General features: G+C 42.7%; 2 protein-coding genes and 1 pseudogene across 3 annotated transcripts; all 3 read right to left on the reverse strand.

Annotated features, from left to right (window-relative positions):
- Window positions 1–2238: 2238 nt before the first annotated feature.
- LOC309673845 (cytosolic phospholipase A2 epsilon-like) lies at window positions 2239–18856 on the reverse strand (the record flags this gene model as incomplete). The annotated part of the gene is made up of 21 exons (XM_082485726.1): window positions 2239–2450; window positions 3147–3333; window positions 3725–3891; window positions 4368–4559; window positions 5215–5322; window positions 5521–5658; window positions 6054–6168; window positions 6875–7097; window positions 7491–7627; window positions 8304–8439; window positions 9100–9137; window positions 9899–9979; window positions 10120–10289; window positions 10488–10569; window positions 11349–11391; window positions 12107–12147; window positions 13644–13775; window positions 14189–14325; window positions 15284–15356; window positions 18099–18182; window positions 18830–18856. 21 exons carry the CDS (start codon window positions 18854–18856, stop codon window positions 2239–2241), a joined length of 2523 nt encoding a protein of 840 aa, XP_082341852.1.
- Window positions 18857–22651: 3795 nt separating this feature from the next.
- On the reverse strand, window positions 22652–58889 carry LOC309673847 (cytosolic phospholipase A2 epsilon-like; the record flags this gene model as incomplete). The annotated part of the gene is made up of 21 exons (XM_082485728.1): window positions 22652–22860; window positions 24043–24229; window positions 25547–25713; window positions 28079–28270; window positions 29483–29590; window positions 30981–31118; window positions 32187–32301; window positions 33747–33969; window positions 34934–35070; window positions 35947–36094; window positions 38028–38065; window positions 39187–39273; window positions 39391–39557; window positions 40038–40095; window positions 40919–40961; window positions 42076–42116; window positions 43609–43740; window positions 44236–44372; window positions 48713–48785; window positions 57451–57540; window positions 58794–58889. 21 exons carry the CDS (start codon window positions 58887–58889, stop codon window positions 22652–22654), a joined length of 2586 nt encoding a protein of 861 aa, XP_082341854.1.
- An 8074-nt stretch (window positions 58890–66963) lies between these two features.
- On the reverse strand, window positions 66964–105044 carry LOC309673241 (cytosolic phospholipase A2 epsilon-like; annotated as a pseudogene). The gene is made up of 21 exons: window positions 105001–105044; window positions 103257–103321; window positions 102636–102708; window positions 89191–89327; window positions 85616–85747; window positions 84457–84497; window positions 83960–84002; window positions 83135–83198; window positions 82393–82556; window positions 82030–82122; window positions 81453–81490; window positions 80639–80774; window positions 79019–79155; window positions 78315–78537; window positions 74487–74601; window positions 73816–73953; window positions 70626–70733; window positions 69361–69555; window positions 68778–68944; window positions 67395–67581; window positions 66964–67172 (listed from the first exon to the last, which is right to left on the reverse strand). The product of its transcript is annotated as a cytosolic phospholipase A2 epsilon-like (transcript).
- Window positions 105045–109541: the final 4497 nt, after the last annotated feature.

The raw sequence follows: 109541 nt of genomic DNA on the forward strand, positions 1-109541 counted from the left end.
TTATGTACTTGCAAACAAGGATTGCGAAGGCAAAGAATCCAAACAACCTAACTGTCCCTCCAGGCTTAACTTTAACCTCCAGAGCTTTGCAGTCCTTCCTCACCTCCCCTGAGCCCTCCCAGTCCTATTTGCTGCAGCCTACTGATGCTCGTTACTGAACCTTTGGTTTTGGTTTCACACATGAAAGGTTTAAAAGCCTCTTTCAGGCTTGTTGAATCTTGAGTTAGGCCCAACTGAGCAAAACCATGCCCCAGAAAATGTCTAAAATGAAACATGTTATAAAAGACTATAGTCATTTTAAAAAGCCTATCAATTTGGGGGTCATCCTAGAAGAAAGGTCAAGCACAAAATCACATGGGAGATACCCCAGCTCCCCACTGACATGTCAACGGCTGAAGCTGGGGTCACTGGTGATAGTCTGAAAGGAATTTACTTCTGACCTGTTTGTAGCCGTAAGAACCATCCCTTGAGAGGTTCACACTGACTGTGCAGAGAAAGTGAACTGGTCATGCCCAAAATCAGCCCAGGCTGACTACAAGAAGACCAACTCGGAGAGTTTCATTCTGGAAAGATAAATGCAAAGTGAAAAAGAACCTGTCCCTAACCCACAAACAGGATCTTCTGAGAATCTACCCTGGACCAACCACGCTGTTACAGCTACGACTTTTCAGCAGTACAGAAATAAAAAGGTGACTATATCCAGAGAGCTCCCTTACAGGAACAAGGCAGGCATTTCACGGACACCCCTCCCAGCCTGACCCTCCTCCTGACAGTCCTTCCCCCCCTATATTTTAAAATAGGGAGCTGCACAGAGCACTTTTGTCCTTGGCTGGCGTGTCATTACAGGAACACTGTGTCCTGCTCCCTCTACCAAGCTCTGATGATGCTATTTAAAGCTTCAGAGTGACACGACTCAGCCAAGCGCACTGTGGATACCTTTATCTACTCATTGAAAGCAAACTGTTCCTCTATCTCTTCCCTCCTGGGAACACTGACAGAAGCCTATGTTAGGCAACCTCTCTTCACAGCACATTTGGCCCAATGGGCAAATTAGGCCATGTATGTGCATGTCAGTGCTGGGTTTGGTGCAGAGCCAGTCCAAGAGGAATTACAGGTCAGGAGTCACAGATCCTCCTGCAGCAGCTTGTCATGCAGAAGGATGTACTTGCTGTAGCAAACCTTCCCAGAGCTTCCAGGGATCTCATTAGGTCTGCACATTTTGTGCTTTCTTCCCAGATGGCACAAGGCTCACAGCAACAGTATAGGTAACATAAATGTCTGCTATCTCAAGAGGAAAAAAAATAATGTTCTGAGAGCAGGATATCCTCTTTCCTGTAAAACACAAAATCTTCCTTCTTGCACCGACACCATGTAAAGCCCTTTTCCTCCAACATGGATGCCTCCTGGTTCCACCAGTGCTGAGCTCATGCGAGACCCAGCCAACAGTGAGGGCAAGTGGAGCCGATGAATTCAAGGATCTGCACAACCTTGCTCTTGTTTTGAGGGGGATTAAAGCCAGCAGAGTGTTGTTCTGTTCAACTTGTGTTTCTAGTCACTATGCTACTACAGCTCACACCAGGAGTAGGAAGAGGGATGGGTAGCCAGGAAGCAGTGAGGAAGTGCATGGAGGACCTTAGTGGCCAAGCAGTGGAGAACTTCATCAACACTCTTTCGCTTTCTCAGTTGATCTGGTACCCACGGTCTGTGCCTCCTCTGCCTCTGCCCAAAGACACCTTTGGAGGTGATCTGTGCCCACAGGATGCCATATGACACGTGTCTGTCTTTAAAAACTTGCCTGCGGTGTGCCACAGTCTCAGTCACAAACCTGGCCCACAGGCTGCTCCTTGCCTCACCACCTCACAAACACAAAGCACAAGTCGTGTTAACAAAATATGCTTTTAATGTGGTCTGCCCTGAACATGTAAGACTTAAACATTTCAGATTCCTTCTCAAGGCAACTAGCGCCATGCTCATGATCATCTTAGGACTTTCTTCCTCATGACTGCCTATCCTCTGTAGCATACAACAAATTGTACTCCACTGTTGTAACTGAATTGCAATTAATTGCTGCCATGAAATTCTTTGGATAAAAAAGTTTCTCTTCAGTGTCTTCTTTGTTCATCTGAGATTGCCATCAAGTAGGGTTGAGCAGGAACCTTTTGAAGCCTGCTGACCAACCACAAGGTAGCTTCAGTCTCTTGGTGGGTTAAGGGACACAAAAGCATCCTCTCTTGTCTGTCATTCTTTCCTTTTCTGCTTTTTCCGTGCCACGGCCGTGTGCAAAGCCTGCATAATGAGGTCCTCATTATTCAGGATGTTGTATTCACCCAGCTGAACCAGACGGTCATATGCCTTCTCAGTGTATTGAATTGAATATGTTGAATAAGGGGAACAGCAACCATAAAGATCAACTTTGCCATCTTCCATCTCTGATTCTGAGCGCTTCTGACCTAGGAGGAAGGGGAGAATAATCACTGCTGAGAGATGCGAGTTACTCTGATCACAACCAAGAGAACTCTTGACAGAGCAGGGAAAGGAGATATCTCTCCACAGAGAGAGTTCATAACCTAAATTACTCTTGTGGGTTTTTACAATGATTTGTAAAACAAAGAATTTTTTTCTCAAACTGACAACTCAATCCCTGATGCATGTGGATATCAGCTGCTTCACATAATGAGGGGAGAAAAATGGTGATTATTCCTCTTACTTGGATCTACGCTGCAGTTCTGAGCTGTGCCTGTGGCTCACGTAGGTACATCAAAGTTACTTGCAAACTAATTAGCCTGGGGATTCAAACAGGACCACCATAACAGAAAATCTGACGTGGTAAACCAAGTAACTTTAGGCAAAAGAGAGGTTTGGTGTATTTAAATGGGCCAACAGTGAAGTTTAAGTGTTGGAGTATTAAATATACTCCCTGTAAATTTGGAGTTGTAGTTGTGGATGCCCCATCCCTGGAAGTGTTCAAGGCCAGGCTAGATGGGGCTTTGAGTAACCTGGTCTGGTGGAAGGTGTCTCTGCCCATGGCAGGGGCATTGGAACTAGATGATCTTTAAGGTCCCTTCCAACCCAAACCATTCTATGATTCTATGTTTTAACAGGCTGGCTGTAATGTCAATCTTTTTTTGATATGCTTGACTACTTACCTGGTGCTTTATATTGTTGGAAAGTATCATTAATTAGTGGGAAAAATACTAGTACTGGTGCTCCTGGAGTCTCAGCACCATCAAAGAGGTAACACTCCTTTAATTTTTTCCTGTCTTCTTCATTCAAGTCCACCTTGGGAAAAAGGATTCCCTGCTCCGAGCAATACTTGCAGGTCTGGTCCAGAGCCTGGATCAATGAACAGAACATTACAGAGATTTAAAGAGGATTTCAGGGCTCAGGATTTCTTGGAGTCCAGTGACAACGAGGGCATTTTCCAAGCTAGCTGTTTGAAAGCTCTGAAACCGCTGTTGGAAAGAACTGCATCAATGGAGAGAAGGTTTTTGTTTTCCCTGAGTTCTTAGCACAGAACAGTTGTACCATACAAAAAAAAAAAAAACAACACCAAAACCAAATGGTAATATGTATAGCCTATAAATGACATACAACACTGCAGCACTAAGCTAAAAATGCTAGTGGTTAAGACTTTTAGTAAGAGCAATACATAAAGCACCTAAGTGTTAAAAACTGCCAGGTACGCAGCTGTTGAAGAAATAGAGACTGCTTCAATTCCTCTCACCTGTATCTGGGATCCTGCACTGTAATTTAAATGCAGGATGACGTCCACTTTTCTCTCTGGTTTTAAAAGTGGCATGATGCTTGTATTGATGAAAAATCCCGTATCTACCAGAGACAGGAATTCCTCTGATTGTGTCAGCTGGTTGGGAAATGTGTCTAACACAGTATCTAAAAGGAAAGATGTTTGTTGCTGTAAGTGCAATAGCGCAAAACTGGTCAGCCTGTTTTCTACTCTTACACCATGACCACAGAGCCCTACCTGGTTACCGTTTTCAGGGAAGGCGGATTCACTGTATCCCTTCTCTTCTGCCCTCCCAACTCCAGCCACATGCAGTTTTGGACCTGCAGTGGCAACATTCATGAAGGGGGTTGGTTTCTTGTGCCCCCCCACCGAGTGTGTCTTCAAACAGAGAAAGGGAGGACCACCATGAGGACCTGGTGCCCCCGCCTCAGGAGGTGTGTGCCACCAGCAAGCCATTGGCATGGAGCTCAACGTCACGCCACGCTGTATCTTAGGGTGCCACAACTGATTGATCTACCCAAACGTGGTCTCTAACCTTGGAGAATGGGTTTAATATCAACTCTGGGTTTTCATTTTGTTCTGCTTGTTTATCCTCTACCCAGGCATACAGGTCTTCTGTTACCTTTCCACCTGCAGAAGTGCTTGTTCTCCAGGTAGTCATTATGCATCTGGAAACCCTTTAGGAAGTTGTGCTCCTGGGCAATGCAGAGGCGGTCAGTGAGAGCGCTACGAAGAGCGCTGCCGAGGGGGCCAGGAGGGGTAAACACGCGAGTCTTCAGCTCGTGCAGCTTCAGTGGTAGGAGGGGTTCCTCCTCTGCACAGGGAAAAGCTGTTAAATTCTACCTGCCTAAAGCAAGGGCATCCCCAAGGTGTCAAGGCAAGCAATAAAAATCGGTGTTTTCTTTATTTAAAAGGCCTAGGATGAAAAGACTCGATGAGCACAAGTGACCAAATGAAAAAGAAAATAAAAAGCTACTTTTACCAGCCAAATACCATTACCTTACACAGTTGAGAAGTGGATAAAAACCAAGACCCAGTATCAGGCAGCAATAAAAAAGCGCACCAGACATACGCACACTTGTGGAACAGACTGAAGGCAGTCTTTGGAAAAGGATAACTGTTGTACTTATTTGCAATCAAATGTAGTCAAAATCTTTTGCTTTATTAATCATTTACAGACCTAGCTTTTCATTCCTGAGCATTTTACTCATCTGCCAACATCAGAGTTGAGCCCTCAGTGAGCACACAGATCACAGGACTGGAGATTTTTAGATTATCCAATTATGCTTTGCAGTATGAGACTTTGAATCCAATTCCTTCCAGAAAGGCAATGCGGCCTTTGAAGAAACACTCCAAAGAAGGACAAGTATATGGTGCACATCTCGCATAGCAGATGTGTGTGATGATATATCTAACATTAACTCTACCTAACAATAAATACACAGTAAGGAAGAAGTATGATCATTTACCTATATTGCTGATTTTGTCCCGGGTCCACCTGTGCCAGAAATCTTCTGATGAATGGGACAAATTCCAGATATATAACACATTCAGTGAAAATAAACTACTCCACATGCCTGTAAAAGGAAAGAGCTTTGTAACTCAAACATTCACGTCACGAATCGCAAGACTTATCATGAGATTAAATTAATGAAGCTTATGTTTTTCTTCTGTTTGTTTTAAACGGATGATATGTCGTTTTTATTAGGCTGTGGTTTTTTGTAATGTAAAAAAAAATTAAAAATCATTCAGATGTTTTTAAGACAATAGCTTACCTTCTAAGAAGCAGATCCTGGATTCAGGTACCTTCTTCATCAACCGACCCATGAAGAACTCACTGCCAAAATCCTCAGCGCGAACAAAAGCTCCGTATTTTTGCAATCCCACCTCATAAGGGGTGAACTCCACCCATTCTGTGAAAAGAAACACAAAGAGAACAATGTTTTACTATAACCCCTTAACTGTAGATAAAAATGGTGTTGCTATCACGGGAATGAAAGGAGTTAAATTAAAGTAAGAAATTAAAATAATTTCTGCAGTTAAGTCTAATATTTCAGAAAAATAGCAAAGAGTTATAAGCATGGTACAAATGAAAACTCCTGAACATGAAAAGTCTTTGAAATATTTTTAAGTCTGTTGCATAGACAGTTAAACTTTTACCTGACCACAAGGACATTACACAAATACACATGAGCTGAGGTGCTGGTCTTTAAATGAGAGAGCTTTTTTTAGACTATATAAAAAGACTGTCCCAGGATTTACCAGCTTAAAGGTAAAGACAAATGAGTCTCAGAAGTCTCATAATTACCTTTGAAATCCAGCGTGCTATAGTTGTTCTTGACATTGACTGCAGTATAGATAGGCAATGGGTTCTGACCACGATCAATGGCCCGTTGCTGATCAGAGAGTCTATGGTTGTCTTTCTGTGATTCCAGAAATACGGTTACACTGAGACAAAAACTAGCACAGGAATGTTTTCTCTGCTTCTAAGCTTGTAGGGCAGAAAAATGCCCTCTAATGCCTCTACTGTACAATGCGTGCTGGGCTTAAATTCTGAAATGTTCCATCTTTTTCAAAATTCCTGTGGGTGTTCTGTTACTGAAATATCTGCAGACATCCAATCTGATGCCAGATTATTTGATGACCCATTAGGATGAAAATAGAAGGAAATGATGAAGAGCAGAAAGCAATACTTTTGGTATAAACCAGCTTAACGTGTTATGATGCAAGTTTATGTAAGACCTGTCATATATTTCAAAAGTCTGCAGGTCCATTTGTGAATACCTCTCATGGACATTAAGATAATGTCTGTAATTTTGCTATATATAACTCAAATACTTGCACAATATGCCAAAAAAGTCTTAAAATATATTATCTTTTCAAAACATTAATCTTGGAGTTTTCTCAGTAAAACATATCCAAAATCTCACAAACAAGAATGCTGATTTCCACCACAGCTGGATATCTAAGAGACTGCCCCCAAATGTTTTGGAAGCAGCTGTGCATTTGCATACACGTAGTCTCAGAACAAACTACTTCTCTTAGAACAAACTGGAAAATATCTTCTCCAGAAATTAATTTTCAGAAAATTAGAAGCCACTGTAAATGCTGCTTTATGGCATACTGTACCCCATCATGCAACAAAGATTCCAGGACAAGCCCCCAGAGATCTATAAAAGATGTTTTGCGTCCCTCTCTTTTCCGTTGACACAGCTGCTTTTTGTAATACTTCAAATACTCGAAGGAAAGGGAATTTATTTTGCATTTTGTCATATGTTTTTGAGCCTCACTGATTTGCTTGTCGAGATCCTTTTGTGACCAGTCGGCATCCCTGTACAAGTTTGACATGGTCCTAGGAAGAGGAAATATATATTGTAGAGGGAAAACAACACACCAAGGTTTGAAGTAGGCAGTGGCTACATTTTATGTTTCTACTTTAAGTTCTTGATTTCAAATTAAGTAAAGGTTTCCTGTTTTCAGTTCCCTAAGAAACTATCATGTTCCCTTTGAAGTCACAGTCATTATCCCAGTCAAAATGGCTTGAGCAATTTGTTTTCATGCTGTTGCAAATTATGTGACCTTCCCCCATGAAAATACTGCAATTTGTCAACTTTGGAAGAAGATCAAAAAAATAGGACTACTGAGAAGGTATTATAGATAGACTACTGCATGTCAACCCTAGCCTACTTCAGTGCATCAGTGTCATCTGGAAGACTCTAGCCAAGAGCTGCCCAGTCCTACTTACCAGGTAGTACCAGACAAGCCAGTCAGGTACATGGCACAGTCCAAGACATTGAGTTTCTTGAGCCCCCGCAGACTGCCATACAGTGCGGTCAAAGACCTCATCCCTCCTCCCGTAGTCATGATGGCCACCACTGGGGTCTGTGCAACACATGAACAGAAAGATCTGGTGTCAGACAGCGGACTGCAGCTGACTGTGGCTCTCAGCAGAGACCTCCTACTACACAAAGCCTGACACCACCACACGTGCCCGGACACAGACTTCTCTCCGAATGATTTCTGATGAAACGTAAGCCACCGTTTATTTCATAAAGGAGAACAGGAATAAAAGTAATGACAATTTTTGATCAGGTAGCTGACACTTGTCTCCAATGTGTTTAATACAGGTGTTTGATAAAAAACAAATGAAAAATGCATTAATTCAAACCAAAAGAGACAGTAAGAGAGAAAAAATCAGTTGTAAAGGCAGGAAATAAAAAGAAATCTCACAGGTCAAAGAGAGGAGGAAGGATTATCAACAAGGATAAAAATGATAGGGTAAAGACTGTGCAAGAAGCCGTTTCTATATAAGGCATATCTAGCTTGGCTTGCAATGAAAGTGTAGTGGGAGAAGAGTTAAACTCAGGATAGCAACTGCACAGGACACAAATGGCAGAGTGAGATTAGAGGTATGGGGCAGTATTGGAAGTGTAAATAAGTTTAAAGATGAGGAAAGACCAGAAAAAGATTTAAACGGGAAGAAAAAGAGGTCACATTATGCTGTTGTGCCCCCACTGCTAAGCACTCATTAGCTGTTTTGAATATTTGCCCTACAGACCTCATGGTCCAGCAGATCCTGTTCCAGCTTCAGGACCTTCTTCAGAGCAGGAGTGACATACTTCTGCCTTTTGCATAGAAAGTCTTGTTCCTGCACACAGAGGTCAAACCCCAAACGCACATCAAGGTGGTCTGGGCTGGAGAAGTGATCAGGAAAAAAGAACATTCCATTTTATTACCGGTAGACAAGCTCAGAGTTTCCAATACAAAGAAATCAACTGGATCCACTACACCCCCAAGCAGAGTATAGCATCATACAGCGTTGCGTGAAAGAATGATGGAAAGACGGACTGCTAAATTTCTAAGCAGCTATCAGAAGAAAACGTAAGGAAAGACATTCCTGCAGATAATTTTTGAGACATCTGTTGTCTGGATTCTCTCATACTTTAGTCTGCACTGAGGCCTGCAGGAAATACTTCTTACATTTGCCTTTAAGTAGGCAGCAAAGTTCACCTACTTCATGATGAACTGTACCAGGTGATCAGCTTGCACTCTTGCACAGTGTTAAAGAAAAGCTTAAAGACTGTGTTGAGCATAACACCAACTAGCATAATTGGTTTGTAATATTATTTCTTCTATTTTACACACCTGTTTCATTATTCATGTCTCAGTATGGATTATCTACATGTGTCATTAATTTTACACATATAGTTTGCTTTCAGTTCATGTGAACTCCACCCTACTCGGTCACACCACCTGCTGTCCTATCGCGAGTGCCTCCTCCCCAGTAAAGAGCAAAGGGTGAGACGGGTTCAGCTAAGGATGAGCTAGCCTCCAAGAGTGGCCAAGTCTCTTACCAGTCTTCTGCCTTCGCATATAAATCAAATCCTTTATCCTGGAAAGCAAGAACGCAAACTGTGTGAGCGTGACAACCTGCTTTAGCACTCCTCCCCTGCAGCCCCAGGAGGAATTTTAGCTTGCGCCATCCTAGCAGTGCGGGTACAAATACAGAGCTCTGAATATTCCAGCAGTGTATGTGAATTTACCGCAGTGGTTTATTGTCAGGGAAGTTGTTCAGTAATTCCCAGTGTTTTCTAGTGAATGTAACATCTGAGGACAGGTGCTGTTTACAGAGGAAAGGAATGATAATGTATACTTTACCCATCCCTACTAACATTACTGCTCTTGGGCAGCTGGCCAGGCTGCAGCCACGCTATTACTCTACACAGCAGCATTTGCTCCTCCCTTTCTGTGGCTTATACCCCACAACGCTGTGATTCTTTTATTCTGTATGCATTTTTTTTTTTTTTTTTCACAATGAATCTAAAAGTGCTTTGCAAATCATGGTAGGCATCAGCAAGAGACTGGTACTACCTCATTTAGTTCAGGTGCCCCACTGGTGTGTAAGAAGAAAAGCAGAGCCTCAAAATTTAGCATGAAATAAGGTCAGGATGGAGTGACAAGGATCCCCATATTCCCACGCCCATTCAAACTGAACAAGGCATAACATGGCCTTATCACCTAAAGATCCACCACTCAGACTGTGGCATTTTTGTCTGCAGGCTTTCATTGTCAGAAGTTGTCCTGGTAATCATCAGGGGGATGCAGGCTTCCACAGGTTTCTCAACCTCTCCCACAAAAAAAGCAGGCACTCACCTCTGCTAAGATCATGTTTTTTCCAGTTGGAAGGGAATGCAGCTCCACGTTTGGAGAGCCTGTATCAAACACATGGGACCGCTGAAAAAAGAAAAATATATCCAAGTTTATATTGTAAAGAATGTTACTCTCTTTCCACAACGCAAGTTAATGTTACTATATATGGTGCATGTTAATTTACATGCCATTATTATGTTTTATAACGTCCAGTTATAACATACGAAGGAGGGAGGTCGTTTCTTCCCTGGTAGTGTAACATCCAGCGTTGGCTGCTTGTATCTGGCATAGTGGAATCTGGCAGGAGAGGAGGAGCTGAAGACAAGATCAGATCGCAGCATAATGTCTTGGGTGCCCTCATAAGACCCTTGCACTTTAAAGGAGAATTCTTTCCCTAAGGAAGTGACACAAAAGCAGACACAGAGCAGTTTTCTCATCAAAATTTGAAACAAAGGTTCTTACGGAGTCTATCACAAGGCTGTTCTCATGTTTCAGATTTGTTGGGGTTTTCTTCATTCTTGCATTAAGCCAATTGCCTTCATAGTATTAAGACATCATGATTTAAAAATAGCTGATGGAGAAATAACCTCACTTGATAAAGATTTCTTCGTCTTTTTGTGCTGTTTCTTCTTCTTCTCAACCACCTGGACTTCCAAGCAACAGATTTTGCGAGACTGTAAGAGACATGAATAATAAAATGCCTTATGGCAGGGAATTTCCAGTCTGAGATTTTCTTTCCTAGCCTAAGCTCCTACTGATGACGATACAGATGCTAGACAGGCAGTGCACTTTGTTCTGGGGAAAATATTTTCTCTCAACCATGACCTCGATTTCAGATGCTGGCTAGAACAGGAGGAGTCTCTGAGAAACCGGACACAGCCAGGGCAAGGCTGTGGGTGCGGCACGGATGAACAGGGCTTGCAGAAGGGAAAAGGTAAGGGCAAAGTGAAAAACAGCACTCCCAGGATCCCAACAGAGGTGTGCAGGACGGATTTCAACAACAACAAAAAAATATATGAGGAAACAAAGCTAATAAACGAGCAAATGGTGTGGTCAGAAAGTCCCTGTGTAAAAAGGGCAGTTATGACTGCAGGAAATGACATGTGCCTGGGACGGGGCAAACCCTGCCATTTTGGTAATACGGGAATTCGGGAAGAGCGATGTCCAAGAGAGAGTTCACTGCTGCACCCATGTCTCAGACCTAAGCCACTTCCATGTGTTGCCTTTGCAACACCAGAGGGTTGCTAGCATGGGGGATCTGCCTGATGTTCCAGCTGCAGACTCTCCACAGGTGCCATCTACAAGGATGTGTTGTCAGGCAGATCATGGAGTAGGAAATTGCAGTGTTTCAGTGCTGGCTTTGCTCAGTCGAAGGGTATGTTGGCCTGATGACTGAGTCAAGTAAAAAAAGTGTGGTAACAGGACAAGAAAGATGACAAAACATGACACTCACCACAAGTACTCCATTAGTAATGATGGTTTCAGGAGGGCCTGAACTAGGAAACAGAAAGAAAAATACATTCTTAATAACTCAGTATAATTAAGGTATAATTCATGAGCCAACGCCCGTCTCCTGATTTTCCTCTCTCGCTTATTTTTAGCTGTATATTGGATTTGAAAGAAAAATTCCAGGAGACTCGTGGTACAAGTTTCCTCTCCTACTCTACTCTGTCAAGGCATAATCATTATCCTACCGGCTCGTCCAGTCCTGGAGCTCAGCAAAAAAAAAAGGTACTGCGGGGCCAAACTGTGTAGTGATTTTATGCTGAGCTTCAAGCTGAGGCTGCAGATGGTTTCACATTTTATAAAAATTGCTGTTTGTCAGAGGATGGGACAGAAAGGGCTCTAGATCAGATATCCAGTGCGTTATTCCATGTTGCGCTTTGAAGGGAGGTGAACGCCCCTGCTGACCTCAAAGGCAAATGCATAACAGAACAGCAGTCCCAGTATTCTGGTCTCAAATAGTATTCATTTCACTAGGCCTAAAAAGGTTTTAGGGTGTTCTCTCTGTCTGCCTGAAGTTCATGGGAGGTCATCCTGGCACGCACCAATTCATCACGCAGCTCATAGCACAGGTTCCTCGGGAAACCATGTTCATCATCAGCATCATCAAGAAATGATGCACCCTGGACAATTATATTAGATTATTTCACGCCTCTGAATTGCTGTTTCTTTTTGCTGCAGATTATGTTGCATTTCATGTTTACTCACATATTATCCAACGCAAATCCCATCTCTAGCTCTTCCTGTCTCTGGAAAATAAAGAAAGGAAAGTGTTTTGGGCACCAGTCTACTGGCAGTTCTATATAATGCATGTTCTCATTCTTGCAATATAGGTATGCATGCACTATTTGTGACTGGCAGAGCATTTAAAATAGAAGCACCCACCACCTCACATCTGCATGTCTTGAGCCTCAAGTTTCTTTATCGATAGGAAGATTCGGGATGCCCGTGACAGCAGTTTTTACCAAAGAAAGCAGTTGGCTTGCCTGCTTCTGCTGGGGCACAAGGGACAGACCCAGGTGGAGATGCTGTCTCATACCGAGTATGGCAGCAAAGAGAAAGAGGGTCTGCTGAGGGGAGCAGCCAAACCCTTCTGGTGTGAAGAGGGGAAATGGTGATAGACAAAGCAGCTGTGGAAGAGGACAACTGCTTTGCATGGCACCGTGTTGAGGGCATTGGGGCAGAGGTACATCTGACATTAAGGCCTGGTCTGTGGGGTGGTGGTGAAGAGTATAGTCTCTAGGTGGAAGGAAGCACAGGAGAGGGGAAAACAAAGGTGAGGACAGAAAGGATGATGAACAGAGAGGTGAGATCATGCTGTAGGTTACTTAGCCGCTCAAATTAGCTATTGCATTAAAGACATCAAAAAGTTATTAATGTAGGACCAAAAAAAAATTTACAAAGGCCTGAAGAGTATGAGCTCTAACTACTGTAGCTGTGCAAAGGCAGTAATGAAAGGCTTGGATATGGCACCTGTAACCACCCAGACGGTAATGAGCTGGGTTACAATTCACCAAATGTTTCTATTTTACCAAGGGCTAGTGGAAGTCCACACACTGCTCCTCTGGTATTTTGCAGAGAAAAAAAATGGTGAAATAAGGCATTTAAAGATAATGAACTGCAGAGATCTGTTTGGGTGTGTAGATAAGGTAATTAGTCAACTGAACGGTGCATGACAGATGCACAAGAGACTGGGAGGGAACTGGAAAAGGAGAGGGATGGACAGAACATACCAGGAGGTGGGATGTGTGACTTTCAGACCCTCCCCGGACATTCAAAATAGGAATATTTCTTGTTGCCAAGCTGAGTGGCATGACTTAGACACCTTATTTAAACACCCATGCCACAGTCCATAATTAGCAACTAGTCTGGTTCGACAGTTGGTTCCGATAATAGAGTTATTACTTCCTAATTACTAGGTTAAGAAACAAGTTACGACAAAAAGCATCATGCACTGGCCTGGACACACTCCTCAATGGGGGCAGGCTCAACAAAGTGACAATTTTGCAAAGACACCTGAAGTTTGTGAGCCTCTGTGGCCAACACCAAACCCTTCAGTGTTTCTACAGATCCAGGTGTGAAGAGGCTTTCTCACACCGGAGCGAAAAATAACTGCGTTTTATGTGGCTGGGCAGTACATACACAAGAAGGAAAAGAAGAACGATTTTGCAAATAACATTTTAAACAGAAAAAACAGACAAACACGTTCTTGCCAACCTACTCAGTTTCTTATTTCAGACCTCACCTGTGAATCGCATTTGAAGTGCATGAAGACTTGCTCTCCCAGGGAAAGTCTGGCTATGTCAAAGTACACTGTGAAGAGGTGGTCATCTTGTGTAACCACATCCTTATCATAGAGAGCCATCTCCAGCACGTTCTGGGAAGGGAAGGGAAGGACTTTAGAAATGCGTCAGGTTTCGTTCAAAGCAGGAGATCCTAGGGACAGCTTTTTTAGTCAGTTTTTGTGAGGGGTGGGCTCTTCACAAAAGCTGACTAAAAAAACTGTACTGAGAAAGTAGAGGTTACTGTCCCCAGAAAGGAAAGAGAGCACGAAGGGAAGGAGGGGAAAGAGGGGAATTCACAGGCATCTCAAAGGTCATATTCTACCCCCAGCTGAGAGAGATTCTTGTCTTTCGCGGAAAAACTTCGTAAGGATATGTGTTATTCTCACATCTTTCTGCATCTTTCCTTGTCTCTTCAGAAAATTACTTATGTCCCCCCTTTGCAAAAGGATAAAACCTGGCAGTCACTCCCTAGGTCATGGTTAATGGGGAAGTCCCAGCACAGTACCTTGACCTCACTCTGGATCCTGAAGTAGAAGGTTTCATTCCAAACTGGATCTTTGCAATTCTTGATGGTTTTAGTCTGAAATTTGTCAGTTGAAGCAGTCGGCAGCCAGAGGGTCACATAGCAATCAGTCTGGCTTACTGTATGTTAAAAAACACAAACACATCTAACATTAGGATTTGCTCTAGAAGAAAGAATGAATTAAAGAACAAGAAGCTTTGCTCTCAAAGAGAGAGATTATGATACATGATGACATATTTGTCCAAAAGAAACATTGCAATCTAGGTAATAGGAATAGAGAAAAAAGAAGAGGGCCACCATTATTCTCTGAATAAATGTGATTATAGATATAATATATGCATTAAAAACAAAGGGTTTTCTCCTCCTTCTATGTCATCAAGCAATCAGTTTAGCCCAGAATAAAATAATTCGGGACAAACACAGCACCCTATATCTGCAAGTGTTAAGAAAACAAAGTGATAGCTTCTATTTTAGCCAGAAAAAACATAAAAAAAAAAAAAAGTAGAAAATGCTTCTTGATTTCTGCATAAGTAAAGCTATAATCATGTATTATCTTTCAGCTGCAGGCCATCAGAAGTGAACCTACAAAATGTAACACCACCTAATTTGTTGGTTAGCTTTTACACAGGGAATCGGGGTATAGTAATTTGGATTACTTAGCCTTAAGAAAGTTTGGGATACAAGCTAAATTTGAGACAAGGCTACTCCCTTTTCAGTATTTGCTCCATTATCTCAACCAGTTTGTGTCCTTTGTTACATGGATATACTCCAGGAGAAAACACAGGAGATCTTTCCACATTTCTTGCTCTCAACAGACTGCAGACCTTTCCTTGCTCCCTTTGGGGATGCAGAGAAATATGGGCAATAGGTACAGTTGTGACCTTAAAATGACCTCTGCACAGAACAAGGTGGGTTCAAAGAAGACCAGCACACTATGTTCATTGCTGGGACCTATATGCCAGTGAAGGGACTTTCTTCACCCACAGAAGAAATCTAGAAAGCACTTTTTCTTGGAGCAGGACTATCTCGTACCCCATGAAGGTTAAGGGGACCATACAGAGCACTGCGGATACTTACAGACATCTGCCTGGTGGATGTTTCTTGCTCTTATGACTCTTATAGTCAGTAAGTAACACGGAGATGATTCTATCTGCAGGGAAAAACAAAACACACAAAAGACAGGAGTGAATGGTAACGCTAGATAGCATATTTAGAAGACAGAAATGATGAGGAGAGAGAAATACTCAAATTATGAACAACTTAGTTGAATTTTTCTATATGACTATGAAATGGCCAATACATTTATTTTGCTACTAATATCTAAATCAAGTACTAGACCGAAAGGCTTCTCACTTTTACAGCACGATATGTGGATTTGTATTACTATAGAGAATTTATTTGCTTTCTAACAAAAATTCAGCTGCTCAAATTGGTAAGATTCAGACTCAGCTTTGGAGAGGATTTACTTGTTAAAGTTCCCAGGTAGAAAATAGAAAGCTGCTTTAGGCTTTTTGCAAGTGATATATAATTATCATTGTGCGAATCATCCAGTTATGACACATGTTCAGACTCCTGGGCTATAGGATATAATTTTCCCATATTCCTGCTCTTTTAAATGTACATGTTCCCCAGAGTTAAAAGCTGACCTCTGATGCCCATGCTGCTTCTAATGTCAGAGGAAGAAATCTCTGCTTTGCACTTCCACCATTCTACTCACCATGCATGTGTTTTTCATTTACGGGGACATAGCTGTGCCTCCTCAGCTTAGCTCAACTCCGACATTTTCTTGTGAGATTTTCTCATGAGAAGTTTTTCTCTAGTTTTGAACCATGTAAACTCTTTATATCTGGAGTTTCTTTACACTGTTTTGCATAAGAAGTGCAAACAAACCGTTTTACACCCGATGAGAAACCCTTGTTTGTTCCCTTAGGCTTCACTCTCTCATTAGCCCATGTCTCCCACATTAAAACCTCATGCTTGACTTCACGACCTCTCATATTGCTCTTCTGGTCTCATGTTGGAGCCCAAATGTTATTTTCATCCTTCCATATCCCTTCTTTTAGCATAAAATAAACAAATAAATACCATTGATCTCCATTTCCAACTAACCTTTTATTTCTAGAGTTGTGGAAAGGGGGAAATCATACAATAAGTTGGAACAGAAATCAGCAGGAAAATTTTGCTCCAAAAGTTCTAAAATACAAAAGTCTTTTAGTGCAACTACAGGGCCACGGACAGGTAGTGACACCACCTGCTGACTCCACCTATGCTGCAAAAAGGACCATTGCCAGTCATGAAGTGGCATTAGCATGACATTGACCTCATTAGTCTTACTGAGAAGGAGACATGACACAGGCACTGCAGGAAAGGAGAGCAGGACTTTTGCTCTAGTTGGCCTGTCTGAGCAAAGCAGTTTGGTACATACCATGGTAACAATGTGCCATCCTTACCATCTGTAAAAAGTTAAGTCCATCAGTGTTTACAGGCTCGATGGATTATATGTCCATGTGGTGTTTCTCATAATGTTAAACCTGAGTGTATAAATGCATGTGACTGGGGTTAAAAAATATATGTTGTCCAGGCTGGGGACAGTTCGCAAGTAGGCTAATGAAGAACCTTCAGGCAGGTAGCCTTCAGGTAACCAAAGCATCTCGTCCTAGGAAAAGGCACCAACCACATTGGTGCTGTTCAGCTGCACAGCAGGTGACTGAGTGCACAAATCAAGGATGTCAAACCATCGCTAAGAGTCCGAAGAGTAGCTGTGGGTAATACCATCAAAGGCACTTGTATTTGTGTCTAAAACCTAACTCCTAAGGCACAGAAATGAGGCAAGTACAGGTGGAAAGTGTTCAGTAATTACAGAGCCAGTGGCTGGCTTTGGAGAAGGCACTTTCCTGGAAGGGCTCAACTCAGTTTCATGGATTCGGTCCCCTGGAGCCACCCTCATGGCCTGTGGTGATCCTAAAGCATCAAGGAAGGAGTGCAGATTGGACAAAGTACACAGGTATGTAAGTATGCCCAGTCATAACTGGGGAGTCTTGGCTTAGACATTACAGAGGTATAAGTAACAAATAGACAAAATCCTGTCAGTGGTGTGAGTTTTGCCTAAAAATTCTTGGAAGGTTTGGTTTCTTCTTCTGAATCTGCCATGATCTTTGCAATGTAGAGAGGCGCATTATAGGGCATATTTTCTCATCTTTGGGGTTTCCATTTGGCTAATCAACAGAAGGGCTGACTATTCCTTAAATCGTAAGTACAACACTTGCTGCTCAGCAACTTAGGTCAAAACAGAACAGGGGACAATCTCTAATTATTATTAAATGGCCTCAAACAAGAGAGAACGAAGTAATAAAAATCTTTTTCAGCACATCTGGTTCTCTCGTTTCCTAGAGGAAATATTTCATATAACGTGTCTGAAGTCTCCTTGAAAACTATTAGTTTTTTGTAAAGGCCAAAAGAAGGAATAATCCAGGAAATCAGGTGTTAAAAATCCACTTCAGGATTGTCCCATACTCTTTGTAGGAGTCAGTGGCACAATTTCATAGCTATTACTACCTACATTGGCAGTAAATTTGCCCTTGTCCTTTGGCAAGATGTATGTAGCAGAAAGCCTATTCAAACGCATCCTTTTAAAGCTATTACTCATTAAAATAGGGTTCATTTCCCTTGTGCCGCGGATAGAAAACAGCACTAGGACTTTAAAGTGAAGCAAGACTGCGTAAGTGAAGCAATCAAAATGATAAGCGGGATGGTGTTTCTCGGAGGGAGCTGGATGGGTTATGGTAGCTAATTAGACTGTTTGGCAGATGCTGAACCCTGTCTGTTCTCACCCAGGCTCCGCCCAGCAGGAAAGTCTTTTACAGTTTTCTTTTGAAATCCTCCTTTGGGGTACCTTTGTAAGAGGAGTCCGCTGTTCCCCATCAGGATTCAGCTGCATAATTGCTTCTCCTATCCCACCGGTGTGAGTGATCAGCTCCTGCAAAAAGAACGGCCAACTTCACCCCTGGACAAACCATCCTGTCTCTTAAAAGCAATCCTCATCAGGAACGGAGAATGGCAGCGCAGCGGCGCAGGGCAGCCCATGGTCAGTGCTGGCTGTAGAGCCTCGGCAGGTACAGAGTCCTGTGTCCCGCTGTGTCCAGTGCCCCAGCCCGCGCCATGCTCCCCCCGGCAGAGGCGTAGCAGCCAGGTAAGGTCCACCCTTTGCGTGACACACGGGGAGGGAAGGCAGCTCCTGGCCCTGGCTGTTAAAGGCACAGCAAACCTGTCTCCCGTAAACACACCCTGTCATTAATCTTTCACCTTGAAGCACATCTCCATGCTATTTAACACTTATTCTAAGGTTGCATATATCGTGTCTCTAAAATGAAGAAAACCCCCAAGTGTACAAAATACTGCCTCTGTAAATAAACTCTTACTCCCTGAGTAGTTTTCACTTCCTTCCTACGGCTTGCTCCCTTTTTTAAATTTCGACAATAAGCTTTTGAAGCACTGACTTTCTTCATCCTGAGCAGACTCATTTATAGTCAGTGGTAGGACAAGAAAGTAGTACCGTCTTTGCACTATGTGCAGCATAACCGGCTGAGATCCCAGACGCCTTGCTTTGCTCTGCACCCTTCTTACCTGAGACAAAACTCCGTCTTGCTCCATTGTGGTGGCTGTCACGTACACATCCACTGTTATCTGTGGCAATGCAATTTCACATCTCCCAGCTTCCACGGACACCGACAGTCTAAATGTCTCATATGCAGGTGAGCAACTATTTTATAAACTGACTCAGAGCCCCACCTCTGCCTGATTTCTTAAACCCAGTTATTCTCCTCCCATTTTCTTATACTGGGATCCTGTGGTCAAATAAGTAGGAAAAAAAGTACCTTCACCTGCACAGTAGGTGGAAGTATGCTGTTTGAGTCACTTTGCCCAATACTGGCCAATGGCAGGTCTATGACTAATGGTAAGAGAAGGATGCACTGAACTTTCCACTCAGCAAGACCTCAAAGCCTACAGAAATACGTACCCTGCAATAAGATGCAGCAAAGGTACATTAATTGGATTTAGGTTATCTGTGATAGTAAGCAGACAGGATACAACAGCTAATGGAAAAAAAAAAAAAAAAGAGGGACAATACTATTGCTCTCAGACTAAACTGGTTCTTGCAAAAGCCAGTTTAAGGGTTTCTGTACCACGTCCCTGCAATCCCAGGTCTAGACGTGCAGAGTAGACACACTCATATTGTGGTTTATATCTACTCAGCCTTGGTCCACCAGGGCGAAGTCTCTCCTCAAGTCATTGTATTCTTCTCTCTTTCTTTCCTATGGCTTGTTATTATTATTTTTGTTTAGAGGAAGAGTCCTGAAGCAATGATTTTCCTTAGCTTAACTCCACCCCTTGTGAACACTTCGACACCACTTTACAGCTCAGACTGGCTGTAATCTAGCTTCATTTAAGCGCCTGTGTGTGACCCAATGAACCCTGCTAGCCAGAGGGAAAACTCAGCAGTGACCGCACACTGCCCTATGCACCGTCCTTGGCACACATGCAAAGCCACCCGCCACCGCAGGACACCTGCGCCTGCCTCCGTGAGCACCCAGCTGACCCCCATGCCATCGAAACCAGCACAGCTCCCAGCTCACTGGAACAGGATTAAAAAGGGCCATCAAAGACTGTTGTATCTTCAGCAGGTCATAACAGATCAAAACTGCTGGGGGAAGGGAATCCTTTGGCTTCCCTGCTCTCCCGATATATTGTCTACGAGCAAGAAGTTACCCATTATTGAGCTTACTGGTTAAACGTTGTTACCAGCCAGCACAGTTCCCCTTTGCACATTCCCACGCAAAATAATATCAACAGTCATCACAGTCAACTTGGCAGAATAAATTTTTACTATAGGCTATGTTATTTCACAACCCTGTGAAGGGTTACGTCTACATACATGGCATGTTTCCTCCGTGTGCCAGCTGCAATTATATAGCTTGATGAAATGCACTTTTCATTAGGTCACAGAAAACCCTTGGCAACATCATCACTTTTCAGCCATTGTTGAAGGCGGTGCTTTGTTACAACATCTCCTTGGAGGGCTAAGCTGTAAACCAGACTGTCCACCAGGACTGGGGGTCTGATAATGTCATTCCCACGGTGCCAGTGGCCAAAAAGCTCTTTTTTCCACAAGTAACATTTGCAATCCACATCAGAGACAGCCCTTGCAGGGGGTAGGGATCGTGGCTCGCTTTGTACCCCTGCAATCCGTCTCTGAGACATTCCTTTATCCACGATGCTCGCAGCTAGTATTTGGTATTCTCTTATGCTCTTTGCAGAGATAACAACAGTTTTATTTTCCTGGAACAAGGAGCACACTGTGAATCTGGAGTGTATGACTGAAATGCCTGAATATGTGGAGCAAGGCAGATAATATTCATTTTGCAAACAAGCCTTTATTGTCCGGTATTGCATACATGAAGTATTTGCATGGAAATAACTTTTCTTCAGAGCTGGAGGTGGCATGAATTTATGGCCCAAAACTGTCTTTATTTTTTCACACCAGGGATTTCGGGTTAAAATGGAGGCAATTCCCAGGGTGATATGCAGACCACATAGCACCATATTTCTGATTATAACTTTAGAACAAAAAAAAAACAGCAGAAGTGTGTATCTGTTCAAAAACTAAAGAGTTTTAAATGGTAATATTTGTGCTCTGATCTTTAGGCTTGCAACATTAGGCTACAGTTGCACAAAAAAATAAGGTTTGGTTTGACATCATAAATGACAAAAGCGTTGGCAAAAGTCACTGTGAACCAATTTGTCAAGACAATTTGTCAAGACAATTTGTCATTGTTCCTTGCCAAAATGAAAATCCTCTGAGTGTCACTTTGCACCAAGCCAAACGTATTATTTGACTGTAAATGAAACCTGTTAATTTCAGGTTGGGTTCCCTGGGCTGACGAGGTAGGCGGTCTATTAAAAAGAAGCTATGTTTCAAAACAAAGACATTTTGTAAAATATTAACATGAAATGTTTCAACTTACCCAAGCATTTTCCCTGGTTTATTTTAGCCCCAGATTATGACATCTAGTTGATAGATTTTTTTTTTTTTCCCTGAATAGACTCTGTTCAAAATTCTTCCAGTTGTCATTAAGAAACAAAACTTTTTAATGAAAAAGCATATTCTCAAATTGACTTGCTCCTGGAATGCAAAGGTTGTTATGGATTTATAATTTTTACAGCTCACCCTCAGCACTTTCATAAGTTCAGGAAGAACACTTGCCATAAAAGAGAATATGAAGAAATTTTAAAAAAGCAAATCCACAACAAACGTGATTGGTAGTTTTGTGCTAGATCCCATGGAGGGTCTGTTCAGATCATTTTAAGATGCTCCTAGTTGTTGCAGACTACTAAATCGCACCCGCTTATCTGCACAGTTTGAACAGGCAGAACTAAACAAATAAGAATTTTTGTTGATAAGCATATGTCCTAAACTGTTTAGACAAACTGAATTGAGTAAAACAACAAAGTTTTCATTGTCTAGTAGAAGTAAAATATTTTCATTTTGAGCACTTTTTAATTCAACAAAGGAAGTTAAGTGTGAGAAGTAACTCAACTGGGAAAAAAGATCCCAGGGTATTTTATTTTGAAAGCTTCAAAATAGAACGTTGACTTTTTATATACTGCCTCAACACAAAACAATTCAAACTGACATAAATTCACAGAGAATTTCGATGTCTCCAAATTATACCTTTCGCTGGAAAAAACCTCTTACATGAAAAATCTTACGCCACTTCCTCCTAAGTTGCTCTGTCCTATCTACGTATGATTCATTCACAGCCCAGGAGAGCCCAAGAGAGCCCAGGAGGTGGACACGATTGACGGGGCTGGCTGTATGGACACACTTGATGCTGTTACATTTCAACTTCTTCAGCGGCTCTTCAGGACACTTGCAAAATAGAGTTGACCCAGGGATCCAATGCCAGCTTCCAGTCACGTCTCAGGTTTTCTTCATTTTCCAGGGTTGGATGCACCTTGTGTTCCACGAAGAGGAACTGTGGGGAGCAGAAGTTAATACCCCCTTCTTACGTCCTGTAGGTGTGTTGGCTGGGTTGTATTACTGTACCACTCTCATGGTAAAAAACTGGTTTTCTTATATGTCACACATTATAATAAGTTAGGCTTGAAACAACACTATTTTTAAAATCTAACAAGGATTTTAGGTAAAGAGTGTTCTACAGACAACCTTAATTTATGGAACAAAGCACATGTAAAAACTTCCCAGGCAATGTCTTTGCCTATAGAGGCCATTTCTTGGGAATGGAAAAACCCCCAACAAAACACTGAGCCACCTGGGGCAGTTTCTTTCTGTAGTGCAGAACGACCAGTGTTCAAAAACCTATGTCCCTTCTGTGCCCTAGAGCGTGAAAAACTCCTCTGAGAAGATAGGGGCAGTTGGACAGGTGATCAGCACATGTTTTGCATTCTCCTTTGCATCGCTGTCTGCAAGGCCTGCATAATCATCTGTGAGTTGTTGAGCACGTTGTATTCACTGAGGTTCAGCAGCCGGCGGTAATTCTCGTCGGTGTACCTGACTGAGAACATGCAGTAGGGGGAAAAGCGACTGGTCAAATCGAGTTGTCCTCCCTCCATCTCTGAGCAACAGCGCTTGACACCTGGAGAGAAAGAGAAGTTGCTGCTGTGACCTGGTGTTTACGTCAGTCAGTGACAAGCTGTCCACAGCAGCCCAAAAAGGGGCACTTTTCTACAGAAGAAAATTCGTAGGGTTAAAGGGACAAGTAATGCGAGTCGTGTATCCCCATTCCTAGTCAAGAGAACATCATGTGCCTGAAGTGATGAGGGCAGAAGGGAGAAGTGAGGGACAGCACTGTAACGATCATCTACAGCTTACTCATAAACATCTGTTTCATTAAATCCATGGATCAATCAAGGACATCAGCCTGAAAGGGCACTCCAATAGCCACTGCTGGTGCACTGTAGGTCTTATCCTGAGCAGTTGGGACCTCTACGAACCCTGGCTGAAGGAGGGGAGCTGCTAGTGACAGAATAGAATTTGAGTGAGAAAGGAGTAATAGAAACATACGGAAACTTAAAGTTCCTGCGATCATGAATGCAGTCTCAGGGGTCCTGCCACCAGGATCCATCTTTGCCTTTCCATTTCTTGTGTCTCGCAAATTCCACAAAAGCAGAATTTTAGACTTTACCTCCCTGCTACCAAGGATCAAAGAAAACGCATCCTAGTAACTGGCAGTAAAGGAGAGGAATACAAAGCAGACGGGCTGGCAGAGAAGGAATGACAGGCCCCGAGCACAGCACAACGAGCAAAATGACCCCTGGGCTGGTGCTGTACCAAAAGGAGACATACTGGTCTTCACATTGCAGGACTTCAACCTGAAAGCCCGGTTCTTGCTCCCCCATCATTCATACATGACACTATGCCTCCTCAAATGTAGACTGAAATCCCTGGAAAACCAGCAATATACGTAGGGGAAAATAATCTGTGTGAGCTATACTTTTCCCAGAAAAAAAAAAAAAAACAAACACCACCACCTTTTACAATTACCTAGCAACGCTTTATGTTACAAATGGGAAAGAGATGAAGGTAAACACCACTCAGAATATGAAGGCTGTGTTTATCCTCTTCGGGCCACAAAGATGGCATGAATGAACGCACCGGCTTTGGCAGGGATGGGGAAAGCAGGTTTAATTAGCTAAAGTGCTCCCCCATGAACCCAGCCAGCAAAGATAGCCAGCAGCAGAAAAGAAGGCTCCATCCGAGTCAGGGAAGCAGGTAATAGTGTCTTTCGATTAATGCTTTGCCACTACTTGTAACTTACCGGGTGCTTTGTATTCTCGGAAGGTATCATTCACAAGGGGAAGAAAAATCACGATCGGACATCCAGGCGAATCTGAATCTTGGAAGACGTAGCACTCCTTCAGATTTTTCTTATCTTCATCAGTCAAAGAAATTTTGGGGAATGGGATGTTCTGCTCTGAGTAGTATTTGCATGCCTTATCTAAAGACTGGAGTATCACAGAAATGGTCAACATTGGAATTCAACTCGGTTGTATTAAAGCCCCCAAATTATTACCTAGTATTAAGGTTTAGTGCCTCAGATCCATAGGGTGGGTTCCTTCTTATCGAGGGTTACTCTATGCATAATTACCATACATAGTAACCAGAATACTAATCACAAGCTGTAAATACAATTTCAGAGTTAGAGAATTCATGCAGGACACTGTTTTTTAAAAAATGGAAGCAATTTGCAGAAGCTAGTGTAAAGCATGCAGTTTTAGTACATGAAAGAGCCTGTGTTCAATATACAGAATTAATTAGAAAAGAAAACCACAGCAAGAAAATGTTTAAGGTATCTTACTAGGTATTTGGAAGCCAGGAGATAAGAAAATTAAGTTTGAATTAGCTATTATGTCTCTGCCTGTACAGGCGTTATGGCACAGTGTTGAGGTTGATATTTTACTAAGAAAATCTGAAGTACTAGGCTATACTGTACCTTTTCCCTGAAATATTTAATACAATATCACATCCTACTATGTATTGTGTTATTTACTCTGCACCATCTCATAGTGGACTCTATCAAATAGGAAACATTTTCTACTAAAGAGTTTAAAACTGCAGCAGCCTTTCTTCATAAAATTAATCTAGACAATGTATAAGGCTGAAATGAAACTTCATTACATGTATGTCATACATCATATGGCTTACTAACCATAGCACAGCTGTTCTCATTCACAAAAAATAATTCCACTTACGCAGGCCAAGACGATTAATAGCAAGTTTCTAACTAACCTCAGTCTCTGTGATATAAAGATCGAAACTTCTTTTCTGCAAGACCTTATAGACAGCTAATTAACTTTATGTCCATGAAACTGGAGTTTCTGCAGGAGGATGATTGTCATTGAATTTTCCTAGTAACATCTTATTTGTCAGCCCAGAAATGATCTGCCCCTGACTATCCCCTTAACCCCTTTTATATTCTAACTTAAGTCAGGAGAAATCGCTTCCTCATCTTTATGCATATTCCTGTGCAGGGTCTGGAAACCTGCTTGAGTCAGCATAAAGCAGATGAGGCTCTTCCCATAGTTCTGGGAGAGACTGTGCTGATGTCCTCTTGAATAATTCAACGTGTTCATAAACCAGCAAGAGAGATTCAAGGAACGGCAGGATGAAATAGGAAAAATATTAATCATTACAGTGAAAAATGTAGGGGAACACAGTAGTTAAAAACTGAACAGCTGAAATAACTCGCAGTTCTAGGTGCTACAGGCTAGACATTTGCAAGCAAAAAGAGAGACAGCACACAGTGACACGATCCTCCTTACCGAAGTATGTGATCCAGTAGTATAACTTAAATATATGATGACATCCACTTCCCTCTGTGGCCTTAAAAGTGGTGGACTGCTGGTATTGATGAAAAATCCAGCATCTATCATGCCCAGTTGATCGGGATTTTGCATCAGCTGGTTGGGACGTGAATCTAACACGGTGTCTGAAAGGAACATATTTCTTGGAATAAGAAATTATCGGTAGGTATTTTGACTGGAAAAAGGTGGAAATGACCATCCCAGAGGCCTGTTTGAATTGATTGCCACACCACTGGATTGTCAAATAGGTGTGGGAAGGACTGCAAAATGCCACCTAAGTTCCTGTTCTGAAAACTATTCTATGTTGAGATTCCAAGCCATCTATTCCAGTAACATGTCATACTCATTAATGCCAGTAAGCTACTTCTAATGCTTAATCTAAACCCCCCTTCCTTCATTTCAATCATTGTTTCATCTTTTATCCATCACTGATTTGGAGAATGAGATATTCCCACCCCTTTTTACATTTGGATTTATGCCTCCCCTCAGTCCAGTCTTCTTTGGAATACTAAGCCCCGTTCATTTCCAGCTGTCTCTCGTAGGTCATATTTTCTGGCCTATTCCAGCTGCACCTGAAGCTAGAGGCACAGTCCTGCCAAATTCAGGTTTCTCTCATGTTCACGCTGCTCTTTACTACTTTAAATTCTGAGCTGGATGACAGGGATGGGGAGCAAAATGAACCCCCCATGATCCAAGGGGATAGGATTAGCAAGCTGCTACACCACTTAGACGCACACAAGTCTATGGGGCTGGATGGGATCCACCCAAGGATACTGAGGGACCTGGCAGAAGTGCTCACCAAGCCACTTTATATCATTTATCAGCAGTCCTGACTAACCAAGGAGGTCCCAGCTGACTGGAAGATAGCAAATTTGACATCCATCTACAAGAAGGACTGGAAGGAGGATCCAGGGAACTATAGGCCTGTCAGTCTGACCTTGGTGCTGGGGTAAGTTATGGAGCAGATCATCTTGAGTGCCATCATGTGGCACATATAGGACAACCAAGCGATCAGGCACAGTCGGCATGTTTTTATGAAAGGCAGGTCCTTCTTGACCAACCTGATCTCCTTCTATGACAAGGTGACCCGCTTAGTGGATGAGGGGAAGGCTGTGGATGTTGTTTACTCAGACTTTAGTAAAGCCTTTGACACTTTCCCACAGCATTCTCCTGGAGAACCTGGCTGCTCATGGCTTGAATGGGCATACTCTTCACTGGGTAAAAAACTGTCCGGATGGCCAGGCCCAAAGAGTTGTGGTGAATGGAGTTAAATCCATTTGGCTGCCAGTCACAAGTGGTATTCCTCTGGGCTCAGTATTGGGCCCAGTTCTGTTTACTATCTTTATCAATGACCTGGACAAGGGGATCAAGTGCACCCTCAGTAAGTTTGCAGACAACACCAAGCTGGGCAAGAGCGTTGATCTGCTTGAGGGTAGGAGGCCAATGGTATGAGGTTCAACAAGGCCAAGTCTCGGGTCCTGCACAAGGGTCACAACAACCCCATGCAATGCTACAGGCTTGGGGAAGAGTGGCTGGAAAGCGTCCCAGCAGAAAAGGACCTGGGAGTGTTGGTCAACAGCTGGCTGAACATGAGCCAGCAGTGTGCCCAGATGGCTAAGAAGGCCAACAGCATCCTGGCATTTATCAGAAATGGTGTGGCCAGCAGGGCTAGAGAAGTGATCGTCTCCCTGTACTCATCACTGGTGAGGCTGCACCTTGAGTACTGTGTTCATTTTTGGGTCCCTCACTACAAAAAAGACATTGAGGTGCTGGAGCGTGTTCACAGAAGAGCAAAGAAGCAGGTGAGGGGTCTAGAGCACAAGTCTTATGGCGGGTGACTGAGGGAACTGGGGTTTTTTAGCTTGGAGAAAAGGGGGCTGAGGGGAAACCTTATCACTCTCTATAAGTACCTGAAAGGAGGTTGTAATGAGGTGGGGGCTGGTGTCTTTTCCCAAGTAACAGGTGATAGGACAAGAAAAATGGCCTCAAGTTGCACCAGTGGAGGTTTAGGTTGGATATTAGGAAAAATTTCTTCACAGAAAGGGTTATCAAACATTGGAACAGGCTGCCCAGGGAAGTGATTGCGTCACCATCTCTGGAGATATTTAAAAGATGTGTAGGTGTAGTGCTGAGGCATACAGTTTACTACTAAGTTGGCAGTGCTAGGTTAACGGTTGGACTTGATGATCTTAAAGGTCTCTTCCAACCATGACGATTCTATGATTCTAAATTCAGTTTTGTCAGCTGCAAGCCTACCCTCTTGGTCTAGACCACAGAGATCACAGCTAAAGCACATAAATACGTGCTTATATTTAAAAGCAGGCTTAAATACCCAGCAGCACTGAGGTTTTAGTCTCTTCTCTGTTCAGAAAATAAATGCTCTTTCAGGAGTTTTTTTTTCCCATGCAAAGCCTGGCAAGGTTCTTTCCTAAATTCCCCACACCAAAACCACCGGAAAATGATGCCTGCTTAAAATTTAATTCCCATTACCTTTCCATCGACAGAAGTGCTCATTCTCCAGGTAGTTGTTATGCAGCTGGTAGCCCTTCAGGAAATTGTGGTGCTGGGCAACGGAGAAACGATCAGTCAATGCTCCCCGAAGGGCGCTGGACAGGGGGCCAGGAGGAGTGTACATACGAGTCCTCAGCTCATGGGGTCTTGTAGGCAATACTGGGTCTTCATCTAGAGGCGGGGAGAAAAACTGGTTAATTGTTTGTTAATTGATGTTCATTTCTGGTTGTCCCGGTGTGTAGGAGATCTCAGGGGTTGTTCTGGGATGATTCACTAAACACACAAAAACTATTCTGAAGGAGAGGAGTGACTGCTGGACAAAGCTCCCCTGGTGGTCTTAAGCTTTGGTCTGAAGGCAATTCATCACAAGCGATCTTTAGTCCTGGGAAAGGGACACCTTAAGGGAACTAAGCAATTCAGAGAATGTCCTATCAGAAAGAAAGTTACATAACCGCACAGGAAGACACCATGAAGGAGAGACAAGCATGGAGAAAATGGGGCTGAAGCATATGCTCCCGCTCAGTCAGATGGGCAACAGGGCACCACAGGGTCTACTGCAACAGTGACAGCTTCTGTCTGATAATCACCCATGGCTACATAAGCATATGCTTAATCAGTAGAATGAGAGCGTCCCAGGAAAACCTGGGGCATACATTCATATTTAGAAACTACTGGTAGTTTTCAGGGTGACTACATGGCAGCATACGTGGGTGAAAAGTAGAAATGGTACAAGGTGTGGTTTCTTGAAATCACAACCTGATTTGCTGGACCAAGTGGCTGACAGTGCAGCAGGAGCGACTTGGTGGTTTCCGTGATTGCACAGATGTATTTCTTTATTTTCGAGATGTCTGTAATTATAGTTACTATCATACTAAATGATTTAGCAATAAAACTGTGGTTTCTCTATTGCTTCAGAAAATACCCTCTGGGCCTCATTTATCTTTGTGCCAGGATGAATCCAATGCAGTAATTACTGTACTGAGTAATAAAATAAAAAGCCAGGAAATATTGATTAGCCAATTGATATTCAGGTTTATTCTCTGCACAGGCAGTAAAAATAACTTTGTTCTCTGCCACTAGTTCTTGGTTCCGTATGGCTGAGTAAGAATGGGCAATGACAAAACAGTTCCTGAGAAATGTGTGACCCCTCTAAAACTTCCTCTTAAGGACAGAGCCTTGTAATCAGTAGGGTTTTAGTAAGTCTAGTAATTACAGCAGCATTTCCCTGATTACCCTCTTCCTCTTAGTTGTTACAGTGGGAGGGGAAGTCACTATCTCTTAGGAGGATCCTATGATGCTCGCTTCAACGTAGCTGACAAGATGATGCCAAAAGCCATCCAGAAGACTAAGTGACCATAAATGAAAGGCTTAACAATTTCTCACCAACTTCTTCTATTCTGTCTTGTGTCCATCTCTTCCAGAAGTCCTCTGAACTGTGGGACAGTCCCCATATTTGTAATAGGTTCACAGAAAATATACTGCTCCACATACCTGTAAAGGGAAATAGCGAACACAAGGACACATTCTAACAAAAAACTGCCTTTTTCCTTCTATTTTGACCTCCTGGATTCATTTTTGAATGGGCTTAATTAAAATACTTCAAAACTTTTAGGCTGTTAAATTCATCTTAACTTTCTATGGCATTGGTCCAGGTAAGGCTGTCATCGTTTCTGCATCTAACCTACTGCATGGCTCTGCCGCACGGTAAAGAGAGAGAAGAATGGGAGAGAAGTAAAGGAGAAAAAACCACTCGCTCAGGAAGTGAAATGAGAGCTCAGATAATGCAGACAGCACAAAAGCATCCTTTCTATCCCTGTCTTCCTTACTCCAGCTTCTCTTTTTCTGTGCACGCTTTGATCGGCTTTCCCGCACCCTGAATGAGCACATGAACTGGCTCTTCAGTTCATTTGGTTTGTAAGAGAAGATCTCACACCGCGGCGTGTAAAGGCTCACAGGCACAGTGGGGTCCTGCTCCGCTGTGCGTTCTTTTCTCCATCCAGGATTGCCCCTCTCTGCCTCCCCTCAGGGGCACTGGTGGCTTTCTTGACAAAACACAATGCCACCATTTCATCTGCCATTGTAAATTTAAATATGTCTTCTAATTAGTCTATCACAATTGGACTTCTTAATTTTCAGTGGGGCACAGAAACCAGTACAGAATACAGAGTATGTAGAAAATTAATTTCCCAGTAGTGGACCAGGTGAAAAGGACCAGGCCAAGAGGTGGTATTTTAAGGATATTCCTCGGCATTGTGGACTATTTAATATCACAATGTTTACTGAAACCAAGGAGCTTCTAAGCAGCAGGAGTGTAAGAAGACATGCCTGAAACTGAACTCGCACTGCTCTGTGTTCACCTGCCAGGGATTCCCACTCCTTGGTAAAGGGATATTGTTACTTTTACAGACAACACATCAGTACAAGTCAGGGACTGACCAGAGAGATTCAGAAACCCTTCACATCTTTAGTAGATGGGATTGTCTACATGGGGTTGAAGTTAAACCTCTCAGTGGAAGCACAGCTGCATGTTTCCCGCTCTCTCAAAATTTTCATAAATTGGAGTGCATTCAGAGAGGAATCAGAAGAATAACCAAAGAAGTGGAAACTATTCCTTACAATGAAAGAATGACGGAGTTTTATCTATTCCATCTATAAGACACGGTTTTAAAAAGTTTGTGTGAACCAAGACAGTGACAAGAAACAGAAAAAAGATGTGGGATTTTTTACTGTATTCTTTTGGACAAACTACCCCACACCCCCATTTCCTGGCAGGCGATATCACAGCAGCGTTCAGTGTGTTAGACCAGAAATATCCACCCTCTAGTTAACAGCGTGGCACCCCTCCGAGGTGCCTCTGTGCCAGGTCAACGCAATACATCACCTTGAAGGTAGCAGATGCGGGATTCGGGGAGCTTTTTCAACATGCGCCCCATGAAGAACTCGCTTCCGAAATGCTCTGTGCGAACGAATGCGCCGTACTTCAGCAGTCCCACCTCATAGGGGGTGAACTCCACCCACTCTGCAATACAGCCACAACGGGACACTTAGAGGGCTCCCAGGCTCTCAGCCGGGGGTGGAGAGAGGGGCAGCGAGGGCATAAACCCCCCTGACCTCTGTTTGCCACGCTGCCTTTGCAAAGTCTTGCTTGTAGGTGACCGCCCGTGGGACCAGGCAGCCAAGCCATGACACTGTGGCAATGGGAAGGCAGGAGCAGGTATGCTGCTCATGGTGGTGCTGCTGGTGGAACAAGGCAAACACCGGGAGCACAGCAAGGCTCCGGCTCTTACACACACCAGTCCAGGGTTCACCAGCGTGCACGAGGTTTCGCTCTGCCCTTGCATATGCCACACCTAGATAGGTAACACTTCCACTGTCATCAATACAGAATAATTTGGTTATGTACAAAGACAGGTACTCAGCTGTTGAGAAATTAGTTTTTTGTAAGAGGCCAATTACACTTTTTATGTGTGGTGCTAAGGATGACAGAACTAGTCCTTAACTTTCTTTGATGTCCTCTCCAAGTGAAGTGCAGGGGTCTGATATAACTGCAGTGTGAGCAAAGACCGGAACAGAAAGGTCATGGACCGTAATTTCCTTTTTGTTCAGAAGAGGCTCGTTTTTTCACCTCGACCATAAAAAAAATTTATCTGAATTTCTTCTCTGCCCCTTCTCCTCCTCCAGCTGCTTCTCCTCATATAAAAAAAAAAATAACCGAAACAATGAGCAAAGGAAAAGATTCATTTGGGAGTAGGTTGGATGCTTTCCTGAACTATAACTGGGCATAGACAAAAAGCAGTATTTAATTCTTGGACAATTCTAATACTTCTAATTCTAGGTGGATCAGATGATAATATTTCAAAAATGGCCTTTCTGGCAGGATTTCAACTGTGTATGGCTAGACAGTGAAATGCTGATCTCAAAAAGCTCTTGTGTTAAAACTGTAAGGCACGGAGGTGATGGTTATTTCTCCAAAAAGCAACTAATGCACCAAGACTGTTTTCTCTGAGTGCTACCAAGCAGAGAAGAGTGAATCACAGGAATTCATTTGCCAGTTTTAGCCCCACAGGATCTGAAACATCATCCTTACCTTTGAAATCATTGGTGCTGTAGTTGTCCCGGACGCAGACCGACACATAGATGGGCAGTGGGTTCTGGCCATCACACAGTGCTTCTTGCTGGTCTGAAAGTTTGTGGGAGTCTTTCTGGTTTTGAAGAAACACAGTTATGTGAGAAGAGGTGGAAATGACGCATGGTAAATTCGATGGTCGCAGCTCTGGAGGAGCTGGACGTGCCATGGCAGCGCCATTACACAAAACACCGGCAGGCACCCACCCGCCGGTGGCAGACCAGTCTCCCAGGGTCCAGCCTGACTTTGTGCACGGGTTCATAAAAAGATGAGGAGAGGGAAAAATACTTCTGCATAGATGTCTGTGTGTACTAGAAAGTACTGCCCTAGCAAGCAGGAGAAGAGGCAAGCTGCCTCTCAGGATGAGGCACGTAATGAACGGTCCTTGCTCTCCTGAAAGAAGCCCTTGAGCATGGCAGCGTTGAGTTTTCTTTCTTAGTACGCAACAGCTATCACAGTCCAGCCTTGCAAGGGGACTGGAATTTGGCAGCAAATTCTTTGCATCCCACCCAGCTTCTTTTCTGGAAAAGCATATTCTCATTGAAGAGGTTTGTAAAACAAATACGAAGTCTCATGAACTGCTGACAAACTTAAAAGCAGCTAGTTCTGGCAGGTTAGGGAGAGGTTAGTGGTTACACAGCAGTAGTCAGCACTGCTCAAAGGGAAAGATGCTTGGCTAGATAGTGTGGGGGACCTCATCTAGCTGAGATCAAAAGAGAGGCAGCTATTCAGCTTATACCTTTGTTTAATATATACTATCCCACTCTGTGTGTATTTATTTTCCATTTACAAAAATATAATACTTTATATGTATGTATATAAAAATAAATAAATAAAACCCAATGACTGGCTGAATGACTGCAGCATTTCTGCCCCCGCTAGAGCACACTTCCGTTCAATCCTCAACCACTTGTCCCTTCCCACTTCCCAAGTGCCAAAGCGCATATCCTTGAACTGTGGTCCTGCTGGAGAGAAGAGGGAGTGGACAGCTGTACTGCAGGGGTAGAAACAATTTTAAATAATAGAAAAGCATATTTGTTATTGCTTGTAAAAATTAATATCACTTAAAACAGCTACTGTCTGAGCAGCCCTTCTCAGCAAAAGTAAAATATGCACTTCCCTTCAGTGTACCTGCAGATCAAGTTACTTGCCAGTGGATGCAAATCACCAAGCTGTTTCATGCTTTCTTCAGATAGTTTTCACACTGTTGAGATTACTCTGCTTTGCATCTTGAACTCTTTTTGCATGCATAATCTCTATCTTAGGCAGACTGCCAGAGATTGCCTCTACTTCTATTTAAATAACAGCCAGAATTCAAATGGCTGCATCCACAACCTAATTTATTAGCATATAGGATGCATTTCTCCCTAGGCAGACTATTAAAGGAAATTAAAAAATCTGAGAGTTTGTTGACATGGAGAACTCCACTCTGTTTTGAGGTACATTCAACCAAAATGATAAGCTAGTTTCCTCTCCGTTCACTAATACATGGTTCTCTAGGAAATGGAATTTACATCATACCCCATCATTTAGTAAGTACTCAATCATGAGCCCCCAAAGATCTATAAATGTTGTCCTGTATCCCTCTTCTTTCCTCTGACAAAGTTGCTTATTGTAGTACTTCATGCGATCCATAGAGAAACAGCCCATCTTGCATTTGGTTGCTTGTTTCTGGGCTTCACCAATATGCGAGTCTAGGTCCTTCTGTGACCAGTAGGCATCTCTGTATAAGTTGGCCATGGTCCTGGACAAAGATAAAACAGACAGCAAAAGTCAAAAGGAGCAAAAAAAGACTTGAAATTTTGTCATTGGGGACAGCAGTTTACATTTCGGGCTTCTTTTCTGTTCATAAATACTCTGGTTTTGCTGCTCCATCCAGCAGAATGAACACTCCAGAGTTTCTATGACTGTTTTAAAGATGACCCTGAAGGATAAGCTATTTTTTTATGTCCTGGACTCTTTCTTTCAAACAGAACTGGCAGCAGCTTAAGGGATAAAATTGCCAGGTGTGAACATAGGTACGTTTCTGAAGCACAAATTAGGCAGAAAGTTATAATAAATTTTCTTTGCTTGTTTTCTAGAACCATAAATTTGTTCACACCAGCTGCTGTCTCTTGGCTTTGTATCACTTAGTGTTAATCTTATGGTATCACTATCCTTTACTTTAATGCCATCCTCTATTTTACCAGCCTTCCCTACGTGGGACCATCGTTGCGCAGTGGTAGGTCTTGTGAGTGGAGAATAACACTACCTGAGGGAACTCAGTCCCTTCCTAAACTAAGACGTTGCAGGCGTAAGTGTACACTGTTCCGCGGTTTTCTCTGCATGACCAGTTAGAAAGCAGAGCCAGTCTCAGAAGCTACTGGTTACAACAACTGGGACATCAGTGGAGAGAGGAGGAGGTGTGATGATATAGGCAGTCTTACATCCAAAGTAACTACCTACTTAGAAACCATTTGGACAAGTGTAATTGTCATATGCATATTTAACTGCTTCTAATGTGGAGTTGAAAAGCACAATTCTGTGAAGAATTGCTAATAAAAAATCAGTGAGGTCAAGCTAATATTTAATGGCCTGTTACTGAGAAGCAGCTTGTTTCTACAGTGTCTGAAGAAAATCTCCTGATCTTGTCTGCTTTCAGAAGCTCCTCTCTGCAGCAGCGTCACCCTCAAAAGGCCTGGTCAAGCCTCCTGCACAAGCTGGCTTACCACGTGGTGCCGGACAACCCGCTGATGTATGTTACACAGTCCAGGAGATTTAATTTCTTGAGACCCATGAGGCTGCCGTATAATCCTGTCATCGACTTCAGTCCTCCGCCTGTCGTGATGATGGCCACCACGGGGACCTGTTGGGCAGAGGAGGATGGGACGTTCACACTGACAGTGTTCAACATGGCATCCCAGACTGCAACGGGGTCTGGCCACCACGCCCAGCCCAGGTCCTGATCTCAGAGCTCGGGCCCCTTTTCGGAGGAAAGGCTCCACAACCAAGCAATGACTGCTACTGCTGCTTCCCTTCGGATAAGCATGGATTCGGAGATTAACCCAAACCTGCCCATCTCTAGGGCAAACACGGGCGCAGATGAGTAGGAAGAAAGCCTTCTGTGGAGGCAACAATGTGTTTTCTCTGCATTTCCCACTCCTTTGCTACTTTTCTCTTACTTCATACATCTACTACTACTGTATGAAAATCCACATGCCAACCCCATGAAACCCCATGGTTCACAGCCAGTGTTGTTAATCTGCCCACATCAATGCTATTATTCTTCAGTATCGTGAAGTTACTTTAAAATACATTGTATTTACTTTAAGGAATTTCAAAACTGCAAGAAAGGGAAGATGATAGAAGAAACACTCAGAGATGTTTATCCTAAACATTCACAAAATGATGAAATTGAACAAGGGAAGAAATCATTGCTATGTAATGTATTTAATACGCACACAGCATTTCTGAATAGAGCCAGTTATAGCAAAGGGTGGCAGGGATGAACACACCTCAAATCTGACAAATTCCAAATTGGCAGTCATGAAGGATGCAATCACTGCAACGAGTGCTTCTTGTAATAACAAACCTTGGCAGCAGAAGCAAATGTGCTTAAGACACATGGACAAGCTGGTACCTGCACAACAGATATACGTGGCCTATTTTGCTGACCACTCATTTTGAAAATTACATGAAGGCACTAGGAAATGAAGATCTACGCCCCCCAACACGCACGTACTTCATGATCCTGCAGATCCTGTTGCAGGTGAAAAACATTTTTCAGGGCACTTGCTACATATCTCTTTCTTTTCCCCAGGAAAGTCATCTCCTCTGAACATAAGTCAAACCCAAAGCGCATGTCCAGGTCTTGGTGGCACGAACAATTACTAAGATAAAAACAGGCACATATTTTACATATTAACACACCCTTATCAATCTTAGGACTTCCACCAGAGATAATCTACAGCACCCTTCCCTTCAAACAGGGCGATGCAATGTGACAAGAGCAAGAAAGAATATTTAACTATTTTTAAAAGTACGAAAACTTATTTCAATTAGTAAGCTTAACCAGTGGCATTATACATGGTTGTTACTAACTAATGAAGAAACAATGTATAATATTTACAAATGAAACAAAATATTTAAATGAATATTCCAAAACTAAAAGACTTACGAGTTTAGAAAATCTATGCAAATGGTCAAGAGTGAGTGTATTGATTCCCATTTCCTGGGGTTTTTGCTCATTCTAAAACTAAAATAAAACCCAATTTTCAAATGTTGGCATTTCCAACGTGAAGGGCAATGCTGGTTTTGAGCTTCTCAAGTGGGAACACATCCCCCTCTAGCGGTGAGCACCACTGGGGAGGAAACCCGTGCTCCCGCCTGCCAGGCACGGGTGGCCGCGTCACCCTGCTCGCTGGAGACATGACCTCGGTGACATCCAGCCCCTGGATGGGTGGACATGGGTCACCGAGTTTAGTGGGGCAGGATTTCATCCCCTGCTGCTCTGATGTGTCCGCAGTTGCACAAACTGTCTCCCAGGTCGACGTTGGCAGTTGTATTTCACGCCAACCTTGACTCAAAAATTGTAAAGCATAATATTCCTCAGAGGAAGATTTTATTTGCATCAATTTTGAAATTTAATAAGTCATTCCTTAAAACTCCACTGTTGCAGCTTATTTCCCTGGGCTCTTCGGCTCACTAACCTCCCTCCTGTGCCTGCAAGACATCAACAGGCAAGAGATCTGGCACGGTGTCTTCAGGCCAGGGCTACCTGTGGACTCCCTGGCCCTGGCCAGGCATTGTAAAAGGGCGGGATTTTGCTTTTTCTTTCAGTGGCAGAACTTCTCTCTTCTACTGAGTCCATAATGTCAATGAAATTAGTATGAAATTTACTTATGAGACTTCTCGACCGTCAAATTTGGATAAAATCGGCCAAATGATCGCAATTGTATTTGTAAACGAAGACACGTAAGGGAAGCACTCAAGAAGACACGCAAAGGAGTTAGGTGGAGCTGCAAATGCCAGTTTCCATTGTAAATCAAGATATAAATAAACTGCTTTTAGAGTTCTCCGAGTGCAAAATAAATAAATGGGAAGCATTTTTCCTGTTCTGGAATAACACTGGTTTTCCTGTTGTCATTGATCCCTTGCCTTTCTGAAAGGAGTGATAGAAAATTCTGTTTGAATTAAAAATTAAGTGATTTTTCCCCTTTAATTCCTAGTCAGGCACACATACACACACAAAAGAAAAAATATCAGGCTGCCCAGTTCTGCGTGTTACATATGGTTATGGATAACATAAAACATCTTCATGTTTACTGATGAATATTAATAAGCATGTCTAGATATGTCAAATCACCAGTCACATTGTCTGCTGGAGTTTCTACTCAATATACAGTATAACTGGACTTAACAGAATATAAGGTTTATAGCTACTGAATATTGACATTTAAGCAAAAAATAAATGTTCGTATTTTCAGATTGTTTAATGCTTACTCCTGTCCATTCTGGGTTTTTTTTTAGTCAGTTTTGTTCTTTTTGTGAATTTCAGATGCTGACATTGATCAAAATTAATATTTTGTGGTCAGAAGAGAAGGGATAATGCTAAAATAAATACCCGTTTAGCGACATTTGTTGATTAAAGCCAAATCTTCCTAAGGCTAATTACGTATAATATACTGTGCAGGTATTTTATGTTTTATTGAAAGCATGTTCTAGTTTTCTGACTGAGAATGCCTTCTTGTGTCATTTCCATGTGGCCAAACCAATATCAAAATCAATAAGCCAAATCTTCAGGAATAGAAGAAGATCTCTTACCAGTTTTGTGCTGTCACATTCAAGTCAAATCTTTTCTCCTGGAAAAGAAAAATGTGTACTGTAATTTTTCAATTTTACTTTTCAAATTTCTTTTTTCCCTTTCAGTCTTGGGGTCAAGAGCTTGATTTGGACCCCAGCAAAGTCTGGCAAACACAGTTAAATGTCTGACATCTTGACATATATTTCCAAAAAAACATTCACTTGTCTTTGGTGGAACATGCCTACCCACAGATCCCAAATGCTTCCAGACTGCCGAAACCATTAACAATCTTGGTATAGGAGGTTTCTGAGACTCATGCAGTAGGTCCCATTTCCCGTGTTATTCACAAGCTTTCTGCAGCATCCTGAAATACCATTTTTTGTATGCTTCCCGTTCTTTATGCTCTAATACACATCAGATCTTTGACATCCTGGCCACAGTCTCACAGAGTAGAGACTGCAAGTCTGCATTTGCTGCTGCCAAGACTTCATCCTGTCTTAAAATCGTTATTGCAGCCTTCATATTAACTGACATAAAGTGTCCTGTTCCAATGGCCCTGAAATCTGATGTTGTCCTACTTCTTAACAGCATAACAATTAATATTTGGAAGAGATTGTCCCTATTAATCCGGACAACAGTAACAGAAACATATTTTTTATAGCAAGGATCCTTTTTTTCCTATTCATTTCATTCAAAATTATACAGCACATACATCTATTTCAAGCAATATTCTCATTACGTTCTTTAAAATCCATACACTATGTCTAATATTTTCAATACATTTTAATATACTGTCGTTTGAAGCACATGGTTTACTAAGGGCAAGTTTATTGACTTTTTCCTAGCTTGTGTCCAAGGAGCAACTTTCAGTTTGTACCCTAAGCAAAGGAGGAGTCTGTGCGTCTTTGGGTAAACAGGGAGAGATGTACTGAAGGAATCTTATTTCTGACATCCTTGTTGGTCTCTGTATCCACTATTGGCACAGAAAGGAGACTAGTGGAGGGACAACCTTCTTCTGTGGAGAAAACAGTTGGAGAAACAAAGCTCCTGTTTGTACAAGGTCTGAGACAAAAAAAGAACATTTCTGACCCTCTTAGCAGCCATCTGAGACAATGTTATGGGGGCTTACAGAAGGAATGATCTCAGCTTTTACTCCTAACGGCTGGAAGAGATGCTCACCTCTGCAATGGTTGTTTTCCTTCCCATGGACAGCGAATTCAGCATCACCACTGGGGAGCCGGTCTCTGTACTGTACTTACAGCTCCACTGGGAAAACAACATGCTTTAGAACAAAAACAGTAACGGGTTTACCCTCTCCCCCTCCTCCCACTTTCTAGAGAGGCACTCATGGTCAGTTCGGCATTAAGGCAACTTCCAACATACAGGGTGGTAGTGCCTCTTCTTTGGCAACATGACATCCAGTGTTGGCTCCGCGTACTTGATATAGTGGAACTTGGTGGGACCTGATGGGCAGGCCACTCCGTCGGGGCCCAGTGTGATATCCTGCGTGCCCTCAAAGGAGCCCTTCACGGTGAGGGAAAGCTCTTTCTCTGGAAGTGCAAAACAAAGGTTGTGAGAAATGTCACAATGTCATGGAGAATTGTGCTGGCTTGATTAAAAGTGGGGTGGGGGTAGCAGAGCTGTAGAGTTTGGACCACAGTAAGAGACGTTCAGATGTGGTGTCGGGGGATACGGTGTAGGGGAGAAAGCACTCTGAAGGGAGCGCTAGCAGCAAAGGGAAAGGAGCAAAGATGAGGCTATTTTCATGGAAAGGGGGCTCTGGAAGCTCTCGCTGTTACATACAAATGGGATTTCAATTCAAATGTAGGTCTAATAGTCCTTATTGACATATTCCTAAAGGAGTACAAGATGCAGTCATTGAAGTCTATAACAACCTCGTGCATTTATCTGGTGTTAACTGCAGTGAATACTGTAAATATTTTTTCCACTAATGTATTATATGAAAGGGGCATCCTCTCATCAATAAACATGTAGATATTGGTAAACAGATAACAAAGCAATAACCTTACTTGATTTTTGCTGCTTCTTCTCTGCCACTTCAACTTCCAAGCAGCAAAGTTCACGACACTGTGAAAGGCCAAGAAAAAGAATCTGTGAGAAAGATTTTCACATCCCAGCCTTGTTACAGGGAGCTGTTAATCACCCAGCTTTGGACATGTCTAGTTCCCTGAAGTGCCCGGTTCCCTGGCATTTCTGAGCTTTTTTGCCTAGTAGCTGCTGACTAAGAAAAAGGAATAGCTTTGAAGGGAGCTGTAGAGCATCCTCCAGTGACAATGACATACGACCGAGAGCAGTAAGAGGAAAATACAAAGGAAGAAAATCAGGAGCGTTTTCAGGATACTAACACAAATACAAAGGATTAAACAGGGAAAAACATAAATGAAAGATACATTGCTGACTGACCAAGTCAGTAGTCGAAAGGGTTTTCTGAAGAAGCATTGCTATTAACAATTTGAGGGTTTTTTTTATGGCACTCCCTCTTCTTTTACATAATGTAACCACAATAGGTCAATAGTCAGCGCTGACCTTACCCACCAGGCATGGCTTATCTCCCAGGGGAGGAAAGGGCTGGGTATGCTATCAGCAAATGGCTTCACAGGCTTCTTACCACTGTGCTTTGACAGACAGCAGTACGTTTTTGAAGAAGCACTGGTACCAGAGGAAAGCTCTGTGTATGTGTTGCGTCAACACATAGGACAAATGGGAAACAGTTGGATATCACCAGTGAACAGGACAGTAAAATATCCCATTCTCTAAGTATCTTAAACAGAAAAGGGGGAAGAAAAAGAAAGAACTGCCCTACTGGCTATCTTATAGATCACAGCTTCTCTAACTCCCACCTTCCCTTTCCCTTTATATTAAGGAAATTTCTTGGGAAAAAGACACATACCACCAGGACTCCATTGGTAGCAATGACTTCATGAGGACCAGAACTGGGAAACAAAATGAAAAACATGGATTTTTTTTAGATCAAACAAACGACCTCTCATCCTTGCCTAGGGTGTTGCCCTCTGTCCCCCTTTAGATGAATGACTGCCAGAGGGACCCCGGCAGCTACACAACAAGCTCCTTTCCATGCTTGCTTGGACTGCACACTGCTCTCAGAGGACATGCCTCTATACCAAAGGTGAGCGATGTATATCACGGCTACTTTTTTGCAGTGCAATCTCCTGATGATCTAAAATGGAATCTGCAGTTAGGCAGTCAAATTCTTCTCCTCGCTATAACGTGTAAAGTACATGTATTTCAGCAGCAAGATGCTAATGAACCAGCATATTCCTGTTGGGAAGCCCAGTTCTATGTATTTGCTGATGTACAAATACAATCAAAGGGGCAGAGGGCAGTGGGTACGAATTACTTGGGGAAAAAAAAATAAAAAAAGCTTTCCAGATCATTCAGGTGAAGTCAGGAGATGATATGGAGTGATTTGAATTCTGGTCTTGGCTGTCCACTAGTTTGAGGGCTGACCTTAGGCTGGTCACTTTATTTCTGCTCTGCCTTAGTTACCTTTTAGCAACACAGAGACAAAAATACTGATTTATATGGATGGCAGGCTGACCGTGCTGGAGGAAAGTCCTGCAGTAGACCTTCCAACACATTGTCGTTGTGTTGGGCAGAAAGCCAACAGAATTACTAGGATGAAAACAGTGCTGCAAGGAAAATCAAAGGAGTCAGAGACACACTGAAAACCTAATCCAAACGGTTCAGCATCAGGAGTCTGCCTAGTGCATAAGATGAAACAGGCATGGAAAGATTGATAGATGTGCATCCACACGCAAGCTCATGCAAACATACTCAGAAAGTCTTCTGAAATGTCCAACATTGTGGCTAAGAGAGCCAATGCTGGCAGCTGCAACTTTGAAAGCAACTAAATGACAGAACAAGCTCTCAGACAGAAGTCTCACTCCAGCAGAGACTGCAGTAAAGATGTAGGAGAAATCTGGCACGTTTTTGCAGATAGCCCACAAATCATGACTTCTAATGCTGGTTTTGTGCTTTAGCATTTAACAATTTTTGCGTTTTCTAAAGAATCTGTATATCACTTACGCGGCCTCCAATTTGAATTCAACCTCCAGCTCCTCTTTGGCCTGAAAACAAGAACAAGGAATTAAATGAAGTAGCTACATAATTCTTTCACCCTTGTCTAAACCCATGTCCCTGGTATGCGATGTTGAAGTAATTGGATGAAATACACTTCCTGTAATAAATATTTCAGGCTGGAAGGTCTGAAAAAAACATTTCAAAACAGCTTAATGATTCCTTCCTCACCTCCTTCTTTCTACAAGGTACAATCAGAACAACCTATACTTTTATCTTTTAGTATGAAAGTGGTCCAGAAAGACAATTTGCCACTTGCTTTGTCTTCTGAATTCTACCTTTTTCTCCTATCTATTCCTGACACTGTCCTGCCATGACTTACTGTCCTTGCTATTAACTTGGAAGTAAAAGATACTTTCCACCCATCACTTTAGCATAATAAACAGAGACTGGTATTATTGAGTGATTCAGAGTTACAGTTATGCAACCCCCTGTAGGGCAGTGTTGGTAAGTATGAGCTAGTTGTAAGTGACCTAGTTTGGATACCAGAAGCAACCTGCCCGTGGTAGCAAGAGGTTGCACATGAGATATTTCACTCATCTCGTTCTCAAAGGGAATCAAGACTCTTTTTTCCCATTTTATAGATGGGAAACTGAGAAACAGAGTAAATCAGTCATTCAGAGCTCCAAAACCATGCTAATTCTAATAGACAGGTCAGTAGGCTCAGCCCTACAGGTATCACTGCAGTGCGCTGTAGAGGACAGTGCTGGGATACACACAGAGACAACTTCAGCTTTTCCTTTGGCGTGAAAGCAGATACAATCAAAGGGGCAGGGGGTAGTGGCTATGAACTACATGGAAAAAAAAAATTACAGATTATTCGCCCTGAACAGCTGCGCAGCCTTGGTGTCACTCAGGGGTAACTCATAGTCAGATCCCTCCCCTACCTACCACACTGTTTCAGCCATATGGTCTTTAATAATTTGTAAAAATACTGGGAGGAGGGGCTCAGAGTCTCAAATCCAGATTTCTAACCACATTTTTTGTGTTTATATTTTGAATGGCAATTCATGTACCCATTATTAGGATAAGTCATCCATGGAGGATTCCGAAAGTTCACCCCAAGATTTTAAAAGTGTTGTATAACTCTCCACTGGTTTCTTAGATTTTTTTATTTTAACCACCTACTTGATCTATTTGATGGAGTCACATAGCTCCTGGGCCAGATACAAACTGGAACAACAATCCATAAGTTCAGCCCCAGGAAATAAACCAAAGATACTTTGCCAAGACTACCAACTAATACTGACTTGCAGAGCTCAAGCAGCTGTAGCCAAAAGGGACTGCTTCATGGAAGACACCATGGAGAAGAGCTGCAATATGCATTGCCAGAGACATGGGAGTAGGGTAAAGCAATGTAACACATAGGCCAGGAAACAGACGTCCATTAAAAGTTACAGTTCAGGTTTGAAAACTTAGGTAAGTGTGCCCTCTACACCCCCTACTGCCAGATCTTGCAGGCACTGATCTCACAGGTCTCACCTTCGGGTTGGGCTTAAAATACAGGAGCACCGTTCTTTCAATTGGAAGTTTAGCAGTATCAAAGAGTGCACAGAGGAGATGGTCATCCGGAGTAGCGAAATCCTCATCATACACTGTCAGCTCCAGCACATTCTGGAGAAAGAGGCAGAAGGGTTTTTTATTGTTTCTACAGTCTGGACATCACTAGCTCTAGGGAAGAAGGAGCGTTGGGGATGTGCTTGAGAAGAAAAGAGGAGAAATTAAGTATCATTCCTCTTTGGAAAAACATAGTGTACATCAAATATTCCTTCTTCCCCATTTGAGTTTAATTGCTGTAACATGAGTAATACATTGGCTACACCTACATGAGAGCTTAGTTAACTCCCAAATTCTGTATCCATCTTGCACTGATTCACAAGAGTCTCTAGTTTCCCTAAAACTTCGATACTGAACTCAGTTTCGGGCCCTCCTAAACAACACCATCGAACAGGCATGGGAACTCCGTCATGTCTGCTGTTAAACAGTTTGAATAGTCCCTTATCATGTGCCATCTCTTAAAGAATTCCTGAGCACAGTTCAGGAGATAGATAGGACCCACCATACCCAAAGTCCTCAGGCTGCTTCAAGAAGACAACTTTGCCTCTTTACCTTGACCTGACTTTGGATCCTGAAGTAGAAGGTTTCGTTCCACACTGGATTGTTGGAGTTTCTCACAGTTTTAGTGCGGGACCTTTCACATGTCGCAGTCGGCAGCCACAATGATACGTAGCAATCAGCCTCGCTTACTGGGTAGGGAAAGAGGTGAAACAATTGTTAATGTGGCAGTCGGTGGTGCTGCGTGACACTGGAAGGTTACCGCGTGGTACCAACAGCAAGTATGAGTTATTTAAAGGCAGAAATGCCTGATGTAATGTGACTCTTTTCAAGATATCCTTCTAAGAAGGAAAAGCACAGACCATAAGATGACCTAGAACAGGAGGTGGTTTCTATTCTTCCTTGTGTGAGTTACGGACAACAGCGATGTCGTGAATAAAAGAAGAGTGTATTTGTTCAACAAAGCTTACTGCCTTTCTGCCCAAGTCAGATGAAGAACTGAAATTCAGAACTGCTTGAGAAATTACATAATGCATTGTGATATGTCAACTGACACCTTAAATATTGTTTTTCTACTTTTTAATGTTATAATGCAGAAACAGAAAAACATTTTTAATTCTGTCAAAATTTTCCTTAAAAAAAAATGTGGAGAAATCAATATATTCCTGCAGAGTCAAAAACCCCAATATTCCTCTGATAGAAAAATTTGTTTGGAAAATATTCAGCAGGCCCTAGCCCTCCCTCTCTCCTGCTCTTTTCCACCTTCCATATCTTATTTTGGATTTAAAAAAAAGAAAATAGGTCCTGACAGTAGTTTAACTGTCCCTGTCTGGAGTCATATTTTCTGCTTTAATTCACTTCTACCTTCCAACCACTCTTCTCTCTTAGCCTCCTTCCCTATACTTTCTTCCTGACTGTGTTAGTCGAGAGGACATTTCACCTCCAGCATTCAGGTTTCCTTCTGTCCTTTCCTTAAGGAACAAAATCCCAAAGGGAAGGAAAAGGGCTGCTACAGGCTGCCTTTCTGCTCTGTGTTCAAGCCCACAGGTGGAAACAACAGAAAGTACTCTGGTAGCACCTGTGTCCCTCACACAGATGGCAAGACGGGCTTTGCAGACTGATGACTCTGAGGATTGTGATTCCCAGGGATACCTTTTCCCTTCAGACATTTTGGTTGCATACTATAGCCCTTTGCCTCCTGCTCTTCTTACACCCATGCCCACTTTGCATTAAGGTCTGGGAGGCTTACCCAGGTCTTTACCATTCCCGTGGGTACAGATAAATGATAAGTAGCATCAAAAGCCCCATAATTTAAGACTGATGTGAAGGTCCTTGAATGCACCCAGAAGAGGGCAACAAAGCTGGTAAAGGGCTGGAAGGAATGTCCTATGAGGAGCAGCTAAGGACTTTGGGTTTATCTAGTTTGGAGAAAAGGAGGTTGAGGGGTGACCTCATTGCTCTCTACAGCTTCCTGAGGAGGGGAAGCGGAAAGGGAGGTGCTGATCTCTTCTCCCTGGGATCCAGTGATAGGACACACAGGAATGGTTCAAAGCTGTGCCAGGGGAGGTTTACACTGGACATCAGGAAACCTTTCTTTACTGAGAGGGTGGTCAAATACTGGAACAGGCTTCCTAGAGAGGCCGTTGATGCCCCAAGCCTGTCAGTGTTTAAGAGGTATTTGGATAACGCCCTTAATAACATGCTTTAACTTGGTCAGCCCTGAATTGGTCAGGCAGTGGGACTAGATGATTATTGTAGGTCCCTTCCAACTGAAATATTCTATTCTATTCTGTTCTATTCTATTCTATTAATAAACAACAATGTAGAAACACTGCAGTGCAGAGATGATGCATGTTGCAGCAGGCTGCCAGGAGACTGACTGCTAATACTGAAAAAATCAGCTGCTCATACCAAAAGTCTCCCCAGTAAGGGTAGGTCTAGTCAGCCTGGCCAGTCTGGCTGCCTTACACATTTTGCCTCACTTAAGCACATCAGTGTCTCTCTGGTGAAGGAACAAATTGTCTCATCTGCACCTTTTCCTTGCAAAGGAAGTTGCTTGTCTTTATTTAATTTATACACAGAGTTGATTTAAGGACTAAATTTAAGGCTGCCCTCCTTCTGTCTTAAGACACCACTTTCAACTGCATTTAGGGAAAGCCTCATCTGGAAGAGTATAGCTTTTTCCCAAGGATGAAGCAGAAGAAAAAAACATTACTTTCTCATGTTAAAAAAGAAATTCTTTATCATTTCACTGCCAGGTAATAGCCCTTCTACGCCTTGCTCCAGAGTCGAAGAAACAAGCTAATTCTAGAGCAGTATTGCACCTGATCCACCCTCCATCATTCAGGCAGTGCCAGAGTAAGGATCTCCCAAACAAGAGTTTGCATCGGGAATACCTTGTTTAATAACCCTTGCTAGACTTATGCTCCATGAATATTTTCTTTTTGAACAGATATATTTTAACACATATGCATTCCTGTGACAACGAGTTCCACAGTTTGCTTTTATATTCCTTTTACTCATTTTAAACTTCCTGTTTGATCATTTTATTGGGTCCTCCTTTATTCTTGCATTGTGAAAAATAGTGAAAAATTATTCCTTATTCACCTTCTCGCTCCTATTCCTTTTTGTAGAGAGAGCTTCCACATCCTTCTCAATAATTTCCCTTCCACTCTTAAGGCCTGTAGCTTATTTAGTCCTTCTGGATGTAAAAGTTGTTTCAGATCTGTCATTGTAGCTGGTGCCTTTCTACAGCTTCTTTTGTTACGCCTTTTCCTCAAGTGTCAGAGGCTTTTGCAGTGGATCTAATGAATATATCCCCTTCAGAGAACTGTATGAGCATCACTTTGATTCTCTATGACTGTTATTTTCTTTTCTTTTCTTTTTTTTTAATCTGGGAAACGGTATGCAGATGATAATGCTTTGAAAAATTCTGAAACTGCAAATATAGCTATTCAAATGTGTTTGGAGGTCGTAGAAGTAATGACACTTGTCCTGGTTTGAGGTAAAACAGAACCAATTTTCTGTTCAGTAATGGCATGCCATGGTGCATCTGAGGTGGGGGAGGGCATCTATCATTCCACCTCAGTGGCCAGTCCAGCCCAAATCACAACAATACTGATTTTAGAATGTTTTTAAAGTAATTCTATATGACTACTGCATGACTTTAGGTTTATCATTGGAGATCAATGACTGTTGGCTGGCAAAGTGCTCTGTTCTACTGATATGATTCGTCGTTCTTGTATCTTAACTGTACTTTGAGATACAAAGCATATCAAACAATCCTTAATTATATGAGCGGATGCAGGAAAACTAGTCAGCTGTGTATTTAATGCAAAATATTGCTTCAGTTCTGCTTGCACAATCTCTTTCTACAACCTAGTTATTTGTGATTTTGTCTTGCCACCTGACACGCAGAAGATCCGAGTCCTTGATGAAACCTTTCTGTGTTATTGCATCATCACACGTGTGCCACAGCCGTGGACCAGGAGGGAGGTGCAGGTGCAGAGAATGCGACCCAATGATATGAACTAAGATCCAGCTAGTATAACCCTCACTCGGGACTGTGACACGGGGAAGTCCTCTGATATACCTTCCAGAATAACATGTGACAACCGCAGGGTAAGATGGGAATGGTACTGCACGGTAAATCCAGACCTTCGTCTTTCAGCACCTCTTCCCTGGCTCTACCTGCGCAAAAGGCTATAGTGCCGACTGCTGACGCTCACAGTGAAACAGGAGAACCAAGAGAGAGGTTCTCCAAGAAGCAGGGGTACACCGTTCCCCTTCCACGCTCACCCCAGAGCTACTTTCAGCGTCCCTTCACAGGTGGTCACGTAGCTTTATTGATTAAACCAAAACTGTTAACTTGTCTGTTTCGTGTGAAATGCCTCTGTTCACTGCGCATGTGAATAGTCCGTGTCCTTTAACTAAACAGTGGTGTTTTCCTTTCCTCCTAACTCACTTCCCGCCACTTTCCTAACATGTGACTCACAGGCTTGCACAACTGCAAGACTGCTGCACGAGTGTTAGAAGGGACAAGGCATCCAGCTCTCAGTCAGCACATTTTCTGGCAGTCATTTCAGGGTAATTAATAATGGCATTAGCCCGGTGGTAATGATTTTAGAAAGTTTTCTCTTGTTCATTTCATCTGTGTCAGAACCAAGATTGGAGGAGGTGAAAAAGTTTCCTCCTCCCAGCCACAGTCCCCAAGGTGCTACAACCCAAAGGCAAAATTACCCCTTGTTTTTGAAAACACGGGATGCAGTATTTTTCATACAACTGGGTCAGAAACTCTCCTTTCTTTGGGAGAAAGTACTTATCCTCTAAACCACATTCAAGTCTGAAAATCAACCAGAAAGCATAGGAATAACATTCAGTGAAACAGCAGCAAGGACTGACCTGGTTTATAACAATTCGTTTACATAAACCTTGGGTTATTTTAGAAATACTTGGAAAATGTTGCTATACTACTACAAAAGAAAACTTGTTGCCTGTACCCTGAGATACCACTAAGAATGGAGATACTTACAGGTGTCCACTCGCTGGAGATTTCTCATCCGGATGATCCTTACAGTCAGCAGGTAGCAGGGAGAGGATTCTATCTGGAGAAGAATGGTACAAAACGGAGTATGAATAAGCCTTCAGTGGGAAAAAGTATCAAATATGCAAACTAATCAAGTGCTACAGAACGATAACAGAGTCAGTAAAAATTGTGTCAACCATCTCACTGTTCTGCAGATGAAAATCTGCAACATAAGCTTCTGCTATTAAAGAAGTCTTGTTTTAACATTTTATACGTGTCGCTGCCTTTTTGCTGTGTTACTCTGAGTGTCTGGATGGCTTTTCACAGCAGGAAAGAAAGGAATAAGTCCCTGTCAAATTATATTCCCTGTGAGATGCTTTCAAACCGCCTTGCTCTGAGATTGCAGAGTTTCGCTCTACAACACAGCTACAATAAGTCTCTGGAACAGAATAAATGCACTGGTGAGTGCCATAGTCGAATTGTCAAAATACCAGCAGTCTTACTCAAAGCTACAGTCAATCCCCTTAGGAACCACCCATGAGGTCGCATCTCATTGAAATGAATGCTGTGAAGAATATCTGTTGTTGCTGACTCTCACGGGATAAACCTAAAGTACTGCTCTCGGAGAGGTGGTTTTGCCTTCCGCTTCAAAAGCATAGATTTCTCTCTTTTCTCTTTACAATTGTATGGCGGAAACAGTAAAAATAATCCGAGCTTTTCCAAATCACAACTATGAGATAAACCAATGGCTGCGAATTGTTTCTAGAGGATTTAGGGGGTAAGGAATTAGGTATGGGTTGCCTTCAGGGAAAAATAAAAAAACAATACCCCCCTCCAAAAAATCCTTAAGATTGAAAGTGCTTAACTTCCTTTGGTCCCTTTGAATGCCTCAGCCATAACCTTCTATAAAACAAGTCTCTCCAGATTTTGTGACTGCAGGGACCTCTTCCTATTTATTATTAGAGGATAATCTGGTTTCCTTCTTCTAAGGAAGGCGATTTCCTTCTGGCTCATTCCATAAAGCTGTCTCTGGCTCAGTCCTATCTGCAAAAGGCTGCTCTGACAAAGCCAATAAATAAATCAGCATTTCCTGTGGCTGTGACACACGGTCATTTCCTCACACTCCTAGAAACATTTCCACCTGCATAAGTGGTTACAGCAGAGCCCTCCAAATCATTCTTTTTGGCAACTGCTATTCTTATCAACTGATTTCCTCTCATTTAGGAGCATCCTTCTATTTCTATAGCACTTCAGAGACTTCCTAGAATGACCGTAAACAAGCAGACAAAATAGATGTTAAGGCAGATAAAGAGAAGCTGGAAGAACCTCACTTAAAACAATATGTGTACTGTTGCCAATTATATATATATATTTTTTTTTTAAGAGAACAGAGCAAAAAGGACCTTATTTTCAGACGGGAAGACAATTAGTCCTCCTTTGTCACAACAAATTTCTTTTTCAATGTGTGTTTAAAATCCTCTCTTCTCTCTCCTAACACATTGTGTTCTGTTAAAATATTTTTGTGGACATCTTAAAAAGGCTTCCTGCCCTCACCCCTCCTGTACACGCCTCAAGAATTCTTTGTGTTCGTCCTTTTTTAGTGCTTCTTCATGAAATTCACCCGCGGTAATCCAGCCGCAGTCAAGTGCTCTCAAAGGAGAAAAAGCCTAAGAGAAGCTGCAAACTTTGCAAACACCAGCTCATGTTCGGGTATGCCCTCAGAGCTACCCCATGCAGGGACACTGGTTCACATTTCAGAAACAGCGTAGCCACATTAATACAGTTCTCCACCCAGTTAATTAACCCTTCTTCTCAGCTGGGTAATTAGCAAAGGTGGATCACCACACTCACATGTTAGGAATGAGCTTGGGCACCTCAGCATATGCCCTAGAAGGCAGAAACTCATTATTCAGTAGGATCTGCATAAGCACAGGGCAATTCTCGCAGCCATTTATCTCCGGAGATTGCGCAAGGTGCTGCCAGCTCCAGGATCAGCTCCAGCTGCGCTTCCTCAGGCAAATGGCATCGCTTGACTGAGAACCGATGGATTCGATATTTGCAAAGCAGTTTGAGATTCTTAGATTGGAGACATTAAGGAAGTGTGGTCGACTGGGGTTTTTTTAACGATTATTACACGGTTTCTGCCACCTGATCGCCTGTCTGCTGGTTCCCACGCAATGACTTTCTAACCTATTAGCCAAATTTCCCCGTCTGGCACGGGGAAATCAGTTCTCAGAGATGTGGGTTTCACAAAAAGATTTACTGAAGTTTCACAGCACAAATCACTGGCTTCACAGAAGCTACAGAAATCAGGACCTGTGCTTGCACTGGGGGAGAGGCAGATGCCACCAGCCAGTTACCCAAGGAAGAGGCAGCAGCCAGGCATTAGCCATCCTGGCAGCCCCGGCACCTGCTGGTGGGGGTAGGGAAGACAACAGGGAGAGCAGAAACCACTCAGTGATCAGGCCTCGCTAGTTCTGTGGCTCTCAGGAGATTTGCCATTTTAATTAATTCCAGGACACATTAAACAAAAGAAGTGTATTTAAATAGCAACTGTGCCAACCATAAGATAATGTACTAGGGTCTACTTATACAAGCAAAGAAATAGCAGGTATGCATGCATAAAGCAAAGGATAGAAATTCTGTTACTCTGTTTATTTAAAACTTGTTGCCATCTCTTTAACAAAAAAAAAATAAGGCCGCTGCTATGTCATGATGTTCCACTTACAGAGAGGTTTCCACCACAGCATTGAGCGGTGGAAGACCCCAAGCAGCATCCTACCCTGGGGCTAACAAGGACTTACTGCAACAACCATTTAGTGCTGTTCCATTGTAGCTTTGCTTTTGATAAAATCAAGACTGATGTGGTCACTCTGTGACTGTTTCACTGATCGTCAATCTGTTCGTTTGTCTTCAGTTCCGTGCTTCCCAAATCGTGCTCGTGTGCTTCATGTACCCGTGTCTATAGCACAGCTGCCTGCAATATAGCACGCTGTGATGCCAACTAGCAACTGCTAGTTGCTCTGTGCTCCCAGGGAAACAAGGATTTACTGGGATTTTCCAAACAGCTCCATCAAATCTAGAGCAGACTTCATAGTCTCGTCTTCCAATTTTCCACCACTTCCCACGAAAAAGAATAACATGGTATGATACTTGGCACCAAGTTACTATGTGAGTGGAAGTTAAAGATTCCTCTGTCCTGTGAATGGTTCCAACTTTCTCCCACCTGGGCAAGTAAGTATTTGAAAACAGAAATTTCTGTCATGACCTCTCTGGGGATGCAGGCTGGCTGCATTCCTGGCAGATTTGTGCCTCCATGGGTCTATCCCAGCCCTCTTTAAACTCATGCTTATGTTCAGGTGTAGGTATGTGTGGCATGCATCCATCTCAAGAAGCACTGCTGTAAATTACTCCACTAGTTTAGCTATATAATATATCCTGCCACATCACAAGTGTCTGTGGAGCTCCAAAATGACTCAAAATGACATTAAGCACTCCTTAATGAGACAAAAGTCCATAAGACCAGAAGATGGCTATTCTTCTTTACCTGTTTTAACTTGCTTTTCTCTCAGTACCTTTCTTTGGCCTCTAGGCTTCTTCATCTCACAGACTCTTCAAGTGTGGGCTATTGCTGGCAACATCTTCCCAGCTTGCGATATGAATGATATGGACGTTCACCACTCCACCATGTCTACTGTAGACTACCCCAGTCTCGCAATTCCACAACAGTATAGTCAAATGTATGTGGGGTCAATGCATATTTTAGTTTTCAGTGTTAGCTCCTTGTTCTACCATAGATGATTGGTTAGCAGAATACGGTAGCTGCCTTCCCAAAATAGAAAGCGATCATCCAACAATGCTGATCCAAAGAGGAGAATTTACTCTTGAACCTCCAAGAGCAGCCAACACATTCTCAGTCTTGACTGTTGCCCTTTTTAGGTTGGTATTTATTCCACAGCGATCATAAACTAACAGAAAAATAATGCAGAGATCCTGAAATGAATATCTTCAGTGTGTGTGATGAAAACTGTATCATTGCAGCTGTCCTCTAAGCAGGTGCTCGGTTGTTGCCTTTCTACATGAGATGTGGAATGCCTTCCACCTGGTCTTGTGAGGAAGTGGCCTTTGTCATGATGGATGAAAACTTGTGATGAGGAAGCAGAGAAAACTATGTTCCACAGTGTGCTGGTACCATTACCTATTTCAGTGCAACCACACCGCATGCTACTCTACAAGCCATCCCACAAAGATCAGACGAGATTTAAAAGTACCTTGAGGACAATCAATTTACTTTTTCAATGGTTGAAAAGGCCATTTCTACAGACCAATCTGAAAAAAAAAAGTGTTATCCGTGAAAACCATGAAAAGAGCTTCCTCTAAACCCACACGCTTTTCCTGCAGTCACCCAATAATAATGCCTCTATCCGTTTCTATGTCATCTACGGGCACAGCAGCCTTTCCTGGCAAAGATAGCTTCCTTGCCTTGACTAAGGTCCCCCTGCATTCCTGGCCCTCAGAAGCATTCTGCTGAGATGAAATCACTCACAGGATGTCACCGGGACACTCCTTTCTTCACCTCCAGGTGTTAATTTAACTAGATGGTAGCCAGGGACCAAATCAAAAGAACTAAAATACTTTGCCGCTGACGGTGTATCTGAAGCTGGTGGTGTGTGAAGAAGTGCCTATCTTGAGCTGTCTGAGAGTCCGGTCTCCTTAGAGAATGTTCATCCTCAAGATTTTTGCAGTTGTAATCAGGATACTTCAGGCTGTGAACACCCCTCAGCCAAGCCCTGCCCCAGCCTGCTGGAGCGTATCTCCCGCGGCTGTGGGATGTGCCAGGGGACCCCACTGTGGCACGCTGCCTGGGCTGACTGCGGTCAGCTGCTGCATTCGGCCATGTATCTGAAGCTCTTCCTTGTTCTTGACAAACCCAGGCTCCACGCCGGAAAAGCATCTGCTCTGATTGCTTCCTTCCTTCGCCTCCTCCAGGCGCTGGGGCTGCGGCACCTCCATCAACAGCTGCGAGGCTGCGTGGGGGCCGAGGGGTGCTGAGGACCACTGCTGCCACCGGCTGGTTTTCACAAGCTGTGTGTTTCATGTTTTTTTATTAGCAACATAACTCCTAATCAGACCGCCTTTTCACCAGAATTAACAGAAGCCTTGGTTGGAAACCAGTGAATTAAAAACTCGCACAGCTGGATGGAAATACCCCTTTCATGCACATGGCCACAGCAACCCTGGTCTCACCAGGGAAAATGTATCTGTCCTCACAGGATCATGACGGGTATATGCAAGGCCACAAGAATTGTGGCCTTCAGATCATTGCTTCTTCATACATATATCTATCATGGGACTCTGAACTCTTTCGAGGAATACAGTTGTGCACATATTTCCAAAAATCAGAACTTCAAATATTCATCACCACAGCATGCATACTCTCAGTGCACAGTGATCCTGACTGCTGCACAGATTTACTACTTGACTGATAACTCAGGCTAGTTGCACAGCCCTATCAGTGCTCTTAACATTGCCCTCCATCTTTTAGTGTTTCCAGATGTTTAACGACCAGATTTTTTTCTGATTTTGAAAAACAGGTCCATCTGAAAACACAGAACATTCAACTTCATGTTCAAAATTATTTCCATGTGTAGAACCATAACCAGGGAAATAGGATAGTCCATCCATTAAAAGACAGAGCCCTCATACTGCTTTGCCCTTCCCAACCAGAACAATTATGAGAAAGAAACTAGACTGAGTGCTAACCATCTCAAGGTTGAGACTCATCACACCTAATTCCAAACAGCTGTAAAATAGGTGGTTAGGTCTGACACTTGTTAGGCACTTCTGGAGTCTCATCTTAAGGTAGACATTATCACAGGACATGCATCACACTCTGTAAATCTCTATTTCTGACTACAGATTCTCAGGGCAATCTAGAGGTCTGTCTCAGACACGGATATTTTACATTTTTTATGGCAAATGTAGATAAGAAAAAACATATTTCAAAGTTATGAGCTGATGGGAAGTGGCCTCCTTTGACTTTGTGAGGTTCTTTTTTGAATGCAGGAGCATGTCATTTCAGCGGTCTATTTTAGGCATCCCCATACCACCCCTCAGGGTAGCAGTGGACACACCTGGGCTCAGAACAGCTTCTGCAGCTGAGCAGAGCCGGTGCTGGTGCCACAGTCCTGCAAGCACCGTGGGGCTGGGGGTGGCTCAGGAGTTGTTGCCACCTTCCTTTCCAGTTGCTGCTGAGCCTGGGGCTGGAGCTGCCCCAACAGCAAGCTCCTGCCATTGTGGGACACAGGGACCCCATGCCTGGCACCAGCAGGGACCCAGCCCTCCAGCCTGCCTCAGCTCCTGGTTCATGCGATGGGAGTCCCACCTGTATCAGAGGCAGCAGCTGTAATCTCCTCCTAACCTCACCATGCAGTGTGGCAGCTCCCCACTCTTCCCATGATCTCAGAAGCTGGTTCCAGTTTCCAAAACCCAGCAGAAGCCAGAGGTCCTGCTGTGCACAAGGATAAGAGTTTAACTCCACACACCCCCTTCTGTTAAAGGGGTGCTGTTCTCCCAGCTGCACAAACCCTGCAAGAGCAAGGAGCCCTTGCCTGGCAGGAAAATGAGGTACCACTTGACCTGGGTATGAGGCATCTCACCCTTGTTAAGACATGGCTCATGCTGCATTCAGAACTACGCATCCAATTTTTCCCCTCCCCTTCCCTCACATTAATGGTATGAGACCTGCTGCAATCCTTCAGTATTTTAATATAAGCACCGATGTCTGAAATACCAGATCTGGCTCTTCCTGCTGCTTTAGCGTGGGGCAAAGTACCAGCCAAGGCCTTAATAATACAGATTTCTTAGCGAAGATAAAAAATCAGCACGTTGGCGTAAAGGCGCATGCAGATGCTGGGATATGCTGTGGTACGTTTCTAACAGATGATTCCTCTTAGCAGGCAGTGACCCTCATAGTTAAGTCTTCTGGCAGTTTCAGTGATGAAAAATTTACATTTGAGAAAAACTGAGCAGAAGATAAGAGCGTGTATGCATCCTTCACATAAACACATGATACGCCGCAGTAATGAAGCCGTGATCACGAAAGTGCGTAGGATAGAGTGTTAAATTCTGATCACAGAAGCAGAAACAGTGACTATGTAACCAGATGCAAGAGCAACAACTCAGTCCATCACCAATGAACGGTCAAGAATTTTTGGAATTCTGAAATGTGAAAAATAATCCTTTGGTGAGAGACAGGGGCAATATAGTGGTCTAGAAGAAGGTTATGGTCCCATACACATACCATGATTCTTTTGGTCCGCTATGGTCACACCTGCCCCCTCAAAATTTCATGAGTTTTAAATGTCTTTGATCTAAGCCTATGTCCTGAGCAGATAATGGAAAAACAAACACATCACTGTGTGGGATTAAGAAATAGAGACAAGAAGTTACCTGTCGTATGTATAATTATCATAGGTAATTATAACCCAGAAGTTCAAATCTTTTTGCTTTCTCTCATCATGATTTTAGGTTCCTTACCCCTTGTAAGGAGCAGACGTCATGCCAAAGACTGATCAATTCATTGTTTTTCAGCATGTTTTTACTATCTATAAAATTCTTCATCCTATATATGGTCAGGAATTTAGGTATGTCCACAGACTGGAGATACCAGACATTGTAAGCTAAATATTTGCAAGATGAAATGCCACAAAGAACCAAGACTGACAGAAAATGCAGTATAATCTTTTAATGCCACAGTTTGAGGTTGTTTTTTTTTTGCTCCTTTATTTGTTGTTTGTTTTTTAATAAAAATCCTAATACCAGAGAAACACAAAAGCTAAACATTGAAAAGTATATGTGAAAAAGTAAAAATACTGCAAATGTGAATAAGAATTTGGTTTAATTTCCTGGTGCCTAAATTGTACCAGGACTACCTGGTAACTAGTTTATCACAAAGCTCACCTGTCTGCCTGTTTACAGTATTACTTCCACTGCCAAATAAAGGTCCTTTTTAGCTTCGTTTTTGTCTCGGTATAACTTCTTTGCATGGATTGTGATGCAAATTTCCATAGAATTATCTGGCTCAGAAGCAGACACTTCTTGGGACAACATTGTTACGTGAGTCACCTTTAAACTTCCCTAATTCTGACAGATAGGAAACAATGCCTGTATTTACTGCACAGATAGCAAGGTGGCAGAATGAGAACGCCTATCAAAATCAGTAATTTCTGACAAAAATGAAACCTACGACCGACCTTCAAACACAAGAAACAGCTCCAGAACATTCAAGCATCAGTCCTTTCACAGCATACCCCGGTACAGTTATTTTCTGAAAAACCAGGGTTCAGTAATCCAGGACTCCCCCATAAATCGCTAGGATAGGGATTGCACTGCAGAAGCCATTACAGCAGAACATGCATCACTCTTACTTTTGGCCCTTTCAGTCTCAAAAAGCATTGTGGAACAGAAAGCTCACCAACGGATTTGTTTTACGAGTGAGCGAGGGATTCAAACAGTAGATATTCTGCATGCTCCCAATAAAACATAACCGAGAAATACAACAAGCAAGTCTGAAACCCATAAAAGTAAGTGTAATAAAATGATCCAAACTATAAACTTAAGGGCGTGTCCCTTGTAACACTCAAACTGCTGCCATTATTAGTTATCTACCTGAGCCTTCTCCCCTTTTGAGCAAAACCAAACCCTCAGCCCTCTTTAGTTCAAAATTCTCTTGTTCATAGTACCTTGAAATCACCTTTGTCTGGTACACTACTTTCTTCATTTTCTTCGTGCGGTTCACCATCCTCCAAAGAATCTATGTCTGAGTCTTCATCCTGAAGAAAGAAATGATAAATGATAACATTAAAACAACAACAGCAGCATTATCAGGGTAGATAATTAATTCGTACTTGCAGTAACTTATGCTGAAACCCCAATTAGAACAGCTGTTGGTTACACCCAGCTGTGTTACAGCGCTCAGCGTAATGAACCAACCACCATGTGGTTGGGCACACGCTGGTATGAAATCCATGCCAGGGGTACCCTTTCAACGAGCCAACGAAGGAAGAGCCATCTCGGCTGAGAGATACCCAAAAGGTGCCTCTGCACTCATTCTGTGAAGAAAGGTTTGCTTTTTGTTTTGAATGTGATCTTTTGCCAATCTGCTCCGGCTCTCAGGAGTATCCAGTCTCGATTTAAAAAATCATGGAATCTTTGCTCTGTTCTGTTTGAAACCACAGCGTGAAACACATTGCCATTACAAAATTTTAAATATAACGTTTCAATTTTTTCAGAGAAGTTCCAAAATATTTCTACAATGCAAAGTGCCCCCTTTTGAAACACTTTGTAGGAAAACATCATTAAAGGACAGTTCCTATGAAAAATGTCGGAAGTATTCTGTTTCTGTTTTCAGAGTACTTCCTGAAGCGATGTATCTTCATCCAGTCAAAGAGCACACAGAACAATGTGTAACATACTACAGTTAAAATTAAATGCAAATCTTGAAACGACACACAGAATGCAAAGCAAAATAGAAAAATCAGAACCAAAATGGGACTGTGGAAATAAAATTCAATTTCCTGTTCCTATTCTCTATCCTGTCCTTATTCTTTTTCCAATAAGAAAAAATGGGGCTGTCACATTAATATACATATCAAAATTTTGCTTTTGATACAGAAATATTAAGTTTTTAATAAAAGCAGCTTTTAATTATGGAAGAAAAAAAAAATTAAGTCTGGGTCTGGATCCAGGCTGATAAATCAGTCCCCTAAAGATTGTTTCCTTCCCTGTTCCCTGTTCATTTTTTCCACTTTCTATTATTTTTCTGTCCCCTTGCTACGCTGACTTCTCTCATTTTGCCTATGAAGCTGAGATCTTTGGCTCCAGTGGAGTCAGGAGGACTTTTGTCACTGATAGCCATGAAGAGAACATTTCGCCAATGTCTCCTTTAGGCAGAGACATTGCTGCCCAGTCACATCAGACAGTAAGTTTGGACAGTGGCTTGTACGTAAATACGCTCACAAAGCAGCATTTTATTTTCTGTCAAATGCAGCGGACCTTAAACAAACTTTTAAAGCTGTTTTCTTACCTGTAGTGCTTTTGCATTTGACGGCATCATGGTCTTCCCTGGATTCATGTAATAGAGTGTTTCTGGCACCTCCGTGGGCAGCAGTTCCTGAGACATGTTTGCAGGATTTACTCCTGTAGGAGTCAATGACAAGTTATTTTATAAAATGACCTGAGGCCCCACCCATCTCATCTCTATAAGTAAAGGACTCCCCTCCCATTGCCGAAGACGGTGGAGCGCCAAGGATGACTGCTCCAGGGAAGGATCTTACGGGGCAACCACAACAGCCAAAAGGGATGCGGTACCTTCCTCTGGCTGGGAACCTCTCCCAGCCTGCGCTTGCCCCTTGGATCCTGCACTGCTGCCACCCATCTTCTGTGGTGAGCAGATTCCTGGGCTGTCCTGCCAACTAGAGAAGCACGACGGGCACCACCGCTGGAGCCTGCTCCTTCAAACCCAGCTCTTCCCCACCTGCGGCATGGGGACTGCCCTGAGCAGAGAGCAACGGCTGCTCCTGTGTGGGCATAACTGAGCCCTGGAAAAAGCCTCTGTGTGTAAATAACTACCGGTGACCTGCCTGCGTGCAGGCACACACCTGTTCACTTTGGTCAAAGCCTCGGTATAGGTGGGAGGACCTGAAATTGCTGCCTACCAAGAGGTTCTGCCCTGTGCCACACAGTATACCCCTTGGAAAGGGCCACCCCCACCACCTGACAGGTTACTGCGTAGACCAGCAGCTCCCAGCTCCTCCCGGTCTGCTCCCCGTTTCTTCTTCAGGAGGAAGCAAGGCCAAGGTGTGGGCACGGGGCTGGGTCTTCACTTTGGAGAGGTGAGTAGTAGGTAGGGGAGGTGAGTGGGGGGCAAGGAGTAACAGTACCAGATTGTGTGCGATAGGGTGGCAGGGGAAAAGGAGGTGGACATTTCTGGAGGCTAGCAGAGATCTTGAGGTCAATGCCTATGGCTACAAGCATTATCCAGGACTACTCCTGCACCTGGTAGTACTTTAAATTTGATGGGAAAAGCAAGGAAATATATAACAGCTTTACACGGCAACTGCAGGAAACTCATATTGAGATGAACAGATTATAGTATCCAGGGGTTTAGTTTTATTAGTTTTATTTTACAGAGATTCTGTTCTACCAAAAAGCGTGAACATCTCCAGGCATACCCAGTGGAAATTACCATCTTCAAATGCAGAAAAACAAATGAATAACAAACTAGCAGCTCCAATAACAGCAGGCTGTGTCATAGCATCTGCATTTCCAGCATGAAAAGTAGCTGTGCCCACACTTGAAGTACAAGAGCATCTTTTGGCCTCAGGTCACGGACACTCTGAGCTGCGTCCTGGAGAACTCCTCTTGCAGCTTAATTCAGACAACAATCATTCATCTTTTTTTTTTTTTTTAGCCTCACCAGAAAAGAATACCTGCCTGACCTTGGAAGCCCTGCCAGGGAACACTAAAAATACTGGTATACTTGTTATTAGAGCAGGCCGGCTTTCCTAAGGCTGATTAGTTAAAGGACCATTAGCATAAGTGATGTTATTTACCTATAAACCCCTCTAAAGGTGACAAATCTTAAGAAAGTTGGGATTCCCTGTCCTCAAGGAAACCCATGGAGAAGAACAGGTGGATTCTGCACACAGACTTCCACATCTGCAGATTTAATTCCACATCAAATACACTCTTGGCCATCGGGAATGATCTGTATGGCCTTCAGCTAAATTGAGGCATTCTACTCCCACCCGAGTGACTCCACAGGGAACGCCATAAAGAAAGAAAACTCTGAACCTCTCATTAACAACTGAACTAGTGTTATCTAATTTAAAATTTGAATGTACAAAGCTGAATGATCTCAATTTGTAGAATTAAAAACAGAGACTTCAAAGTGGAATGATTTTATTTCTTTATATTTCATATTTCAGTAATTTAAGGATAGACAAAGCAAAATAACCTATCTGCTTCAAAGATCTAACTGTAGTTGCCCTGGCAGCAAACAGCACACTACTCTCATCCTTTAGTGCTTGCTAGACCTCCTACTCCCACTAATACTTAGGTTTCTTATTCACGCTATGGGCCAGTTTGTAGAAGTGTCAATCCCTTGGCAAAGGTGCCTGTATTACTTCTGACTGCAAAGACAGGCTGTGGAGAAAAGCAGTTCCGTGACAAACTTAACATTTTTCAACACGTTCAAATACAGCTTTGTGATTTCTTTTATCAGAGTCTTGGACTGGACTTAAGCTGCTGACAGCCAGTATCCCCCCTAAAAGCCTTGCAACAGTATATGCTTGCCTAACCTTTGAACAGGCTGGGCAAAACGAGCCTGGGGTTGTTCTGGCAAGCTGGAAACACAACCAGGACTGGCTGTGACTGCCTCACTGTTCTCAGACATATGTATATACCTCTATACAAAAAAACAGCACTGGAGAGCAGAGTCGGGTGGGCACTCCGGCTCAGCTACGTCCTCTTCCTGCAGGAGGAATGGTGTCTTACACCATCACTTGCGCAGTTTGTGAAGGCAGGAGATCTGGAGCAGGAGAGGAAACTCACAGGAGGCAGGGGCACTACCGCTCTCTGTCACCTTAGCCCTGTCACAGGCAAGAAGGCATCTTCTGGGAAATAAGTTTTAAAGCAAGTCTTTAAACAAAGAGTTTAAAAGTACTACCATATATTCCTGTTAGGACATGATGGTCATACAGAGGAAAGTATGGCATTTTATGTCCACTACATATATGCATCAGCATTTGTATGCATCTAGCATATAGCTAGTACACAGCTCTGATACTGGAAGTTTTTACTTTCCCAGTAGAGAGACTGGCATCATTAATGACTTTTTACATCAATGCACTCACAGTTACATGCTTGTCTATGTTTCTTTCATGTTACAGTTACCGATGCGCTGGATAAAGCCCAGCACTTACCATGCCGGTCTTAGAGCAGCCTAATTGAAGTGAAGGTTTATGCTCCGTTTTATGTCTCTCAGATTTTATGCATGTTGCAAATGTACAGTCCTCAATGTTTACCTGTACAGGGAGAAAGTCCCCTGTGCCTGGACTTGTCTCACTGTGGGATGTTTTCTGTACTTGGAGAAGGTTTCCCAGGAGTACAGTAAACTAAAAGAGCAGTTCCCAAAGTCTTCTGAATCACTGCTCACTCTGCAGACTACACGCAAGTTTATCGTCTCCTCACGAGCTGGAAACCAGCATGAGGGCAGTATGACCTGTACGGTTCTTCCTCCCGTGCCCCAAACCAGCTGTGGGTCACAGGCCATCAGCTCCTGCACCACAGCTTAAGAGTGATCAGAAAAGGTGTTTGTTGAGGGTCTATGAAAGATTTTTTGAATCATATCATATGTTAAATCTCAAAAATTAACTACATTATAGGTTTACAAAGTTGCTACCAAACCAAAACAATGGCAGCTCAAGCAGGAATTTGGAGCATGGCTGGCTTTCAAGACTGGTTGGAACAATTTTGGATGTCAGCCAGCTGAGTAGCAGAAATTGCAAAATTAAAGAAACAACTCACAATTGCTCAAGATTTAAAAGTGTGTATTAATATATGTGGAAACTTGCATCTCCTTGCATCAGCCTCTAAGGATGCTCCATTATCTCAGCAAAAGAAAGGAAATAGGAGGGGAGCAAACATTTCATATCTTCACAACTAATTTACAGATTACTAGTTGATAGAGAGAAAGGTGCAACAAGCAGCAGCTGGCAGGAAAAGTTGTACTGCTAAGGGCTGAGGCACCACCATTCCCCAGTGTTTAAGGGCAGAGAAAAGAATAGAAGGCTGGGAGCTGTAAAGCACTCGCAGTATGCATACCAGGCGTCTGTAAGCCCAGAGCGGCCAGAATCTCAGCAGCAGGATTTAATGCCATCACGTTTTCTGGATTAGGCTTTTTTAGTTGTTATGCTTTTTAATGGAACAACCTATCAAGACTGCTTTGAAGAAACTAGAGGAGGGATATACCTTTATCTCCATTTTAAATGTTTGTCTCCACCACCTTTTTGTCCCCGATTTCCTATTTCTTTCCTTCTTTCCATTCCCTTCCATCTTTTCTTTCTCATTGACCTTTCGTTTTTCCAAAATATCTGTTTCCTTCCTTTGCCCATCTCAATACCACCTAGCTATAATTCCCTTTTTCACTTATATTCGGGTATTGCACATTTTTTTTTCCTTCTCCCCTTCCTCCTTCCCTTGATTTTTATACCACCTGTTTTCTTAATCTTCCCCCTTTTTCTCACATGTCTCCTCCATACTGCAATGGTACCTCCAGAAGCTTCAAGTCTGAAAGACGGAGGTTTGGTCGTATTTGGAACAAGCATGAATACGACAAGCATTAGGGCAGCTGGGATCAGGCCATGACATCTGGGTGAGACACTCAACTGTGTGGAGAGAAGGGGATAAGCAATAGTGGGTTGAAGGGAGTGCAAAGCAGAGCTCAGGACTCAAGGAGAAAGAAACTGGAGACACGACAAGACATCCCAGAGTTTTGATGTGAAGAGCTGGAAGGGTGGGAGGAGTTCTGGGCAAGTGCTTTAGGAACACTGTAGGTGTGCTGGGCTTCAATGGGAACCCTGCAAGGGGCAGACTTTCAGGAGGAGCTCAAAGGTGTAAAAGTTCAATAGCATGAAAGACACACAGCTCTCACCCATTGCTACTGGGCAAACAGGGCATGAGGAAAGCAGCCCTGCTGCAAACAAGGCCCTTGGTGACCTCCTCTGAAGCATTATTACTGCAGTAAGACAGTGGGATACTGCACATACACAGCAGAGCTTTACACGTGAACAGGTTTTGGCACAGGGTTTCTCAGAAGGGAGTTCTGCTCTACCACCCACATTCTGCTGTATCCACCGTGGCAGACACATTTCCCGTCATTCACGTGGTGCAACCTGTAGTCTCACAAATTAATAGCTCACTTCACTCAGACTGTTTGCAATAATCTTTTATTTGATTGCTCTTTGGGCTACAGAACAACGTAAAATGGCGCTGCCAACCATGCCCATTAGCTTCTGCTTCCTCAGCGCCACTCACCCGACAGGGCTGTCCGAGTACTCACATGCCTCGCGAGGGGTTCAAAAACCCCACTGCTGCTTTCCTTAGGTTCCTACAGGCTGACTCACCTCACTGAGCTGCCCAGTTCTCGATGCACCTTTGTGATAATCGGAAGGGCTGGGGCAAAGGTGCAATTGCATGCTAATCCCTTCACTTCCCTACAGATAATGAATAGGTGAGAAGGAAAAGCCACACACAGAAAAGATGCAGAACATATTCATTACAATTAAGGAGGTCACCGTGTTAGCGTTTGTAGTTCCTATTACCACAGCTACCAAGAGTTCTGTCTTTTAAAACATTTAGGAAAAGTCACGCTAAGTCCTGTCGGTGATACACTGCGATACAGCGTGGGCCCGGGTTTTTGCAGTTTCCTCCCTTGAAGGGATAATTCCATAAAATTACTCCTATTTCCTGTAAAAAGGGACACTCCCAACCTGCAAAACCAAAAGAGCGTTTAAATGCCCACATCTGCAGCTGTTACCTACATTCTTTCAATGCCTCAGTACAGCCCAGAGGCTGAGCATGGGAAACATACCCCATTAGCAGCTGAACCAGAACAAAAAACGCCAGAAGACAAAGCCGCACAAAGCCTCTATGCTGGCCTGCAAGAACTGACGACCAGGATATCCTGCAAGTATTCTGTACAATTAATTAATAAATTTAATGATAAAAAGTAAGCCGAGCCCAATGAATTAACCTGCCCCTTAAGTCACAAACAAAGCATCTCTACCAAACACCGAACAGGAGTGCTTACTAGATGGGAGTCAGGAGAACAGGCCATTGCTGAGGAGCAGTTACCTGGAGACACCTCCACAATATCTCAGAGAGGAAGGAACCAACTGCAGATGGGATGACGGGGCTGGTGTTCTTCCCCTCAACTCAAGAACATTACCTATGGGCTTGCTACGTTACCTATAGGTGAAGGCCCCCACGAGAAGGACAGCTGGATGGAAGATTAAGCCAGACCTTTTTCAGGGTTTACTATAACACAGGACATATGAGTATTTTCAGGGTCACAACAAGGTCCTTGCTGTGGTGTCCGTGGGTTTATCTGAAAGAAGAAAGTCATGGACATCTGAGGATTGCAAGGGGAGAATTGAAAAGAAGATCCAGTTCTGGTCCAAGAGCTTTACCCACGTTGAAAGCACCACTACAAGCTACTGTGTGGGCCTGGCCAGACTGCTGGCAGGTGGGACGGGCTCAGGCCCTAGAGGGTACAGCAGAGCAAGGGATGCCTTACTGGCATACCTGGAATAAATGGGGCTTCTTGCTGTTAGAAAGAAACCAACAAACAAAAACACAGCAAGGGAAGCAAAGGGGTATAGTTAAGGGCAGGGATGGGAAGAGAGAGAGACGAGGCTCTTGAAACGTGGTGTCATTGATAGCCTTGGATGGCAGCTCTTGGAGATGCCCAAAACCCCAGCTGAAAGATGGGCAGGTGGGAGAAGTAGCTAACGCATGTGTCACCCCAAATGGGTTTGCCATAATGATAAACAGGGAAGGCCGAGAGGCAGTTACAGCTGGGGCAGAGGAGAGGCAATGCCGAAAGGGACGGCGTGACTCAGCAGCAGAGATCACAAAGAGGAGCCCTTGATGAGCACAGACAAGTAAACAGCCATTTCAGCACACTGGAGGTTTGAACCAGGGCTGCAAATTGGATGGAGTCGTGAAGGCCTGGAAAAGCAGCTGGGGCAAGGACACACCATCCCTAAGGGGGCTGAGGTCATCGGAGGTGAGTGTGGGAGACTAAAGAAGACAAAGCCTCAAAGCCCTAAAGGAACGCTTGAAGGAAGAGAGAGAGAGAGACGATGATAGCAAGAGGGAGGAGAAATGTTCAGCCTTTTAGAGGTTCACATTTCGTATTACATTAAGGATTTATTTTCTATTTTGGCTCTGATTGCATTATTCATAGCTCTGTGTGTGCCAATACATGTTACTTCAGCACAGACAAGTTACTGCATTTCATTTAAATTTGAGGTAATTAAGGGCAGCTGATACTGACTGAGCCATTATATCTTTTTTTTTAAGATTAGTATCTTTGTTGTAATGAAACAGGTTTACGGAGTATTTGCATTATTAAAATCCATCATAAAGCAAATAATTATTTTGGTCTTCATCTCAAAAATAAGTAGTTTCGACAAATTGCCGTGTGCTGTTTATAGTAGTTGCATAGACCGTGAGTTGATTGTGTATAGTCAGGGACCGACAAAGTTATGCAGTTACCCAGGAATTACCCAAGGATATCAGTGTAAAGCACTTAGTTTGCCTTCTTACCACAAAATCTGCATGTATCTCAGTTTTTGATGTTTTTATGCTCACAGCGTCCCATCCTATAATAACAAGAAATACTATTAAACCTGTTGAAATTAATGGGACATGGATGCTGAGCTAGATCCTCTAAATACTGTGAGTGTTCAATGAAACACACAACCCCGGGTTAGGTACTTACACACACACCAGAAGAGCTGATCCTGACTCACAACAAGGTTTGGAACAGTCACTTCCAAGGGATATTCCAAACCTAAATATTGCTGGTGAAATAAAACTTGTAAATTCAGAATAATAGAAAATTTGTATTTTTCATGTGAAATCTCAGATTTTCTACATCTTTTATGTTTAGTTTTGCATGTTATTTCCAATAAAATTTCTTGCTGACACTGTAGCAAAATATGGTTTCCTCTTTTTCTTTGAAATTATCCACATTTATTATGCATTTTTCTGTTGCACTAGATTTGGAATAAATTAAATATCTACAGCTCAATTGTCTTCACATATAACTTCTACTAGGGTAGTAAATTTTGATAGAATTGGTATTGCTGTCCCACATTCATGCATTTAAAGAACTCATCAATAAGCCCCGTATTTCCTAATTTTTGATTTACTGCGTACACATGTATGTACACACAAAAAAATGTTCACCAGCAGTGAAATCCAACATAAATAAAGCACGAAACTAATCATTATTTTGTTTGATCGGTTTATCTAGGATCACCGTGAGGTGGAGAGGAGCCACAGGCTGAGACAAGTCTTTTTGTACTTTCCCAAGCCTGTCATGTTCATTCACAAACAGGTCTTGGTTCTTCTGCAGGAAAAAAAATATCATTATTTGGATATCTTTCTGAAACACAGGATGGCATTTATTTTTTTTGCTGTCGTTTCTGCTCTACGGCTGCATTCAAAGCCTGAAGGATCAGATGTTTGTTGTTCTGAATGTTGTAGCTGGTCAGTTCCACCAGCTTGTCAAACTCCTCCTCTGTGTAGGTAAAGCTGTTTAAGCAGTACGGGGAAAAAATGCTGGAAACATCCACGTTGCCCTGCGCCATCTCAGCGGGGCTGCGCTCCACACCTGACAAATAAAGAAAGGTCGTCGATGGGGTATAGATGTGGTCCCATGTCCCACTTTCCAGATGGGGCACAATGTTGCTCCTTGCTACCTGGACACATGCATTTGTCTCCCGCAGGAGCCATAGCAGGGAAAGGAGGGGACCACGCTAGACCATGTCTCCCACCCTGACACAGCCAAAGGGTGGCCAGGTGGTGGGAGGATCGCCTCTGTCCCATGGCTTACCAGGCTCTTTGTATTTTCTGAAGGTGTCATTCACCAGTGGGAAAAACACTACTGTTGGCGCCTCCGGGGTCTCTGTGTCTTCGAAGATGTAGCACTCCTTTAGATTTTTCTTTTCTTCTTCACTCAGGTGGATTTTGGGAAACGGGATTCCCTGCTTTAGGAAATACTTGGAGGCTTCTTCCAAAGGCTGCATTCAGACAGAAAAAAATGCAAGGTCAGAAATTCTGCCACCCTCCCAATTTTTCCTAATGCACAACACATCCATCAAAGGCTCTTCACAAAGATCTGGGAGCAGTGTTTGCTGTCAGTATTTCTTCTGGCTTTTGTCTCTTGTGTGAGATATTGAGTGCCAGTTATTAACAGAACAACAGTTCAAGACCCAGCCTCCAACTTGCACTCTTGATTGTTGTCCTGCCTCCTCCTCCTCATCAGCCTTTATCTGCAAGATAAGCGAGATGTTCGTGGCTGCAGGAAAAGGCGGCCTAATAGCTAAGGGACAAACAAACATGCCCCTTTCTGGAGAAAATGCTGAAATGAGCAGAATGGACAGGAATCTGAAATTGTATGTTTTTTAAATAGGGATTCGCAAAGGTAGAAATATTTTGTTAACTTGGCATGAAATATTTAAAAGCCTCTAACTGTCTTAGATGCCTTAAGATGATTGTGAAAAGTGATGTAGGCAGCTGGGAGCAAACATCTTGATAGAAATGTTAATTTAATCTTGCAGGTGTGTAAGTCATTTTTGAAAAGAGGATTTTTGTTCCTGAATCTGATTGAAAATTTTAGTCTTCAAGAACTTCTGTCTTGTCTATATCTATTAACAGGAATTATAGTCCAGGTTATTAACTGGTATTTGAAACAGCAGATATGGCATCAAAGGACAATTCTTCTCCACAATTTAGAACAAAATAAAAATCCAATTACTGTTCTAAAGACAACTGTACAAATTATTTTTAATTCAACTGCATGTGGATATGTTTAGATGAATATCACAAGACCAAAAAAAAAAATGAGTTCATCAATGGTAGTACCAGTTACAGAGAAACACTCTATATGGAGTGTAGCCTTGATGGACATATCAAGATCCCAGGAGCACACAGGTCTAGACAGCAACAGCATTTACCTATTAGAGGGTTAATTAAAATAAAAAATTTAGGAAACGGATACTACTTCTGTTCTCCTTAGGGGAATTGCCATGGTGTACCAGCATCACTGAGAGACCTCTACAGAATGAGAGCTGTACAACAAGAATCTTTTTTTTGTCCCAGAATCGATTTCTTCTGGGTCAATTATTCTGACTCTTTAGACTTCAAGAGGGCTAAGAGGGCTAAAAGGGCTAAAAGACAGCAGTCATTATTGAAGAAAATAGAGTGGTCATCACACCGATGTCTGTGATCCAGAAGAATAGTTTAAGTGTAGAACAACATCCACTTTCCTCTCTGGCCTCATAAGCGGTGGGTAGCTGATATCAATGTATCCAGCCGTGTCTGCCAGGCACATGAACTCTGCTGTTTCTGTCAGCTGGTTTGGGAAATTCTCCAGCACAGTATCTAAAAGAAAATATTTGTTATGATGAGTGATTAATTTAAAAGGTAATATATCTGTTGATTTGCTAATAAGGGAGGAAAAAATGCTTCTTGTCTCCCAATTACTTTGGCTTTCCAAGACTCTGCCACACTGCAGAAGCTCAGCCTTGACAAAGAAAAGAAAGACCAGTCCAAGGTAAAAAGACACAGCTCCTTCACTTCTCATGCTGCTCTTCTTCCATTGTTGATGAGCAGTAGTTTCCCTTTCCCGGAATCAAGGGACTTCTTGGAGCTGATTTGACTGGATGAAATTTCACTAGGTGTCTTGAAATTTTTGTTTCCAAAGTGAAGAACAAAGCCTGTTCATCCTCTGCCTTCTCTTCACTGATGAAAACACTGACCATCTAAGCAGATAAAAATTAATAATCAGTAATGTTTACCTTTCCATATACAGAAGTTTTTGCTCTGAAGGTATTCATTGTGCATCTGGAACCCCTTCAGGAAGTTGTAGAACTTTGAAACCATCACCCGCTCAGTGAGGATCTGCCGAATAATGCCCATGATGCCACATTCAGGGGTGACTAAGTAAGTCTCCAACTCATGGCTCCTGGCTGGTGGGGAAGGCTCGTCTCCTTCTGAAGGGTAGAGAAGATGAAGTACTTGTTTTGATACAGTTCTTTGCAATACTTAAAATACCAAAAGGCATCTAATATTAGCTAGAGGAAAGAAGATCCTAATAAGACATGGCAACATACAATCAAATCAATGTCAAAATAGGAGCAAGAAGAAAACCAATCTTCAGTAAAGCATATTCCATTAAAAACAAAGTCAGAGTGGCGACAAACTTCCTAAAGCTGAAAAAAAGTGATCTACTGCTTGATAGAAGTCATAGGTGGATTCACCATGTGAAGGTCAGGGTAGGCTGAGAATCTGCACCAGTTTCTTTCAAAATTAGTCCAAATTAACTTGGGGGGGGGAGAGGGGGCAAATGCTGTCAGGAGATTTAGACACCCAGAAAAAAAAAAAAAAAAAACAGAGGAAAAGGATTGTGTTAAATGGCACCTCAAGATTGGGAAAGAGGGATAATGACTTTCTATCTTTCTATCAAAAACATTTATTGATCTCAGGGTCCTGCAACACTTCCATGGATTGAGTGATGAAAAGCCCGTAAACCAAATTTACTAACCACATTTGAACACAAGAAGGACAGCCAACACCTCTAAGGAGCACACAGATTTACAACAAGATTAAAGAAAATTGAAATGGAGTTCCACAGAACTGATATATCCAAGTCTTCAACAACAACATAGGAAAAGTACCATTCGCCAAGGCAGATAGAAAACACAGCACTGGGATGTTTGTTACAACATGTAGGTTCACTGAAAGGCCCCTGGCAAAGTTGATCTGTTAAAAAAAGTCAGTAGTTTTATATTTGATGGCAAATCATCACTTGCATAAATTCAGTCTCCAAGGGAGACTAATTGAAATAATGTTGCTATGAATGAATTCAGAGAAGAAACCTAATTAGATATCGCTGGCAACATGACACCTCAAAGGAAAAAAACCACCCTGCAATGCAGCATTTGCTTCAGTTTTGACATTTAAAAAGCTTTCACAAAGGTTTCACACTATATGCATCTGAATTTAAAATTCCTTTAAAGATTCGTAAGACAACAGGTAAAGTAGAAACAGAAGCGTAACCAACCAACATCAACAGTCCTGTGTTGGGTGCACCTCAGTGAGCACCTTTCTGTAGGATCCGACGAATGCCAGGCATCCAAGAGGTTGTAGGAAAAGACATTGCTCCACAGGCCTGTGCAAAGGCAGAGAATAGAAAAACTGCTTTGGAAATATTTTAATAGAAAATACCCCTTTAAAAAAAATAAACTTTCAGCTTTGCAAGGGGTATCTGGAAAGTCTCAAGGTTTCCAAACTCTCTCCAAAACCTACATGAATTTCTTTTGCAGCACTGCAAATTCTGTCCTCAAAGAGGAACCTAAATAGTTTTAAACATTGTTCCAGGTCTTCAGCCACAGTAATTCATTGTCACATACAGCTATTGCCAATGCACTGCAAACCAATGTACTCTCTCCTATAAGCAACTGTCAACAGAGTGTAAAACCACACCATTTCCCATTCAATAAGGGTTTGGTTTACAAAGTATGTCATACACAACTGCGTACTCAGTTAAAGGTTTGGAGTCTGCTCCTGAACAGCCAAGATTCAAGTGGTTCAATTTGGGACAGTCTGCAGAGTAGTCTCTAAAACAAGACATCTTCACTGTCCCTTGTAAGATTTCTCTTGCCACAACTTCTTTTGAGTGAACCTCCTCTCCCTCTCCTTATTTTCATCCCTATAGCCCTTCTTCCACTTTTGCTCTACCACTTAAAAAAACAGCTAAAAATGCCTCCCCAGTGGAGAAGTCTCCAAAAGCCCCTTGGATCTTGAAAAGCATTTCTTCCTCCACAGCTCTGCCGCAGGCCCCAAGAGGAACTCTGCCAGAGAAGGCGGTGCTGAGCTTTGCCTTGAAAATCTCTACCAGTGAAAGTTTTGCAAAAGCCATACATCACAAAAGAAGCATTAGTTTGAGTCACACAATAAAATAATTATGCATGCCATAACTTAGTAACAGAAATACAATTCCCTTTTAAATCTGGCTTATGTGTGGAGTGGGACCAGAAGCCAACGGTCTTCTGCTTCACAGGAAGTCCCCAGAAGAATGGGATTCACTTGAGAAACATCAGAAGTACGTGAAATCAGACAGGGGGTCTCTGACTCTACACTTAACTTGCATTCAGAGTTCATTTGTAGATAATTACTGGCCAGTTTCCATCAACACCACCTCATCTCCCTGCAGCTTGAGAAGCTTTTGTCCCAGCCTGCTGTGAGAAGGCAACTTCTCTCATTTCTCCTATCTTCACTTGGTGCCTTCTTACTCCATAAGTCTTCCGGCTCCCTGAGCCCAAGGAGTAACACACTGCTCATGCATTTTAATATCTTTCAAACAGTGTTGTCCCCCCAGAACCCGGTTGTAATTACATAGCAATGTTTCCCTAACCTCTTGCACTGAAATTTCATGGTATCTATATTTGCTGAAGTAAGAACTATGAGGAGAGCCGGTGTCTTTTGCTTGGCAGACAGAGTTGAAAATAGCAGACAAGCTTTCATGTACCCTACCCTTTCTTCTGGAAACCTGAGAGTCTTGTATCCCCGCAAGCTCATCCAATCTTTCTAGCTCTAGCCATTGCTCTTATAAAAGGCCTTACATCTTACTGCAAATGACACCTTGCTTTAATCCTTCAACTGTCACGTTGTAACTAGGAGTACATTTTAATCGCAACCCAAGAGGGCATTACATGTTGTATCACTAGATGGCAACATTGCTTTAACTCTCCACTCTATCTTTCCTAAAGATACACCTATGGCTGTGGGGTCATCAGCCTATTTCAGGTGCTGAGGGTGAGAACAGAAGAGCTCAGCTCAGACTGGACGTGTTGGGTGTGCTTGCTACGGCCACCTCAGGTATGACCAGACCACACCACACCACTGTCATTGCAAAACTGCAACAGAGGCACAACGTTCTCAGAAGAAGGCTCTATGGTCCCATCTAGTGCTGTAATCTACCTCCTACCTCTGGCAGTCAGCACAGAGTGCTTACCGGAGAATAGACAAAAATGCAAAGTATGGTGGGACCTCTTCTCCAGTGTATTCTCCAGCATCTCTAGGTTCTGGATTTAGTACTTCTAGTGCTGGTGGCTGCATCTGAACTACTGTGTTTCAGAGCCACCAGTGGGACTACCTTCCATGAATTTGTCCTCCCCTTTTCAGACCTATTTATATTCTTGGATCTTGTGTTATCTTCTGAGTCTTTTCCCTCAGCCACCTCTTTTCTTGAGTTCGTGACACCCCTAAAAGGCCTAAGCATAGCCATTAAAGCTCTGAGATTTAGTGTCTGTATGGCTAAGCACAATCTCTGTTCCTCATGCCCAGCCATTTTCTCATGATTATACCAATATGACTCTGAACTCCTCCTGCACCATACGTCGAAGTGCACAACTTCTCTGCACCAAATAAGGAATACCACACGGTGTTGCTGATTGTATAGATTTTTCTGTTCATAAGTAAACCCTTTCTTACTGGCATCCTTGGTGTCCCGTTGTGTGTCGTTCTTATTTACATGTAACATATCTGCTGCTCAGGTTTTAAAAGCAGATGGACTCTTCTGCAGACAACTTCACCCCAGAGAAACAGCGTACAAAGGGGTGTGGGAGAGAGTTCTAGTGTTAGGCAAAATTAAAAAAAGAATTGCATAAAAACTGCAAAGCTGTCTTTCATGCATTACTGGGAGCTACCCACTTTACTGAAGTAAGGATGACAAAACTCACAGATTTAATCACGCTAGCAAAATTACAAAGGATTTAGGATACTAAAACTGCAAAAATAGCAGTAACAGTTCAGAAAACTACTCAAAATTCACACATTGTATAACACGCTCAGTTACAACATTGGTTTTTGTTATAAAAAACATGCCATTCATAAGCAAATTTGATTTTAAGACTCCAGTTTCAAAATACAAATGTTTTCCATGTGGAACTCTGCTGCCGATCAGTTCAAAACAAAATGAACATTTCTGAGCAGCCCTGAAACTTCAGCCATGAGAGTCACCGTTCAAGATAAAAGCAACAGTGAATAGTGTTCTTTGAAATTTCCTCTAAGTATTGTTTGGCCCATCTCCAGCGTCTAAGGAATTCAGCCAGAGGTGAGAACAACATGTTGTATACTTTGCTGCAGTCCTGCATGTTGCAGGGCACTGGTTGCAATACGCAAGGTCTGTATTATATTAAAATTAAAGTACATTTTCATGCAATTCAAATTTTCCCAATGGAGCATATCACCTTTCATGAAACAGATGCGGGATTCAGGAAGCTTCTTCATCAGGCGACCCATGAAGAACTCGCTGCCAAAATCCTCTGCGCGAATGAAGGTGCCGTATTTTAAGAACCCGACCTCATAAGGTGTGAACTCCACCCATTCTGCAAAGCCACAAAAGAAACTTTTAAATTTCAGTCCTATCCCTACCTCCCTGCAGGAAGGGCTCTGAAATGACAAGGAAGCAGCTGCAGGACAAACTCTATCAGATCACAGACAGGCCTTCCTCAGAGTAAGGAGTTATCATTAAGCTGGTTTCACCCGCTCACTCAGTAATGTTTCCCAAACTTGTTCATTCAGAACTTTCCAACGAGCCTCTCCAGGCAGGACATAAGTGAAGTTTATACCCAAAGGGGTCAGCCTAAGTTACCCCACATGTGAAGGTAAGGCTTTGACTTGTGAGTACCTTGGCTGTCCTTAAGTACCTCCCCCAAATTTCTCCTGCCCCATAGAAGATGGGTTCCTCCCAGAGCCTAGGCACAAACTCTAGAAATGGAAGAGGAAGTTAAGGAGGAAAAGAAACTGTTGATGAATGCTGTGGTTCAGCAGCGCAAGGGGTTGCAGGATATGCAGTAACTGATAAAGCAGATCGGTTGAACACCAGCTGAGTCCAGATACAATTCAGTTTTGCCATCACCTTTGAACTCTGAAAGGCTGTAGTCTTCTTTGATGTTGAGGATCATGTAGATAGGTAGGGGATTCTGACCCTGATTCAATGCCTGTCGTTCATCTGAGAGTTTGTGATTGTTTTTCTGTGAATTGACCAGAAACAGAGAAAGAGCAAAATCAAGGGACTGTCTTGGCACGGTGTATGGGCTTGCAAGATTACAGCAAAATAAATACCTGTTTCCATCTTCATTTTCTTATTCTCTCCACTCATTTTGTGTCCAGACTTTTTTTTTAACCAAGGAGTGATCTAATCATTTACACATCCACATAAGCTTATTTAATTACAGGTGACTTGTAGGACATTTTGTGGTACAATAGTCTCTTGTTCTTCCCAGTAAATGTATCCACTTGTCATGGATTATTTAAGTTCTTACAGGGAGGAACAGAGCAAAAGAAACCAAAAGCAGGACTCTGCTGTCAGGTGCTCAGACACTCATACTGGTAGGAGACATAGGCTTTCTGCTCTACAGAATACCCCTTGGGCTGCTAATTATGGGTTGAGACAGCGGGGTTGGATACTTGGACCATGGGACTTGCTTTGAAAAATCCAGTCTACTGGGGCCTGATGGGGTCCACTTGTCAGAGAAGCGGAAGAGTATCTTTGGTCAGAGGCTTGCCAAGCTCCTGAAGGGGGTTTTAAACTAGACTTGCCGGGGAAGGGAACCTCAATCCATCCCACTCCTAACAGTATGATCCCAATGCCAGCAATAGATGCCTGGAGCGTGGAGAAGGGTCACAGGTCAGCAGGAGAACACCTGGAGTGTAGCACAAAGGAACTCCAGCCACTCCAGTCAAAAAGTGAGCTTCTTTGATGGCCCACCTTAAATGCCTCTATGCAAACACACGTAGCATAGGGAATAAACATGAGGAGTTAGAGACATGTACAAGCCTGCAGGGCTACAATCTTATTGCCATTACAGAGACACGGTGGGATGGCTCCTATGACTGGAGTGTTGGAATGGAAGGCTGCAAGGCCTTCAGGAAGGATAGGCAGGGCAGATGTGGAGGGGGTGTCACACTCTATGTCAATGACCAGCTGGGATGCATGGACCTCTGCCTGGGGATGGCTGAGGAGCTGACAGAGAGCTTATGGGTCATGATTAAAGGGCGGACAAGAACAGCTGACATTACAGTGGGGGTCTGTTACAGGCCACGCAACCAGGAAGACCAAGAAGATGAGGCCCTCTATAGACAGATAGCAGCAGCTTCACATTCGCAAGCTCTGGTCCTCACTGGGGACTTCAGCCACGCCAATATCTTTTGGAGGGACAACACAGCAAGGCATAAGCAATCCAGAGGGTTCCTGGAATGCATTGATGATAATTTCCTTCTCCAAGTAATAGAGGAGCCAACAAGGAGAGGTGCCATGCTGGACCTTGTTCTCACCAACAAGGAGGGTCTAGTGGGGAATGTGAAGCTCAAGGGCAGCCTTGGCTGCAGTGACCATGAGACGGTGAACTTCAAGATCCTTAGAGCAGTGAAGAGGGTGCACAGTAAGCTTGCTACCCTGGACTTCAGGAGAACAGACTTTGGCCTCTTCAAGGTTCTGCTTGGTGGAGTATGGTGGGATAAAGCCCTGGAGGGAAGAGGGACCCAAGAAGTCTGGTTAATATTCAAGGATCACCTCCTCCAAGCTCAGGAGTGATGCATCCCAACAAAGAGGAAGTTGGGCAAAAATGCCAGATGGCTTGCATAGATGAACAAGGAGCTCCTGGACAAACTCAGACTCAAAAAGGAAACCTACAGAGGGTAGAAGCAAGGACAGGTAGCATGGAAGGTATACAGAGAAATTGTCCAAGCAGCCACGGATCAGGTTGGGAAAGCTACAGCCCTGACAGAATTAAATCTGGCCAGAGACATCAAGGGCAACAAGAAAAGCTTCTATAGGTATGTTGGTGATAAAAGGAAGACTAGGGAAAACGTGGGCCCTCTCTGGAAGGAAACAGGAGACCTGGTCACCTGGGATATGGACAAAGCTGAGGTACTCAACAACTTTTTTGCCTCAGTCTTGACTGGCAAGTGCTCTAGCCACACTGCCCAAGTTGCAGAAGGCAAAGGCAAGGACTGTGAGAATGAAGAACTGCCCACTGTAGGAGAAGATTCAATTCAAGACCATCTAAGGAACCTGAAGGTGCACAAGTCCATGGGACCTGATGAGGTTCATCCATGGGTCCTGAGGGAACTGAGGGATGAAGTTGCTAAGCCACTATCCATCATATTTGAGAAGTCGTGGCAGTCCAGTGAAGTTTCTGCTGACTGGGAAAGGGGAAATATAATGCCCATTTTTTAAAAAGGGAAAAAAGGAAGACCCAGGGACCTACAGGCTGGTCAGTCTCACCGCTGTGCCCAGCAAGATCGTGAAGCAGATCCTCCTGGAAACTCTGCTAAGGTACACAGAAAATAAGGAGCCAACATGGTTTCAGTAAGGGTAAATCATGTCTGGCAAATTCGGTGGCCTTCAATGACAGGTTACAGTATTGGTGGATAAGGGAAGAGCAGCTGACATCATCTACCTGGACTTGTGCAAACCATTTGACACTGTCCCACATGACATAGTTGTCTCTAAATTGGAGAGGCATGGATTTGATGGCTGGACTCAGTGGGTAGGAACTGGCTGGATGGCTGCACTCAAAGGGTTTCAGTCAATGGCTTGATGTTCAAGTGAGGGCCAGTGATGAGTGACATTCCTCAGGGGCCAGTACTGTTTAACATCTTTGTCAGTGACATGGATGTTGGGATTTAGTGCACCCTCAGCAAGTTTGCTGACGATACCAAATGGTGTGGTTCAGTCAACACACTGGAGGGAAGAGATGCCATCCACAGGGACCTGGACAGGCTTGAGAGGTGGGCCCGTGTGAACCTCATGAAATTCAACAAGGCCAAGTGAAAGGTCCTGCATGTGGGTCAGGGCAATCCCATGCACAAATACAGGCTGAGCGGAGAACAGATTAAGAGCAACCCTGAGGAGAAGGACTCGGGGGGGGTTGGTGGATGAGAAGCTCATCATGAGCTGCCAATGTGTGCTCACAGCCCAGGTGGTCAGCTGCATGCTGGGCTGCATCAAATGAAGCACGGCCAGCAGGTCAAGGGAGGTGATTCCGCGCCTCTACTCCGCTCTCGTAAGACCCCACCTGGAGTACTGCATCCAGCTCTGGAGCCCCCAACATAAGAGGAACATGGACCTGTCAGAGCAAGTCCAGAGGAGGGCCACGAAGATGATCAGAGGGCTGGAGCACCTCTGCTATGAAGGCAGGCTGAGAGAGTTGGGCTTGTTCAGCCTGGAGAAGAGAAGATTCCAGGGAGACCTTACAGTGGCCTTCCAGTACCTAAAGGGGGCCTACAGGAAAGATGGGGAGGGACCCTTTATCAGGGAGTGTAATGACAGGACAAGGGGTAATGGTTTTAAACTGGAAGAGAATAGATTTAGATTGGATATCAGGAAGAAATTTTTCAATACGGGGGTGGTGACACACTGGAACAGGTTGTCCAGGGAAGTTGTGGATGCCCCATCCCTATGAGTGTTCAAAGCCAGGTTGGATGGGGCTTTGAGCAACCTGGTCTAGTGGAAGGTGTCCCAGCCCATGGCAGGGGGGTTGGAACGAGGTGATCTTCAAGGTCCCTTCCCAACTCTAACCATTCTATGATTCTACATGTGGGGACAAATCCCCTTTGTTAGTCAGCAGAAATAATCTGCTGAATAATGCTGGCATGCTTTCAGGCTAGCATATGTCCCTGGAGCTTCATTTTCCATACAACGGTATTTAGAAGCTATTATGGAAAAACATAGACACACTACCCCATCACTTAATGCTTTCTCCAGCAGAAGCCCCCAAAAATCAATGCTAGAGATCTGGTATCCCTCTTGCTTCCGCAGTTTTAGCTCCTTGTCATAGTACTTCAAGCTCTCCAGGGAAAAGCAGCTTAGCTTGCACTTGGTCATATGTCTGCGGACTTCACCAATAGGTCTGGACAGATCCTTGTGTGACCAGTCAGCACTCTGATACAAATGAGACAAGGTCCTGGGGAAAAGAAAGGAAGCATATTGTCATATGCTCTAAACTATTTCACTTTTTAGACTTGGCTTCAAGGACCACATCAATTGAACTAGCTGAAGTTTATTAAAAACATCTTTTGGGTCCAGCTTATTATTGAAGAGAAAAGATTTTTTGATTTAGAGCCCTCGCCCCTGCAAATCACCAGTGAAACCCAAGGACTTGCAAAAAGCCCCTCCCTGCTATGCAGGTTTATGCACACGGCTGTGATTTGCACGAGAGTCACTCACTAGGAAAGATCCTAGAGATGAAAAAAAGGGCCAAGGAAAATGTTGTTCCCTGTAAGCAGTGCCTATGCCATACTCCGGCTCAGGCAATGTGTTCCTAATGCAGCAATAAAAAATCCTGAGACCGAAGTAGTACATAGTACACCTTCCTTTACCAAAACAGAGAGTAAATCTCTCACACAGCAGACTATATAGACGTGATAAGTGATGGATCTCCTTACCACGTTGAACCAGATGACCCAGTAATGTAAGAGATAGCATCTAAGAGATCCAGCTTCTGAAGACCCAACAGGTTGCCTAACAAAGATGTCAGTGCCCGGGTGCCACCTCCTGTTGTCATGACTGCTACAACTGGGACCTGTATAAACATCAACACAGCATTGGTAAGCAACAACTTGGTTTACCAGCACACGTGATCAGAGTTGAGTGAATTGCAGCATTTCTGTCCCACAAGAAATTCCAACTTTTCACTATTTCCCCAAGCAGGGAAGAAAAAGATGAAAATGTAGTATTTTGCACAGAAAAATAATAATAATAAAAAACTTTTGGTAATTAGCTGATTTTGACTTCTTTTTTATCAAAATCAATCAACTTTGTTTCTAAATTGTTACATGCTGGCTTACCAAAACAGCTCAAAACTTGTTGTTTCAAGGCATCTCAACATGAGACTGTTTTCCTTAGTGGTACATCATCTCATGAGAGCTCTATTTTGAGAATAAATGGAGTTCATCCTCTCTTAAAAGTCAAATATAACGACTAGATTATATTTCCTATAAAGTACCTAAAGTATATAATTGCAGTGATGAACCACAAAGCCTAATTGCATAAACTGTGTTACAGGAAGACAAATTCCTCCAAGAAACCCACTCAGAGAAGAGGAGCCAAGTGACACTTCCCATACAAATTTCCAGGCAATTGCATCAAGGTAATACTCAGCAGTAACCTGATTCAAATCAAGCATTTCAGGTCAAAGCAAAGTATTCTGATTTGGGTTTGCCTGACCATGCGAAAACATTCTCTTGTTGGAAAATCTGAAATTAGAAGTACTTGTCCCCAAAAATTCTTATACTTAAGAAACTGCTTTTTTTACTGAAACGAGTTTGATAATGAGAAACAATAGACTGATGCAATCAGTTTGTGAACAGAGACATAATTTATAACGTCACAGCCATTCTGTCGTATAATGTTTAATATGCTTTTGTTCCAGCTGTCCTGGACAAAGGGAAAAGCATCAGTGAAAAAAAACCTCTCAAAATGAAAACCTTAATTTCTGAAGTGCCTGATCACAGACCACGTTTCCTCCCTGAAGCACCAACCATCCCCACGGCAGCATGGACGTGAACAAATGTGAACCCTAACTCAGACAGATGAGAGAAAAACGTGGAATGTCGTTGTGCTGTTAGAGTGACAGTACAGCTGAGATGATGAGCACCAGAGGAGAGAGTCTGTGATAAGAAACATCCTCATCAGTCAGTGTTATGTATCACTAACTGTTGGGTTTTCCCCCTCCAAAATCTGGTAATATGAAATACCTTATGGGGTCTCAATGACTGAATGCTCAGCTAAGAGAGCAGGACTATTCAGGTCTATAATTGACAGATGAAAAAGAAATCAGGCAGGGAAAAAATGCTGATTTATGACATTGTGTTTTCTGAGCAAACGTGTAGCAGGTGGGTTTGATGCTACCCATGCTCTCACGTTGTTTCATCTAAGCATTTCTTGATGCTTTACGTAGCGCACTGAATACATCAGGGCTGGTTAGGGAACAATATGGGAATGGCTACAAGCATAACCCATTCCTGTTACACAGCACGGTCCAGTCCCTGTAGTGGTCCCCGTACCTCATGGTCTTGTAGGTCTTGCTCTAAATGAAGTGCTTTTTTCAAAGCAGAAGCCACAAACCTCCTCCGTTTTTGTAGGAAATTTTTCTCCTCCGTACACAGATCAAACTCCAAGCGAACATCTAAGTTTCTTGACCTCAAACAAAGTACAGGGTTAAACAGGAAGTGTATGATCTTATAATTAATGTCTGGACCCATGCTTGCAAGTTACAAATTCTGCTATTAGGCTTAGAAAAGCTGATATTGCAGCCCCACAAAAGGACGTCACAGGCGGTATAGGCAAGGTAGAGAAAAGGCTGAGAAAGTCGAGTTGTAAAATCTTACAGTAAAAAAAAAAAAAAAAAACCAAAAAAACAGAAATATTGTTTATTGCTACACTGATTTTCAGGAAGCGTCTAACATAAATACTGCTACCCTTATACAGATACTATAAACAGTGGAATATTTAGGATTTGTTGCCTGAAGACCTCCAGGTTTTATAAATACAAATACTCTGGATTCTTTACAAGTAAGGAAAGTGACATGTAAACACACATTTTTCTAAACACAGCTCCATGGATTTTGCAGCCAGAAAAGATTATTCTCCCCATCCAAACTGAACTCCTGCATAGTAGAGTAACAGGAAATTTCACCACAGCACAGTTAACATATTCACCTTCTGGACATGGGCAACTAACATGGGGTAAATAGGGGTAAATATAGTCATTGACTAAATACTTTCTCCCTTAGTTACAGAAAAAGATAAGAAAGCAAAAAACCTGGGCAGCATTTTTTTTTTTTCACAACCATAAAACCAAAAGACAGAATTTCTTACCAGTCATTTGACTTCACATGTAAATTGATTGTTTCATCCTAGAAAAGAACCCACAATATAAGCACTGGACATGATTCCCTTTCCCTTTCCCTTTCCCTTTCCCTTTGCCTTCCTTTCCTTTCCGTCAGCTTTAAAGCCCTCCACTTTTTGTAAGGGCCATGTCGGAGCCACAAAACCATAACAATCAGAAAATCCATCCAATTTTTAAAACTTCTCCAAGTCCTTTTTATTTTCTTTGAATTATTTTATACTAAAGAAGATACACAGAGCAGTATACAGTAAAAAACAGCAACAGCTTGGCCAGTGTGCCACGTCTTGCCTCATCGTTTGATTTGCTCTGACCTGCAGTAGTCCCCCAGCTCATCATAGAATTCCCTCCCTCAAATGTTTGGCTGTGATTTTTGGTTCTACTTGGCTCATACGAAAACGTACAGGTCCATAACCCTCTCTGTTAGGAAGGTAAGGGCATTAGCAGTTATATCTCTAAATCCCTGCTTCCCACTGATCTAGTTGACTCATGTTCATTGATCTTTGGTCCATAGCTTCACATTTATTCCAAAAAGTTGGTATCGATCACCTTTGCTACTGCTACTTTCTCCTTGAAGGGAAGTGAATCCAGAGGAATAGTGAGGGATGCATGGCAGTCTTTTTTCTCTTCACCTGAGGTACACTGAAAAATAAATTATAAGATAGAAAAAAAATTAATGTATACACCACAAAAAAGCACTCTCACCAACTTATTTTTTCAAACGGGGTTACCATCCAGCAGTTTCCAAGTTGGCATCTAATATTTAGGCATCTTAGGGGGTACAGTGCTCTTCTGGAGCAGAAGGTCATGAAAGATGGCTTTTAAGTAAAAATAAAAATTCTTTCCATTTGCCTCAGTCCAGTATGGAAAACAATGAGTTTACTGTGCTTACTCAAACTAACGACCACATACCGAGCAGAAATGAGGCTTCTTCTCTGCTAGAGCGACGCGCAGCTCCGACAGGCTGTACTTGATGTAATGGAAGTCCAGGGGCTCCGTGGGTCGCCGGGAGGAGCCCAGTGACAGGGTCTGGCTCTCTTCATAGGATCCCTTCACTGAAAATAAGAAGTCTTTTTCTAAAAAAATAAAAAAAAAAAAAGATGAAAAGCATATGAGAAGTTAATGATTGTGCTTGCAGAAATAGAACATTAAATGGTCATTCAGAAGTTGTCATTTTAATACACAAAACATTCAACAATGCTTAAAAGCTCCCAGACTCTATTTATCCAGCCAGGGAACACTACAGGAAGAAGAAGAAAAAAAAAAAAAAAAGAAAAAAAAAAACCACCAAAGTGCTTATGAAAGAGAAGTAGCTGGTTTTAAAACTCAGGCATACAGGAAAATTGGGCAAAATGTAAATTATTGAAGCAGAAATATATATTTACTTCTATTTTACAACACTAATAAGATTCATTATCACTCTAATCATTCACTCAAATGTCAAAGTCCAGTTTTTACAGTTAGTTAGCACAGACACACTATAATTGTTGGACCTATGATCCTGTATATACTCCTAATCATCCAATTCCTGTGCTCTAATTGTAAGAACAAAGTCAGAAAATTACCAGGTAACAAAATGACAAAAAAAAAAAAAAAAGAGAAATTTTCATCTCGCCATAAAATAAGATCTTTTGTTTCTAGTTTAAAGTCTAACCTGAAAGTTCTTTCTTTGTCTGTCCATTGTCCACCAGGACTTCCAAGCAGGAAATTTCACGAGACTGTAGTAGGGATGAATGATGAGAGAATTAAGTGTTCAAAACATGACATATCTGAGCCACCTCACTGCTACCTGTTTCTGGTCGCCTTCACCTGGGTCCCTGGGGTCTGGAAAACTGTCCACCCTGTGTTTGTTAGGCTAATAAGAGAAAGGCCCTGGCACTCTGAAGAAGTGCCAGATTTCCTCTGAAAGAGAAAAATGGCTGTGTTGCTGTGGTCCATCCACGGGGACAGGGCTGGGGAGGGGGGAGGAAATAACAGGGGAGGGAATGGGACTGCGCTGATGCCTCCAGAGCATAGACTGAGGGGTCGGCAAAATCACAGGCCTGTCCTTGCAGCCCTGCTTGGGTGAAGTTGGACACCTCCTCTGAATAGTGAGTTAGGGGCAGTCAAGAAAGCAACTTCCATATCATCCTATGGAGGTGGGGAAAATGGCATGGCTGTGAGGGGGTCCCAAGAGAAGTCCCGAGAGCGAATGACACGGAGGCAGCAAGTCAATGAAAGAGGACTTCAGGCTTTGTCAGGAGGCTTGCTATCAGCTGGTGGTGGTGGACAGGTCGCTGGGTATCCCCAATGACCGTGTTCACTCTTTCCTAAAACATCCTCCCACAGGGAGCAGCACAACGGGATGGCTACCGGTGTCCGACCCCCGTCTCCCTCCCCTTCAGCCCTGCCTGCAGCGAGGTGTTGGGGCACCTGGCAGATTCACCACTCCCATCGCCAGCATGAAAACGAACATAGAAGAGAAAGAGTTTTAAATTACCACTAATACACCATTAGTGACAAGCTTTTCAGGAGGGACTGGACTGAAAGAGAGGAAAAAAATGCAATCAGAACTAATATGACTTAAATGCATCCTGAAATTAACACCAAGGAATAACACTTCCCTTAAGGATTGCCTTGCCCAGCATAGTCTCAAATATGTCACATTTTTATTTTGGGGAGACATCTGAAATGTGGCTTCCTTATTTTTTTGATGATAATGGTAAACAATAGTAGTAATAAGTACAGTAGCTGTAGTTCTTATTATGCCTCTCTCTTTTCCAGAAAACAATGGGATAAATTAATATCCAGGATGATTCTTGGTAGATAAGGAACAGAGTATTTTAGCCAATATGCAACTAACTTGATAAACACCAGCTGTTGCTGAGATGCTGAGTATTATAAACTATATTATAATAAATGTTAGCATGTGTTTAACTGCTTGCTTTTGCAAAGTACAGTTGTACAGTTCTTTGGTCCCATAAGGGTTTTACTCACATGCTCTCCGATGCAAACTCAACCTCCAGCATCTCTTGTGTCTGTAAAAGATTAATTCATTATAAGCAATTGAATTAATTTTCTTTCTCACTGACTATGGTTGCCAATGATTATTCTGGCTCCTGAAACAACTCTTAAAATCAAATTTCCCTCCTGGTCTAGTGCATGCTCAGATGAGTGAGCAAGTGAGTTGGAGTGATTTTGGAAAGTATTCTCCTTCCTGCACAAACCATCAGTCCTCAGACTCACTGCACTTGTCCATTTGGTGGTAAGGCAGAGTAAAGTTGTCACACAGGCAATCCCCAGTCTGAAGACTGCAAGAACTGTTGGCTTAAAACTGTTTAAAGCCTTGTTTCTTCTGGGTAATATAATCAGAAAAATGATACTGTCGGATAGCAGAAGGAATTCTCAATTCTCCTGATCAAAAGGACTCCTATAACAGGGACAATCGATGAGCAGTCACCAGATAAGTTAATATAGACTGCCTGTTGACATCACCGAAGAGCTGAATACTGATATGTATCCTATAAGAAAAGTCAGTGAAACAGCATATCTACAAAAGTATCTAAATTGGATACCCAGATCTCATCATAAAGTCATCATGTATGCTTTCAGGCACACTGAAGTAACAAGATAGTTGTAGTAATTGGCCATCAACGGATTTTAGCACCTCAGCATGTATCTTTGTGTTATATTCAGGCATACACAAAAGAATTACAGGGCAGAGTATCAGTTTTTAAGTGCATACTCCAACATCTGTACCAGAATACGCCCAAACTCACAAGTGCTGATCCCAGGAGATGGAATTCAAACAGAAAAACTTTGTGCAACAGTGATGAAGTCATTTGTCTCCAACAAAACCTATTTGAGCAACAGTCAAGAAAGAAAAAAAAAGGAGGGGGGGACGACTCTGGCATCAGAAAAACCCTGCTAAGAGGTTCGAGGAGTTAGCAAAAACCTCCAGAATTATGTCCAAAGTAGGGAGGTAAGCCTTTTCCACTTTGCTGAACAAGGTTTGGAAGGCGTTTTACAGGACACATGAAGTGAAAACCAATAGGAAATAAACCCTCCCACCTACAATTGCTTTACAAGAAGTTATTCAGAAGGTAATACCAAAAATGTATTTCCTTCCTCTGGCCAAGGCAGTTTTATTCCTCACCTTTGGATCTAGCTGAAAAGTCAAGCGAACACTTTCTCCAAGCTGGATTTTAGCAACATCAAAGAGGACAGTGAAGAGGAGGTCATCTTTAGTGACTGCATTTTCATCATAGACTTTCAGCTCAAGAATATTCTGTGAACAGAGGTACAGGATTAGGAACATCTTTATTTTGAGACCTTACGGAGGCACAAGACGACGTGCTCAGCATGTTAAGGAAGACAGAGAAAGGAAGGGGAGAAGTGAGAGAGCACACACAAACTTTTCATCCACACAGAGCTAAAGAAAGATATCCTGAACCTCACATAGTTGGGTTTGTTGCTGATTTTCCCCTGTAGAGTAATTTCAATGACAAAGGCAAGTAGAATGATTGCACATGTAGCTCCCATACTGAAAAACATGTTTGACCTCTAATTTAGTTTGAGGTCACCAATTTTCCCTGAATTGTAGGAAACCGTCTAGTGGTCAGGACTTTATCGCTATTGGTGAAAAAAAAAGAAATCCTTGAATATAAGGCAGTGATTAAAATACATTAAGGAAGAACAATATAACTACTGCATGGTTGTGTAATTACATCCTGTAAATTATTAAACACATCACATGGAGATAATAGCCATGGAATCTACAGAAACTGACACTTTTTTTTCAATTGGTGACAAAATGCACAGAAAACAGCAGAACAAAGGCCTATCTCAATCAGATTATATCCTACACCTCTCAATCTCCTCTTCCTTCCTCCCACTGCACAAATCTCCTCCTCTGTCACGTGCCTGTTTGGGTGCACAGGAGGGTATCAGCCCCTGCTGTGTGCTCCACACGGGCTGGCTCAGAGGTGCCTCCCACAGCGCTGAGCAAATTAGCACCAACGGCTGTTTTCTCAGTGGAGAAATAATTCAGGCCTCTCTCCATACATTCAGCAGCTCATTTTCATGTAAATTACAGGGACCTCCTATCTCAGAGATTCTTACTTACCCATCAGATTTAACTGAAACTTGCTAAGAGGTCTGATGCTTATTAAAGACACAGAGATAGGTACGTGGTCTCACACACGAACATGCACACAAAAAAGTAAACACGTGAGCTGTGTCACTTTAAAATTTCTTCATGAATCGCAGGAATGGCCATAACTAAATCTGACAAGTGATTGAATATAGTAATATACCGAAAGGATCCAGAGTCTAAATATTCAATTTTGACATCTATCATTTCTGTAAGAACCCAGCAAGTGAGAGACGGCAAGCTATCTTGAACTTGAGTTCGCAGTTTGCTGTCAGAAGACAGAAAGGCTGCTGCCCTTTAAGGCCATATACATAAATGCATCCCGCTGTGCTTCAGACAGAAAATCAATTCTGTTTGGGGCCGACAGGGTCGGTGGTGGGCTGCTGCCCCCCACGCTTGCTAAAAGAAACGTACCAACAAGAGGCAGAGAGAAGCAGCCACAGCGACTTGGTTTACAGGCCAGCTGTAAACAGCCTGTAAAGGATTATGGAAGATGATGGAGGGGATACGCTTAAAAGCAATGGTTTGCAGTTTGTAGAAGGCAGGCTTACACTGAAAAGCAGATCAGTTTTCCTAGCTGTGATACTGCAACAGACTGTCCTCATTTGGCTAAAATGGCTGGCTTATTTTCTTAGTGACCCACTGATTTGAAGTCCCTTCAGTTACTCCCGGCTAGCCGGCAGGGGCACGCACAGGGTGCTGGCTGGCTAAGGGAGATCGCCGGCTGTGCACTGGGATGCTGTGTGGGAAGCAGCCGGGGCTCTCTGGGCAGTTCCCTGCTTCTATCTGCTCCTGACAGAGGGTATGAGGGCAGCGTCGCTGGGGTGGCCCTCCTGCAGCCAGGGGAGCGCTGCCCACAGCACCAGCCCAGGAAGCCCTTCCTCACTGACTGCGCTTTGTCAGATATTCATCAAAACAGATGTCTTTCAGTAAACATCCCTGTTCCTGATGGGAAGCCGCCCACAATACCCAAACGAGTTTTTCTCTTCCACAGTGACAGCATATTATATAATTTTACTGAGTTCTGGCTCCCGTGATTTAGGAAGATGAATACCTCAATGACACCCAAGACAGGTGAGGAGAAAATAACCAAACCAGTAGACTCTGGCTCTGCTCAGAGGGTAATGAGCAGAGCAATTGCAGTGTATGCAGAGAAACCTGCAAGAGCCTTAATTTAGTCTGTTGAGCCCAGACAGCAATGAGGCAGCAGTGACAGACATACCAGAGTGCTTTGGCTCTCCCAGATGCCCGGGACACATTTTGTGCAGCCCACACTGAAGCCACAGCGAACACCGCAACGCTGCTCTTGCCACACACTGAAAATTACTGGGGCTAATGCCACGTGTCTTGTCTCCTGCTGCAAACTTACTGCAAAGTAAAAGTAAGGTCTTCCCAAATACTACTGCATGCAGGACCTCAAGCACCTTCCTGTGGCCAAGATATATTTTTCAGCGTTATGTGTGGTAGTGCGGTTTTGAAAGAGTCAGCCATGAAACACTGCAAGGAGTAGGTGTTCTGGTGTAAGGTGTTGCCCGTTCATGGGCGTTTGTTCCCATGCCGCAATGTTTGTTCCTTGCTCTTTGCCTTCCTGATAAACCTGCAGGGCTCAGTGAAGTTGTGCCTCCATAGTATTTCGAAAGAAGTCGGACTTTTTTTAGGTCTGCAGGGAAAGCACTGGATGTAGGTCGCAGATGGGCAGACGTGTTAAAGCCAAAAGCTGTACCAAAAAGGACCAGTAGCACCTAACTCTGCTGAAGAAAGCCTGAGAACTTGTATCATGGGCAACTTCTGCAGACAAAGGCAAGAGCGATTGTTCACTAGAGTCCCTTTGGTGCGGCAAGACTTTGAGCTATTCTGAATGCTCTTTTGGAGGAGTTTGTCAATGCTCAAGATTGCTAAGGGACTGGACTGCTGATTTGGCACTTGGCAGAAGTGCTCTTGTCCTGCTCTGCCACCAGCACTAGGAAATGAAGGGTGCAAGCTGTAAAGCAGAGTTTGATTGTCCCAAGCGTGAAGTAAGCTTGGCTTACTTGGCCTATCACTGATCTTTGTGGACTACTAGACTCTGATGTTGATGCTGTCTTTTAGGTCTTTTGGGACTTGCAAATCTTCTTAAGCTCTAACGTTTATCATCATGGTAAAAGCTCAGCTGATCTTCTTTTGCAAACTTCAACTGTTGTTTTGTCATTTTTTTTAATTGCAGGTTGTTCCAAAGGAATACTAAAAAAGCACACTGATATGCTTCCACTACTTAGCTCATACATGTCTTTCATGTTGTTCAATTTACTCAGAAATTCTCACCTTTACTCTTGAAAAGGAGTGATTTAAAAAAAAAAAAAAAGAAAAGAAGAAGAAAAAGTGAAAAGTGATAGAACATTATACGGATAGTTGTGAAATGTCTTGGCTGTCTTTTGTATATCAGAAAATAAAATTTTATTTTGCTGCTGCATGCTACTCCACATCCACTTACTCATATCCTTGTAGTCCCTCACACGTATTTATTTTTATGGTACCCTACATATCAACCACATAACGAGATCCCTGCCCCAGAAGAAAAACAAATGCACTCTGCGTCTTACTTTTACTTGGCTCTGGATCCTGAAGCAAAATGTTTCATTCCACACTGGATCTTTGCAGTTCTTGACGGTTTTGGTCCGCACAGTCTCAGGGGAAGCAGTGGGCAAGGACAGGCTTACATAGCAATCAGTTTGACTAACTGTATTTGAAAAGATATATTATAACTAATAAATTACTATAAATATCTTAGAGCACAGCCTTATAAGCACTGTATAGACAGCAAGCTGCAAAAATTACATATTGTTTCTATTACTTTTCTTACAAGTCTGTATTCAATAGCACTCGCTAGCAAGAGTTCCCTCCTGCAGGTGGGAGCTCTGTTCGTTAATGGAGATTCAAAGAAGCTACTGCAATAAGGGCAACCAGTAAGAAAAAGATACGCAGAACTAGTTTTACTTAACAAAACCCATTATTGGTCTGTCCTCTGTCTGTTGCAAATCAACAGATTTCTGTGATGGAGAAGAAAAAGGGTTACATTTTAAGAGAACCTTTTTAAAGGGTAAAATACTTATTTAACTCTTTGAGCATTTAGACAAGGGTCTAACTTTGTCCTTTCCTCTTGGGAGGGGAACGGAAGAGCTAAATACGGTCTGGGTACGAACGATCTTCCCCCTCTGGTCTGCTGCCCCCACCCAGCTGTAGCCCAGTCCATGCAATGAGCCGAGTGTCTCACCCAACATGTGATCACATCCCTTCACCGCCAAGAAATATGTAAAAATAGCAATGCACTTTTATCTTACTGATTTAGTCTCTGAGCCCTGATAGTGAAGGTATCTCTAATTTCTTAGAAAGGTGTTATCTTAATGTAGGTTTGAATACATGGTTGCATGGTTATGTGCAAGGATGGCATAAAAGCTACATAATACACAGGGGCTGCTTTGGAGTGAGGTCCCAGGAACCACCCCCAGCCCCAAGCTGGGGTGAACAGCCTCCTGACCGGGTGAGCAGAGCTACGCCGGGCACCGCTCAGATTGTTGACGAGTTGTCTCTTGGGTATTGCCAGAGTTTTCGGGTGAGAGGCAGGTTGGGTACTTGTATGTCTGTGCAACTAACTTTCCTTTTGTGTGCTGACTTCATGTATGTGAAGTATTTGGTGGTTAGGATTCTCTCTGTTACTGCTAAGATGATGATGGTTCTTTTAGCACGGAGCAGTGCTGTGCATCTGCTTCTAAGTGCATATAAGAGTTGATGTCTCATGAACTTGTAGGAATAAGCTGAGACCCTGAAAAGACAGTGAAACGTGGTGGCACTTGCTCTCTCTACACTGTCATTCACCCTTTTCAGCCCTTCCATTTGGAGCAAATCTGCTGTCCTTCAGTCCTGTACACTGTTCGCACTTATTTTTAGACAACAGACATTTCTTTTGTCTGCTGGGCAACCACAGCTACCTCTAGTGTCTCAAGCTCTCAGAACTTGTTTTGTAATCACAGTAGCAGGACAGATCTGGGTGTAATAACAGGCAGTTTGGAATTGTGGAATACATGCTGAGAGGCAGCATCACCAAGCGGGTAACCTGCTGGAAAAGGTCTCATGGCATGTTGGCTCCAGCCCCGGCTCTGCTCCGGGCTGCTAAGTCACTCTGGACTATTCCTTCCATTTAAATTTATCTTGCTTCTCTATCTACATTTCTCCATCAATAAATCAGTGATAACGATCCTTTCCTGTTTTGTAGCCTGCTTTGACATCCCATGATTAAAAGCATTATACAAAAAATAACTACAGTTATTAATATTTCCACATGACCTACAAGAAGAGAGTGCCTTATCAGTAATTATGTTATTCTTTCTCTACCAGTCTTTTGGTTCTTATTCCATGCTTTCTTTAAACTTGTGGTATAATCCATGTGGCAATGAACAGATATTGCTAAAAGCAGTTTGTGCAATCAGGTTATGTATGATTTATCTTTCAAGTCTTCTGGTACTGTCTGAACACGAAATACCTTCCAGTTTTTCAGCATGCATTTGATAGTTTCCGCCTTACTGTCCACAGCAGGGACGAAATGACTTTAACATCACAAATGCAGAAGTCTATAAGTAGTATTAGGATATTTTTAGACTTATTACTGCAATTTTAAAATGCAGGGTACGTGCAATGTACCTGTAGATAACAATTTATTGGTAAAGGAGGTGATGAAATAATTTCTTTAGCTCTCTCCCCCACAATATTTTCTACAATTCTTCCATTGATTTTTAACATTTGAAAAAAGATAATATTAACTTTGCATAGTTACTTCCTCAGACGGTGCCAAAGAAGCAAGTATGAATAAGAATACATGTTTCTCCAGCAACTACATCTGTCAGTTGTGGACTACTGATATACGTGTACTTTAGAGAATTTGTTCATTTATGGTCTGGAATATCTCTTTGTTGTATAGACTAGCTATGAATCCTGATTTAGAAGACAGGCATTCAATATTTTCAGAGTATCAAAGAAGCTCTAAACTTGTGACTTAAAATCTTGTATCTAGAGCTGTGATGAGATCTCTGTCCATTCCTTCATCCTCTCTGAACACAATAGACCTATAGCCAACTTGAGAAGTTAGCTCAGTCTTTAGCAAGGCTGTTCACTCTTAATAAGAGCCAAAACAAAGTCCCACAACTTGATCATCCATATGTAACATCAGCTCAGTTAGCAATCAACGAGGCCTCAGTCTTGACATAGCCCAAGACAAGAATGCAGATGGAGACAAAGATATTCAAACCTGAAAACAGGCAATTACAGCCAGGCCACTGCATGAAGAATAACAAATTATGGCTCAGAACTATAATGTTGCAGGACTTATCTGATAGCTTACACATGCAACACAGATTTAGATAAATTTTGGACCAGATCCCAAATATACAATGCTCAACGTAAGTGCAGGTGGTGAGACTTAGCACTGAGATCTCTTTCCATACACTCCCAGCCCTGGACAGGAGCAAGCGGATGCTCAGTGTCTTCCATGTTGCAGTTCTTTTTCACTGTTTGCCTCCCTCCACCATAAAAGGCTTTAACTGCTACCAGCTTCTAAAATTAAACGCATCCAGACTGAAGAAGATTGACTTATACAGGCTGGCATATGAGAAAGTGCTGAAAGAATTGAGTTTGCTAATTCAACGACAACAACAAAGACTGTCAGATAACATGGGAATAGTCAGTTCTGCAATGTCCGAATGGTTGATGCAAAGAGGACAATGATCTGTGGCTCTGCATGGTCAGAGAGAAGTAAAGACAAATATTAGAAAAACTGCTCAAGCTCTAAGAGAGTCAGCTCTAGCGAGAGAGACTTTATACATTTTTTAGGTAACTCATTTCACAGGGTATTGATACCCAGATATGTATCAAAGAATGACAGACAAGGTAAACTTGATCCTGCTTCAGGAGAAAGGGACCAGCCCAGGTGAACCTACAAGGTGTCATATGGAATTGCTGCCACGTGATGCCCATGTTTATGCTGGAAGGCAATAAACAGGATAATCATGTCACGTCAATTATATTGCATGGAAACCAACTAACTGGTCTCCCTGCCAGCCTTGACTGTCAGGGAAAGAAGCGATAGGACATCCTTACACTGTACACCAGCCCAAGAGATTGATTCCCAGATATCCATGTGCTGTCTCCAAAACAATTCCAAACCTCCTTCTTTGACACATACAAAGTATAAAGTAAGACTGTAAGTTCATTGGAAAAGTTGCTTCCTTTCCTTTCCGAAGACACACAGTGTCGAAGTAACAAGGCCAAAATCCATACCTAGAGACTCCATATACTATCGCAATATAGTCATCAAAGGAAACAATACAAAAGCAACGCAATATAATGCAGAGAAACCCACAGACAACTGGGCTACGACTTTACCCATCCACTCTAATTTCTCCATGAAGCAACGGGGGATAAATTATACTGCCTAAGTGGCATTTTGGGTACATGTAGCTGTTCTTGCAAGATTTGTGCATGCTAACAGAGGCACAGATGTCATTAGGTCACCCTTGTGTATGCTCTCTTTTGGAAAAGTAGAACTAGAAATCATGCATTTCAATAGGTACACCCATTTTTAGAACTTTCATAATCATTGCCACTATTTCACTGTTCCTACTCTTACTGTTCCTACTCAGCCAGTAGGAACTAAATAGCTGTATATTTTTGGCCAAGAGTTATTACCAAGAGGTGAGGCTTCCTTTGTTCCACCTCAGACTGTCTTGCAGTGATATATGGTGCAATCTCAAATCTATCGCTGGAAAATATTTTTTAGAAATTTCTTTCATTTCCATTTAAAAATAAGCTAGCTAAAAAATAAATCTGGGCCAGACATTGACACTGTTAATGCAGACATAGTGGGTAGTTAGAGGTGCTGGGCATCTGAAGAAACCATTATTAGGGGGAAACATCATGGAAACACACTTGGAAACAAGCTGCAAGCAGTACACAGGAGTGCCTCAGATTTCAAAGAAAACAGGAGTGGGAACAAAATCAATACCAGAAGCAGCTGAACCAAAAATCACAAATTTTCTTTCTTCAGAAAGTGTTCCCAAGAATATTACTTAGTAAGGGAACAGAAAAAAAAAATGTATTTAATGTTTAGCTAAAACTATTTTTTTTTCCTTAACCATCATTATTTTGACTCAGAAATGCCTCTAACATGTTTTATAAAAACATGCAGTTATGGTACTTTTTCTAATATCCCCCTCCAGGATTTTTCTGAAAAAGCAGGAGCAATGCATCATGGGACATGTAATCTTGTGCAGGAACTGAGACTGAACTGCAGCACGCGCAGTGCACTGCAGCAGTAATTCCGATTTGAATTTTTCAATTGAGACTCAGAGGTTTTAAAACCAAAACTTTCCTACTGAATAAATAAACTTTATGGCAGGGACACTTCTCCTACATATCTTTTTTTTCAGGCAGAATTTGGAACTGAATGGGAAGCTAGCACAAAGCTGTAGCACGATATGATGGCAAGGACAAGGTCAGCTGACTGGCATGAGGTGTTCTCCTTTCACAGTGTTTGATGTATGTGAAAACCAGAAAATATTTGCAAATCTGACGAGTGAGGTTAAAAATATAACAAAGTCTCACTTACGGGAAGCAGCTAGCACTGATAATCCATAGGAGTTTACTGTAGACTCTCTACACAGAAATAAAAATAGATACTTGTAGAAGTTCTTTGGTTTTTATGGTGGGGATGGAAGAGTTATGCCTAAGGAAACAGCATGGAAATAATAAGGCACATTGTTACAATTAAGTGACAAAAGTAGGGTGCAATAAGTCACCTCATTCCCTTACAGGATAGTTTGCAGCAGCCAATATGAAGGTAAAGACGTTGATGCTGATTAATTAATTTGGTAAAAAAAATCCATAACATACCGGGACAACTCGCTGGAAGTAGGAGTGTTTATACCACACCGTAAACAGGTCTTCGTGTACCTGAGAATTCATCCCAAAATCTGTAAATGTAAGTCACCGTTTTGCGAACTGGATTTTGGACCTACAGGGCATAACATGCAAGCAAAGATTACAGTTTGGTTGTTTTGGTTTGTTTGTTAGGAGAGAGTTCATTCAGCCTAGATTAAAAGCTTACATTGCAGCAACGGCTCACCCTGACATAAATACTACGACTTGGATGTGCTTCCAGCACGCGCTTTGCTTTTGGCAACCAAGATTTCACATTTTATACGCCTTTTCTGCAAAGATGTCGCCGCCAGTTTCTTTCGCATCGAAGGAAGCCGCAGATAAACACACAGCCTCCAGACTGTCTTTTATCACAAGACTACAACTAATCCTATTTTCACAGTGAAATTAAATGAGCTCATGTTCTGGCTGGAGTCCTCCAGGACTCCCAACTGAGCTAGCAGTCTACAGCACCTTTCCTGTGAGTAAGAATGAATTAAAGCATTAAGAAGAGATATCTCTGACTTAGAAGAACGTTTATACCCAAGACGCCTTTTGTCTAGTTTTCATTCTTGAACTGAGAGGGAATTCCAAAAAAAAGGTGGTCAAGATTGGTCCTGAACAAACAGGAAAAGATGAATACCTTGGCTGGGCAAACATTCAAAAAGATTGCCAATTTAGTAGCAGAATGTGATGCAAACCCCAGTACCATCATTTGTGAGTGAATCTTACTTTCAACCTTCGCTGGCTACTACTGCAGCACTACTTTATTGGCTCCTGCTTTTGTGTCTTTTCGGCAATGCAGACTATCACAGCCGTGTTAAACCTAGCCTCCCTGCTTTACATGGGCCTCCCACATAGTAACAAATCACGTATGGGTTCTTGGTCCTTATCTACAAGGTAAACAATGTCCTCGGTTCAGCAAAAAGTTTGCCTGAAGCTCCTTTCTGGAGACCATTGATGATAAAGGTCCTCCTCAAGCTCTGTGAACCTTGCCTGTGGGCAAGGCTTTCCCTGGCACTGCTCTGAGTCTTCAGAATAAACCTCCACAGGGACCAAGACATACCACCGGCCTTATCGCATTGTGCTTTCAGTGTGCAGCTCACCTCAGCAGCACTCACCCAGACACGTGTGAAAGTGCGCTAAGAGAGCACAGATGCATAAAACAAAACAGGTCTCCGCTCAGAGGGTACGGGAAAGAATGAATCACTGATTACAGATATCAGTCACACTGCTTAAGGCATAACTGGATGAACTGCAGATACTGCTGTCTTGATGAAACCGGAACAACCAGGACAGAACTAGAACAGATTCTGCAGGTTCTTTAACAGTGTATAAGAAAATCTATTGGGAATCAATGAACAAAAATGCATTTAAATGTATTTTCCACGATAAAATACCAAAGATGAGGAGTTGTACCTTCTTCTCGTCAAAGAAATACCTCAAAAATCCTGAAGCAAGTCCTGCAATAAGTAAATGTCTGTATCAAACTTCATATTCTTTATGAACTACTTTGCATGTCCCACATAACCACTAATAGTCCTGTAAACACAGATCTGCTGATATTCAATTCGTGGTTACTGTTCAGTGCCAAGCAATGTATACTTTGGTCTTAAACTCAATACATCATTGTGCAACAGTAAGCAGGATATAAAGTAAAAGATGGTCCTTATCAAGGATGATCAAAAATACCAAGGTACAATAACTTTTAAGAAGATGTGGGAGACTGTAAGCATGGGAAAAGGCAACGCTGAGCTTAGTTTCGTAAGTGGTGCAAAGGTGTTACACAGCTCAGCCCAAAGAAATTTGTAAATAAAGAAAACCTATTCAGAAATCAAAGCACATACTTCATCGTCATTATCTGTTGACAACAGCTGAAGTTGCTTACACACGCTTGAAAGAAACTGCATGCTAGTCTTGTGCTATCGGTGTTATTTATTAGCACAGCACTTCATGAAATGTGCCTCAGCTCTTGCAGAAAAATTCATCCAGGTCGGCCGGAATTTTCCAAGTGCAAGCTAGAAAGTCATGTCCTGAACAGAGTCTGTCACTGCCTTTTAACCCTGCAAGCTAAATGGCAGAGGAGGAGAGAAAAGTCATGAATTGATGTATGGACCTGTGTCGTCTCAAAACACCTGTGCTTCTACTTTGCTGCCATTGTCACCTACTCATTCCAGCCTCTCTTCTCCACCCAAGCTTCTCCCTTGTTCATTTCCATTGCCTCCACCCTTTTCAAACCTGGTTTAAAACAGGTTTTGACATTTTAAAAAATTATAAAACATTTTAAAACCTGTTTCGACCACTTAAGTAGAAGCCTCCTCTAAACCAGAGGACAATGAATTCTGCTAGGAATATGTAGTACCCTCACAAAAGGCTTTAAAGATCATCCCTGTTCAGCGGGGACAACAGCTGCAATACCACCTGTGCCGATACAGTATTGGAGCACAGTAGCTGCTCTCACCTTTGCCTTTGAGACAGAGATGAGCCTAACGTTTATCTAACATTGTTCACTCCTTTACCAGTCCCTCAGCCAGTAATCAGTTCATTCTCCTAATACCCCTATGGGGTTCCTAATGCCTTCGCTGCATTCCCTTGCTTTGGAGACGAGGAACTAAGGTTTTGAGGAAACTCATCTTCTCCAAGGTTACACCAAGAGTCTGGAGGAAGTCATGGGGGAACATCACACACTATACCTTTAACCAACAGAAGAGCTTTCTGTTCTGGCACACAGAAGTACACAGAAGCCAGTATGGCTGACAGAAGATGCATGTGTACCTACATACAAACTATTGATACCTAACAGTAGAGATGCAATTAGTTCCATAGCTGTAAGGAGGTGCCCTGACCAAGATCCCTAAACAAGTAACATATTAGTGAGCTCCTTGATTATACACAGCACTGTCCTTTTCAGTGGCGTCTTATGATACTATGAAGGCACAGGACAGGGTTTTCACCTCCACACTTCTTACTATATACACAACACAATTGCATACAATACAATATACACTACACTCTATACAATACACTTCATCGTGACATTTCTGCCAACAAAACGTTAAAGACTTGAGAAAGGGAAAAACCTTGAAATAATCTCTAAGACCAGAGAACACAAAATGGGTGACCTGAGGGAAACCAGGGTTCTGCATGTGTTTAGAGAGTAGCAATGAACTGTGAAAGAGTGGGACCAGAGTTGGGTAACACGATTGGATAAAGGCAAACAGAAGATTGAATGGAAAAGAGCAGAGGTTGTTATGAACTGCAACTGTGAAGTTGATTCACATCATATTAATTGAGATTATCCATTAATTTGTTGTCCGTATTATTAACTGTGGTTATGACTGTTATTCTAAACATCAGTCAGGACTAGGGTCCCATTTTTACAGGTACCTTAGCAGTCATGCAATTAGCTCTTGATCTTGATCTAACCAGCTTACAATTACAGTAAGAAAAGCCCTGCTTCAAGATATGACATCACAGGGAGGAGCTTCTGGTGATTAACAGTTGCTTTTATACCTGTTTGTTTCAGTTTCTTAACCAGTGAGGAAATCCTTATTTACAGGTCTTGTTGCAGTTTGGCAGCTATCCACGTAACTACTTCTCTGTCCTTGTGCAGATTCCTATTGCCAAGCGGTTGTCCTGGGCTGCTTTTAGGTTTCCTCTCCGTTAATGCAAACGCAGCCTGCCTGAGCAGCCAGTGGCATCAGGAACTCGGAGGAGATGCCTTGCAAAGACACCAGTGCTCTTTTTCAAAGGACCGTGTCCCAGGATTTCTCTCAACGGTGGCAAAAGTCAGTGACCACGTTCATTTTGACAGTGAAGTCATCTCACCCAAAAAGCAAACATGCCGTTAGCTCTGGCCAGCCCAGGCAGCTGCCTGCTGGTACTGCCCATGCTACCTGCCTGCCGCCTTTGCCACCACCCTCTCCCTTTGGTGCTACGGTCAGTGAAAAAGGTAAGAATCACAGAATCACAGAATTTTCAGAGTTGGAAGGGACCTCTAGAGATCATCTAGTCCAACCCCCCTGCTAAAGCAGGATTGCCTAGAGCACATTACTCAGGACTGCATCCAGGCGGGTCTTGAAAATCTCCAGAGAAGGGGACTCCACAACCTCCCTGGGCAGCCTGTGCCAGTGCTCTGTCACCCTCACCGTAAAGAAGTGTTTCCGTGTATTTGAACGGAACTTCCTGTGTTCTAACTTGTGCCTGTTATCCCTCGTCCTGTTACTGGGAACCACTGAAAAGAGCCTGGCTCCATCCTCCTTCAACCCACCCTTTAGATACTTGTACGCCAAGAAGAAGTAAGAAGTAGTATACGCAGCTTGCTCTGTGTGTGTGTTCAATCAGTCCTTTCCACACACAACAGCTTCCTTTGGAGAACATGGCAATTAAAGGGAATTTGTTATTATGATGGTGTTACACAAGATTTAGGTGATATAAGGAAAAACACTAGCAACACTGCCTTCCAAATTTTTAAATCAATGGGTAGCGTAGTACTGGGAGTTTGCTATGAAATTACATAAAAACAAGGCCCAGATTTAAGAAGACCCAGATTTAATACTATGGTAAAAGACATGCCTAAGGCTTTATCTAATGAGCCTTGTCATATTAAAGGAAAAAAAAAAGTAGCTGTAGGCCATTCTGGGAAAAGTTTTCCGGAGCTTCAGACTTTGCTAAATACAAAGTAGGGCAAGCCAATATTTTTAAACACATTTTTTTGTCTCCTGAAGGGGATATTTCTGCAAAATACGTGTATGTAGAAACTGTTACTTTATATTTCACACGTAGCCCATGAAACAAGCAGGTTTCTCAACTTGCGGGGTAGAGGGCATTTATTTTCCCTCCTGGGAGACCTGTGAACCCTGCCACCGAGAAAAGGGGGGCACAAACCCAGGTTTGGCAGCTGCGGGAGGCAGCCCGTGCCCTGCTGTGGCTGCAGTGGCAGCCCCTGGGAACAGCGAGTGCCGGGTGTGCTCCGACGGGACCGTGCGCAGCGAGGCAGGTCTGGGCAGCCATGCTGAAAAGATCTGCTCTGGGGAACTTACACAGCGTGGGCCTGGTTCTTGTTATAGTCGGCACACAGGAGGGGAGATGCAGTGGCGCTTGGCCAGCAGAGGAGTCTCTCCAGAAAGAAATTCTCCCATGGTTAAATGGTGGAAAGGCAGAGCCCTGCATAAAGGTGACTTCAAGGGGCCTTCACAGATCTCTTGGGAGACTGGGGCAGGGGACAGCATGCTCCAGTGTTTGTCCTGCCCAAAAATGTCTATTATAGGCCAGTTCTGGGGACATACTGTTGATCCAGATAAAACTTTGGACTGCTCTGGTATCCCTATTCTTACAACTTTTGACAGGGAAAATTTAGCCAAACTCAAACATGCCCAGAAATTGCAACAGCTGTGTCTTGGGAATGATTTGTACTCCTCAGATCGCAGTTGCCTGATAACCTACGTAATGTAGCAAATCCATCTGAATCATGAGTAAGCCTTATTCCCATCAGATTTCAACACACATCACTAGCCTGATTCCTGTTATTATGCTCACACCGTGTACAAATACAACCTTCAGTCTGACACAAAGGGAAAAGGACGGGAGATCATGATTATAGATGATTGCCACAGCTATCCCATAATAAAAATCCAAGTCCTATATTATGTGGCATGTGCAAGATCTAAGGAGGCAGGGGCACTGCGGGTTGCGTGTAGCAGTCCCTCTGCACAGAGATGACACTTCAGCTGCGCAGTGCCACAACCGAAGAACAGCTTCTTCAACAGGCAGTCTTCCAAAAACCACAGCTTGGTCTAATCAGACTCTGACTCCAACAAAGCACCGATGGCTCTTTGCAGTTTGAATTATGTCTGTGCCGTCTTTCCACTCTCTGTCCTCATCTCTGTCTCTCATAACAGCTTTAAACTGTACAGAAATAGTGATTAAAGCAAATAAATGCGGGTGGGAAATATAGTCTTTTCCTAAAATATATTTTGAGCCAAATATATTTCAAATATTTAAAAATATTTGACCAAATACATTAATTACATGACAAATACATTCCCGAAAAAAAAATATTTAAAAAAAAAATATAATTTTTGAGCAAAGACTAATCCTGGGAAAGTAAATACCTTCAGAAATACAGATATATAAGCCTAGTTAGTTTACTTGCTTCTTAACTCAGTGCAGTTACATTCAAGTGACTCCATTCATGTGCAATGAAATGTATAGTTTAGGATTCCACAAGTTGCTTTCAAAGTCTCCACTTCTCTCACTGCCTACAAATGCCCACTTCAGCCTAAACCACTATGAACTTGGTAAAGACTACAAAGTGAACTTTGCTGCACATGCCAATACCCCTCTCTTCCATGACATAGTTTTTTAACAGATGCCTTTGGATGTCTTTCTCTGAGGACATCTCTCATCGTTTAGGTGCATAATGCTCTCTGCACAGCATTTTTGTCAAGAATGGAAGGGCTGCCGTGTAGAGGTTCCTACTGCACACTCACACTTGTTTTGTAATTCAATTTAATGCTTTCTAACACAGTCTCGTTTGTTATGATGTGTATCATGTGCATGGCTCCACTAACAAAATTAAGTGTTCTGAGAGAGCATACAGGTAAGGTGCATAAAAAGTCTCACTGGCGCTCTGCTGTGCCACAGGTAACTTGCTCCTGACTCTCAGAGGGAAAATAAAATTGGTGCTCTGTTGCACGATAAAGAAAGGCAACTGGGATGGGGAATGGACAAGGATGTTCCTCTCAGACCCTGGCACCTAGCACTGCTTCTTCTGGCTCCGGCCAGCAAAGACCTTCCTCCACATCTGGCTTTGGAAGTAAATCTCCAGTGATATAGCTTCATACCTGCAGTCAGGCAGTCAAACGTGGTCAAAATGAAGATACAGGATAAAAACTAATAAAAGATATAGAGCTAAGATAAATAGCTATGGATATCTGGAAGTTCTTTTGTCCTTAAGAATGCAAAGGCTGTGATTTCCAATCATAATAAAATGTAGAGAAAACTAAACATCCCTGATTTTTCAGCCAGAGGCAGATATTTGGTTATCAACTCTGTAGGTGGTTATCTTGATGCTATTGGCTGTCGGGGCAACTTTGGCATTTGCTTGGACTGGTATCGTTTATGCCAGAAAACAGCTCAACTGAGATTAAAAAGACAGAGAGGGAACTGAATTATCCTTTCATTCTTGTCTGAAGATGCGCTGTTTTCAAGAAAAGTATTCCTGCGCTAGGCTTAACGGCAGAAAAGCAGGAACTGAATAGGAATCTCCATGGAGGTAAATACTCTTGCTGAGTTCACTTGGTCTTACTTATGCAAAGGTTCATATTCACTCCCTTTCCATTGCATTCCTGCCTTGTTCTTTTGCTCTGAGGCAGACATTTGAGTTGACCTTCAGCTTACTTTCTCCTACTTGAGTAACTGCTGAGATTTTTCTCTCTTCACTTCCACCCATTCCACCAAGTCCCTAGAAACATTTCAATGACACTGGTTTTGCCTTGAAAGTCCAGTGTTTTGAACACATTTCAGTAAACATTTGACAGAAAAAAGTTGTTTTACAATGACATATAGAACGTTCCTCTATATTTTATTTTTTTTTAAAACAAATAGATATTCAGACGTGCCTGTATGTATTTCTGCTGTCTGCAAAAAACAAACAGGTACAGAAGATGATACGAAAGCTCCCATGTTACCCCACAGGCTCCAGCAGCCACTCGACATCAGTGCTGGCATTTTTGTCAAGAAGCAGAGGAGCAGCCCGCATCTCAGTGCATAAAAAACTGCAACTGAGAATTAACAGCTGAATTTGTTCAGCAAAACTGGCTCTGAAGGTTGTTAAGAGTTAAGATACTTTACAGTACACCACAGTAGACCTTTGATATTTCCACTAATAGCAACGTTCTATAAACTGAAAGATATTGTTTATACAAAACTGCATTCTAAGAATAGTCCAAATTCAAATATGCATCAGTATTTGAAACCATGATGACACTTCGTACACAGATACAAGTTACAGTACTTGCTTATATTCTCTGCTTTCAGAACTGAACTGCTGGGAACTGCAAGGAAAGACTGTGATACTCACACAGATCTGCCTTTCTCAGATTTCTCATCCGTATGATTTTCACAGAGAGTGAGCAGCACGGGCATTCTTCGCTCTGCAGAAAAATGACAGAGTTATTACCTGCATAAATATTAAGTCATTTACACTTCATAAAACATGCCCTCCCATAAGCATGTGTTGCAGTTTTCAAAGCCATGCAGCAAAATTGGAAGATAAAGTACTTGCACTGCTTTGGAAGTTAAACCCATGTCTAGGTAGAGCTAATAAAAGAGGCAGAAAAAAAGAAAACATTCCTCTGTGTATATATGTCATTGATGGAAGAAATAACAGTAAAATGGGTAACAAAGTAAAATGGTTTTAAATAAAATTAATGCTTGCATTACATGAGAAGACATTTTAATTTAAAAGAAATCTTTATCAACAATTAAGCTGGAAAAAATAAGCTAGCAAAGAGAGACCATGAGAAGCATCTCTGTTAAGCAGCTGTAGACAAAGATAAAATAAGTTTAACTCTCTTGACCAGTTGAAATTTCACATTGAAAGCAGACATTTTCTTCAGATAATTTTGCTTAGTAAAAATTCCAACTTTCCATTTAAAATCTTTATCAGGAACTTTTCCCAGAAATGGTGAAGAGCAAATACACGAAAAGTTTTGAGGTGTTCAGCTACTGCGGTCAGGAAGAGGAGAATGAACGAAGCACAAAGAACTGCTAGGAAACAGAAACAATCCATGGTAGAACATACAATCATGATGCTGTAGGCTTCAATGCCTTAGCTATGTTCAAAAGCATCATGACCCCAGAGGAAAATGAAACTGTTCAGTGGCACCACCAGCACAAATGCAACAGAACCTATATGAAAGAAAACAGCCAAGGAAGAGATGTTAACGAAACTTCCCCACCCAAACCTGATGCCGGATATTTGCAAAAAGGATCATTAGCTGAAACATCAAGCACACAAGGAAAGACAAATAACTAGACACAGCCCAAACAAATTATTAATTCTTTCAGATTTTAGTACCTGAAACTTTAGCTATTGCTTCACTGGAAGTCATTACCTAATCCCTCTCCCACTCTCTGCAAGCAAAATGACTCCATTAAATCCCTTTAGGGCGATTATGTCACTCTTCTTTTTCCAGTTAGGAATTGACCCAGCTGAGGAGTTGGATACAAACTCCCCTATCACTCTTGAATTATGATAAGCCGACCTTGGTCTGTATTTTATGTCTCACTCCAAAACAGAAGGGCACGTTTTAATGTCTTCTGTCTAGTTTCAAGTTCTGGATGGAACAATTCTCCTGCTCCCCCATCACCAAGATGCCTCTACTTTTGCTCTTCTCACGAGGCTGTTTCAGTGGTTAAGGACAAGGGGAAGAGCAGAGATGACAGTCCCATTCCTTGCTTTGTACTCATACTTTCCACACAAAGACCGTTGCCGGACTCTGTTCATTACTCTCCCCTCCTTTCCAAAGGATGAACCACTAGATCCTTAGAGTTTCTTTAACCAGTTTGGTTAGATGTTTGTGCTTTTTATTTGTTAAACCATAGGGATCCCACATTCGAGGTCTCCAAGCATCAATGCACACTTATGTTAACATACATCCACGTTAAGGAGATAAGCTCTATAATCTCCATTTTACAACAGGGGAAGCAATGCACACAATGATTAAATAACTTGCTTATAGCCAAACAGCAGGTTAATTTCAGAGCTGAGAAGAGGGCAGAGGTATGTTGACTCCCTGAAGTCCAACAGGCAGTTTTAGGGCTTTCCCTCCTGGTTATGCTCCACAAAAAAAAAAAAAAAAAAAAAAAAAGTAATAGTAAAAAAAAAAAAATAAAAAAAAGAGTCTCAGACATTATGGACAATCAAGATCAAGATTTTCTTGGGTGTCAGCCATGAACAAATATCAAACTAGGACCATCTTTTTGGCCATGATTAATCACTGGTTTTAGTCAGTGACCTTCCTGTGTACACCACTGCCGGGTGGCTGCTAGCACAGCTGCCTGGGCGCAGCGTGTGACTATACCCATAGCTGGCAGATGCTGCACTGTGGAAGCACCCAACTTACGTAATGCTTGTATCAAACCACAGATTCAGCCCAAATCCACAGCAAGCTCCTGTGGGGCACCTCAGACTGCTTCCCAGCCTCCACATGGATCACTCACTGTGGCTGAACTTCCCTCCACTACCAAAAATGCCAGGCAGGCAAAAATACCAAACAGGCCAGCCAATATCAGCCAAGCTATCAGTCATCCTGACGTAACGAAATGAATACATAAATGAATTTGGACTAACAGCTCCCAAGTCCTCTTCTAGGCACCAGAATCCCAATCACACACCCACCTCAGGTCGTCCTGAAATGTGGTCTGAATTTTTGCACTCTTACCTCACGAGTACTCCAGTACGATCCCATCGTGCTCCCAGCTGCATACAAGTCAGATATGGATGTCACTTCACTGTTAGAGGCAACAGCCGGCAGTGACTCACGAAGTACCTCTGCAAACTTTAAGGAGGCATCTGCTGAGGACCAAGTGGCTTATCCATGCCCCACCTTCCTCATTGTCTGAAAGGGAAAGCATGAAGAGAGAAGGGGAGGGAATTTGCTGAGCTTATTTGATAGCTAAACACCGGAGGTGTGTTTTGGGGGAAGGCTGTACACACCAAGGTGCCAAGAATTATTAGCAATTCAAGATAAGGGAGTGATAATGCACAGCACTTATTCATGAGTACCTATGACCTGGCAGCTTAAGCAATGCACAAATCAGAGAAGATAACAGCAGCCACATGTAGGCTGGAGGAAAACAGAGCTCTACAGCACCTCAGTCAACAACCAAAAGTATTGAGGATAAAATAACTTTAAAAGACCACCTATTAAAAAAAAAAAAAATATTTCCTTTTCTTGGAGGTGGAGGGGGTTGACTTGCTTGTTGGTATAGGTTTCCCCAATTTCATTCAGGTGTCAGGTGGATATAAGTTTTCCTGCTTTCAGAACCCTTCCACAAGCACAAAACTTCTGAGTAAAAATTATCTGAGAAAAATTTATCTTCAAAAGTAGAGCATACATTGATTCATCTTAAGTGCTAACATCTAGATGTTTCAAACACAACACAGTGTCATCAAAATATGATATAAAAATGACAGCTGACTTTTCCATTTTCTGGCAGAAAACCGTGCAGCAGCTGGTACACATGTGAATAGCCCTTGCACAGGTCGAGCTACTCGCATGCCCAGATGCGTGCACTTAGACATAGACATACATAAGTCTATGGGGCTGGATGGGATCTACCCAAGGGTACTGAGGGAGCTGGCAGATGTGCTCACCAAGTCACTTTACATCATTTGTCAGCAGTTCTGGCTAACCAGGAGGTTGCAGTTGTTGTCAGGTAACACAGTTGGCTGGAGGTTGGCAAATGTGACACCAATCCACAATAAGGACCGGAAGGAGGATCCAGGGAGCTATAGGCCTGTCAGTCTGACCTCGGGGCCTGGGAAGGTTATGGAACAGATCATCTTGAGTGCCATTACGCAGCACATGCAGGACAACCAGGGGATCAGACTCAGTCAGCATGGGTTCACGAAAGGCAGGTCTTGCTTGACTAACCTGATCTCCTTCTATGATAAGGTGACCCGCTTAGTGGACGAGGGGAAGGCTGTGGATGTTGTTTACTCAGACTTTAGTAAAGCCTTTGACACTGTTTCCCACAGCATTCTCCTGGAGAACCTGGCTGTTCATGGCTTGGATGGGCATACTCTTCACTGGGTAAAAAACTGGCCGGATGACCAGGCCCAAAGAGTTGAGGTAAACGGAGTTAAATCCAGTTGGCAACCAGTCACAAGTGACATTACTCCAGGCTCAGTATTGGGGCCGGTTCTGTTTACTATCTTTATCAAAGACCTGGATGAGGGGATCGAGTGCACCCTCAGTAAGTTTGCATACGACACTAAGTTGGGTGGGAGTGTTGATCTGCTTGAAGGTAGGATGGCTCTACAGAGGGACCTGGACAGGCTGGATCAATGAGTCGAGGCCAATACTATGAAATTCAACAAGGCCAAGTGTTGGGTCTTGCATCTGGGTCACAACAACCCCATGCAGGGGTTCCCCTACAGCTTCCCCTACAGGCTTGGGGAAGAGTGGCTGGAAAGCTGCCCAGCAGAAAAGGACCTGGGTGTATTAGTAGACAGCCGGCTGAACATGATCCAGTAGTGTGCCCAGGTGGCCAAGAAGGCCAATAGCATCCTGGCCTGCATCAGGAACAGTGTGGCCAGCAGGACTAGGGGAGTGATTGCCCCACTGTACTCAACACTGGTGAGGCCACACCTCGAATGCTGAGTTCAATTTGGGGCCCCTAACTAAAGACATTGAGATTCTGGAGCATGTCCAGAGAAGGGCAATGAAGCTGGTGAGGGGTCTAGCACACAAGCCTTATGAGGAGCAGCTGAGGGAACTAGTATTTTTTAGCATGGATGAAAGGAGGCTGAGGGGATACCTTAACACTCTCTACAATTACCTGAAAGGAGGTTGTAGTGAGGTGGGGGTTGGTCTCTTCTCTCAAGTAATAAGCAATAGGACAAGAGGAAATGGCCTCAAGTTGCGTCAGGGGAGGTTTAAATTGGATATTAGGAAAAATTTCTTCACAGAAAGGGTTATCAAACATGGAACAGGCTGCCCAAGGAAGTGGTCGAATCACCATCCCTGGAGGTATTTAAAAGATGGGTAAATGTGGAGCTTAGGGACATGGTTTAATGGTGGTTTAGGCAGTGTTAGGTTAACGTTTAGACTCGATGATCTTAAAGGTCCCTTCCAACCTAGATGATTCTATGATTATATGTCTGATATGAAATGACCACTTGAGAACTGCAGGAGGCGGTACTGTACACCCACAGTACTCACAACCTGCGTTCCCCTTCTACACTCACACATCAGGAAAATGAATAAGAGAGAGAATCAATTCTGGCCATACAAGTTTTCAGTGAATGAAAATTACTGTAGCCATCAATCATTTTAGGATTAGGAACCTACCCTCAATAACCTTCTGATTAAAGACATGTGAAATGACACAAAATAACATTCCCATGAACATTGTGTCCAGCCAAAAAGACCCTCGATCAGACAAGCAGCATTGGCCATTTATCAAAGCTGAGAAAACTGATCTGAAAGTGGCTAAACCTGGACTGTTTTGTTAGCTTCTGCAGCATCTGAACTGATGCTTCCTGAGCCGTTCCCCGGGAAAGTCTGACATGGGGATGAAAACTATGGAAGATGATGTCTGCCCACAGGTAAAAGAAAAAAAACAACAAAACCAACCAAACCCCAAAAAGCACAACAACTCTAATTAAACACCACCAAGGAGCGTCCAGTTAAGGCAGAGAAGAAGGTAGGGAATGACTGTCTCACCCCAAAACAGCTGAGAAACAACTACTTCTTGATTAACTCAAGGAAAGAAATAGGGAGGACCAATCTCTAGGTGTCTATCAACTCTCCTACCCAAGGGATGCTCTCTGTGGGAGTTTCCACCAGAGTAAGTGTTGCAGAGCATGGAGCTGGAGGGAGTCCATCCCAGACACTGGCTGTCAAGAACCTCTGCTAGAAGAGGACCCAGTAGTAGTCTCAGCACAGGCACCTGGGACAGGACATCTAGTATGAACCTATAGCAAACAGAGAACCCAGTAACCCAAAACACCGTGCCAGTGTCTCAGAAACTACTGTTTCTGGTTTGGTTCAGATTATCTGAGCTTTTAGGTTGTATCACAAACTCTAACAAGGGACATACAGAAGGTAGAGCGAGCTGCAGGAGGGATCCTCAGAGAACTGTTTCCCTTGTCTCAGGAATATGTTTTCTGACCAGTCTGGGGCTGGTGAAACTAGGAAGGAGCAGGTGCTCACCATTTACTACCAAAAAGTCCACAGGCAAAGTCAAGCATCTAATCCTGACAAAAAAAAATCCCGAATAAGGGCCTATAGCTGAAAAGTGAAACTGAACCGGAGTGCCTGAGGGAGCCCAAAGACTTTGTGAAGCTGATGCAATAGCCAGATCAACCAATGATGGCTGATCAACATTCATGCTTTGGTGGACAAAACTCTTGCTTCTTGGGAATGACACACAATTGTTTCCTGCATTACAAACCTTTCTCCTGTACAGCTTGAAGAGGAGTGCTGCTTTTTGTTCATAGATGTTCATTGGGTCCTTTATCAGATGCGTGCACGCATCACTTAGTGCGTTCCCACGACAGGCGTTTCTTCTGTTCTTTGGCAACTGCACTGGTGTTGCTGTTATGTTTTTGTCCTGCGTGTGTATAAAGCATTTTTTTCCCCTTCGCCACTGCACTTCAATGTAATTGTCAAATAACTAGTTAGACTGTGGCAATCATATCATCCTAATTTGGAACGGCATACCTTGCAGCTGTATTTTCCATTTTATGGTTGTTTAACAACTGTGATGCAGTGAGCAGAATATTGGTATCTTACTCCATTTCTGAAGTGTGATTCTGTGCGTGCAATTACCACACATCCTACAATCCCCCTCACATGCTATCTGTTTCAATAATATTTCAATTCACTACACTAAACAAGCTCCAGATGATACTGAAGCAAAATTGCATTTGAGGGAGACAACTGCAGCACACTCACATGATCTGAAACAGAACACAGTTGATTGCAAGAGGAAATGGCAACGGTCCTTCAAAACAAATTCGTAAGTCTGATGATTGGTGAGAATAGATGTCATCAAAGACTTAAAAGGCCACCCATCCATACATCTGTTATCCAATACAAGTTTAAAAAAATCAAATATTCTTCATAAAATACATATATTTCACGACAGTTCATGACAAAAAAGCACCTGGAAAACAAAACTCTTAAAGGTAGAACACCATTTAATTCAAGTTTCTAGAACCAAGTAAAACGATTTAAATTGATACTGCGTGGTC

This window comes from Vanellus vanellus, assembly GCF_965231255.1.
Source record: "Vanellus vanellus genome assembly, chromosome: 6".
In the NCBI taxonomy this organism is placed as follows: Eukaryota; Metazoa; Chordata; class Aves; order Charadriiformes; family Charadriidae; genus Vanellus; species Vanellus vanellus.